The 115,298-nt window shown below is 43.0% G+C and overlaps 1 protein-coding gene across 1 annotated transcript; it reads left to right on the forward strand.

Annotated features, from left to right (window-relative positions):
• Window positions 1-7,911: 7,911 nt before the first annotated feature.
• LOC112230733 (interleukin-6 receptor subunit beta) lies at window positions 7,912-69,068 on the forward strand. Its single transcript, XM_024396984.2, has 16 exons — window positions 7,912-8,120; window positions 21,038-21,112; window positions 21,399-21,692; window positions 32,220-32,361; window positions 32,547-32,701; window positions 32,798-32,952; window positions 33,365-33,524; window positions 33,719-33,801; window positions 38,692-38,929; window positions 54,973-55,173; window positions 55,435-55,536; window positions 56,858-57,001; window positions 57,259-57,399; window positions 60,772-60,868; window positions 61,142-61,223; window positions 67,535-69,068. Exons 1-16 carry the CDS (start codon window positions 8,093-8,095, stop codon window positions 68,168-68,170), a joined length of 2,733 nt encoding a protein of 910 aa, XP_024252752.1. The 5' UTR covers window positions 7,912-8,092; the 3' UTR covers window positions 68,171-69,068.
• The last annotated feature ends 46,230 nt before the right edge of the window (window positions 69,069-115,298 follow it).

Here is a 115,298-nt window from a genome sequence, read left to right on the forward strand (position 1 = left end):
TGCCCACCCACTCAAAGGATCAGAGATTGAATCGAGTACTGAAAGCATTAAGCTACAGCTAACTAGCACTGCAGTGTATAAAATGTGGTGAGTAGCTGACTCAAAGAAAGAGAAAGACAATAGTTGTACAGTTTTGAACAAATTAATTTCTTCCAAAATAAAGGTGATTCAAGAGAGTGCCATTTTTTTCACTTTTAGTTTCACTAATTTAGCTAGCAAATGCAGCTAGCAAGTTCAGTCTACTGAAACACCCTGATCAAACAGAGGGATGCTATGTTAGCTAGCTGGCTATGACTATCCAACACAACACTGGAACTCTTCCAAGTCAAGGTAAGCTTTTGGTATTACTCATTTATTGCCACCGGGGCCCCCGGTGTAACTGCTTACTGACTGTACATTAACGTTACTGCATGAATGAAGTGGATTTACTAACGCATTAGTTCTATTAGCTATGCTATGACGGTACTTTAGCTAATATGGTGACAATGATGTAGGCTGGAATGGTATTCTTTGCCTGGTAACATACAGCTGATTTGTTGTGCATTGAAGTCCACAAGCAAAGGGAAAAGAAGGAGTACAACGTGACTGTTATGAGTTTACGCATAATCAGGGGTGTATTCATTCCACCGATTCTATTTAAATAAGTTTCTTAAATGGAAGCAAACAGAACAAAACGGGGATAAACATACCTGAATTTGTCCAATAGAAACTTATTTGCAACTGTTGGACTAATGATTACACCCTATATCAGCTAGATGCAGGCAAGAGTGTACAAGGCGGCATTGAATGTCACGGTCTGTCGCCTCAAATTTGTCTCTCAACCTGTGTGCACCTACATTGTAAACTTTAATTCATAGCCTAGGTTGTAGCAACCTCATGATGGGTATAGGGAAACATTGAGTATCATGTTAGTAGCCTAAACCTATCGCTGTTACATTGAACTGGGTGAATGGAATATGAATGAGTCATCCAATATGCTGTAATAGAAAAAATGATCCAACATCTTAAACCGGCACTGACTGCCACTGCTCCTCATTGGGCAGCAGCAGCGGGGAAGGAGGACTGTGTCCAGGCCTTAATGCAGCTATGGGTGGAGCCTTGACCTAGGGCTATCAATGAGAACACACCTCTCACATATGCAATGTACTGTGGCCACACTGCCAGCATCAATCTCAGCTGACAACAGGTTGGTTAACACTGCATTTTGTATGCATTTCTTATTTCACCTTTATTTAACCAGGTAGGCTAGTTGAGAACAAGTTCTCATTTGCAACTGCGACCTGGCCAAGATAAAGCAAACAGTGTGACAGACAACAACACAGAGTTACACATGGAGTAAACAATAAACAAGCCAATAACACAGTAGAAAAAAAGAAAGTCTATGTACAGTGTGTGCAAAAGGCATGAGGTAGGCAATGAATCAAATCAAATTTTATTTGTCACATACACACGGTTAGCAGATGTTAATGCGAGTGTAGCGAAATGCTTGTGCTTCTAGTTCCAACAATGCAGTAATAACCAACAAGTAATCTAACTAACAATTCCAAAACTACTGTCTTATACACAGTGTAAGGGGATAAAGAATATGTACATAAGGATATATGAATGAGTGATGGTACAGAGCAGCATAGGCAAGATACAGTAGCTGATATCGAGTACAGTATATACATATGAGATGAGTATGTAAACAAAGTGGCATAGTTAAAGTGGCTAGTGATACATGTATTACATAAGGATGCAGTCGATGATATAGAGTACAGTATATACGTATGCATATGAGATGAATAATGTAGGGTATGTAAACATTATATAAGGTAGCATTGTTTAAAGTGGCTAGTGATATATTTACATCATTTCCCATCAATTCCCATTATTAAAGTGGCTGGAGTTGAGTCAGTGTCAGTGTGTTGGCAGCAGCCACTCAATGTTAGTGGTGGCTGTTTAACAGTCTGATGGCCTTGAGATAGAAGCTGTTTTTCAGTCTCTCGGTCCCAGCTTTGATGCACCTGTACTGACCTCGCCTTCCGGATGATAGCGGGTGAACAGGCAGTGGCTCGGGTGGTTGATGTCCTTGATGATCTTTATGGCCTTCCTGTAACATCGGGTGGTGTAGGTGTCCTGGAGGGCAGGTAGTTTGCCCCCGGTGATGTGTTGTGCAGACCTCACTACCCTCTGGAGAGCCTTACGGTTGAGGGCGGAGCAGTTGCCGTACCAGGCGGTGATACAACCCGCCAGGATGCTCTCGATTGTGCATCTGTAGAAGTTTGTGAGTGCTTTTGGTGACAAGCCGAATTTCTTCAGCCTCCTGAGGTTGAAGAGGCGCTGCTGCGCCTTCTTCACGATGCTGTCTGTGTGAGTGGACCAATTCAGTTTGTCTGTGATGTGTATGCCGAGGAACTTAAAACTTGCTACCCTCTCCACTACTGTTCCATCGATGTGGATAGGGGGGTGTTCCCTCTGCTGTTTCCTGAAGTCCACAATCATCTCCTTAGTTTTGTTGACGTTGAGTGTGAGGTTATTTTCCTGACACCACACTCCGAGGGCCCTCACCTCCTCCCTGTAGGCCATAGTAGCAGAGTAATTACAATTTAGCAGATTAACACGAGTGATAAATGAGCAGATGATGATGTGCAAGTAGAGATGCTGGTGTGCAAATGAGCAGAAAAGTAAATGCAATTAAAACCGTATGGGGATGAGGTAGTTTGGGTGGCCTATTTACAGATGGACTGTGTACAGCTGCAGCGATTGGTTAGCTGCTCAGATAGCTGATGGTTAAAGTTAGTGAGGGAAATATAAGTCTCCAACTTCAGCGATTTTTGCAATTCGTTCCAGTCACTGGCAGCAGAGAACTGGAAGGAAAGGCAGCCACATGAGGTGTTGGCTTTGGGGATGATAAGTGAGATATACCTGCTGGAACGTGTGCTACGGGTGGGTGTTGTTATCGTGACCAGTGAACTAACCCTAACCTAGCATAGACTTATAGATGACCTGGAGCCAGTGGGTCTGACGATGAATATGTAGCGAGGGCCAGCCGACTAGAGCATACAGGTCGCAGTGGGTGGTATAAGGTGATTTGGTAACAAAACGGATGGCACTGTGATAAACTGCATCGAGTTTGCTGAGTAGAGTGTTGGAAGCTATTTTGTAGATGATGGTGCCGAAGTCGAGGATCGGTAGGATAGTCAGTTTTACGAGGGTACGTTTGGCGGCGTGAGTGAAGGAGGCTTTGTTGCGAAATAGAAAGCCGATTCTAGATTTGATTTTGGATTGGAGATGTTTAATATGAGTCTGGAAGGAGAGTTCAGTCTAGCCAGACACCTAGGTATTTATAGTTGTCCACATATTCTAGGTCGGAACCGTCCAGGTGGTGATGCTAGTCGGGCGGGCGGGTAGCGAACGGTTGAAAAGCATGCATTTGGTTTTTACTAGCGTTTAGTAAGGCGTCCACGGAAGGAGTGTTGTATGGCATTGAAGCTCGTGTGTGTGTGTAGTTACTATTAATTTAAAGTGGAAATGGCCATGCAATAATTCTGTGTGCAATCGGACATGTTGATTATTTGTTGATTATTAAAGACAAAAATAATTGTAAAAAAGAAAATGCTTGCCATCCGTCTTAAACCACAGAGTTGTGAATAAGACTACATGGTCACATTGACTGAGTCAGATCTGTGGAGAATCAATCAGACAGCTGCCTTCCCATGGGAGTGACCAGTCCCAGAAGAAGGAGGTCAAGTTCTGCATGCACAACCAGATCTTCTCTTGCAAGAGGAAGCCGGCCACAGAGAGCACCACGCCGCCGTGGCCACTCTTGCACCACGCCGCCGGCCACAGAGAGCTGGGCCGCGGCAGACATCTGAGGGAGGAGACTGCTTGGCGGACTCCTCCTCGGCCAAGGAGCCGGGAGACGAAGGACCCAAAGTCAGAAAACGGCCTTCGGTGGAAACGGGGCAGAAAATCAATCCATTCGAAATCTGCACAGCGAAGGAATGCCTCACATATGGATGCAAAGTCTTCCGCCCATCAATCTGGGCACATCTTTGTTGGTCAGCTCCCAGAGTGCCGTTCAGCAGAGTCAAGCCACAGGGCCGATGGTCAACCACTTTGTACACCGCTCTTGGAAAAGCAGGAGCGAGCATGACTTGTTTGATAGTAGGCCGAAGGGACAATCGTTGGTCAGTCAGCCATTTCTGTACAGCACTTTGTGACATCAGCTGATGTGAGAAGGGCTTTATAAATACATTTGATTGATTGATCATGCCTAGAAGATCAAGTCCAATCAATCTATTTTGGCCCACAAATCCCATTTTGGCCCACACCCCCTTTAGAAAGGCTATTATACAATGGATGTCCTCTGCCCACACCAAGCCCCATACATACAGAAGAATGAACAAGGTAGGATGAGTTGAGTCTTAAATCGTAAACATATAAACTTGTGGGGCATTCACATGATGTATCAAGTGAGTCATCTAACAGTCCTTTCACCAGAGCAAAGCACCAGGTAGCAATAAAGCCACATCCTGCTAAGATAGCTACACTTGGCTTCACAATTCACACCTCGAGTCCGCTTCAATTCAAAACCTGTAGGCCTAAAACATTATTTTGCAAGGGAGTGCTGCAAGAGAAAATGTGTGAACTTCTATGCAGTTTCGTTTAGATAACGAGGGAACATAACATTAGATTTTTTCAGTTTTAAAATGTATGCCGAACAAAAAACATTGATTTCAAAGTAAAACAAACATACAACTCTATTGACAAGGATTTCTTCAAAAAATGGCCACAGAAAATGTTACAATACTAAGGAACAGTGCAGATGGAAAGTTTCGTAAAAGAATGGCAGTAAAATCTCCCTCACTTTATGTGACCAAGTTTTTCAAAAAGTCTTAAATATCTAGTCTGAATGGAGGCCTCCTGAGTGGTGCAGCGGTCTAAGGCACTGCATCGCAGTGTTGAGGTGTCACTACAGCCTGGGGTTCGATCCCAGGCTGTTTCACAGCCGGCCATGACTGCGAGTCCCATACGGCAGTGCACAATTGGCCCAGCATCGTCTGGGTTAGAGGAGGGTTTTGCCGGGGGCTTTCCTTGGCTGATTGCGCTCTAGCGACTCCTTATGGTGGGCCGGGCGCCTGCAAGTTGACATCAGTTGAACAGTGTTTCCTCTGCCACACTGGTGAGGCTGGCTTCCGGGTTAAGCGAGCAGGTGTTAAGAAGCAGCGCGGCTTGGCTGGTCATGCTAAAGCTTAAGAGGGAACAATGCCCAATGGGTGTAGACAAAGAAGAGCTCTTCACTAGATACCAAAACATTCAAAAGGCCATTTTCTCAAAAGTGAGTTTACAAGTTTATCAACTTTCAAAGCAGAATTACTTTCCCATTGTTCCTCAAATGCAGTGTATGATATACCTTTGTAGCTCTGAGTCTCTACTTTTATCCAATGTAAAAAACACTATTTCAACTTTTGCTACAAGCCCAAATCCAGGTGGTGAGTCACATATGTGGTATAGTGGACCTGATTGGGACTTGGTTGGGTTAGCTAGCAGCAGGCTATTTTTGGTGGAATCTTGTCAGGTCTTAATGAAGTTTGGCAAATATAAGTGTAAAGCAAATATACAAATTGGCTCTGAGTGTATAAATTATTAAATCAATTATGCCTCTGCGTATTGGACACAAAATGTACACTACATGACCAAAGTATGTGGACACCTGCTTGTCGAACATCTCATTCCAAAATAATAGGCATGGAATTGGTCCCCCCTTTGCTGCTATAACAGCTTCCACTCTTCTGGGAAGTCTTTCCACTAAATGTTGGACCATTGCTGCAGGGAGTTGCTTCCAATCAGCCACAAAAGCAATGAGGTCGGGCGATTAGGCCTGGCTCGCAGTCGACATTCCAATTCATCCCAAAGGTGTTCAATGGGGTGGAGGTCAGGGATCTGTGCAGGCCAGTCAAGTTCCTCCACACCGATCTCGACAAATAATTTATGTATTGACCTCGGTTTGTGCACGGGGCATTGTCATGCTGAAACAGGAAAGGTCCTTCCCCAAAAGTTGGAAGCACAGAATTGTCTAGAATGTAATTGTATGCTGTAGCATTAAGATTTGGAAGTAAGGGGCCTAACCCAAATCATGAAAAACTGCTGTTCCTTCTCCACCAAACTGTACTGTTGGCACGATGCATTGGGGCAGGTAGCGTTCTCCTGGCATCCGCCAAACCCAGAATTGTCCGGCGGACTACCAGATGGTGAAGCATTATTCATCACTCTAGAGAACGCTTTTCCACTCCTCCAGAGTTCAATGGCGGTGAGCTTTACACCACTCCAGCTGACGCTTGGCATTGTGCATGGCGATCTTAGGCTTGTGTGCATCTGTTCGGCCATGGAAACCCATTTCATGAAGCTCCTGACAAACAGTTATTGTGCTGATGTTGCTTCCAGAGGCCGTTTGGAACTCGGTAGTGAGTGTTGCAACCGAGGACAGATTATTTTTACGCGCTTCAGCACTCAGCGGTCCCATTCAGTGAGCTTGTGTGGCCTACCACTTCACGGCTGAGCCGTTGTCGCTCCTAAATGTTTTCACTTCACAATAACAGCACTTACAGTTGACAATGGCAGCTCTAGCAGGGTAGAAATTTAACGAACTGACTTGTTGGAAAGGTGTCATCCTAATATGGTGCCACGTTGAAAGTCACGGAGTTCTCAGTAAGGCCATTCTACTGCCAATGTTTGTCTATGGAGATTGTGTGGCTGTGTGCTCAAGTTTATACACCTGTCAGTAAAGGGTGTGGCTGAAATAGCTGAATTCACTCATTTGAAGTAGTGTCCAAACTTTTGTATATATAGTATATATTAGCTGTTAGACAAAACCCAGGCTGTAGTGAAACCTCAACATGACTAAACTCAAAAAGGGACTCTGTATGCCACAGTAAATTGCTCCTGACTTTTCAAACATTTGCTAATAAACAGCATCCTATTTGTACACATTTATACTGTACTTGGTGGTGGAAACTCTACAATTCAACGCATGCACTGAGTACTGTTTGATTTTCATGCACTTTTGAAATTGAGACTGTCATGTGACTGTTTTGCAAAAATGAATAAAATATGAAATTTGTATTATTTTTGGCTGCATTCTGATATTTTTCAGTTGTCAGGGAGAGGAAACAGAAGTTGGTCTATGCTTGATCAACTTAATTATCCTGAACATCATAAACATGTAAGATTCAACATTATTACTAATTCTGACTGCACCCCTTTTCTCTTAAAGACATCCTGGCAGAGAGCATTTTTTTTTGTACAATTAAAAGCAAGCATGTTCATTGTGGTAGTGTGACATTGGTGACCGGTGTGATATACTTACTAGAATTGGGTAACTGTCCTTACCTGAGACCTGAAGACTTGTGTTAGCTCCCCCAAGCAAGCTCATACCCAAAGGCTTTAACTCAGTGAGTTGTTACAGTCTAGTGGTTGGAGGCCCGAATAGACAGTCGCAGGTCACATTTAGTCAGGTGAGTCATCACCTCAACATGCAGGGCATTTGTCACACATTAAGGAGAGACAGGGTAGCACTGTCCTGCCATTAACCCATTTCATTTATACCATTTTCCATAGCTTACTCTGTTTTTGGTTCGGATATTTATTAAACAACGCATCAAACAGTGCTTGTTGTTGAGCTTGTTGCGTCAGGTACATAATGATTCAGCAGCAGACAAAGCATTCAAACCAAGCTCCGTCATGGCCTGGCACACATTGGAACATTTCGGGCAAGTGGTTGCAGATTTACTGGAAAACAGTCATGCGAAACAATCTGGCGTCTTGATTGGTTAGTAGTTGTGTGACAGACGATTCTCCTGGCAAATCAAAAGAGCAGCAATTCTGCGCAGATCTCTAAACAAGTCGTTGACAAACTAGACAGATACTTAGATCAGTCGTTATGTTGTAGCTAATTTATATTTGTACTGCAAGGGGAAGTATTGGAACTCGTGGTTATGCAATATACTGGAATTGGGAAAGAGAAGACAGACCCAGACGTGCAATTTTATAGTTTAAGCTGAGCGATGTGAAATCTACATGTCTTTACGCAGCTAACTAGCTAGAAAACATGAACCCAACAAGTAAAGATATGAAAGGTGAGTGTTTTTGTTGTCATAACATGTCGGGCCCTGTTTAACAAGCTGTTACGGACGTGTTTTCCTGGTTTTGTTGAATATAGTCGACTAGGGGTACGGCAAATACGACATTCCCGTGTTGTTTGTGTTTCCCGGAATGAGAAATTGATCAATCATTTTCTTTCCTCCAAAAATGTCCGTGCTAGCTACAGTAGCTAGCTATTTAAAATGATAAGTAATACTTATTTTATAGCTCATCACTCTGATGGAGGTAACGTTATATAGCAAGCGTCAGACCGCGAGATAAGATTGTCTTTCTTTTGAAGTAGCTAGTCATTTTTTTGTTGGTTTTATTGGGATTCTCAATACTATATGGCATTAGCCAGCAGATAGTCTTAGGCTGGACACATGACATTTAATCTTATAAAAACTAGGTTCATCGCTTCAGCCATGGAGCCCAGCTCCCAAATAATATTACCTATTGGCCCAGCTGCTTGCCGTAGTTTTTAATAATCGCAAAATAACAGGCCTTATTTTAGGGTGGTGCCAACTCCTACTAGTTATATTGATTACGGTGGCACGAACTCACTTTCCCATAATTACATTTCCCGGTACGTTGGCAAATGAGACCAGACCTGGTTAAAATAATAGGCTTACCTCGGGTAATTTATCATTAACAAGGTTACGGCTACTTGGCGAGCTCATTGTTTGGTTGGGGTATGCCCATCAGACGTTAAACATGTTCTGGTCATGGTTAACCAGATTTCTATTCAGAAAAAGGTGTAAACCCTAAACAAAATGCATGTTCCTGTCCTCTTTTTCAAGATGTGGCAAATTTAAAAAGCCAGAATGCATTTTTAAAATCAAGAAATAACCTTTTTATAACGATTTTTTGTTTGAAATTACTGCTGGGTAATTTAATATGCGTCAATCTAAAATCGTAGGGAGTGAATACTGCACAGATTCACTGAGTTGCAAACGAAGTTAATTGATTTGTGGATCTGACGCAGTTGCTACCTCAGATTATGAGCCGAGCAAGTGTCTCGAATGAGGTATGTAGTACACACAAAGCCACAGGCAGGAGCAAGAGCGCTATAAACCATACTATTTTTTGCCTTATAAACCCTAAACCTAACAGTCAATCAAATGTATTTATAAAGCCCTTTTTACATCAGCAGATGTTACAACGTGCTATACAGAAAATTTAACCCTACATATAACCTATTGTCCTTTAAAAAAAAAATATTTCACCTTTATTTAACCAGGTAGGCTAGTTGAGAACAAGTTCTCATTTGCAACTGCGACTTGAGAACAAGTTCTCATTTGCAACTGCGACCTGGCCAAGATAAAGCATAGCAGTGTGAACAGATAGCACAGAGTTACACATGGAGTAAACTATTAACAAGTCAATAACACAGTAGAAAATAAAGGGGAGTCTATATACATTGTGTGCAAAAGGCATGAGGAGGTAGGCGAATAATTACAATTTTGCAGATTAACACTGGAGTGATTTAACAAAGCTAATCTGAAAACAAGACTCCCTCAATTTTATCAGCATATCGATTGCGCAACCAGGGGTGGAAAGACCTTGGATCATTGTTACTCTAACTTCCGCGACGCATATAAGGCCCTGCCCCGCCCCCCTTTCGGAAAAGCTGACCACGACTCCATTTTGTTGATCCCTGCCTACAGACAGAAACTAAAACAAGAGGCTCCCACGCTGAGGTCTGTTCAACGCTGGTCTGACCAAGCTGACTCCACACTCCAAGACTGCTTCCATCACGTGGACTGGGAGATTTTTCGTATTGCGTCAGATAACAACATTGACGAATACGCTGATTCGGTGTGCGAGTTCATTAGAACGTGCGTTGAAGATGTCGTTCCCATAGCAACGATTAAAACATTCCCTAACCAGAAACCGTGGATTGATGGCAGCATTCGTGTGATACTGAAAGAGCGAACCACTGCTTTTAATCAGGGCAAGGTGTCTGGTAACATGACTGAATACAAACAGTGCAGCTATTCCCTCCGCAAGGCTATTAAACAAGCTAAGCGTCAGTACAGAGACAAAGTAGAATCTCAATTCAACGGCTCAGACACAAGAGGCATGTGGCAGGGTCTACAGTCAATCACGGACTACAGGAAGAAATCCAGCCCAGTCACGGACCAGGATGTCTTGCTCCCAGGCAGACTAAATAACTTTTTTGCCCGCTTTGAGGACAATACAGTGCCACTGACACGGCCTGCAATGAAAACATGCAGTCTCTCCTTCACTGCAGCCGAGGTGAGTAAGACATTTAAACGTGTTAACCCTCGCAAGGCTGCAGGCCCAGACGGCATCCCCAGCCGCGCCCTCAGAGCATGCGCAGACCAGCTGGCCGGTGTGTTTACGGACATATTCAATCAATCCCTATACCAGTCTGCTGTTCCCACATGCTTCAAGAGGGCCACCATTGTTCCTGTTCCCAAGAAAGCTAAGGTAACTGAGCTAAACGACTACCGCCCGTAGCACTCACATCCGTCATCATGAAGTGCTTTGAGAGACTAGTTAAGGATCATATCACCTCCACCCTACCTGACACCCTAGACCCACTCCAATTTGCTTACCGCCCAAATAGGTCCACAGACGATGCAATCTCAACCACACTGCACACTGCCCTAACCCATCTGGACAAGAGGAATACCTATGTGAGAATGCTGTTCATCGACTACAGCTCGGCATTCAACACCATAGTACCCTCTAAGCTCGTCATCAAGCTCGAGACCCTGGGTCTCGACCCCGCCCTGTGCAACTGGGTACTGGACTTCCTGACGGGCCGCCCCAGGTGGTGAGTGTAGGCAACAACATCTCCTCCCCGCTGATCCTCAACACTGGGGCCCCACAAGGGTGCGTTCTGAGCCCTCTCCTGTACTCCCTGTTCACCCACGACTGCGTGGCCACGCACGCCTCCAACTCAATCATCAAGTTTGCGGACGACACAACAGTGGTAGGCTTGATTACCAACAACGACGAGACGGCCTACAGGGAGGAGGTGAGGGCCCTCGGAGTGTGGTGTCAGGAAAATAACCTCACACTCAACGTCAACAAAACTAAGGAGATGATTGTGGACTTCAGGAAACAGCAGAGGGAACACCCCCCTATCCACATCGATGGAACAGTAGTGGAGAGGGTAGCAAGTTTTAAGTTCCTCGGCATACACATCAGACAAACTGAATTGGTCCACTCACACAGACAGCATCGTGAAGAAGGCGCAGCAGCGCCTCTTCAACCTCAGGAGGCTGAAGAAATTCGGCTTCTCACCAAAAGCACTCACAAACTTCTACAGATGCACAATCGAGAGCATCCTGGCGGGCTGTATCACCGCCTGGTACGGCAACTGCTCCGCCCTCAACCGTAAGGCTCTCCAGAGGGTAGTGAGGTCTGCACAACGCATCACCGGGGGCAAACTACCTGCCCTCCAGGACACCTACACCACCCGATGTTACAGGAAGGCCATAAAGATCATCAAGGACATCAACCACCCGAGCCACTGCCTGTTCACCCCGCTATCTTCCAGAAGGCGAGGTCAGTACAGGTGCATCAAAGCTGGGACCGAGAGACTGAAAAACAGCTTCTATCTCAAGGCCATCAGACTGTTAAACAGCCACCACTAACATTGAGTGGCTGCTGCCAACACACTGACACTGACTCAACTCCAGCCACTTTAATAATGGGAATTGGTGGGAAATGATGTAAATATATCACTAGCCACTTTAAACAATGCTACCTTATATAATGTTTACATACCCTACATTATTCATCTCATATGTATACATATATACTGTACTCTATATCATCGACTGCATCCTTATGTAATACATGTATCACTAGCCACTTTAACTATGCCACTTTGTTTACATACTCATCTCATATGTATATACTGTACTCGATATCAGCTACTGTATCTTGCCTATGCTGCTCTGTACCATCACTCATTCATATATCCTTATGTACATATTCTTTATCCACTTACACTGTGTATAAGACAGTAGTTTTGGAATTGTTAGTTAGATTACTTGTTGGTTATTACTGCATTGTCGGAACTAGAAGCACAAGCATTTCGCTACACTCGCATTAACATCTGCTAACCATGTGTATGTGACAAATAAAATTTGATTTGATAAATGATCAGATGGTCATGTACAGGTAGAGATATTGGTGTGCAAAAGAGCAGAAAAGTAAATAAATAAAAACAGTATGGGGATGACGTAGGTAAAAATGGGTGGGCTATTTACCGATAGACTATGTACCGCTGCAGCGATCGGTTAGCTGCTCAGATAGCAGATGTTTGAAGTTGGTGAGGGAGATAAAAGTCTCCAACTTCAGCGATTTTTGCAATTCGTTCCAGTCACAGGCAGCAGAGAACTGGAACGAAAGGCGGCCAAATGAGGTGTTGGCTTTAGGGATGATCAGTGAGATACACCTGCTGGAGCGCGTGCTACGGATGGGTGTTGCCATCGCGACCAGTGAACTGAGATAAGGCGGAGCTTTACCTTGCATGGACTTGTAGATGACCTGGAGCCAGTGGGTCTGGCGACGAATATGTAGCGAGGGCCAGCCGACTAGAGCATACAACCCTACCCTAGAATTAACCCTAATTCTAGGGTAGGGTAGCCTATAATACCTTTTAGAAAATATTTTAGTAATAATATTATCATAATAAATACCATCTAGTACTAAATAGCATTTTGATTATTTTGTTCATCAAAACCTGTCTAAGCATTTTGCTGTTTTTTTGTTGTTAGTTTTTTAAATATTTATTATTGCAAGGCAGAAAACTTGATAAACAAACCACATTTTATGTTTTATTTTTCAAATGTAGTTTGAACTGGGTGACCTAGTAACCTCTGTGGAAGTCCAGGAATTGGTATTTGGCAGGTTTGAGACTGATCTAAGGAATTGACATCACAAATACACTATTTCTCAGTTGCCTCACCTATGTCTTTATGTGAATTAATGAATTGCTAAATATTTCCCATAGACTGCAACATAAGACCGCAAAGAATCAGTTATAGGTTACAAGCAACCCTATAATTCACATGAAATAGCATGCAACCAAAGACTATATGTCTCATATTTTTCTAAAATGGTCACTCATTACTTTATAGTTAGCTATATATTGTGTATTAGGCCTGTGTTGCTTTTGGGAGAGCAAGTAAATAGTGACCATAGCAGGTATTGAACCCCGGCCAAATATTCAGTAGCCAATGCGCTAACCTCAACCCTAGTACCCAAACATGATAAAAATCATCTTAATATCTCTTATTGAGAGTAAACAGCCTCGGAATAGAGAAGACATGTGCATCTTTAAGCCTGCCAATAAATGCATCATGCAACCCTCGCGAGAAGGCAGTGTTCCCTGACGCCACAAGCTTTTTGGCCGAGCTTGTTGAGTTGGCTACTTGTTCGAGAAGGCAGTGTTCCCTGACGCCACAAGCTTTTTGGCCGAGCTTGTTGAGTTGGCTACTTGTTCGAGAAGGCAGAGCGGGTCGACGCTGGTTGATGAATTTTAAAAGACATTTTTGTCGACCAGAGGTGACTGAATTAATGTTCAGGCTTATTGATAAGTTATAGTAATGAAGAATAATATCAAAACATGAGCATAAAAACAGTTAATAATAAACATGAATCATATTACTTCACAGTAATCTGGGACATAAAAAGCACGCAGGGGAGTGGTGAATTCAGGGAGAGAACTAATCTTCTGAAATTTAATTTGTGGTCTTATGCTGCCGTTTATTGGAATTATTTAGCAACTGCAGTAGTGCTGAATAAAGTGTATATCCTTACTAAAGTAGTAATTACTCAGAATTGCAAAATATAAAATGTTCTAGTTCATTTGATCACTTACAACCATAAAATAACAATTTATAGCATAACAAACAATTAAACTGACACAAACCAGAAACACCTACATTTAGTTAATTATACAAATATTTTTATTTATTTAGATGGCTGACATTATCTGCCAAAGTAACACCCCTTAACATATAAACACAGACACTGAAAATGAGCTTTTAATAAAAATCTGGTATCTCTCAATAGAGCCTTTGCTGAGCAGTTTGTTTTCAGGAGTGGTCTGCCTGCCTTGTCATCAGAGGAGGAGATCTGTGAATAAGGAAAAGTTAATAAGTTATTGCCACGCTTTCACATAAACTACGCCTCTATGTTTACATTTGAGTTATTTAACAGACTTTCTTAGCTAGCTACTGTTTGTTCATAACATAACTAGCAATGCATAGTTTGTGTTTTATAACTAACTTAGCTCTCTAGTTAGTAGCTTTATCATTGGTTCCATTTCCTATATTTCCTACTAGTGGGAGTAGTCAGTGAGGCCCTCATAAAACTAAACAGTTAAGTTACTACTTATTGGTAAAGTACTGAATACTAAATAAAATCTGGTGAACCCCTGTGCCAGTGATATGGGTGCATGCCTACCCAATGAATTACACAACACGAATAGGCTACACAGCTGTTGTTGTTTTACAGTAGTTAGTGATGCACCGATATTACATTTTTGGCCGATACCGATATTTTCCTTGCCAAAAGACCTGATTCTCGATTTTTATTTTATTTAAAACATGTTTAAGCATTCTAGTACAGTTAATAGTTAACACACGCACATATGTGGACACAGCAGTGTCACTACAGTTCCGGGTTCGAATCCAGGCTGTGTCACATCTGGCCGTGATTGAGAGTCCCATAGGGCGGCGCACAATTAGCCCAGCGTCGTCCGTGTTTGGCTGTAGTAGGCCGTCATTGTAAATAAGAACTTGTTCTTCACTGACTTGCCTTGTTAAAGGTTACACACATGCACACCATACTGACCAAAAAGATATTCAGTTGGCATTTACATATGTCCCCATTTCCAGCAAAACATAATCAAAACCTATTTCTTTCACTTACTTGCTGTGCTGTTTCATTTGTTCAGTTGTTTCATTCTCAACCAGGACTTCTATGGAACGCCGTTGGGTCTTTGCATGTCAAAAAGACGTGTCAAATAAGCTTGTTGACCAATCAGGACCCGAATATGACTTCACGTCACATAATAATTGAACGTGTTCATACATTTTTTACGTAGTTATTACATATTGATTACACTATCACACGTAAAAAAAAGATGGCTCATGGATGCAAGCAATGTTCTTCCCCCAAAACATAGCAAAATCAAATCAAATCAAATTTATTTATATAGCCCTTCGTACATCAGCTGATATCTCAAAGTGCTGTACAGAAACCCAGCCTAAAACCCCAAACAGCAAGCAATGCAGGTGTAGAAGCACGGTGGCTAGGAAAAACTCCCTAGAAAGGCCAAAACCTAGGAAGAAACCTAGAGAGGAACCAGGCTATGTGGGGTGGCCAGTCCTCTTCTGGCTGTGCCGGGTGGAGATTATAACAGAACATGGCCAAGATGTTCAAATGTTCATAAATGACCAGCATGGTCGAATAATAATAAGGCAGAACAGTTGAAACTGGAGCAGCAGCACAGTCAGGTGGAAGTTGAAACTGGAGCAGCAGCATGGCCAGGTGGACTGGGGACAGCAAGGAGTCATCATGTCAGGTAGTCCTGGGGCATGGTCCTAGGGCTCAGGTCAGTTGAAACTGGAACAGCAGCATGGCCAGGTGGACTGGGGACAGCAAGGAGTCATCATGTCAGGTAGTCCTGGGGCATGGTCCTAGGGCTCAGGTCAGTTGAAACTGGAACAGCAGCATGGCCAGGTGGACTGGGGACAGCAAGGAGTCATCATGTCAGGTAGTCCTGGGGCATGGTCCTAGGGCTCAGGTCCTCCGAGAGAGAGAAAGAAAGAGAGAAGGAGAGAATTAGAGAACGCACACTTAGATTCACACAGGACACCGAATAGGACAGGAGAGGTACTCCAGATATAACAAACTGACCCCAGCCCCCCGACACAAACTACTGCAGCATAAATACTGGAGGCTGAGACAGGAGGGGTCAGGAGACACTGTGGCCCCAACCGAGGTCACCCCCGGACAGGGCCAAACAGGAAGGATATAACCCCACCCACTTTGCCAAAGCACAGCCCCCACACCACTAGAGGGATATCTTCAACCACCAACTTACCATCCTGAGACAAGGCTGAGTATAGCCCACAAAGATCTCCGCCACGGCACAACCCAAGGGGGGGGCGCCAACCCAGACAGGATGACCACAACAGTGAATCAACCCACTCAGGTGACGCACCCCCTCCAGGGACGGCATGAGAGAGCCCCAGTAAGCCAGTGACTCAGCCCCTGTAATAGGGTTAGAGGCAGAGAATCCCAGTGGAAAGCGGGGAACCGGCCAGGCAGAGACAGCAAGGGCGGTTCGTTGCTCCAGAGCCTTTCCGTTCACCTTCCCACTCCTGGGCCAGACTACACTCAATCATATGACCCACCGAAGAGATGAGTCTTCAGTAAAGACTTAAAGGTTGAGACCGAGTTTGCGTCTCTGACATGGGTAGGCAGACCGTTCCATAAAAATGGAGCTCTATAGGAGAAAGCCCTGCCTCCAGCTGTTTGCTTAGAAATTCTAGGGACAATTAGGAGGCCTGCGTCTTGTGACCGTAGCGTACGTGTAGGTATGTACGGCAGGACCAAATCAGAGAGATAGGTAGGAGCAAGCCCATGTAATGCTTTGTAGGTTAGCAGTAAAACCTTGAAATCAGCCCTTGCTTTGACAGGAAGCCAGTGTAGAGAGGCTAGCACTGGAGTAATATGATCAAATTTTTGGGTTCTAGTCAGGATTCTAGCAGCCGTATTTAGCACTAACTGAAGTTTATTTAGTGCTTTATCCGGGTAGCCGGAAAATAGAGCATTGCAGTAGTCTAACCTAGAAGTGACAAAAGCATGGATTAATTTTTCTGCATCATTTTTGGACAGAAAGTTTCTGATTTTTGCAATGTTACGTAGATGGAAAAAAGATGTCCTTGAAATGGTCTTGATATGTTCTTCAAAAGAGAGATCAGGGTCCAGAGTAACGCCGAGGTCCTTCACAGTTTTATTTGAGACGACTGTACAACCATTAAGATTAATTGTCAGATTCAACAGAAGATCTCTTTGTTTCTTGGGACCTAGAACAAGCATCTCTGTTTTGTCCGAGTTTAATAGTAGAAAGTTTGCAGCCATCCACCTCCTTATGTCTGACACACATGCTTCTAGCGAGGGCAATTTTGGGGCTTCACCATGTTTCATTGAAATGTACAGCTGTGTGTCATCCGCATAGCAGTGAAAGTTTACATTATGTTTTCGAATAACATCCCCAAGAGGTAAAATATATAGTGAAAACAATAGTGGTCCTAAAACGGAACCTTGAGGAACACCGAAATTTACAGTTGATTTGTCAGAGGACAAACCATTCACAGAGACAAACTGATAACTTTCCGACAGATAAGATCTAAACCAGGCCAGAACATGTCCATGTAGACCAATTTGGGTTTCCAATCTCTCCAAAAGAATGTGGTGATCGATGGTATCAAAAGCAGCACTAAGGTCTAGGAGCACGAGGACAGATGCAGAGCCAAATGACAATCTGTTTCAGTAGATATAGTTGGCTAGCTAACTATAAGTGTCATCTAAAATGACCTTCATTTATAAGACAGTTCTTATTGATTAATGGTGGTCGGACCCATCTATGTGAAGCTAATCATGATAATAATTGGCCACAATAGTGGAATTTGCGGTTAGCCTTCAAAATAAAAGTATGTAATTGACAGTGATGCAAATTAATACAAATAGTAGACTTATGCCGTAATTGAATAGATCATGCTAAACGAGGTTGGAATATTATATAAAATCACCGTAAGACAATAAATTGTTAATTTGACAAATCTGTTGAAATCACACTGGCTGTATTATACTTTAGAATTGCATTGGGGGCATACTTATTTCACTGCACAGCCTTACCTATGGATTGTGGCTCAATAACATGGGGTATTTGTCTACTCAGTGACACCCAGAGAACATTAGCGTAGTAGCTCTTATTGCGGGACTCTGAAACATCTGAATTGAGCCACATTTATTGTCAACCTATGTGTATTGAACACTTTCCCTAGGAAAACAAAACTGTGTGGATATTTTGGAGTCTGAAAACTCTGAGGAGGATGTTGGGCAAAAAATATTTTGGGTATTGAGTAGACTGATACCCCATTTCATTGATCCCCAATCCTTAGGTAAAGTTGTACAGTGCAATATGAATGTCAGTACACACAATAGGCTGACTGGGGAGGGGATTTCACACAGTCACAGTCTCGTGATGAGAGCTTCAACGCTAATATTTGTGTAAACTCTTCACAGTTGTGTTCTGTGGGTAGACTGATACCCCATTTCGTTGCTTCACATTCCAACCTTGTTTAACATTATCTCGTCTAAATATGGCACGATTCCACTAATTGTAACCTTCTGTGTCACTTTCAAATAGGTGCTTTTTATTTTGAAGGCAAACTGCAAATTCCACTATTGTGCCTAACCCTTATTGTGGCTAGCTTCACAACAAATTACATGGTCCGGTTGAGCATCACTAGCCAGATGAAGCTAGCTGACTGCTTTATAACGTTAGTTTTGGGCAACAGCTGCCTAGCTATTTATTTTCATGAACTGAAGTTAAATTTCAATAGGCGAACAACAAGTGGCTACCTAGCTAATAGTTACTCACAAGGATTGCTAAGAATAATGAAAATGACTGCAGTTTCTACTAGTCATTGTTTTCAGGCTGGTTGTATTGGTGCTAGCTAGGTACAAAGCTAAAGCTAGCGACCCCAGAAGTTGCGGCCAAACAAATAATGCTTCATTACTAACACGGTATTTCAAACATGTCATTTGTGGCCGGTGTATGCTTCTTTGCAGACTTCTTTGTACAGCTTTGACAGTGCTACTGATAGTAGTGGTGGCGCTTGGCTTGCATGCTTAAATTCAGAACACACAACATTCTATAATAGAACTGTTATTTGACGTGTCAAATTAAAATCTTATTTAATGCGTCAAATAGTGTTATTGTCAATTAGTGTTTTTTGACGTGTATCTTTTTTGACACGCAAAGACCCAAGCGGCGTTCCATAGTATGTCGTGAAGCTAATAGCAGTGACGCTACTACTGTGTAACTCTGGTAGGGCAACATCTGAAAAATAGCGCAGTTGGTAGTGTGTACCGGTGCTCGACCAGTTGCGAAAGCCAACATCACCCACGACAGAGAATGGTTGATTGTCGAGGGCAATGAATTCCATTATCTTGGCATTAATGGGTTTCACCTTTGAGTTGTGTCGCTGAAATTGTTTTACTCTTTCAAATGACTGCTCGACTTGTTGACTGCTCGATGCAGACATTGTGGGCTAGGTTAGGAATGCTGTGTTGCACGTGTAGCGCAAACATTTTACATGGCCATGTACCTACGTTATATAGGTATGCACGTTAGCTTTGACATCGGTTTTCCACATCGGCATTAAAATAGACATCAGGCCGATAACTGATGCTGACATTTTTAGCTATTTTCGGCCGATTCCGATATATCGTGCATCCCAAACTGTAGCAGCTATGGTGTTATGACAGTGTTCCTCCAAAGCTTTATTTATTGTAGTTTGAAAATAAGCTGCATAATAATATTCTGTAGTGATATGACTAGCTTTGCTGACACATAGCTACAAAAAGTCCTACATGCAAGAGGACTGTCCTTGAGGAAATGAGATGTTCACAAAGTTTTGTAGCTACCTACCTTCAGTCAGCAATTAAGTGTTGGGGAAGCTGCTCTGAAAGCTACCAATTACTTCACACTAGAAGAAGTTAAGCGACACCTAAAGCTACTCTTAAGAAAAATATAGTTTACTTAAAGCTGCAATATGCAACTTTTTGAGCGACCTGAACAAATTCACATAGAATTGTGTGTTATAGATCTGTCATTCTCATTGAAAGCAAGCCTAAGAAGCGGTATATCTGTTCTATGTGTGCTATTTCTAAACATCCGGTTCTTAAGTTTTGTTTTTGCGTCTTTTAGTTTTGTACACTAGCTTCAAACAGCTGAAAATGCAATGTTTTGTGTTATTGAAAGTATATTTCTGTGGTTTAGATGGTAAAGTGATTCTCTACACTATACGTGCTTGTTTTGTCACATAAACTGAAATTCAGTGACCTATTTGAATTTTAACAACCAGGAAATGGTGGAGTGATTTTGGCATAGTGCATCTTTTAAAGTAGATCACTACATCCAAACTACTTTGATACATTTTGGTGTCTAAATCTGAAATGTCATCGACCACAAATTGAAAGACTGATCACTCTGGAGTCAGATGTTAACAGAATTTGTAATTTAGTCTATTAAATCCCAAAACTATGTTTCAAGTTAGAATTTGGCAGGTCTGATGCCTACTTCACCCATATTTTCTGTTGTACTTAGCTACACCATTACCTGGCAAAAAACACTGAAAACACTGCAAATGTTATTTCGTTTAAAGGGATACTGAGGGATTTTGGCAATGAGTCCCTTTACTTCCCCAGAGATGAACTCGTGGATAAAATGTTTGTCTATGCTTGCGGTTTCAAGGAAGTTGCTAATTAGCGCTGGCGCAATTGCTAACTAGCATTAACGAAATGACTGGATGTCTATGGGTATATGCTAGCAGATACAAATAGACTTCAAGTCATTATGCTAACCCTGGTTAGGGGCTCGTGAAACTGCATACTGGACAGAGAGACATAAAAATGGTATCCACATGTTAATCTGACTGGGGTAGTAGATCTCAAAGTATCTCTTTAACTACCACCACGCTACTGCAAAATGTAGCTAACTACATGTAGTTCCACTAGTAATTTAATTGCTCTCCAACACTAGCAATTAATTGGGTGGGAAATGGTTTGCGATAAAATGTAGGCTAGGCTTGGCGAGTCTGTGAATTTGTGAATCTTCCCTCAGGCATCATGGACAAGTCATCATACCGTTTGCTGCAGCTTCTGTCCTTGGCATGGCTGGCCTGTAGGCCCACCTGTAGTAAGTGTACCACTACATTTCAATAACAATTTTTGTTATTAAGTGCTGCTTAGCAGGCGCTCTTTTCCACAGTGACAGACAGTCTGATATGTTTTGATTCAACCTCTCTGCACATTAACCCTAGAATGAGCTGTCTTCTTCCTTTAAGTCGCTGTGCTTTTTGTACTGACCCTAGTGATATGTTTCCAAATAACCATGAAAACAACCACATATGGACTTTTCCCTCTGTGTAAAATTCACCATGCATTTCCTAGTAGCATTGACTTGATGCATGGGTTTTCTCTAGGTTCTATCACCACCTATGGAACAATAATCCCACAATCTCCATTGGTGGAAATTGGGAAGGAATTCACCGCCACATGTGTAGTCTACAAAGCTGCTAAAGCCACAGCGGAGGACATCTACTGGAAGTTGAAAAACGTCACAGTGCCCAAAGAGCAGTACACCAAGATAAATGACTCGGCTGTTAGCGTGACCATCACCATCACCAATGAAACGGCCAACTGGTTACTTTGTGAGAAGAAAGGGTCTCCCTTAAACCGAAATCAAGTAATCCATGGGATTCTATTGACCAAAGGGTGTAAGTATGCCTCCAATGATTTCACATCAACTTTAGGTTATTTCATATCAAAAGAAAACAAAATGTCCACGCAAGTATTTTCCTCTAATATCTCCATTTAAATTTCATTTCTGAGTAATTCATTTGGATACAAGTGTAAAAATTTCATACAGAAATACAGTGAAAATGTATCCAAAGGACATGCCTTTGTACTGATATTCACGAAAATGTAACGTACACATTCATAACTTTTATTTTTATGTGCACTAGTACAGTGAAATGTCTTGCTTGCTCTTTCCCAACAATACAGTAGTACTATTAAAAAGTAAAGTAGAACAATAGAGTAATAGAAATAAGAAGAACAATAAAGTAAGGAAGCTATATAAAGGGTCAGTGCCAATACCATTTTTACTAGGGGTGTGCCGACATGGCCATACTCATGTTCGTTATCGTATCTGTAAATTGACAGTTGACAATCGGATCACATGATACTCGTGATTGGAAAAAGAAACTGAATTGTTTTAATATTCCTAATGTATATGTTTGTAAAATACCTCCCTGGGGCCAAGCTTCCTGCTGTCCAAATCAAATGTCTTTATATAGCCCTTCTTACATAAGCTGATATCTCAAAGTGCTCTACAGAAACCCAGCCTAAAACCCCAAACAGCAAGCAATGCAGGTGTAGAAGCACGGTGGCTAGGAAAAACTCCCTAGATAGGCCAAAACCTATGAAGAAACCTAGAGAGGAACCAGGCTATGTGGGGTGGCCAGTCCTCTTCTGGCTGTGCCGGGTGGAGATTATAACAGAACATGGCCAAGATGTTCAAATGTTCATAAATGTCCAGCATGGTCAAATAATAGTAATCACAGTGAACAGGTCAGGTTTCCATGGCCACAGGCAGAACAGTTGAAACTGGAGCAGCAGCACGCCCAGGTGGACAACAAGGAGTCATCATGCCAGGTAGTCCTGAGGCATGGTCGTAGGGCTCAGGTTCTTCTTCGAGAGAATTAGAGAGAGCATACTTAAATTCACACAGGACACCGGATAAGACAGGAGAAATCCAGATATAACAGACTGACCCAGCCCCCGACACATAAAGTACTGCAGCATAAATACTGGAGGCTGAGACAGGAGGGGTCAGGAGACACTGTGGCCCCATCCAATGATACCCCCGGACAGGGCCAAACAGGCAGGATATAACCCCACCCAATTTGCCAAAGCACAGCCCCCACACAACTAGAGGGATATCTTCAACCACCAACTTACCATCCTGAGACAAGGCCGAGTATAGCCCACAAAGAACTCCGCCATGGCACAACCCAAGGGGGGGGCGCCAACCCAGACAGGAAGATCACATCAGTGACTCAACCCACTCAAGTGACACACCCCTCCTAGGGACAGCATGGAAGAGCACCAGTAAGCCAGTGACTCAGCCCCTGTAATAGGGTTAGAGGCAGAGAATCCCAGTGGAAAGAGGGGAACCGGCCAGGCAGAGACAGCAAGGGCGGTTTGTTGCTCCAGTGCCTTTCCGTTCACCTTCACACTCCTGGGCCAGACTACACTCAATTATAGGACCTACTGAAGAGATGAATCTTCAATAAAGACTTAAAGGTTGAGACTGAGTCTGCGTCTCTCACATGGGTAGGCAGACCATTCCATAAAAATGGAGCTCTATAGGAGAAAGCCCTGCCTCCAGCTGTTTGCTTAGAAATTCTAGGGACAATTAGGAGGTCTGCGTCTTGTGGCCGTAGCGTACGTGTAGGTATGTATTGCACGACCAAATCGGAAAGATAGGTAGGAGCAAGCCCATGTAATGCTGACACGTGAATTTTCTATCCCAATGATAATAACTGACAATCAATAGCTCTGACCAATCCCCGAGGTTTGTAAGACCCTGGGTATAATAATAATTAGTCAAAGATTTGGCTTATGCAAAAGGTTAGTACAGTTTATTCAGAGAACGTTCTAAAGTCAAGAATACAAAACAATTAATTTTATACCGACTTCTCACACACACACATTCACCCAACCATACGCACACACATTCACCCAAACATACGAACACAATGTCCTGCTACGCACACACTCACTACCCAGCCGACAGAGATTAGGGAGACCTTGAGCCGTACCGTTCTCTCCCAAGTCTCTAGTCAGGTCGGCGCCGACAGTCTGTCTTTAAAATTTAGTTTAACCTCTTGATGCTACCCATCCCGGATCCGGGATCGTGACTACGGCTCAAGCTCATTAGCATAACGCAAAATGAGAAAAAATATTCTTAGACATATTTAACCTCCACACCTACACAAGTCCAATAGCTCAAATGAAAGATAAACACCTTGTTCATCTACCCAGCAAGTCAGATTTCTAAAATGTTTTACGGCGAAAACATAGCACACATTTATATTAGACCACCACCGAAACAAAAGGCAAGCGGCGGCCATTTTGTCCCAGAAAATATAAAATTTAAAAGTAGGATTAAAAATAAATAATTCACTAACCTTTTGAAAATCTTCATCAGATGACAGTAATATTACATGTTACACAGTACATTTTTTTTTCTCAATAATATGCCATTAATATCCATAAATCTCTGTTTACAATGACGACATTTCAAAAATGCTACTCAAAATGTCCGGAGAAATTATGATAGCTCCGACAGATAACGTCAGATAACAAGCAATAAACATGACTAAATATACATGTTCTACATATAGTTACAAAGATACACTTCTTCTTAATACAACCGCTGTGTTACATTTATTTTTAACGTTACAGAATTCGTTCACTAGTCTATGCTATGAGTCGGCGCTCAGATATTAGCAGTGTCTCCTCTACGTTTGGAGTCCACAGAAACCCAAAATAACCACATAAATATTCCCTTACCTTTGATGTTCTTCGATCAGAAGACGTAGAAGGAGTCATACTTACCCAATACATCGTTTGGTTTCAAGTTGTGCGTCTTTGTATTAGCATATGCTAACAGCTTCAGCTGAAATGCACCCAAAATAACTTCTGCTCCTTCTGGTCCCGCACTCTTGCGCATCAAACTTCAAAATTACATATTATATGTCGACTAAACTGGTCAAACTAAGTGCAGAATCGAGCAAAATGATGTTTTTATCATGTAAAACAATGATAATCGCAAACAAACGAACCGGCTTCAACTGGTGTCTATTGGAAAAGAACGTTCTCCAAATCGGCCGCGCGCAATAGAGTGCATGTATGTGAGAGTGACCCGGGCATTTTCGCCCGCCAAAGGATGAGGGAGCGCGAAATTCAAACAATGAACGTGCCAATTGAAAGCAGACATCGCGCTGAACAAATACATACTGTTCCCAGATCGGTAGCTGCCTGGGAAGGGTGGGGGCGATGACGTCAAAGTTGACCCAACTTTTCTCTTGACAAGAGAGAGTTTGGGAGAAAGGCTGCCCTGAGAGTTCTGCTTTACATACAGACATAATTTAAACGGTTTTAGAAACTTTAGAGTGTTTTCTATTCAATAATTATTATTATATGCATATATTAGCAATTTTGGAAAAAAATATTTTCAGTTTACTATGGGCACGCACTTCCTCCAAAGGGGGCAGTATTCAGTCATAAGCTCAAGAGGTTAAAAGTAGACATTTTGCAGCCGTCCACTTCCTTATGTCTGAAACACAGGCTTCCAGCGAGGGCAATTTTGGGGCTTCACCATGTTTCATTGAAATGTACAGCTCTGTGTAATCCGCATAGCAGTGAAAGTTAACATTATGTTTTCGAATGACATCCCCAAGAAGTAAAATATATAGTGAAAACAAAAAGTGATCCTAAAACGGAACCTTGAGGACCACTGAAATTTACAGTTGATTTGTCAGAGGACAAACCATTCACAGAAACAAACTGATATCTTTCCGACAGATAAGATCTAAACCAGGCCAGAACTTGTCTGTGTAGACCAATTTGGGTTTCCAATCTCTCCAAAATAATGTAGTGATCGATGGTATCAAAAGCAGCACTAAGGTCTAGGAGCACGAGGACAGGTGCAGAGCCTCGGTCTGACGCCATTAAAAGGTAATTTACCACCTTCACAAGTGCAGTCTCAGTGCTATGATGGGGTCTAAAACCAGCCCGAAGCATTTCGTATACATTGTTTGTCTTCAGGAAGGCGGTGAGTTGCAGCGCAACAGCTTTTTCCAGGACCTGTGTCAGAGGAAGGCCCTAAAAATGGTCAAAGACTCCAGCCACCCTTGTCAGAACCTGTTCTCTCCGCTACCGCACGGCATGCGCTACCGTAGCGCCAAGTCTAGGTCCTAAAGGCTTCTCAGCAGCTTCTACCCCCAAGCCAGAAGACTCCTGAACAGCTAATCAAATGGCTACCCAGACTATTTGCATTGCTCCCTCCCCCCGTACGCTGCTGCTACTCTTTATGATCTATGCATTGTCAGTTTAACTCTACCTACATTTACATATTACCTCGACTAACCAGGTCCCCGCCCACATTGACTCTATTGACTCTATACCGGTACCCCCTGTATATAGCCTCACTGTTGTTGTTTTGCTGCTGCACTTTAATTATTTGTTACTTTACACATATTTTTCTAAAAACTGCATTGTTGGTTAAAGGCTTGTAAGTAATCATTTCACTGTAAGGTCTACACCTGTATGCATGTGACAAATAAAATTTGATTTGATTTGCATGTTCTCACTACAAAAAAAGCTGCAGGGGGAGGCCAAGTTTGCGATCACTCAGTCAGAATGCGCATTAGCATTTCAGATTTTCTCCAGACCTCACTTGTTAGATATTATGCACATTGACAGCTTGATAGCAAACGTCCTGGCCATGTGATTTATCATAGTAGCAGGCAGCAGAAATCTAAATGATCGGACTGAAAACATGCGAGGAAAATGAATCGTGAAATTATGAAGCGAGTGGATGGAGAAATAAAGTTTCAGTCTATCCAATCGGAGCAGCAGGATCAACGGACAGTTTGCCTTTCTCTTTACAGACAGGCAAGCTAGCCAGTTGAGTTATTTAGACCATGCAGCACCACCCTTGACTGACTGACATGAAAAGGATGTGAAAATAAATTGTTTTCCTGATCACAGATAATTACAAAAAATACTCTGTTCAAAATCATATCCATTAAATTGCCCGTATACTGATTTTTGGCAGACTACTTGGCACACCACTAATATTTACAATGTGCATGGATACTGGAGTGATAGGATTAGATATGTATAGGGGTAGATGTCTAGGCATCAGGACATATGATAGAGTAGCAGCAGTGTATATGATGATTGTGTGTAGAGTCTGTATGAATGTGTGTGTGTGTGTGTGTGTGTGTGCAGTAGTCTTGGGTGGTATACTGTATCCCAGGGTATTTTGAAATACCCTCAGTATGATTTTCCAATTTTTGTCTCATTTACAAAAATAAATATATTTGAATATTAGTACTTTTTAAATAAATACCTGCAGTCAACTTGTGCACTAGGTAATAGATAAAGCAGATTGCTTTTATAATTTTGCCTGTTAGATTATTTTTCATTATGAAGCTTACCAGTACTAGTTTCCCAAAACAGTTGTTTTGACCAGTCGTGTGTTTGTTTACAAAGAAGCACAACAAGCAAAATGGGAGCTTCTTGAGGTGAGTCACTCCTGCAGCGCAACTTAAGAGAGGTGATAAAGTTACACTTTTTGCCAGCTATATATCTTATAACTATTAAGTTAACTACTTTTATTTAACCAGGTAAGTTGACTGAGAACTCATTCTCATTTACAGCAACGAGCTGGGGAATAGTTACAGGAGGGGGCATGAATGAGCCAATTAGAAGCTGAGGATGATTATGTGGCCATGATGGTTTGAGGGCCAGTTTGGGAATTTAGCCAGGACACCAGGGTTAACACCCCTACTCTTACAGTAAGTGCCATGGGATCTTTAGTGACTACATGGGATCTTTAGTGACTACAGAGACACCCATTTTAACGTCCCATCCGAAAGACGGTACCCTGCCCAGGGCAATGGCCAAAATTACTGCCCTGGGATCTCTTTTTACATTTTTCCCTTCCTAACAAAGAGAGCCAACCACCAAACGGGGGATGATTTAACAAAAGCGCATTTTGCGAAAAAAGCACAATCGTTGTACGAATGTACCTAACCATGAACATCAATGCCTTTTCTTAAAATCAATACACAGAATTATATATTTTTTAAATGCTGCATATTTAGTTAAAAGAAATTCATGTCAACATGAAATATTAAACTAGGGAAATTGTCACTTCTCTTGCATTCATTGCACGCAGAGTCAGGGTATATGCAACAGTTTTATAATTAAGTCTATGATTTGATAAAGCAGTCTGACTGAGCGGTGGTAGGCAGCTGCAGGCTTGTAAGCATTCATTCAAACAGCACTTTACTGCGTTTGCCAGCAGCTCTTTGCAACGCTTCGAGGTTGTTGAAGGGCAACACCTTAAACACAAAAACAAATCTGTTTGAGCTCGTTAGCGCTTTTTGATACAGATTGCACCACACCAGTGAGAATCTGGAGAAGGCACAAATTAAAGTTTGGTTTGATTGAAAGACCCGAAACTGCATTTGAGGTGGGTGACCAAGTCCTGGTTTTGTTGCCCTTTCTGGGTTTTAACGTTTCAAGCTTCCTTTTCAAGCCTTTACCCCATTTGTAATTTTTTTTTACTATCTGGAGTACATCGCCACAGGAAAAAAATCCTGGCTGTCATGTCAACATGTTGAAACCATACTTCACCCGTTACGATCGGGCAGAGAAGTCGGTGGAAACCGGTAGTGATGTTCTTCCTATAGCCACTGCTGTCACCCTTGACTATAGTCTTCCTCAATAGCATGAGGGAAGCCCAATACACCCTGTGCCTGTTGGACGGTTAAGTAACTCAGAGATTCTAGAAGACTTGTCTCCAGAGGAAAAAGGCAACATTGTTGCAGTACTTTTAGAATATCAGGGTTTATTCTCAGATGATCCAATTCAAACAATTGTACTAGAGCATGACATTGACGTTGGGGACTCTGCCCCAATCAAAGAACATGCCTATCAAGTGAACCCTGAAAAGAGAGAAAGTCTGCAGTGAGGCAGAGTTAATGTTTGAGAACGACATTACAAAACATGGCAACAGCCCGTGGAGTTCGCCCTGTATATTAGTACCTAAGGTGGATGGGTCTCTACGGTTTTGTTCTGCTTTTCACAAATCTAATGCCATCGGACTCGTACCCTTTGGCCAGGGTCGACAATTGTATGGACCGTGTTGGCGCTGCTAAGTATGTTAGAACTTGCTATCTGCTGAAGGGAAATTGGCTGATCCCTCTAACTGAGCGCGCCAAGGAGTTGTCTGCTTTCATTACTCCTGACGGTTTGTTTTCCTACCTTTTTACGTTCCGTTTGGGTTACCCTCCTACAGAAAGACGATAACACTGTTGAGCACCCTGTGGAATGCTTTTAATAGAAATTGGACACATATCAAAGAAACAACTCGACTATCGAAGAAGAGACGCTCACTTTGGAACTGGCAATTCAGCACTTCGATCATAACCCTCTCATTTTCCTGCAAAAGACTGACTCTTTTGCTGGAGTCTCGTATTGTGGGAGTTTCTCCATGAAATCAGACATGGCCGTACTAAGGACAACTTGCTTGCTGATTTGTCTTTCAAGGGTCTAAGTTTTGTTTAGCCAGTGTGTAGCCCTGGCTCACAATTTATTTGAGTTTTGTTTTTGATCGGCTCATTCCAAGGGAATGAGAGTTATAGGAACGTATAGAAATTGTACCTATTTCTCAAAAATGTAAGCGATTTAGGCAACAAAAATAATAAAAAACATACACTACAAAAGTATGTGGACATTAAACTGAGTGGATTCAACTATTTCAGCTGAATTGATTGGCCAACTACAAGCAGGCCTAATCGCCCATCATCAGTGCACGACCTCACTAATGCTCTTGTGGCTGAATGGAAGCAAGTCCCTGCAGAAATGTTCCAACATTTAGTGAAAAGCCTTCACAGAAGAGTGGAAGCTCTTATAGCAGCAAAGGGGGGACCAACTCCATATTAATGTCCATGATTTTAGAATGAGATGTTCGACGAGCAGGTGTCCACATACTTGTGTGTGTGTGTGCACACAGTACCAGTCAAAGGTTGGGACACACCTACTCATTCAAGGGTTTTTCTTAATTTTTACTATTTTCTACATCGTTGAATAGTGAAGACTTCAAAACTATGAAATAACACACATGGAATCATGTAGTCACTAAAAAAGTGTTCAATAACAATGTTTTATATTTGAGATTCTTCAAAGTAGCCACCCTTTGCCTTGACATCTTTGCACACTCTTGTCATTCTCTCAACCAGCTTCATGAGGTAGTCACCTGGAATGCATTTCAATTAACTTGTGTGCCTTGTTAATTTCATTTGTGGACTTTCGTTCCTTCTTAATGCGTTTGAGCCTATCAGTTGTGTTGTGACAAGGTAGGGGTGGTATACAGAAGATAGCCCTATTTGGTAGAATACAATATTATGGCTAGAACAGCTCAAATATGCAAAGAGAAACAACAGTCCATTACTTTAAGACATGAAGGGAAGTCAATGTGGGAACATTTTCAAGCACTTAGAAAGTTTCTTCAAGTGCAGCTGCAAAAAACATCAATGAGGACCCAGACAGGAAAGGAAGACCCAGAGTTTTCTCTGCTGCAGAGGATAAGTTCATTAGATTTATCAGCCTCAGAAATTGCGGCCCAAATAAATGCTTCATAGAGTTCAAGTAACAGACACATCTTAACATGAACTGATCAGAGGAGAGTGTGTAAATCAGGCCTTCATGGTCGAATTGCTGCAAAGAAACTACTACTAAAGGACACCAATAATAAGAAGAGACTTGCTTGGACCAGTAAACACGAGCAATGTACATTAGATCGGTGGAAATCTGTCCTTTCTGTCTGATGAGTCCAGATTTGAGATTGTTGGTTCCAACTGACATGTCTTTGTGAGACGCAGAGTAGGTGAACGGATGCTCTCCACGTGTGTGGTTCCCACCGTGAACGTGATGTTGTGGTGACACTCTCTGTGATTTATTTAGAATTCAAGTCACACTTAACCAGCATGGCTACCACAGCATTCTGCATCTGGTTTGGGCTTAGTGAGACTATCATTTGTTTTTCAACAGGCCAATGACCCAAAAAACACCTCCAATCTATGGAAGGGCTATTTAACCAAGAAGGAGAGTGATGGTGTGCTGCATCAGATTACCTGGCCTCCACTGTCACCCAACCTCAACCCAATTTAGATGGTTTGGGATGAGTTGGACCGCAGAGTGAAGGAAAAGCAGCCAACAAGTGCTCAGCATATGTGGGAACACCTTCAAGCTGTCATCAAGGAAAAGGGTGGCTACTTTGACAAATATCAAATATATTTTTATTTAACACTTTTTTGGTTACTACATGATTCCATGTGTGTTATTTCATAGTTTTGAAGTCTTCACTATTATTCTACAATGTAAAAAATAGTCAAAATAAAGAAACCTGTGTGTTCAAACTTTTGACTGGTACTGTATATTATTTAGTGTATGTTCTGTAAATACGAGATTAAATCATTAATATTCTGATTGGTGACAAAATTAGCCTATCACTTGTGAATGATGCCCAGCATAAGGCCAGAAACAATGCATACCTTTTTTTGTAGGCTTATGTAGCCCATAGGCCTACATGTTTTGATGAGGGTTATTTAGACTAAAGTGGCCAAATAATTTTCTTAACATGAAGCACATTAATCTGCTTTCCAATGGGTGTAGAGCATAAGTGGCATTCATATGCAGCCCGTGAGTTTCAAGTTTGGGGAAGATAATTTTCACCATAAAAAACACCTTTATAATAAAAGCATTACATGCATTATTGCATTTCCGGTCACTTTTGATATTTGTATTTTCCTGCTAATGGAACATTTAAGCTGCTGATTTTATAATGTGAAGAAATAGCCTAATAGTTTATCAACATTTTAAATGTTCTGTTGCATCAGCCTCATTGCTTAAAACAGGTGTTTTGATGCCAGTGGTTGTATTAATTTGGTAATTCTATCGCTTACCACAACTGTCCCAGACAATTTTAGGCAGAAGAGTACTGGCCCGGTTTCTTCCTAGGTTCCTGCCTTTCAATGGAGTTTTTCCTAGCCACTGTGCTTCTACATCTGCATTGCTTGCTGTTTGTGGTTTTAGGCTCAGATTCTGTACAGCACTTTGACATCTGCTGATGTAAAAAAGGGCTTTAAAAATACATTTGATTTCATGTTCAGGTACAACTTGCCATGTGGAAGCAGAGAGAACAGTCTGTGGCTGGAGTCGAACAATTTTCCGGTCTTTCATGTTCACACTGAATGACCCTAAAGCTTTCTCAGTGTCAGGTTTGGGTTCAATTCAGTTTTCAATTGAGGAAGTGAATTTCAATTGACTTCCTGAATTGAAATGAGTTTTGACCCCATCCTGCTCAGTGCAGTAAGTACATAGCCGTTGGTATGTTTCTCTGACATTAAATAATGGCAGCTGTTTGGTTTATTGGTCAGATCCCCCTGAGAAGCCTGTGAACCTGTCCTGCATGGCTGTCCAGTCTGGCCGAAAGATTTCCTCCAACGTCACGTGCACATGGCAGCCTGGGACAAGAGACGAGATTCTGAAAACCACTTATACCTTGTTTGGCAGTCTAATGTGAGTGTCATACATAAGGTTAGATACATGGTGAATACCAACATTATTTTTTAAATCGGTGAATGGAAAACCTGGCTTCAGTTCTGAGAACCCCTAAATATCAAGGTTCTTAGATAGTGTATGTGATTTGTTAATTACTGATTTCTGATCGATTAACAATGTAGATCATTGTTGTGTTTATTCAGTGTCTCAAATAAGAGCGGCAAAGCTCACAGAAGCAGTGGATACATTGACTTCGGCACCTTTCCAAGCTTCATGCAACTTGCTATGTGGGTAGAAGTTGAAAACAAGTTGGGGAAGGTTCGATCTGACATTCTGGATATTTATGCTGCTGATTTGGGTAGGTGGAGTGAAATGTATTTTCTGATTGCCCTTGAGGTTTTTACAATGATTATCACCTCCCCCATATAGTTTAATGGTTTGTCCTGTTTTGCAGTGAAAACGAATCCCCCATCAGATGTCAATATTCTTTCCGAGAATAACTTTTCCAGGACACTCTTAGTGAGTTGGAAGCACCCTATCCATGTAACCTATGTAACGCTGAAATACAACATCAGGTTCTGCACTGTGGGCTCTGGAGACTGGACTGAGGTAAATAGCTCACAATACATGTTAAAATGATGTTCTTTAGACCTCAGAACTAGACTAATGTTGATATGTTCCGTGCCATTTGTTGTCACCTCAATCCCAAAATGAAAGGATAAGCATCATATCATTTCCTGGTGAAGGGATATGGTATGATCTGCACAACTAATGGCATTGGGTGTGTATGGCATGGGCTTGACGTTGGACTTGTTATAAGGTGTATAAACATCTGGCAAATGTTGTAGTGAAATCTCTCTTTAATGTTGAAAGCCATCTATCCTATCCTTATTCTGTGTTATCAACAGTGAATCAAACATTCTACTTGTATTGTTGCTGTTGCAAATTCACTGTAATCAGGCACATTGTTGCCCTCTTGACTCCATTTGTCATTATGTCCATTTAATTGACTCTCTTTTAGGTACCCCCAAATGACACTGAAAGCTACAAGGAGTCTTTCCGTCTTCAGTACCTCAAGCCGGACATGGAGTATGTAGTGCAGGTGCGATGCATTCATCATATGGGCTATGGCTATTGGAGTGACTGGAGCGCTAACTCTACCGCCAGGACCCCAGAGGACAGTGAGTAGCCATGACAACAAGCATATATCATTCGATTGTGTTTCATTTAGCATGTTAAGCTGTAGAACTCATATGTGAAGTCAGTGTATGAGTGATTGTGATAGCTAGTCTATGGTAGCTAGTCTATGGATTGCTCAGTTTGTCATATCTCAGATGGCTGAGTTATATCGATTTTGGCTCTGTTCTTTGCCCAGAGCCTACAAGTAAGCCAGACCTATGGAGAGTCATCATTCCCAGCCAAGTCAAAAGTGAGCGGAGAGTGCAAGTGATGTGTAAGGTAATGAAGGCCATACTGAAAATAGAGTGCCACAGTGATGTCTTCATAATACCCATAAAACCTAGTGGTCAAACACAGAAATGGTTGCAATAGTTTTTTTTTTTCACCATCATTTGGGTGTAGACCGCACCGTGAAATACTGACTTACAAGCTCTCACTGTGTGCGTTCCTATGAATGGAACAGTCCTCCACATGTTGGCAAGTATTCGGCCAGCAACCTTCACCTGTCAGCGGCAACCGCTTTCACGGGCTCCTCATTTGTACAAATACAGAAGGTAAACCACTCCATTATTTTGATGACCCAACTGTGAAACATAATTTATGTAAAATGACATTTGTTGCTTATTTCCTACTTTTTAGATGTGAAATAGAACTGTAAACTCAGCGTTCAGGTTGGTTCCACCAGGCTTATCATAATCGTGTGTGTGTGACCAGTATCTTTGAGGGGCCAGGCGCTGATCTACGCTGCTTTCCCCATCAATGGGGCTCTGGCAAAGACCTAATTTCTTGCCTTCTCACCAACGGTTGTCAATGGGGAGAACAGAATTTGGTATGTTTAGGCTGGCCTCGTAACTTCAACATAGTATCTGTTTATGTCAGATATCACCTATTCTAACTACCATTAGAAATAGAACAGTGACTGTATGTGTTCAAAGATACCTGTATGGAGCAAGACTTGCAAGATGATGTGATGGAATCCGGTGGGCTTGATGCTGATGTCTGAAATGGAGACAACTTGCCCTCAGCAATAAAATGTAACTTTTTTAAAATTGTCTTTTGATATTTGTTGAATCGAATGGTACTATCAATGGACCTGTGTATTCTTCAAACATATCAGGGAACTCCTTTCTTAGGCTACATGGTGTCCTGTACACCATATAGGGAAGGTTTGACGACTGACATGTTTGGCAAGGTAGCCCCTGCCCCACCAGACTAATATCTGTATTGGCGATGAATGACAATTGGATGAAAGACGAGTGTAATATTCGCACATTGTTATATTGCCAGAAAATAATTTAAACAGTTATGTGAAGGATGGTTTATTCTGTGGAACTGTTACACTTGGAAGTTATCAAAACACTGATCTCACATCTGTAGTTATTGAACTTTAGCTGGACACATGAGGCGTACTGTCATACCCAGGATGGAGTGTCATGCACTCCACATTTGCTGCCACCTGACTGCACATGTCCTTAACCTGTAATGCATTATATAGATGGAAGGGACTCCCCCACTGGAGAGTAGAAGACATAACCTCATCCAGAGAGTTAGACAGCCACATCCTTAGATTTGGGCAAGTAATACCACAGAAATGCCATTCTGGTCAGACAGCTGAAGTTGTACTCCAGATACAACTGATTTTGATTAGTTAGGTAAAGTGTAGGCTTTATAAGCACAATATATTTACAGCAGAAAATGTTTTCTATTTGTAACATGAACATGTCCAATATTTTATATTTTTTAGGTGATGTATTTACTCTCAAGGTGAGCGACGTTTGTGCAATGTCTACATGTAGCCCACGCCTGTAGGCGTATTAGTTCTGGGATTTTGTCTCCCGGGAAAGATAAACAGCGGACATAAGGACAGACGAGACAAAACTAGCCAGTTTTACAATTGTGTTGTAGGACAGCTGAGCTGATTTTAAACTAGCAGTAGTTGATATTGTTTCCACAGTAACATGTATTTATATTTTGGTATTTGGTATTTTTTTTAGGATCCCCATTAGTAGCTGCTCTTCCTGGGGTCCACATGAAACATGACATAATACAGAACATTAATAGACATACAGTTGAAGTCGGAAGTTTACATACGTTTCGGTTGGAGTCTTTTAAAACTTGTTTTTCAACCACTCCACAAATTTCTTGTTAACAAATTATAGTTTTGGCAAGTCAGTTAGGACATCTACTTTGTGCATGACACAAGTCATTTTTCCAACAATTGTTTACAGACCAATTATTTCACTTGTAATTCACTGTATCACAATTCTAGTGGGTCAGAAGTTTACATACACTAAGTTGACTGTGCCTTTAAACAGCATGGAAAATTCCAGAAAATGATGTCATGGTTTTAGAAGCTTCTGCTAATTGACATCATTTGAGTCAATTGGAGTTGTACCTGTGGATGTATTTCAAGGCCTACCTTCAAACTCAGTGCCTATTTGCTTGACATCATGAGAAAATCAAAAGAAATCAGCCAAGACCTCTGAAAAAAATTGTAGACCACATGTCTGGTTCATCCTTGAGAGCAATTTCCAAATGCCTGAAGGTACCATGTTCATCTGTACAAACAAGAGTATGCAAGTATAAACTCCATGGGACCACGCAGCCGTCATTCCGCTCAGGAAGGAGACGTGTTCTGTCTCCTAGAGGTGAACATACTTTGGTGCGAAAAGTGCAAATCAATCCCAGAACAACAGCAAAAGACCTTGTTTCTCCAGCATCTTCACAGGTACAATCTGTATTGGCCACCCATTCTATATCACAGTAAAACAAGGAATATATCGACATAACCTGAAAGGCCGCTCAGCAAAGAAGAAGCCACTGCTCCAAAACTGCCTTAGAAAAGCCAGACTATGGTTTGCAATTGCACATGGGGACAACACCATCCCAACCATGAAGAACGGGGGTGGCAGCATCATGTTGTTGGGGTGCTTTGCTGCAGGAGGGACTGGTACACTTCACAAAATAATTGGCATCATGAGGCAGGAAAATTATGTGGATATATTGAAGCAACATCTCAAGACGTCAGGAAGTTACACCTTGGACGCAGATGGGTCCAAATGGACAATGGCCCCAAGCATACTTCCAAAGTTGTGGCAAAATGGCTTAAGGACAACAAAGTCAAGGTATTGGAGTGTCCATCACAAAGCCCTGACCTCAATCCTATAGACAATTTGTGGGCAGAACTGAAAAGGCATGTGCGGGCAAGGAGGCCTACAAACCTGACTCGGTTACAGCAGCTCTGTCATATGCCTTTTATACATAACACCTGACTTGAAGTAAAGATTAAATTATGTATTAAATCAATGCCACAAAACTGGGACATTGAAAAGAAACCATAATTACATTGTGAGAGCGCACAGATGTTTCTGCTTTTCCATTATAAAAATTGGACCAGCACAAATGACACAATGTAAACAGCATATTGTGATTTTTGGTGGGGGAGTTACAAATGAGTGATTCCTCACAAAACCCAGAACTGGTTTTCACAAAATGTAATCCAAAACCCAGACATTAAAGGACTGGTTTTCACAAAATGTAATCCATTGAAGAAGTGTCCTTTTGGAGGAAGGATTGTTGACGTATACTGAACAAAAAAGCACTAATATATGGATTTCACATGACTGGAAATAAAGACATGTATCTGTTGGTCACAGATACCATTAAAAACAAAAGTAACTTTATGGATCAGAAAACCAGTCAGCATTTGGTATGACCACCATTTGCCTCATGCAGCGTGGCACTTCTCCTTCGTATAGAGTTGATCAGGCTGTTGATTGTGGAATGTTGTCCCACTCCTCTTCAAAGGCTATGCAAAGTTTCTGGAGATTGGTTGGAACTGGAACATGCTGTTGTACACGTCTGGTGAGTATGCAGGCCATGGAAGAAATGGGACATTTTCAGCTACCAGGATTCATGTACAGATCCTTGGGACATGGGGACTTGCATTATCATGCTGAAACATGAGATGATGGCGGCGGATGAATGGCATGACAATGGGCCTCAGTATCTCATCACGGTATCTCTTTGCATTCAAATTGCTATCAATTCAATGCAATTGTGTTCGTTGTCCGTAGCTTATGCCTGCCCATACCATAACCCCACCGCCACCATGGGGTGGCTCTCTGTTCACAACGTTGACATCAGCAAACCGCTTGCCCACACAGCGCCATACACGTGGTCTGCAGTTGTAAGTCTTTCTCTAAAACGACGTTGGAGGCGGCTCAATTATCTTGCAACTGCTCTTGTAGACATTCCTGCAGTCAGCATGCCAATTGCATTCTCTCTCAGCTTGAGACATCTGTGGCATTGTGTTGTGATACAATTGCACATTTTAGATTGGCCTTGTATTGTCCCCAGCACAAGGTGCACCCGTGTAATAATCATGCTGTTTAATCAGCTTATTGATATGCCACACTTGTCAGGTGGATAGATTGTCTTGATAAAGGAGATATGCTCACTTGCTTTTGTGCACAAAATTTGAGAGAAATGCACTTTTTTTTCAGCTCAATGAACATGGGACCAACACTTTACATGTTGCGTTTTATATTTTTGTATCATTTTGTATCTACAAATTGGCATAAAATATGACATTTTGGCCTTACACAGCACTCTTTTAAGACTCCATTGTGTTTCATCTGTAGGTGCTGCAAAGCAAACATTGGTGTCATATGAAGCTTTGTCGCTTGTTCTGTAATATGAGTAGTATTTTGGTTTCAACTTTTTTTTGTACATTTAATTTATGAATATAAAAAATAAACATGAATATTGAATAATATTTGTAAAACTAGCAGAGATCCCACTCTGGAACTTTGATATGCCCATTAAGTATATTATGTTCAACAATGTATTGAAAGAAATCTAATCAAAAATTGAATATATTCATTAAAGTCACCATGTCTGAGAGAGATTTACATGGTTCTCAATACGTCACGCTAGGGTAACCCTATATGAAATACCTTATTTGAAAAGGTTATAAAATCCCACATTTGAAAGTGTATGGTGAAAAAAATTATTGGAACCATTTCCGTGTGTGACCGCTAAGTTTTATGGGTATTACTGTATGACTCACACTGTGGTACTCTATACTACAGATTTATTATCAGCTCCATCTAAGGCTTGAATAATAACAGGTGATTGGTTGTTGCCTTCTTCTTTTCCCTGCTACAGGATCCAGTGGAGTCCAATGGAAGGATACAGGGCTACAGCATCAAGATCCAAGATGGAAACTGGGAGACGGTGGCGGTCAATGACTCTGACCTGGATTCTAGGTCACAAGAGAGGAAAATTATCCCCCTTTACCAGATTCCCTGGTCTGACAAGAGAAGAGGCCTCATTGAATTGAAGGCCTGGAATTCTGTTGGCGAGTCTCCCCAAGCGTCTTTGGTCATCCCAAAATTGACACAAGGTATTTTGACCTTGTCAGCTATACACTATGGTCTTACACTCATACTTCCTTCTCAATCTTACCAATGAATTAAGATATACTGAACAAAAATATAAATGCAACAATTTCAAAGATTACAGTTACAGTTCATCAGTCAATTGAAATAAATGTATTAGGCCCTAATCTATGTATTTCACATGACTGGGAATACAGATATGCATCTGTTGGTATGGGCATGGATCAAAAAACATTCAGTATCTGGTGTGACCACCATTTGCCTCATGCAGCGCAATACATTTCCTTCACACAGATTTGATCAGGCTGTTGATTGTGGACTGTGGAATGTTATCTTATTGCTGTGCGATGTTGCTGGATATTGGGGGGGAACTGGAACACGCTGTCGTACACGTCGATCCAGAGCATCCCAAACATGCTCAATGGGTGACATGTCTGTTGAGTATGCAGAAAGTGGAAGAATTGGGACATTTTTAGCTTCCAGGAATTGTGTACAGATCCTTGCGACATTCGGGCCTTGCGTTATTTATTTTTATTTCGCCTTTATTTAACCAGGTAGGCCAGTTGAGAACAAGTTCTCATTTACAACTGCGACCTGGCCAAGATAGAGCAAAGCAGTGCCACAAACACAGGGTTACACATGGGATAAACAAACATTACAGTCAATAACACAATAGAAACGTCTACATACAGTGTGTGAAAATGTAGTAAGATTCAGGAGGTAAGGCAATATATAGGCCATAGTGGCGAAATAATTACAATTTAGCAATTAAACACTGGAGTGATAGATGTACATTCATCTTCTGCACAAGTAGAGATACTGGGGTGCAAAGGAGCAAAAAAAAAAAAACAGTATGGGGATGAGGTAGTTGGGTGGGCTATTTACAAATGGGGATGAGGTAGTTGGGTGGGTTATTTACAGATGGGCTATGTACAGGTGCAATGATCGGTAAGCTGCTCTGACAGCTGATGCTTAAAGTTAGTGAGGGAGAGCTAAGTCTTCGTGTTACGAATCCCTTTTAGCCCGACAGTCTAGGGGGGATGGTAATGAGACCCGTAACATAACTCATGCAAATTATAATTGTGACAAAGTAAAATTGTGAACGAACCAGGACAACTGAAATCTACCGTCAAACTCAGGGTTTATTAATAAACACACGGTAATGGGGGGAGCAGGAAAAGGGGCTGAGCTGGACCCAAGGAAAGAAACAATAAGTATTCAAAAACACCCCTAAGCTAGACTAGCCTACTTTAACAACAGCTAACTAACTAACTAACCAAAAATACAGTGGGTGGTCCGCCCAGTTCTAACTAGTGTATTTAACAAAGTTTACCTACGGGTAGTGTATGCCCATGGGCGACTTGTCTTGGTTCCCCCTTTTCCCACCAGCAAACACCATAACCAAAAACAATAGTCACAGGTGATGACAAAGTGATATGGAGGTGCTCAAATAAAAGAGAGGTCAATACACAAAGAGAGAGTGAACCAGCGAGACCTACAGACATGGCATTTACAGAGAGATTGATTTCAACAGCAAACAACTGACAGGGTTTTTAAACAAAGGGAAAGGAACTGTGATTGGGTAGGAAACAGGAGGAGGTGTGTCTTCTGATTGATGATTAGTGGCTGATTGGGGAGTGATGATTTTCACCTGTGAGGGGAGAAAAGAAACACACACACACAGGATACACACACAGGATACTTGTATCCGTAACACTCCGGCTTCAGTGATTTTTGCAATTCGTTCCAGTCAGTGGCAGCAGAGAACTGGAAGGAAAGGCGTCCAAATGAGGAATTGTCTTTTGACCAGTGAAACATACCTGCTGGAGCGCGTGCTACGGGTGGGTGTTGCTATGGTTACCAGTGAGCTGAGATAAGGCGGGGCTTTACCTAGCAAAGACTTATAGATCACCTGGAGCCAGTTGGTTTGGAGACGAATATGAAGTGAGGGCCAGCCAACAAGAGCATACAGGTCACAGTGGTGGGTAGTATATGGGGCTTTGGTGACAAAACGGATGGCACTGTGATAGACTACATCCAATTTGCTGAGTAGAGTGTTGGAGGCTATTTTGTGAAGGACATCACCGAAGTCAAGGATCGGCAGGATAGTCCGTTTTACGAGGGTATGTTTGGCAGCATGAGTGAAGGATGCTTTGTTGCGAAATAGGAAGCCAATTCTAGATTTAATGCTGAAACATGAGGTGATGGTGGCGGATGAATGGCACGACAATGGGCCTCAGGATCTCATCACGGTATCTCTGTAAGCTTTTCTTTTATATGGAACATTTCTGGGATCTTTTATTTCAGCTCATGAAACATGGGATCAACACTTTACATTTGCGTTTATGTTTGTTCAGTGTATATCGTCGCTCTCTGATGGAAATATCTCCAAAAAGGCCATTTTTCAGGAAGAGAGAAAGTTATTTCAACATTGATGGACACAGCATCACAAAAGTTCATAACGACCGCATTCTGGGTTAGATATTCACTAAACAATTGCTGTTTTACAACAACAAAAAATTATTGGGAGTTACGAGTTTGGTGCATATTATATGTGGAGAACATGTTGCCATTTTTGCTTTACTTTTCCAAGATTGTTTTATCATGTGAATAATTTATAGACTGTTCTGATGAACTGTACTTTATAATGGTTGCAATTGCGATTTGATATGATAACTCACTTCCTACCGTCAAGGCACACACACAGGGCTGTAGCCAAAGGCAACCACCCCCAAAATTCCCAATCCAACCAACAATATTTAACTTTATACAATGCATTCGGAAAGTATTCAGACCCCTCGACTATTTACACATTTTGTTACATTACAACCTTCTAAAATTGATTATATTGTTTTTTTTCCCTCATCAAACTACACACTTCCTCATAATGACTAAGCAAATGTATAAAATAAAAAAAACTATCACATTTACATAAGTATTCAGACCCTTTACTCAGTACTTTGCTGAAGCAATTTTGGCTCCGCTCATCATTCCCTAGATCCTGACTAGTCTCCCAGTTCCTGCCGCTGAAAAACATTTTCACAGAATGATACTGCCACCACCATGCTTCACCATAGGGATGGTGCCAGGTTTCCTCCAAACATGATGCTTGGCATTCAGGCCAAAGAGTTCAATCTTGGTTTCATCAGACCAGAGAATCTGGTTTCTCATGGTCTGAGAGTCTTTAGGTGCCTTTTGGCAAACTCCATGCGGGCTGTCATGTACCTTTTACAGAGGAGTGGCTTCCGTCTGGCCACTCTACAATAACGGCCTGATTTGTGGAGTGCTCCAGTGATAGTTGTCCTTCTGGAAGGCTCTCCCATCTCCACAGAGGAACTCTCGAGCTCTGTCAGAGTGACCTTCGGGTTCTTGGTCACCTCCCTGACCAAGGCCCTTCTCCCATGATTGCTCAGTCTGGCCGGGCGGCCAGCTCTAGGAAGAGTCTTGGTGGTTCCATACTTCTTCCATTTTAAGAATGATGGAGGCCGCTGTGTTCTTGGGGACCTTCAATGCTGCAGATTTGTTTTGGTAACCTTCCCCAGATTTGTGCCTCGACACAATCCTGTCTTAGAGCTCTATGGGAATTTCCTTCAACCTCATGGCTTGGGTTTTGCTGAATTTACCACAGGTGGACTCCAATCAAGTTGTAGAAACATCAAGGATCAATGGAAACAGGATGCACCTGAACTCAATTTTGAGTCTCATAGAAAAGGGTCCGAGAACTTATGTAAATATTTATATGTAAAAATGTTTATACATTTTGTGAAAATTTCTAAAAACCTGTTCTTGCTTTGTCATTTTAGGATATTGTTTGTAGATTAGCTGAGTTTTTTTCGTATTTAATCAATTTTAGAATAAGGCTGTAACATAACAAATGTGGAAAAAGTCAAGGGGTCTGAGTACTTTTCGAAGGCACTGTAAACTTTTTATTTATTTATTTTACCTTTATTTAACCAGGTAGGCAAGTTGAGAACAAGTTCTCATTTACAATTGTGACCTGGCCAAGATAAAGCAAAGCAGAGCAGTTCGACAGATACAACGACACAGAGTTACACATGGAGTAAAACAAACATACAGTCAATAATACAGTATAAACAAGTCTATATACAATGTGAGCAAATGAGGTGAGAAGGGAGGTAAAGGCAAAAAAGGCCATGGTGGCAAAGTAAATACAATATAGCAAGTAAAACACTGGAATGGTAGTTTTGCAATGGAAGAATGTGCAAAGTAGAAATAAAAATAATGGGGTGCAAAGGAGCAAAATACAGTGCCTTGCGAAAGTATTCGGCCCCCTTGAACTTTGCGACCTTTTGCCACATTTCAGGCTTCAAACATAAAGATATAAAACTGTATTTTTTTGTGAAGAATCAACAACCAGGGGGACACAATCATGAAGTGGAACGACATTTATTGGATATTTCAAACTTTTTGAACAAATCAAAAACTGAAAAATTGGGCGTGCAAAATTATTCAGCCCCCTTAAGTTAATACTTTGTAGCGCCACCTTTTGCTGCGATTACAGCTGTAAGTCGCTTGGGGTATGTCTCTATCAGTTTTGCACATCGAGAGACTGAAATTCTTTCCCATTCCTCCTTGCAAAACAGCTCGAGCTCAGTGAGGTTAGATGGAGAGCATTTGTGAACAGCAGTTTTCAGTTCTTTCCACAGATTCTCGATTGGATTCAGTTCTGGACTTTGACTTGGCCATTCTAACACCTGGATATGTTTATTTTTTAACCATTCCATTGTAGATTTTGCTTTATGTTTTGGATCATTGTCTTGTTGGAAGACAAATCTCCGTCCCAGTCTCAGGTCTTTTGCAGACTCCATCAGGTTTTCTTCCAGAATGGTCCTGTATTTGGCTCCATCCATCTTCCCATCAATTTTAACCATCTTCCCTGTCCCTGCTGAAGAAAAGCAGGCCCAAACCATGATGCTGCCACCACCATGTTTGACAGTGGGGATGGTGTGGTCAGGGTGATGAGCTGTGTTGCTTTTACGCCAAACATAACATTTTGCATTGTTGCCAAAAAGTTCAATTTTGGTTTCATCTGACCAGAGCACCTTCTTCCACATGTTTGGTGTGTCTCCCAGGTGGCCTGTGGCAAACTTTAAACAACACTTTTTATGGATATCTTTAAGAAATGGCTTTCTTCTTGCCACTCTTCCATAAAGGCCAGATTTGTGCAATATACGACTGATTGTTGTCCTATGGACAGAGTCTCCCACCTCAGCTGTAGATCTCTGCAGTTCATCCAGAGTGATCATGGGCCTCTTGGCTGCATCTCTGATCAGTCTTCTCCTTGTATGAGCTGAAAGTTTAGAGGGACGGCCAGGTCTTGGTAGATTTGCAGTGGTCTGATACTCCTTCCATTTCAATATTATCGCTTGCACAGTGCTCCTTGGGATGTTTAAAGCTTGGGAAATATTTTTGTATCCAAATCCGGCTTTAGACTTCTTCACAACAGTATCTCGGACCTGCCTGGTGTTTTCCTTGTTCTTCATGATGCTCTCTGCGCTTTTAACGGACCTCTGAGACTATCACAGTGCAGGTGCATTTATATGGAGACTTGATTACACACAGGTGGATTGTATTTATCATCATTAGTCATTTAGGTCAACATTGGATCATTCAGAGATCCTCACTGAACTTCTGGAGAGAGTTTGCTGCACTGAAAGTAAAGGGGCTGAATAATTTTGCACGCCCAATTTTAGTTTTTGATTTGTTAAAAAAGTTTGAAATATCCAATAAATGTCGTTCCACTTCATGATTGTGTCCCACTGGTTGTTGATTCTTCACAAAAAAATACAGTTTTATATCTTTATGTTTGAAGCCTGAAATGTGGCAAAAGGTCGCAAAGTTCAAGGGGGCCGAATACTTTCGCAAGGCACTGTAGTTGTTTGGGCTAAATTATAGGTGGGCTATGTACAGGTGCAGTAATCTGTGAGCTGCTCTGACAGTTGGTGCTTAAAGCTAGTGAGGGAGATAAGTGTTTCCAGTTTCAGAGATTTTTGTAGTTCGTTCCAGTCATTGGCAGCAGAGAACTGGAAGGAGAGGCGGCCAAAGAAAGAATTGGTTTTGGGGGTGACTAGAGAGATATACCTGCTGGAACGTGTGCTACAGGTGGGAGATGCTATGGTGACCAGCGAGCTGAGATAAGGGGGGACTTTACCTAGCAGGGTCTTGTAGATGACATGGAGCCAGTGGGTTTGGCGACGAGTATGAAGCGAGGGCCAGCCAACGAGAGTGTACAGGTCGCAATGGTGGGTAGTATATGGGGCTTTGGTGACAAAACGGATTGCACTGTGATAGACTGCATCCAATTTGTTGAGTAGGGTATTGGAGGCTATTTTGTAAATGACATCGCCAAAGTCGAGGATTGGTAGGATGGTCAGTTTTACAAGGGTATGTTTGGCAGCATGAGTGAAGGATGCTTTGTTGCGAAATAGGAAGCCAATTTAACTTTGGATTGGAGATGTTTGATATGGGTCTGGAAGGAGAGTTTAGAGTCTAACCAGACACCTAAGTATTTGTTGTTGTCCACGTATTCTAAGTCAGAGCCGTCCAGAGTAGTGATGTTGGACAGGCGGGTAGGTGCAGGTAGCGATCGGTTGAAGAGCATGCATTTAGTTTTACTTGTATTTAAGAGCAATTGGAGGCCACGGAAGGAGAGTTGTATGGCATTGAAGCTTGCCTGGAGGGTTGTTAACACAGTGTCCAAAGAAGGGCCGGAAGTATACAGAATGGTGTCGTCTGCGTAGAGGTGGATCAGAGACTCACCAGCAGCAAGAGCGACCTCATTGAGGTATACAGAGAAGAGAGTCGGTCCAAGAATTGAACCCTGTGGCACCCCCATAGAGACTGCCAGAGGTCCGGACAGCAGACCCTCCGATTTGACACACTGAACTCTATCAGAGAAGTAGTTGGTGAACCAGGCGAGGCAATCATTTGAGAAACCAAGGCTGTCGAGTCTGCCGATGAGGATGTGGTGATTGACAGAGTCGAAAGCCTTGGCCAGATCAATGAATACGGCTGCACAGTAATGTTTCTTATCGATGGCGGTTAAGATATCGTTTAGGACCTTGAGCGTGGCTGAGGTGCACCCATGACCAGCTCTGAAACCAGATTGCATAGCAGAGAAGGTATGGTGAGATTCGAAATGGTCGGTAATCTGTTTGTTGACTTGGCTTTCGAAGACCTTAGAAAGGCACGGTAGGATAGATATAGGTCTGTAGCAGTTTGGGTCAAGAGTGTCCCCCTTTGAAGAGGGGGATGACCGCAGCTGCTTTCCAATCTTTGGGAATCTCAGACGACACGAAAGAGAGGTTGAACAGGCTAGTAATAGGGGTGGCAACAATTTCGGCAGATAATTTTAGAAAGAAAGGGTCCAGATTGTCTAGCCCGGCTGATTTGTAGGGGTCCAGATTTTGCAGCTCTTTCAGAACATCAGCTGAATGGATTTGGGAGAAGGAAAAATGGGGAAGGCTTGGGCGAGTTGCTGTTGGGGGTGGAGTGCTGTTGACCGGGGTAGGAGTAGCCAGGTGGAAAGCATGGCCAGCCGTAGAAAAATGCTTATTGAAATTCTCAATTATGGTGGATTTATCAGTGGTGACAGTGTTTCCTATCTTCAGTGCAGTGGGCAGCTGGGAGGAGGTGTTCTTATTCTCCATGGACTTTACAGTGTCCCAGAACTTTTTGAGTTAGTGTTGCAGGAAGCAAATTTCTGCTTGAAAAAGCTAGCCTTGGCTTTTCTAACTGCCTGTGTATAATGGTTTCTAGCTTCCCTGAACAGCTGCATATCACGGGGCTGTTCGATGCTAATGCAGAACGCCATAGGATGTTTTTGTGTTGGTTAAGGGCAGTCAGGTCTGGGGAGAACCAAGGGCTATATCTGTTCCTGGTTCTAAATTTCTTGAATGGGGCATGTTTATTTAAGATGGTTAGGAAGGCATTTAAAAAAAATATCCAGGCATCCTCTACTGACGGGATGAGATCAATATCCTTCCAGGATACCCCGGCCAGGTCGATTAGAAAGGCCTGCTCGCAGAAGTGTTTCAGTGAGTGTTTTACAGGGATGAGTGGAGGTCGTTTGACCGCTGACCCATTACAGATGCAGGCAATAAGGCAGTGATCGCTGAGATCTTGGTTGAAGACAGCAGAGGTGTATTTAGAGGGGAAGTTGGTTAGGATGATATCTATGAGGGTGCCCGTGTTTAAGGCTTTGGGAAGGTACCTGGTAGGTTCATTGATAATTTGTGTGAGATTGAGGGCATCAAGTTTAGATTGTAGGATGGCTGGGGTGTTAAGCATGTTCCAGTTTAGGTCGCCTAGCAGCACGAACTCTGAAGATAGATGGGGGGCAATCAGTTCACATATGGTGTCCAGAGCACAGCTGGGGGCAGAGGGTGGTCTGTAGCAGGCGGCAACGGTGAGAGACTTGTTTTTAGAGAGGTGGATTTTTAAAAGTAGAAGTTCAAATTGTTTGGGTACAGACCTGGATAGTAGGACAGAACTCTGCAGGCTATCTTTGCAGTAGATTGCAACACCGCCCCCTTTGGCAGTTCTATCTTGTCTGAAAATGTTGTAGTTTGGAATTAAAATTTCTGAATTTTTGGTGGTCTTCCTAAGCCAGGATTCAGACACAGCTAGAACATCCGGGTTGGCAGAGTGTGCTAAAGCAGTGAATAGAACAAACTTAGAGAGGAGGCTTCTAATGTTAACATGCATGAAACCAAGGCTATTATGGTTACAGAAGTCGTCAAAAGAGAGCGCCTGGGGAATAGGAGTGGAGCTAGGCACTGCAGGGCCTGGATTCACCTCTACATCGCCAGAGGAACATAGGAGGAGTAGAATAAGGGTACGGCTAAAAGCTATGAGAAATGGTCATCTAGAACGTCTGGAACATAGAGTAAAAGGAGGTTTCTGGGGGCGGTAAAATAGCATCAAGGTATAATGTACAGACAAAGGTATGGTAGTATGTGAATACAGTGGGGGTAAACCTAGGTATTGAGTGATGAAGAGAGAGATATTGTCTCTAGAAACATCATTGAAACCAGGAGATGTCATTGCATGTGTGGGTGGTGGAACTAATAGGTTGGATAAGGTATAGTGAGCAGGACTAGAGGCTCTACAGTGAAATAAGCCAATAAACACTAACCAGAACAGCAATGGACAAGACATATTGACATTAAGGAGAGGCATGCTTAGTCGAGTGATCAAAAGGGTCCAGTGAGTGGAGAGGTTGGTTGGGGGTCACTGCGATTTAGACAGCTAGCCAGGCCATCGGTATCAAGCTAGCATAGGATGGAGGTCTGTTGTTAGCCACCTCTTGCGTTCCGTCAGTAGATTAGTGGGGTTCCGTGTGGTAGAGGGGATTAATCCAAATCACACAACAACAACAAAAATAAAAACAATAGATATAGTTATAGAGGCCCAAGAAGAAAACATAATAATAAAAAATAAAAAAAATTGTCCGATTGTCTATTCAGATAGCAGCCGGTAAGACAGCTAACGGTTAGCAGGCCGCAGATGGGCGTTCAGGTAACGTCGCGACGGAGGAGCCAGCCGGATCTCCTTCGGGTAGATAACGGCGGCAGTCCAGTTGTGAAGGCCCGGTGGGGCTCCGCGTAGGCAGTAAAACGGGTCCGGATAGGTGACTGCAGCCCAGGAGTGATTGATGGAACTCAGGAGTGATTGATGGAGCTGGCTAGCTCCGGAATAATTGATGTTTGCTCCGGAATCGACGAAGGCCGATAGTCACACGGATAGCAGCTAGCTAGCTGTGAGATCCGGGTATGAATGTCCAGAGAGCAGTCGAAATCCAGGGACATGGAGAGAAAAATTGGTCCGGTATGTTCCGTTCCGAGCCGCGCTGCGCCGTACAGAACTGGCGATAGATTTTCGAGCTAAAGGATAGCTGATGACCACAAACCGTGGTTAGCTGAATACTAACGATTTGCCAGTAAAGAAGCGAACTAGCTTCTGATTAGCTTCTGGATTAGCTTCTGGCTAGTTTCAGGCTAGCTTCTTGGAGTTTCTGGCTAGCTTCTTGGAGGATTACAGATTTGAGGTAAATAATACTTTTTTATAAATATAAATTGGTGAGGCGGGTTGCAGGAGAGTGTTTTGAAGATGAGTTGATGGAAAATAAAAATAAAATGTATGTGAAAAAAGTTGTAAATATATATATATACAGGACACGACAAGACGAGGACAAAGACGTCTGAACTGCTATGCCACCTTGGAGAGGACAAACTCCATAAATAAAGTTGTGTAGTCATCTTTTATGAGTGTATAGAAGGTAAATGCTTGATCTGAATTAAAACCAGCCTGTCTGCTTACTTTACCCTTGCCTAACCCCACCCTGAATTTAATTTCGCTGCATACATTCAGTATGAATCTGCCATCCAGAAGTAGTTTTTTGTAACTTCAAAATGAGGGGTATTATACAAAACAAAATAATCTGCATTTGGATCGTCTTTAACCTGAGTATCACATTTATAAAGTCATATATGGGCCAGCTCTGGCACAACCCATCGGTTTCTGGGACCAATCAGTGGTCAGCTTTCTATACATTTTAGGAGAGGGAGGCAAATCCAGAGAAGAAACAAGATTAATTAAATCTCTCGACTGATCTTTGTGTGTACAAAAGCAGAATAAAACCACTTTATCTTTGAAAACTGGACCATCCATTTCTTTGTGACGTAAAAGCTAGAGGATCAATAACTGTGATCAATGGTTGAAGTGTCTCTATCAGGCTACACATTGTGATAAGCCGATAAACCCCATTATGTTATACAGCCCATTCACCTTCAGTTGACTTGCAGATGTCCTCCAGCAATGACGACTGACATCAAACGGTCCATAGGCTGTACAGTTTCAATTACGTTCTAATTCAAACTATCTATAAATGTGCTCAGTTTCATAAGCAGGTAAATGATACTCTTGGGTCATTGGAATAATTTCGCAATTTCAATAGCATTAGTAAAAAGTGTATTTCACTATCAAGTACATCAGTGGAGGCTCCGTAGAGGAGGAAGGGGAGGACCATCCTCAGTGAATTTCATGAAAAATAATGAAACATTAAAAAAGTTAACCTTTTTTGATAAAACTATACTAAATATATTCACGTCACCAAATAATTGATTAAAACGCACTGTTTTATGATGGTCTACAGTAGGCTCAAAAGCACTCTGTAAGGTAGCACCATGGTGTAGCTGGAGGACAGCTAGTTTCTCTCCTCCTCTGGGTACATTGACTTCAATACAAAACCTACGAGGCTCGTGGTTCTCACCCCCCTTCCATAGGCATACACAGTAATTATGAAAACTTCCAGATGACGTCCTCCTGGCAGCATGAATTGACATGTTGTCCACATGATCAAAGGATCAGAGAATTAATATAGTACTGAAAGCATAAGCTACGGCTAGCTAGCACTGCAGTGCATAAAATGTGGTGAGTAGTTGACTATATATAAACTCACCAAAAAAAGAAACGTCCTCTCACTGTCAACTGCGTTTATTTTCAGCAAACTTAACGTGTAAATATTTGTATGAACATAAGATTCAACAACTGAGACATAAACTGAACAAGTTCCACAGACATGTGACTAACAGAAAATTAATAATTTGTCCCTGAACAAAGGGGGGTCAAAATCGAAAGTAACAGTGAATATCTGGTGTGGCCACCAGCTGCATTAAGTACTGCAGTGCATTTCCTCATGGACTGCACCAAATTTGCCAGTTCTTGCTGTGAGGTGTTACCCCACTCTTCCACCAAGGCACCTGCAAGTTCCCTGACATTTCTGGGTGGAATGACCCTAGCCCTCACCCTCCAATCCAACAGATCCCAGATGTGCTCAATGGGATTGAGATCCGGGCTCTTCGCTGGCCTTGACAGAGCACTGACATTCCTGTCTTGCAGGAAATCACGCACAGAACGAGCAGTATGGGTGGTGACATTGTCATGCTGGAGGGTCATGTAAGGATGAACCTGCATGAAGGGTACCACATGAGGGAGCGGGATGTCTTCCCTGTAACGCACAGTGTTGAGATTGCCTGCAATGACTACAAGCTCAGTCCGATGATGCTGTGACACCCAGACCATGACGGACCCTCCACCTCTAAATCTATCCCGCTCCAGAGTACAGGCCTCGGTGTAACGCTCATTCCTTTGATGATAAACGTGAATCCAACCATCACCCCTGGTGAGACAAAACCGCAACTCGTCAGTCAAGAGCACTTTTTTCCATTCCTGTCTGGTCCAGCGACGGTGGGTTTGTGCCCTAAGGCGACGTTGTTACCGGTGATGTCTAGTGAGGACCTGCCTTACAACAGGCCTACAAGCCCTTAGTCCAGCCTCTCTCAGCCTATTGCGGACAGTTTGAGCACCGATGGAGGGATTGTGCATTTCTGGTGTAACTCGGGCAGTTGTTGTTGCCATCCTGTCCCTGTCCCACAGGTGTGATGTTTGGATGTACCGATCCTGTGCTGTGCCGATCCTGGGTGAACGGATAGTCTCTGCATGTGTATTTCCAACCCTAAAGCATGGAGGATTAGGTGTTCTGGTGTGGGGGTGCTTTGCTGGTGACACTGTCTGTGATTTATTTAGAATTCAAGGCATACTTAACCAGCATGGCTACCACAGAATTCTGCAGCGATATGCCATCCCATCTGGTTTGGGCTTAGTGGGACTATCATTTGTTTTTCAACAGGACAATGACCCAAAATACCTCCAGGCAGTGTAAGGGCTATTTGACCAAGAAGGAGAGTGATGGAGTGATGCATCAGATGACCTGGCCTCCACAATCACTTGACCTCAACCCAATTGAGATGGTTTGGGATGAGTCGGACAACAAAGTAAAGGAAAAGCAGCCAACAAGTGCTCAGAATATTTGGGAACTCCTTCAAGACTGTTGGAAAAGCATTCCAGTTGAAGCTTGTTGAGAGAATGTCAAGAGTCTGCAAATCTTTCATCAAAGCAAAGGGTGGCTATTTGAAGAATATCAAAATATAAAATATATTTGGATTTTTTTAACACTTTTTTGGTTACTGCATGTTTCCACATGTTATTTCATAGTTTTGATATTTTCAGCATTATTCTACAAATACAGAAAAACATTTTTTTAAAGAAAAACCCTTAAATGAGTAGGTGTTCTAAAACTTTTCAACTGGCAGTGTATATCTACTCAAATTTCAATCGGCTGGCCCTATGTCCTGCTCAATAAATTAATACTGACCGAGTCTACACTCTCCTTGTACGCGAGAGACAGAAATAGGGCATTGGGCTAAACGTACTATCTCTTTAATTTCGATAATTGGCTGGATTGTGTACTAGCACTCAAAATGTAATCACTAAGCCTGGAAATTGAATAACTAATCCTACACCGACTATGTCAGAATAACAACACGAATGCAACCTCCATATCTTGTTCAAAACCCTCATGGTGTATAACATAATCTGGGTGTATAATTTAATCTGCTTTTCAGTTTCATATTGGCTGAATGCAACATGAAGGCCTCGTTCTATCTTAGATTCCTCGCACGGCGCATCAATATGTTGTGACGTTGGTACCATTAAATGCGCTGAAAATTATTTTAACATATCAATTCACTATGTTTAATTATTACAATGATTAAATTGCTCATGTAACAATTACATGAGCAACAACACCATGGAAAAAATTGTTTCCCGAATCATTCTGAAGGTTGACTTTAAATCTGCACCAGCCCTAGACTCGATGATGAATCAGTGATACACAAATTGTCTTAATTATTTATTTACTAGCTTTAATAATCACACAGAATTACATAAACACACACACAGGAGAGATTATACGTTGGTTACTAACACGATGCAATGAAAGGTCCCTAGTGGACTAAACCGATATGATGGCTTATTACACAACGAAAGGGGGGGGGGAAGAAGAAGAGACAAAGGAATTCAACTATCGTACATACAGTTGAATAATACGCTCAGCGTAAATATTCCTATTCATGAAAATCACAAATGAAATATATTGAGACAGAGCTTAGCCTTTTGTTAATCACCCTGTCATCTCAGATTTTCAAAATATGCTTTACAGCCAAAGCTAAACAAGCATTTGTGTAAGTTTATCGATAGCCTAGCATAGCATTTTGTCCAGCTAGCAGCAGGTAACTTGGTCACGGAAATCAGAAAAGCAATCAAATTAAATCGTTTACCTTTGATGAGCTTCGGATGTTTTCACTCACGAGACTCCCAGTTAGATAGCCAATGTTCCTTTTTTCCAAAAATATTATTTTTGTAGGCGAAATAGCTCCGTTTGTTCTTCACGTTTGGCTGAGAAATCGTCCGGAAATTGCAGTCACGAAAACGGCGAAAAATATTCCAAATTAGCTCCATAATATCGACAGAAACATGGCAAACATTGTTTATAATCAATCCTCAAGATGTTTTTCAAATATCTATTCGATAATACATCCATCGGGACAATTAGTTTTTCAGTAGGACCGATTGGAGTAATGGCTACCTCTGTATTTTACGCGAGAATCTCTCTGGGGGCATCAGGTGACCACTTGCGCAATGTAGCCGCCTACGGCTAATCTTCAACATAAATGCGTAAAACTACGTCACAATGCTGTAGACACCTTGGGGAATACGTAGAAAGCGTAAGCTGGTTGATAGCACATTCACAGCTCAATAGGGACTCATTGGAACGCAGGCTTTCAAAATATGGGGCACTTCCGGGTTGGATTTTTCTCAGGCTTTCGCCTGCAACATCAGTTCTGTTATGCTCACAGACAATATCTTTACAGTTTTGGAAACGTTAGAGTATTTTCTATCCCAAGCATTACTCAGAAATAGCATTTTAAATATTCACCTACCTTTGATGATCTTCATCAGAATGCAATCCCAGGAATCCCAGTTCCACCTTTTTTTTTAGGGCGTTTGGTAAACAAATCCAAAAGCCCGTTCAGGTCGCGCCAAACGTCGGACGAAAAGTTCTAAAAGTTCCGTTACAGCCCGTAGAAACATGCCAACCTAAGTATGGAATCAATCTTTAGGATGTTTTTCACATAAAACTTAATTAATGTTCCAACCGGACAATTCCTTTGTCTGTATAAATGAAGTGGAACGTAGCTGCCTTTCACGTGAGCGCGCCAGACCGACGCTGTGGCACTCTGCCAGACCACTCACTCAAAGAGCCCTTATGACCCTTCCTTTAGAGTAGAATCCTCAAAACAGATTCTAAATAGTGTTGACATCTAGTGGAAGCCTTGGGAAGTCAAACATAACTAATATCACCCTGTATCTTCAATGGGGGCTGAGTTGAAAAACTACAAACCCCAGATTTCCCACTTCCTGGTTGGATTTTTCTCAGGTTTCTGCCTGCCATATGAGTCCTGTTATACTCACAGACATCATTCAAACAGTTTTAGAAACTTCAGAGTCTTTTCTATCCAATACGAATAATAATATGCATATATTAGCATCTGGGACAGAGTAGGAGGCAGTTCCCTCTGGGCACGCTATTCATCCAAAAGTGAAAATGCTGCCCCCTATCCCAAAAGAGTTAAGAAAATATTTACCAAATAATCTAAAAGTAAAAAATTATAAAAAGTAACGTAATAAAATAACAATAACGATGCTATATACAGGGGGTACTGGTACCGAGTCAATGTGCGGGATCTAGGTTTTACATTTAGATTTAAAGAAAATGTACAACTAAAAGGATGAATTTTTTACTCCTCCCATTGACTTGCCAAACCCCAAACTCTGGTCTGGTCTGCTGTGTCTGCTTCACAAGCATTCCCAGAAATCTTGCAATGTTGTGATTCTGGGTTTAGAAACGGTGATATTATATTTATCTTATCCATCTAGCTAGCTTGGTTTAGCTCTGTTCATATATTTATACGAATGTGTGTCAGGAGAGACTACAGTATATTGATGTAAACGGTTCACTGATGTCATGTGTTCTGCATATTTGTGTTCTTAAAGCGTTGTAGTTTGGCATTGAGATGCTCATATCATGGTGTCACGTTGTATTTGCGTGTGCTGTGTATTTCAGAGCCCCCTTCGGTGGAATGGCTCAGCTGGTTTACCCAGCAGGGGAGGCTGTGGGTGAAATGGCAGCCCCCCAATGTGACGGCCACAGGGGAGCCCTACAGGTCAGAGGTGACGGAGTACATACTGGAGTGGGTGTCTGTCAGTGATGGCGCTATGGACTGGCAGAGAGAACGTAGGCATACTAGGACGGCAGCCATTAAAGGTAAGAAGAAGACACACATGCTATGTATTGTCTTGTAGTTTGGCTATAAACTCTTTGGTTGTCTTTCTGCTGGTTTTGATGTCTTATGTTGACTAGAGATGAGTTCGATTAAAATACAATGTAAGTGACACCCATCAACTGATTTGATTCTGGAAAAACTTGTGTGGAACTCATCCCTAATGTTGACTATATTGGTAAACGGGTCACAGGGATCAAATAAATCCAAATGTTATTGTCTTATGTCTAATGTTCCCAATCAAGGTAACCTTCAGAAGTTCAATCGCTACAATATATCTGTGTATCCCATGTACTCTGGGTGGACTGGGAAGCCATTGACCATAGCAGCCTTTCTGGAACAAGGAGGTAAGAAATAGTACTAGCCACTGAACTACTGTAAAGTATACACAGTATTTGCTGTGTAATATACCTATAGTGGTGGTTTCCCGGACACAGCTTAAGACTATTCCTGGACCTAATTTATAAAAAATTTAAAAATTCACCTTTTTTAACTAGACAAGTCAGTTAAGAACAAATTCTTATTTTCAATGACGACCTAGGAACAGTGGGTTAACTATACCTATAGTGGCCTTGTTCAGGGGCAGAACAACAGATTTTTACCTTGTCAGCTCTGGGATTCGATCTTGCAAACTTTCGGTTACTAGTCCAACGCTTTAACCACTAGGCTGCCTAAAAGAATGCTCAATAGAGAATCTCCACTGAAATAGCTTTTTTGTACTAGGCTTAATCTGTTTCTGTGAAACCACCCAATGAAGTTCAGACATTGGTTTATTAATATCATGATATTTGCTACAGTAGCTGGTAAATAAATATATTTTTATTTATTTCACCTTTATTTAACCAGGTAGGCTAGTTGAGAACAAGTTCTCATTTACAACTGCGACCTGGCCAAGATAAAGCAAAACAGTGCGACACAAACAACCACACCGAGTTACACATGGAATAAACAAACATACAGTCAATAACACAATAGAAAAAAAGTCTATGTACAGTGTGTGCAAATGAGATAAGGTAATGGAGGTAAGGCAATAAAATAGGCCATATTGGTGAGGTAATTACGATATAGCAATTAAACACGGGTGATAGATGTTCATAAGATGAAGGTGCAAGTGGAGATACTGCGGTGCAAAGGACTAAAATAAATAAATATAGTATGGGGATGAGGAATATTGGATGGGCTACTTACAGATGGGCTATGTACAGGTGCAATGATCTGTGAGCTGCTCTGACAGCTGGTGCTTGAACTTAGTGAGGGAGATCCAAGTCTCCAGCTTCAGTGATTTTTGCAGTTCATTCCAGTCATTGGCAACAGAGAACTGGAAGGAAAGGCGGCCAAAGTAAGAATTGGCTTTGGGGATGACCATTGAAATATACCTGCTGGAGCGCTTGATGCAGGTGGGTGCTGTTATGATGACCAGTGAACTGAGATAAGGCGGGGCTTTACCTAGCAAAGACTTGTAGATGACCTGGAGCCAGTGGGTTTGGCAACGAGTATGAAGCGAGGGCCAGCCAACGAGAGTGTACAGGTTGCAGTGGTGGGTAGTATATGGGGCTTTGGTGACAGACTGCTTCCAATTTGTTGAGTAGATTGTTGGAGGCTATTTTGTAAATGACATCACCGAATAATGTTAATAACATATTTTTTCACCTGTTCTGGTTGATGCAGCTCCGCTGGAGGGCCCCTCTGTGAAAGTGAGGCGGACGGGGAAAAACGACGCTGAGCTAGAGTGGATGGAGATTCCACTGGACAAACAGCGAGGGTTCATCACCAACTACACCATCTTCTTCATCACAGGGGGCAAGGAACACTGTAAGGAACCACACCTTGTAGACATTACTGCACAATCATACCTCTTTATGAATGTGTTTCTTTGGCTATAGTTGGACCTTTACTGCTATTTGAAAATACCAGTAAGTATTTGCAAGTATTGGTATTTGTAAGTGCAGTACTTGTAGGTACTGATATTTGTAAGTACAGTATATGTTTTTTGTTGTTGTCCAAACTAAACATTTACAGCTGCAAATAAAATTTAAAAAATGGTACAAATTTATTTTGTTTTTTTTCAGCAATAGTTGTCTCTACCGACACCTACTCTTACACTGTGAAGCGCATGGCCAGCAACAGCAAGTATGTGGTGCGGGTCATGGCATCTACAGTACAAGGCTCTACAAACAGCTCGGACCTGTCATTCAATACTCTGATGTATGGTGAGTGAAGCATGGTTAACTGGACACTTCATGATATAAGGTATACAGTATGTATAGAGTGTGTATATGGTGCATTCTGAAATTATTCAGACCCCTTGACTTTTTCCACATTTTGTTACATTAGACTTATTCTAAAATGTATTACATTTGTTTTTCCCTCAACAATCTACACACAATACCCCATAATGACAAAGCAAAAACTGAAATTTGTGCAAGTTTACTACAAATAAAAACCTATTACATTTACATAAGTATTCAGACCCTTTACTCAGTACTTTATTGAAGAGGCGGCAGCCTAGTGGTTAGAGCGTTGGACTAAGTAACCAGAAGGTTGCTAGATCGAATCCCCGAGCTGACAAGGTAAAAATCTGTCGTTCTGCCCCTGAACAAGGCAGTCACTGTTCCGTCATTGTAAATAAGAATTTGTTCTTAACTGACTTTCCTAGTTAAAAAAAAAGCACCTTTGGCAGTGATTACAACCTCAAGTCTTGTCAGAGACTTGTCCCGAAGCCACTCCTGTGTTGTTTTGGCTGTGTGCTTAGGGTCGTTGTCCTGTTGGAAGGTGATCCTTCGCCCCAGTCTGAGGTCCTGAGTGCTCTGGAGCAGGTTTTCATCAAGGATCTCTCTGTACTTTGCTCCGTTCATCTTTCCCTCGATCCTGACTAGTCTCCCAGTTCCTGCTGCTGAAAAACATTACAACAGCATGATGCTGCCACCATGCTTCACCGTAGGGATGGTATTGGCCAGGTGATGAATGGTGTCTGGTTTCTTCCTGATGTGACACTTGGCATTCAATCTTGGTTTCTCATGGTCTGAGAGTCTTTAGGCGCCTGTTGTCAAACTCCAAGTATGATGCCTTTTGCTGAGGACCTGTGCCTCGACACGATCCTGTCTCGGAGCTCTATGGACAATTCCTTTGACCTCATGGCTTGGTTTTTGCTCTGACATGCACTTTCAACTGTGGGACCTTGTATAGGTGTGTGCCTTTCCAAATCATGTCCAACCAATTGAATTTACCACAGGTGGACACCAATCAAGTTGGAGAAATATCTCAAGGATGATCAATGGAAACAGGATGCAACTGAGCTCAATTTCAGTCTCATAGGAAAGGGTCTGAATACGTTTGTAAATAACATTTGTAAAAACCTGTTTTCACTTTGTCATTGTAGGGTATTGTGTGTATATTGATGAGGAAAAAATGTATGTAATTCATATTAGAAAAATGCTGTAATGTAACAAAATGTGGAAAAAGTCTAAAAGTCTAGGAGTCTGAATACTTTCCGTGTGTATACAGTACCAGTCAAAGGGTTTAACACATATGGAATAATATGGAATCATGTAGTAACCAAAAAAGTGTTAAACAAATCAAAATATGTTATTTTAGATTCTTCAAATGAGCCACTCTTTCCCTTGATGACAGCTTTGCACACTCTTGGCATTCTCTCACCCAGCTTCACCTGGAATGCTTTTCCAACAGTCTTGAAGGAGTTCCAAAATATGCTGAGCACTTGTTAGCTGCTTTTCCTTCACTCTGCAGTCCAACTCATCCCAAACCATCTAAACTGGGTTGAGGTCGGGTGATTGTGGAAGCCAGGTCATCTGAAGCAGCACTCCATCACTCTCCTTCTTGGTCAAATATCCCTTACACAGCCTGGAAGCGTGTTGGGTCATTACTGCAGAATGCTCTGGTAGCCATGCTGGTTAAGTGTGCCTTGAATTCCAAATAAATCATAGACAGTGTCACCAGCAAAACACCCCCACACCATCACACATCCTTCATGCTTCACGGTGTGAACCACATATGTGGAGATCAGCCCTTCACCTACTCTGCCTCTCACAAAGACACGACGGTAGGAATCAGAAATCTCAGATTTGGACTCATCATACCAAAGGACAGATTTCCACCGATCTAATGTTCATTGCTCCTGTTTCTTGCACCAAGCAAGTCTCTTCTTATTATTGGTGTCCTTTAGTAGAGGTTTATTTGCAGCAATTCGACCATGAAAGCTGATTCACACAGTCTCATCTGAACAGTTAATGTTGAGATTTTGAACTCTCTTGAACTTGAACTCTCTGAAGCATTTATTTGGGCTGCAATTTCTGATGCTGGTAACTCTAATGAACTTTTCCTCTGCAGCAGAGGTAACTCTGGGTCTTCCTCTCCTGTGGCAGACCTCATGAATGCCAGTTTCATCATAGCGCTTAATTGTTTTTTGTGACTGCATAGAGTTCTTGAAATGTTCCACAATGACATACCTTCACATCTTAAAGTAATGATGGACTGTAGTTTCTCTTTGGTTATTTGAGCTGTTCTTTCCATAACATGGACTTGGTCATTTACCAAAAAGGGCTATATTTTGTATACCACCTCTACCTTGTCACAACACAACTGATTGTTTCAGACGCATTAAGAAGGAAATAAATTCCACAAATGAACTTTTAACAAGTTACACAAGTTAATTGAAATACATTCCAGGTGACTACTTCATGAAGCTGGTTGAGAGAATGCCAAGAGTATGCAAAGCTGTCATCAAGGCAAAGGGTGGCTACTTTGAACAATCTCAAATATAAAATGTGTTTAACACTTTTTTGGTTACTACATGATTCCATATATGTTATTTCATAGTGTTGATGTCTTCACTATTATTCTACAATGTAGAAATGTGTAAAAATAAAGAAAAGCCTTTGAATGAGCAGGTGTGTCAACTTTTGCTACTGTATATACAGTATGTTCCATCCTAAAACTTTTCAATATATTTCCATATACAGTGGGGCAAAAAAGTATTTAGTCAGCCACCAATTGTGCAAGTTCTCCCACTTAAAAAGATGAGAGGCCTGTAATTTTCATCATAGGTACACTTCAACTATGACAGACAAAATGAGAAAAAAAAATCCAGAAAATCACATTGTAGGATTTTTTAAAATGAATTTATTTGCAAATTATGGTGGAAAATAAGTATCATAGTTGAAGTGTACCTATGATGAAAATTACAGGCCTCTCTCATCTTTTTAAGTGGGAGAACTTGCACAATTGGTGGCTGACTAAATACTTTTTTGCCCCACTGTATTATGTATTCCAGTAATACATTTTCATATTTTGTAATGTGTCCCAGTAAAGCTTTTTCAAAGTAGCAGTCCTGAACACCCAATGCTCCAAATACACTTCGTAGTCGCTACTTCAACCTATTCATTGTGCCCTTCTATCATTTATCCTTTTAGTTGTAGTCTATTTTAGTTGTACTGTTACTGTACCTCCAACCCGTGTTTGTCCACAGTTTCTAGAAGGACATTTTTTCTGACCAACATGGTCGATTTTAAGGCATGTTCCTAGCTTCCCAATGTCCATTCTAGTTCTGTGTGTCTATCCCTCAGCTCCCGGGCAGATAGAAGCCATTGTGGTGTCTGTGTCCATCAGCTTCCTGTTTTCCGTAGTGCTGACCATGCTCTGCTGCATTTACAAAATGGACTCGTAAGTCTCAACTACACTCTTGAATTGTATGAAGTAGAATGTCTCTACATTTTACATTTGGATGTTTACAATGGCTGAAGTGTGATGTTCAATTGTAAGAGCATTTACTCAGATTTGAGTAACACAATTAGTATATATTATTATAAAATACTATAATTTACCAAAATTTGACGACACAATATAGCTCAGTATTTAAATTATTTATTGTATACAGCCATTTTTGCTCATCTTTATCAAGGATGTCAATAATTTCCACTGTTGTTTTCTATGTAGGATAAAGAAGAAGATCTGGCCACCGGTACCTGACCCCTCCAACAGCACTATCGCTAAATGGTCTCCTGATTTCACATCCAAAGTAAGTTTAAGTGCCTCCTGTGCTAGTCAAAGAGGATGTTTACGTAAGATAAGATGGTACTTTATTTCTAAAACTTTATAGTACAACTCACCTGCTGAGCCACTTGTCAATTAAGTTTATCTGTGTTGCTGAACTCTCAAAACATTTATTGCGCCTATCTGCTCTCCACTGACCGTAACATCCACATGGGTCGTTCCACCACAAAAACGAGATTGACACCCACCATCTCAGATTGTTCTAAAATCGTTTCGGTTGTTAGAAACAGAAGATTATTTTGTTGAAATATAGTTTGATCTCTGAGAAATTAAGCTAATTGATTGCATCCAAATTGGCCATTTATATTAATGGAATTCATATAATATTCAATACATATAGTACCTATCATCTAATTTGGACCATGTTTTTTCCTAACTATGAGTAAGACAAGTAGTATGGAGCTGCGCCTCTGAGTATTGTTTATTCATCATATCCTTCATCCAAACTTGCAATGCCTCTCATTCATAATGCGATCTTTTATAAGTGTGTATGGCAGAGTCATCAGTTGGACTCATGGTATTTCTCCATTTGTCTACTTTGCCTTTAAAATATTCATTAAGGTAATTTGCAATGTCATGTCGTTTTGTAAAAAACATACCCTTTGATTCAAGAAAGGAGGCAAACATGTTTGAATACCTACCCATTATAACATTCAAACATTCTCCATATTTTTTTTCCGTCACCCTTGACTTCATATATTTTGTGCTGATAATATTATTTCTTTTTACCTTGGTCTCAAGATTTCTTAAATGTACAATAACTTTGCTTACCCGACAGAGTGCCAGATCTATCTGCTTCCTTTTTGGCATCATTACGTTGAAGCATTACATTTCTCAGCTCATCATCAATCCATGGGGCACTGTTTGACATCACAGTGCGTTTTCTTAATGGGGCATGCTTATCAACAATACTCATAAATAATTTCACAAACACACTCAGTGCTATTTCAGGATCATCCTCACTACACACTTCCAGCCATTTCCAGCTACAGTAGTAATTTACAACATTAACAATGTCAACACTGTATTTGTGATCAATTTGATGTTTTTTAATGGACCAATTTGTTTTGCTTTTCTTTCAAAAACAAGGACCCCAAACTTTTGAACGGTAGTGTGTATATATATTTCCTGAGCTTTCTTACATCTCCTAAATATAGGACCAATATATTCCACTTCTCAAATGCATTGTTTCAGTTTTCAAATTCAGTTCTCTAAATTCAGATTAGAAAAACCAGAGACAACGTCCTGGTACTTTGCCAGCCAGGAAAGGTAGAAGAGAACAGATAGAATCAAACTCTCACTGTGGTAAACAGAAAGGTCCACTCATGGGGTTGGCATGATAAGCTTGGATCATCTGGTCACTCAATGTAGAGGGGATGAAGACGCGGTAATGGGTGGTGTGTGTTCCATCTCCTCTTGGAGTTTTTCGATACACTTTATCCTGAATTATGATGAACTTCTCATTGAAGCGAGTCTTCAGACAGACACACCACAATTGATGATCATCACCATGATGGCGGCATCATTCTGCCGTGCTCTCCACACACTCATCATCCAGACACTTAGCGGTAGTGTAAGTGCGGCACAATGGAAGACAAACATTGACAGCCTCTGTAATCCAAGAAAAGGCATCTGGTACAACATTCAGTTTTCCTTTGCGATACTCAATGATGAAGTCAAACCTCTGAAGTCTGATAGACCAGTGAATAAGATGGCCGTTGGTCTTGCCTGATGCCAGAACCCACTGCAGAGCAGCATGCTCTGTGACAACTGTGAAGACCTTCACCTCCAAGTAGTCCATTTCTCCAAAGCCTAGACCACAGCGACGCACTCCCTTTGTCGTTGAATAATCCCTCTCGGCTGAATTAAGGGTGTGACTTGCATAGGCAAGAAATTATTCTGTTCCAGGTCCTGTTTGATGAGCCAAGACTGCTCCATGTCCTGTTTAGGTTAGGATGTCCAAGCACTGGAGGAGTGTTTGAGTGCTTTAAATGCACTTTGGCATGCAGGGGTCCATTGGAATTTCAGCCCCTTTTTACGGTGGTTGAGTGATTCAGCAACCTTTGAAAAGTCAGGCACTAACCTGTGGTACCATCCAGCCATACCCAGGAAGTGCTGAACAGCCTTGAGGGATGTGGGAATTGGGAACTCCTGCACTGCTAAAACTTTGGCTGAATCTGCATGGATATCTTCAGCATTAACCACATGACCAAGGAACTTGAGTTCTGGCTGCAGGGTCAAACCTGCAGCCTTTAGTCTGTCGAAGATGGTGTCATCCAGATAGACAAGACAATTTCTTCCCCTCAGATCTCCCAGGACAGTGTCCATCAACCTTTGGAAGGTTGCTGGAGCATTCTTCAAACCAAAAGGCATGACTGAGTACAAACCAGCAGGGGTGACAAAGGCATTCCTGTCCTGACTGGCGGGACCCATTGCCACCTGCCATATCCACTGTTCAGATCCTGCCAGAGATTCCAGTATGTCATTGATGTTCGGTAGAGGGTAGGCATTACTTTCTGTAATCTATACATAATTGATGCTCTTGAGCTGTTCATTGAGGGGGGCAGCCTGTAAGGATGCTGCTTAATGGGGACTTCATACTGGCTATAGATGTTGTGTTTGAAGACAGTTGTATGGCTGGGTGTAAGTGTACAGATTTCACCTGGGAGAGTTGCCACCTCTCGTCATCCGGGGGGGATCATCCACATTCTGTACACATTCCCGAAGTTGATTGACAAGGCGGGGTACCATGTTCTTAAGAACGAGTTTGATCATCTCCTGCTCAGTAATGTCAGCCTTCCATCTCCTACATATAACTCGGTAGGAGAAGCCAAAGTCCCGGTTTGGCTCTGCTTCACCCTGGACTCCGCCAGTTCATCCTCATAGAGAGGGTTAGAATCGTTTATGAAACTCCTCCCAGGTTGACACATGTTCACCAGCTATCTCCCACCAGTCTCTTGCTGTACCATGGAGAACAATGTGGAGGGTAGCAAGAACCTCCAAGTCAGTAAGGGGCCGGATAGAAAGGAAATCATTACACTCAGATAGGAGAAACAGTGGATCAACATCCTCTTCTGGGCTGCCAAAAGTGGGGAAAAGTAGTTTGATAGGGAGGGAGCGCACTAGAGGAGGCATGACAGTGGCAAGGGGAGTTCTGTTGTTTAACAGTATCTTCAGAGGGGTTTTTGTAGTACTACCTGTTCCTATTCCCTTAATGGCAGAGCCTGAGGCAGAGGTAAACCCTGAGGGAGGTACAGAGGATTTGTCCAGAAGGGAAAAGCACTGCATTACCTCCTGGTGCAGCTCCTCCAGTTGAAGGTCTGTGGCTTTTTCCATCTCATTACAGGTCTCCTTTTGAGTCTGTTCAATCAAAAATAATAGTTCCCCTCAGAGAGTTCTTCATAACCTCTTTCAGATAAGAACATAATCCCCTTCACAACAGAGGCTGAATCCTCTGCTCTCTGTTTTTGTTCCTCCTCAAGGTAGATTATGACTAGATTGTTAGTTTCTATGAGTGTTTTGAAACTTTGCATTTTCCAATGAACATCCTGCTTCAGAGAATCTAGCAAATATTTCTGTCTCTGAGCAGTTTGTTGTTGGTTTTCCTCCATTTGACGGGGGAGGTGAGCTAACCTCGGCAGCACATCTTTCTGATCAGCCTCCACACTTTCACTGAGTTAGCGAATGGAATTCCCCTGCATTGTCAAACTATGGTTGTTGTGTGTCCATTGTTGTTCCCTTTGTCCAGTGAGCACAGAGACACCTCTCCCAGTCTGTCTGTGCAAGGTAACAGGAAGAGGTTGAGGGGAGGGTAATGGCGGAGAAGTTATAGCTGAGCCTGAAGCCTGAGGACCAGTGCTCTCCAACTCCATTACACCATCAAGTCCTTCAAATCCCGGTCATAATTTCCATTAGGTGTGTCCAAATTGACACAGTATGGGGTTCCAACAAAAGACATGATTCAACTTTGTGTGGGTGGTGTCATGGGTGCTTTTCTTTTCAAGCCCCTGTTTGGGCTACAATTCTTTAGCGGTATTGTTAGAGGGGGGTAAAGAGAGATTTTGTTCGGGCGCCAGGCAGGTATTAACCCTGTTGAAAGGAGAAGAGTAGGCTAGATGGAGTACCACTACCAGACACGCACATCAGCAGAAGAGACTGCCTAGAGTGTAGCCTGTTAGCCAGATAGCCAGTGGAGAGAAAATATAAGACACGCCATATAAAAACACACATCACAGCACAGGGGTAACCCCACCAATAATACCTCGTACAATAATAATGGCAGAGCAATTTAACGGCAACTTCATAGAAACAATCGACAAGAAAGAACCCAGTCATCAACATTCGAGGACTTCCAGTGTAGTGTATTACCTATATAGTGAGGGGGTATGAATGGGTGTGTGGGGGTGTGAGTTCATAGACAAAATAAAGGCCTTAAAATGTCACAAAAATCTTCTCGGCCAAATGTTAATAGTCCTACACAATATCAACTCTTACGCAAACTTCCTTTAACTAAAATGTCACACCAACTACAAAAAAAAAGTCTGCTGCAGTGAAAGACACTGGAGGGATAGAGGGGAAAAGGAGAGCGAGAGAGGAGGGGGTCTTAGCTGTTGACTTCAGGCTTACAGTTGCACTGTCTGTCCATCTGATACACCTGATGGTTTGTTTTTCAAAGCTTGGCAACAATGTTGCTACTGCTAGGCCTCCTGAGTGGTGCAGAGATTAGAGATTCTGGGTTCGAGTCCAGGCTCTGTCGCAGCCGGCCGCGACCAGGAGACCCATGGGGTGGCGCACAATTGGCCCAGCATCGTCCGGGTTAAGGGAGGGTTTGGCCGGCAGGGATGTCCTTGTCCCATCGCGTACCTGCGTACACAGTGCAGTCACAGTGTTTTCTCTGACACATTGGTGCGGCTGGCTTCCGGGTTATGTGGGCATTGTGTCAAGAAGCAATGCAGCTTGGTTGGGTTGTGTTTCTGAGGACGCGCGGCTCTCGACCTGCGCCTCTCCCGAGTTGTATTGGTTCCATGATCTCTAAGTATGAGGTCAGAGGGGTGAAATGTAACCGAGATGGTTCGAGGAATCAGGCTCTTTTGACGAGTAACCTTACCGGAGACGTGAAGACTTGCGTTAGCTTCCAGAACTGATCCCTTTGGGCTTTAGCTAAGTGTGCTAACACAGTCTTGTGACATGCAGGAGACCTAGTTCGAAAGAGCAAGATTAAATCGGGAGTGGAACGTCTATCCTTATGTCTATGACAGGGCTAATCAACTGTATTCTTATGGTGGCCTATTTCTTGAATGGGTTCATAATAGTTTATAGTCGAAAGGTTCAAACACTACAGCCAAATACATAGAAAGAAAATAAATTCTACATGCCACATTTGCTTCAGAAACCGCCAGAAACTTCTGTTTACCACAGTGAGCATTTAATTGTATCCGGTTCTTCTCTACTTTTCCTAGCTGGCAAAGTCTCAGCATGTTGTCTCTGGTTTTGAATCGGAATTTGAAAACTGAATCGGAATGCATACACAGACAATGAATGTAATATCTACCATATTGAAACTGAATATATAAATATTGGATTTGAATATTCAATTACATTTAAATACATTTTAAAACTGAATGCAATATTCACTTAATTCAGTTTCAAATCATGAAATACAAGTTCAGTGTGTTAATTCAACGATTCAATTTGTGCATTACAAATTCAATATCCTAATACAAATGAAAAATAATGGAATACAAATACAATTTCTGTTGGCACTGAAATTGCTCTAAACTGTTCTATGTGCTCTATTTCTATGCTATTTCTAAGTTTTGTTTTTGTGTCTTATTTTCTGTTTTCTACACCAGTTGAAAATACAACATTTTGGAAAATATATTTCACAGTGGTTTAGATTGTTCAATGATTCTCTACACTTGACTTGCACATAAACTGAAATTAGGCGAACTATTCGAATTTTAGCAACCAGGAAATGGCGGAGCAATTTCTGCGTAGTGCATCTTTAGGAAACACTGGGCCTGTTACAATACATAAATCATGACGGATTTGACGAATATACACTTTGGTTCACCTTTAACAATTCTGATCTAACAATCTGGTCAATGGAAAGTCTGCGCTCTTTTGACTGCATCAAAAGGCACATGTTGCTAAATGCAGATGTGTCCATTTCAGTCATTTTACCATTTCAGTCTTTTTTTCAGCGTATTGTAACATAGATGTGAAATGCACTTTAAAGAGAACTTGACTTGACTTAACCCTCCCTTTTTGTTCCAGGCTGACACTCCTAACGAGAGCGCGCTGGGTGACGTGAGTATTGTAGAGGTGGACGTGTTCGACAGGAAGTCTCTGTGTGAGGAGGACAAGGCAGGCCTGCCGCTCAAAAAGGACAAATACCTGTCAGAGGAGCATAGCAGCGGCATCGGCGGCTCCTCTTGCCTGTCATCGCCTCACCAGAGCGTCTCAGACAGCGACGAGGGCGGCGACGAGGGCCAGACTACAGCCAGCACCGTCCAGTACTCGTCGGTGGTGGCATCCTGCGGCTACAAGGGCCAGACCCCCTGCCCTCTCCCCCAGTCCGGCTCGTCCCAGACGCCCAGCTTCACCCGCTCCGAGTCCACCCAACCCCTGCTGGACAGCGAGGAGCACCCGGAGGGCCCCGAGTCACAGCGCTACCTGCGGAACCCCTACTTCGGGCGCTTGCCTGGGGGGAACAATGGCGACAGCGGAGACCTGGAGGACTTGAACCAGATGGAGATGAAGAAGCAGGGGTTGGCTTTGCGCCGGTTCTGCCCCCTGGAGGAGGACTTTCAGCAGACCACACCCACAGAGGAGGGTCACTCACCTGACGGACAGCCAGGCCCTGACCCTAGCTACATGCCTCAGCTCAGCGGCTACAGGCCTCAGTGTTAGGAGGACGTATGGTGACTTAGTTCGAGGTTGTCACACTTCATGTACAGTGACTCTTCCTTGCGCCTTTGTTCATTTCACTTTTGTTCCAAACTTTATCAGCCTATTATTTTTGCACTTACCCAAATGGCAATCATGAACTTCATGTGGGCATCGTGACTTGCCTTGTTAAATCTCTTTTAAGTGGATGATATAGTTTGCCTGTATGTCGAGGTTTTATTGTTTTAAGATCCTAAAAAGGAAATAGATGCCTACGTGCAGACCCATTTATTTTCAGTTAATTACTGACCTAGGTAGTTGGCGTCACCCATTGACCTCTTAAGAAAAGTCCATAGCCTAAATGTGGACCCCTATTCTCTACAAGCCGGCCAAGTTGAACTTTGAATGGACAGTGTGATGACACATCATTCCAAGAAAGAAGACTTGAAGGAAGCGAAAAGGTGATGCTAGCCAATACAACAGGACCCTCTTGAAATGCAGTACCTTCAGAAAGTATTCATACCCCTTGACTTGTTCCCCATTTTGTGACATCCTAAATTCTAAAAGGATTCAATGTAAACATTCTCACCAATCTATACACAATACCCATAATGACAAGGTGAAAACATGTTTTTTGACATTTTAGCAAATTTATTGAAAATGAAAAAGCGATATGATTTACATAAGTATTCACACCCCTGACTCAATACACGTTAGAATCATCTTTGACAGCTGTGAGTCTTTCTGGGTAAGTCTCCAAGAGCTATGCGCAGCTGGATTGTACAAGTTAGTTGTTGTCATTGCTCAACAGCCATTTTCAAGTCTTGCCATAGATTTTCAAGCTAATTTAAGTCAAAACTGTAACTAGGCTACACAGGAACATTCAATGTAATCTTGGTAAGCAACTCCAGTGTATTTATGGACTTTTGTTTTAGGTTATTGTCCTGCTGAAAGCTGTATTTGTGTCCCAGAGTCTGTTGGAAAGCAGACGGAACCAGGTTTTCCTCTAGGATTTTGCCTGTGCTCTATTCCATTTATTTATTTATTTATTTTCCCCCAAAAAAACCTATAGTCCTTGCTGATGACAAGCATACCCATAACATGATGCAGGCACCACCATGCTTGAAAATATGAAGTGTGGTACTCCGTGATGTGTTGGATTTGCCCCAAACATAACACCTTGTATTCAGGACATAAATTACATTTCTCTGACACATATTTTGGTAGTTTTACTTTAGTGCTTTATTGCAAACAGGATACATGTTTTGAATATTTGTATCCTGTACAGGCCTAGTTCTTTTCACTCTGTCATTTAGGTTAGTATTGTGGAGTAACTACAATGTTGTTGATTCATCCTCAGTCTTCTCCTATCACAGCCATTAAACTCTGGTAGGAAGGACACCTTTAACTTTGTAGTGACTGGGTGTATAGATGCACCATCCAAAGTGTAATTAATAACTTTGCTCAAAAGGATATTCAATGTCTGCTTCTTTTTTTTACCCATCTACCAATAGGTTCCCTTCTTTGTGAGGCACTGGAAAACCTCCTTGCTCAACTGAGGGACCTTAGAAGTCATTGTATGTGTGGGGTACAGAGACAAGGTCGTCATTCAAAAATCATGTTAAATACAGTGCGTGCATGCATCTTGTGACTTGTTCAGCAAAGTTTTACTCCTGAACTTTAGGTTTGCCATAAAAGGGGTTGAATAATTGGCTCAACATTTCAGCTTTTCATTTTTTATTCATTTGTAAAAATGTCAAAAAACATAGTTCCTCTTTGAAATTATGGGCTATTGTTTGTAGGCCAGTGAAATACGATTTCAATTTAATACATTGTAAATTCAGACTGTAACACAAAACGTGGAAAAAGTCGAGGGGTGTGAATACTTTGAAGGCATTGTATGCTACACTAGTAGGTGTATGGTTAATGACATCTTTCCAGATAGAAAAACTGTTTGACAAATGTACATTTTGCCTTTTCACAATGCCTTATTGACTTTACATCATGAATGAAATTAAGAAATGCTATGCAATTTCCCTGCCCATCAAAACTTCTTGTTCAAGGTCAAATATAGAGATATTACTGTTGCATTATTATTAGATACTGAAAAGGAAGTTTGTATAATTTGTTTCTGGGAAATGTTTTTCATATACATTTTTGTGTTGTCATGAATTTTCTGAAGACTGAAAAGTGCAGTATATTTTGTTAATTTGTTTGAGATTCTTTTGTTTGGAACATACGTACAGATCTCAACAGGACAAACTTCCATATTTGTTCCTACAGAGAATAGGCTCAGAAAGGGATGTTGCATGTACAGACCGTTTAAATATTGCTACATTGGTGGAAGCATATTTTTTATAACCCTCATCACTCAGTTAACACTACTTTTCCACATATACGGAAAACAAACATAGCCTAGTACTTCAGTGCATGCCACCAGAATACATGTGCCCTTTTTGGAGCATGGTTTGTGAATGTGTGACATTATACAACATGAAATAAACCAAAAGTGATATCCATGTGAACTAATAATTCACTACGCTTCTAAGTCAGCATATATTTATAGAGCTTTATTTTCAGTGAGACTTTCAACATTAATAGAACAGAATATATTAGTCCATCGTACGGGGAGGAAGTAGTAGTTCACAATACAATATTGTTTTGGTGTGCTCGGGAAATAAAATGTCCTCTCCCCCTCTACCTTAGCAAGTCAGTCCATTATTTAGGGTCAAGTGTTGATAAAAATATATCAACTCTATGGGGTATATCAGCTTTAATATTGCAGATTGTGAATTCCATCATTTGTCTGCATCTTTTCCAAAACCCCTTTTTTTTCCCTAAATATATATTTAATACATTTTCCTTTATTTTCCCCTGATAAGATCGGTTAGTTTTACATATGTCCCATATGTAACGCTCGTCGTAGGTGGAAGAAGAGGAGGACCAATGCGCAGCATGGTAAGTATTCATATTTTTAATAACGTAATGAACACTGAACAAAATAAAACGACAAACGAACAGTCCTGTATGGTGCTGAAAAAACACTGAACAGAAAATAATCACCCAGAACTCAAAGGTGAAACCAGGCTACCTAAGTATGGTTCTCAATCAGGGACAACGATTGACAGCTGCCTCTGATTGAGAACCAGGCCAAACACCGAAATCCCAAATTATAGAAAAAAGAACATAGACTGCCCACCCAAACTCACGCCCTGACCATACTAAAACAAAGACAAAACAAAGGAACTAAGGTCAGAACGTGACAACATACTTCAACTGTGGATCCCCAGGCTTTGTTTATTACGGCCACGGAAATTCTTTTTTTTGTGCTGCTCACAGTCCCAACAGGCAGACCACAGACCTGGACTGATGAGTTTGTGTTCAATGACTCTGAATTATATTTTTCTAAAGAACAGCATAGGGTCAATACAAGGATGAGCTTCATGTTTCTCTAGTCATTGGCTACGTCCCAAAATGGCAGCCTATGCTTTATATAGTAAACTACTTCTGACCTGAGCCCTACAAAAGTAGTGCACTGTAAATGTATTAAGGTGCCATTTGGGCTGCAGCCAGTAACTCAGAGACACTATTGTGCAAGATACTGAAGTAGATCCGTTTTTCAGTCAACACACTTGCTTTCTGTTCTCCAGAAGGGGTGTTCCAATACCCCTAACAAAACTGCATACTGGAAATGGACTGAAGGGGAATCTCCTTGTTATACCAACAACTGTCATTCACATTGAGAAGAAACAAACATTTGAGGAGGCATATTCTACCACACACATACAGTATAAAGATGTATGCTTGAGTTTATATAAATAGATGCATGTGAAAAAAGTAAGTTGAAAGAATCATCTTAATGCCAAACTGATATGCATCCAGTTTTACAATGTACAAATATAAACTTTTTTCAGGACCCTGTCTTTCAAAGATAATTCTTTAAAAATCCAAATAACATTCACTGATCTTCATTGTTTCATTGTTTTTCAAGGGTTTAAACAGTTTCACATGCTTGTTCAATGAACCATTAACAATTAATGAACATGCACCTGTGGAATGGTCGTTAAGACACTAACAGCTTACAGACAGTAGGAAATTAAGGCCACAGTTATGAAAACTGTTTCGCGGTTTTGTCTCACCAGGAGTGATGGTCGGATTCGAGTTTATCGTCGACGGAATGAGCGTTACATCGAGGCCTGTACTCTGGAGCGGGATCAATTTGGAGGTGGAGGGTCCGTCATGGTCTGGGGCGGTGTGTCACAGCATCATCGGACTGAGCTTGTTGTCATTGCAGGCAATCTCAACACTGTGCGTTACAGGGAAGACATCATTCTCCTTCATGTGGTACCCTTCCTGCATGCTCATCCTGACATGACCCTCCAGCATGACAATGCCACCAGCCATACTGCTCGTTCTGTGCGTGATTTCTTGCATGACAGGAATTTCAGTGTTCTGCGATGGCCAGCGAAGAGCCCGGATCTCAATCCCATTGAGCATGTCTGAGACCTGTTGGATCGGAGGCTGAGGGCTAGGGCCATTCCCCCCAGAAGGTGACTTGGTGAAAGAGTGGGGTAACATCTCACAGCAAGAACTGGCAAATTTGGTGCAGTCCATGAGGAGGAGATTCACTGCAGTACTTAACGCAACTGGTGGCCACACCAGATACTGACTGTAACTTTTGATTTTGACCCCCCCGCTCCCCCCCCCTTTGTTCAGGGACACATTATTCCATTTCTGTTAGTCACATGTCTGTGGAACTTGTTCAGTTTATGTCTCAGTTGTTGAATCTTGTTATACTCATACAAATATTTTCACAAGTTCACAAGTTTGCTGAAAATAAACGCAGTTGGCAGTGAGAGGGCGTTTCTTTTTTTGCTGAGTTTACATACTGTACAAATTGTCATTCAAGTATAATTACAAAAGGTATATTTCAAAGTGCCCTTGAGTGAATAAAGATACAGGAAAGACACCAAGAAGTCCGAGATGGATCCAAGATGGCGTAGCAGTCAGACGTCTCTGACCGTAGTCTTCCATGTCCCATGTATATATCATTTCATATCTTTGTCTTCGCATGTCTTATAGATTTTTTTCTAAACCTCAACTTCAAAATACTCTCCTGCAACCCGCCTCACCCAATGTGTGGATCTGTTTTCTCTAAGTATTTTTATTTACCTCGGAACCGGAATCCCCCATCAGAAGCTAGCCAGCTCACTAGCTACTAGTTAGTAGTCAGCTAACCACTGCTAGAGGTCATCAGCTAACCTTTAGCTCGGAAAGCTCTTGCCAGTTTGTACAACGCGACTCAAACCAGAGCATACTGGACCTATTTTCTCTCTATATCACCAGATTCCTACCGCAAGCTCTGAACCTTTTCGCCTGGATCATCGCAGCTAGCTAGCTGCTATCCGAGTGACTACTCCTGGCTAACATCATTACAGTCCTGGTTAGTGATTTGCCTTATTTCACTGTAGAGCCTCTAGTCCTGCTCATTATGCCTTAGCCAACCATTTAGTTCCACCTCACACATATGCGATGACATCACCTGGTGTAAACATCTCTAGTGACAATATCTCTCTCATCATTACTCAATGACTAGGTTTACCTCCAATTTACTCACATCCTACCATACCTTTGTCTGTACATTACGCCTTGAATCTATTCTATCGTGCCCAGAAACCTGCTCCTTTTACTCTCTGTTCCGAATGTACTAGACGACCAATTCTGATAGCCTTTAGCCGTACCCTTATCCTACTCTGTTCCTCTGGTGATGTAGAGGTTAATCCAGGCCCTGCAGTGCCTAGCTCCACTCCTACTCCCCAGGTGCTCTCATTTATTGACTTCTGTAACCGTACAAGCCTTGGTTTCATGCATGTTAACATTAGAAGCCTCCTCCCTAAGTTTGTTTATTTCACTGCTTTAGCACACTCTGCCAACCCGGATGTCCTAGCCTTGTCTGAATCCTGGCTTATGAAGACCACCAAAAACCCTGAAATGTCCATCCCTAACTATAACATTTTCCGACAAGATAGAACTGCCAAAGGGGGACGGTTTTGCAATCTACTGCAGAGATAGCTTTCAGAGTTACAGTGCCTTGCGAAAGTATTCGGCCCCCTTGAACTTTGCGACCTTTTGCCACATTTCAGGCTTCAAACATAAAGATATAAAACTGTATTTTTTTGTGAAGAATCAACAACAAGTGGGACACAATCATGAAGTGGAATGACATTTATTGGATATTTCAAACTTTTTTAACAAATCAAAAACTGAAAAATTGGGCGTGCAAAATTATTCAGCCCCTTTACTTTCAGTGCAGCAAACTCTCTCCAGAAGTTCAGTGAGGATCTCTGAATGATCCAATGTTGACCTAAATGACTAATGATGATAAATACAATCCACCTGTGTGTAATCAAGTCAGAGGTCCGTTAAATCAGAGGTCCGTTAAACGCGCTGTTTTCAACCAAGATCTCAACGCTCACTGCCTCATTGCCTGCATCCGTAATGGGTCTGCAGTCAAACGACAACACCTCATCACTTTTAAACGCCCCCTAAAACACTTCAGCGAGCAGGGCTTTCTAATCGACCTGATCCGGGTATTCTGGAAGGATATTAACCTCATTCCGTCAGTAGAGGATGCCTGGTTATTCTTTAAAAGTGCCTTCCTCACCATCTTAAATAAGCATGCCCCATTCAAAAAATATTGAACCAGGAATAGATATAGCCCTTGGTTCTCTCCAGACCTGACTGCCATTGACCAGCACAAAAACATCCTGTGGCGTTCTGAATTAGCATCGAATAGCCCCCGTGATATGCAACCTTTCAGAGAAGTCAGGAACCAATATACACAGGCAGTGAGCAAAGCTAAGGCTAGCTCTTTCAAGCAGAAATGTGCATCCTGTAGCACAAACTAAAAAAAGTTCTGGGACACTGTATTGTCCATGGAGAATGTGAGCACCTCCTCCCAGCTGCCCACTGCACTGAGGCTAGGAAACACTGTCACCACCGATAAATCCACTATAATTGAGAATTTCAATAAGCAATTTTCTACAGCTGGCCATACTTTCCACCTGGCTACCCCTACCCCGATCAACAGCCCTCCACCCCCCACAGCAACTCGTCCAAGCCCCCCATTTCTCCTTCACCCAAATCCACCATGGCCTATTTATTGCCTTACCTCCCTTATCCTTTCTCAATTGCACATACTGTATATATACTTTTTCTACTGTATTATTGACTGTATGTTTGTTTATTCCATGTGTAACTCTGTGTTGTTTTATGTGTCGCACTGCTTTGCTTTATCTTGGCCAGGTCGCAGTTGCAAATGAGAACTTGTTCTCAACTAGCCTATCTGGTTAAATAAAGGTGAAATAAAATACATTTTAAAAAGTCCACTGGATTCAGGTGTGTGTTTATGGCCATTTACTTCTCATCACCTGCCCGCTTGTGTCCAAACGTACTATATATGTGTTAATTCTATGCTGTGATAGGGGCTGTGCTGTTAATCTGCTTTGTCTCCAACAGGCTCCTACTCTCATCTGTTGCGCCGACCATACCTCGCCCCAACTCCAATAACAAGATGGCGCCAGAGAACAAGGCTGATGTTTTACGTATTCCTAACCTTTTTTTTGTTTGTTTCTTTGCGTTGTTTGTAACTTATTTTTGATATACTGTTGCTGCTACCATTTTTATGACCGAAAATAACTTCTGGGTATCAGAACTGCGATTAGTCACCACAGACTGGCAGAATCCTTTTATTCTTTTAACGAGTTTAACGAGCCCGACGTGAACGATATACTGCTTTTGCAGAAACAGGCCCAGATCCCCATCATTTGCATGAAGAGAAGGTGGAGAAGAGAAGAGAAGTGGGCCAGAGTGCAGGCTGCCTTCTGAGAATTTGTAGGCGATCGAATAAACCCCCATTTCCTTCCATTCTGCTAGCAAACGTGCAATCTTTGGAAAATAACATCTCTGACCTACGCGGAAGATTAAAATACCAAAGGGACATTCAAAACTGTAATATCTTATCCTTCACGGAGTCCTGGCTGAACGATGACATTATCGACATACAGCTGGCTGGTTATACGCTGTATCGGCTGGACAGAACAGCAGCGTCTGGTAAGACAAGAGGCGGCGAACTATGAATTTTGTAAATAACAGCTGGTGCACGATATCTAAGGAAGTCTCAAGGTTTTGCTAGCCTGAGGTAGAGTATCTCATGATAAGCTGTAGACCACACTATTTACCTAGATAGTTTATCTGTATTTTTCGTAACTGTCTGCATACCACCACTGACTGATGCTGGCGCTAAGATCGCACTCAATGAGCTGTATTCCGCCATAAGCAAACCAGATGCTGCGCTCCTAGTGGCCGGGTTCTTTAATGCAGGGAAACTTAAATTAGTTTTATCACATTTCTATCAGCATGTTAAATGTGCAACCAGAGGGAAAAAAACTCTGGACCACCTTTACACACACAGAGAGATGCATACAAAGCTCTCCCTCACCCTCCATTTGGTAAATCTGACCATTCTTATATCCTCCTGATTCCTGCTTACAAACAAAAATAAAGCAGGGTGTACCAGTGACTCGATCAATAAAAAAGTGGTCAGATTAAGCAGATGCTAATCTAGAGGACTGTTTTGCTAACACAGACTGGAATGTGTTCCGGAATTCCTCCGATGGTATTGAGGAGAACACTACATCAGTCATTGGCTTCATCAATATGTGCATCGATGATATCGTCCCCACGGTGACCGTACGTACAAACTCCAACGACTGTACGTACAAACTCCAATGAGCAGCCATGGATTACAGGCAACATCCGCATTGAGATAAAGGCTAGAGCTGCCGCTTTCAAGGAGCGGGACTCTAACCTGAGAGCTTATTAGAAATGTCCTCTGACGAACCATCAAATAGGCAAAGAGTCAATACAGGACTAAGATCAAATCACACTACACCAGCTCTGATGCTCATTGGATGTGTCAGGGCTTGCAAACTATTACAGACTACAAAGGGACGCACAGCCGAGAGCTGCCCAGTGACACGAGCCTACCAGACAAGCTAAACTACTTCTATGCTCGCTTTGAGGCAAATAACACTGAAACATGCATGAGAGAATCAGCTGTTCTGGACGACTGTATGATCACGCTCTCCGTAGCCGATGTAAGACCTTTAAACATGTCAATTTACACAATGCTGCGGGGCCAGACGGATTACCAGGACGTGTGCTGCGAGCATGTGCTGACCAACTGGCAGGTGTCTTCACTGACATTTTCAACATGTCCCTGATTGAGTCTGTAATACAAACATGTTTCAAGCAGACCACCATAGTCCATGTGCCCAAGAACACAAAGGCAACCTGCCTAAATGACTACAGACACGTAGCACTCACGACCGAAGCCATGAAGTGCTTTGAAAGGTTGGTCATGGCTCACATCAACATCATTATCCCAGAAACCCTAGACCCACTCCAATTTGCATACCGCCCAAAGAGATCCACCGATGATGCAATCTCTATTTCACTCCACATTGCCCTTTCCCACCTGGACAATAGAAACACTTATGTGAGAATGCTATTCATTGACTACAGCTCAGCGTTCAACACCATAGTACCCTCAAAGCTCATCAATAAGCTAAGGATCCTGGGACTAAACACCTCCCACTGCAACTGGATCCTGGCTCCCCAGGGGTGCGTGCTCAGTCCCCTCCTTTACTCCCTGTTCACACACAACTGCATGGCCAGGCACGGCCCCAACAGCATCATTAAGTTTGCAGACGACACAACAGCGGTAGGCCTGATCAACGACAAGACAGCCTATAGGGAGGAGGTCTATCCCTCAATGTAACCAAGACTAAGGAGATGATTATGGACTACAGGAAAAGGAGGACCGAGCATTCTTACCGACGGGACTGTAGTAGAGCAGGTTGAGAGCTTCAAGTTCCTTGGTGTCCACATCAACAACAAACTAGAATGGTCCAAGAACACCAAGACAGTCGTGAAGAGGGCACGACAAAGCCTATTCCCCCTCAGTAAACTAAAAAGATTTGGCATAGGTCCAGAGATCCTCAAAAGGTTCTACAGCTGCAACATCGAGGGCATTCTGACTGGTTGCATCACTGCCTGGTACAGCAATTCCTCGGTCTCTGACCGCAAGGCACTACAGAGGGTAGTGCGTATGGCCCAGTACATCACTGGGGCTAAGCTGCCTGCCATCCAGGACCTCTACACCAGGCGGTGTCAGAGGAAGGCCCTAAAAATTGTCAAAGATCCCAGCCAACCCAGTCATAAACGGTTCTCTCTACTGCCGCATGGCAAGCGGTACCGGAGTGCCAAGTCTTGGACAAAAAGGCTTCTCAACAGTTTTTACCCCCAAGCCATAAGACTCCTGAACAGGTAATCAAATGGCTACCCAGACTATTTGCATTGTGAGCCCCCCACATCCCCTCTTTTACGCTGATGCTACTCTCTGTTTATCATATATGCACAGTCACTTTAACTATACATTTATGTACATACTACCTCAATTGGGCCGACCAACCAGTACTCCCGCACATTGGCTAACTAGGCTATCTGCATTGTGTCCCGCCACACACCACCCGCCAACCCCTCTTTTACCACCTCAATCAGCCTGACTAACCGGTATCTGTATGTAGCCTCGCTACTGTTATAGCCTCGCTACTGTATATAGCCTGTCTTTTTTTACTGTATATAGCCTTTATTTCTTTACTTACCTATTGTTCACCTAATACCTTTTTTGCACTATTGGTTAGACCTGTTGTATTCGGCTCACGTGACAAATCAACTTTGATTTGATTTGACTTAGAACGCTGTAACTGACAGTTAGACTTACAGGTTATGTCGTTGTCTTTTGTTTGAATTGTTTACGTGTCCGCTGTGCGGGGGAAATGATAATACAAGCGGAACTACATAGCTAATACTGTTGTAACGGGGATCCTTATTGTAGCAACACACTTTTGGAGGGAAGGCAATCCCGCGCTGCGTTAGCTAAGTTTTCATGTCATCGGGTGTAGTTCATAAAGGTTGAAGAGTGTATGTTAGGATGAAGTGTGAATTCATGCCAGGAATAATAAGTGTGAAGTTTGATTTCCTCCCTTCTGTAATAAGCAGCCAATGAGGTATTTTTTTCCTTTATTTATGTGTTTAATCTGAACCCGTTATAATGCCGGTTAAACTGTTATGTATGTAAGCACTTCAGAGTTATACCAAGCTAATAAGTCACTCGTAACATAAGGTTTGTAAGAGTGTGCTTAACTGTATTTTTCATTTACTTTATAGTTCTCCCGGAAGGTGATAATTCTGACTAAAACTACAGAATAAAGCCGCCAGTTAAAATCAAGGAACGGTTGTGCTCGTGGTTACTGAAGGGAGCTACAGTGAGAACTCAATGCTCTTCACGAGCAAGAGAGAAAGAAGAATCTCATCCAGCTGTAAAACGTCTACAAGATTCCCAAATCCTGGTAGACCCTGTCATCTGCCAGATAAGAGTTTTGCACCTACCTGCAAACTAAGAAGAAAATCTCCACATAAGGAAGCATCGTGAGGCAACATAAGGTCAAGACTAACAGGAAAGTCAGACACGCAAGTACAAGTCAAGGTGTTTGAAGGTGGTCCTAGCCTTGTGAACAGCTAATAAGAGACTTTAAGATTACAAGTCGTAAAGACTGGAGATAGTTGTGTATTTCAAGACGCTGGTATTATGCATTTGCTCTTTCTATCTTAATATATCGTTGGTATGTGTATTACTGGAAAAATGTTCTTTGATACTTACTAAAAAAAAATATATATATATATATATATATATATATATAGTTACAAAACATTAAGGGTCAGTGTACACCTATTAATTATATTCGTCCAAGATGGCGTAGCAGTAAGTCGTCCTGTCGCGTCGTGTCCCTTGTATATATCGTTTCTTTTTCGTTTTTTACATATTTTTCTTCGCATATCTCTTTAAAAACATTTTGCTAAACCTAAGCATCCAAATACTCTCCTGCAACCCGCCTCACCCAATGTAGCTATTTTTCCTAAAGTATTTATATTTACTTCGGAACCGGAACCCCTCAACTGAAGCTAGCCAGCTAACCACCAGCTATGCTAGCGGTCTTCAGCTAACCGGTCATCAGCTAGGCTAACCTTAGCTCGGAAAGCTCTCGCCAGTTCGAACAACGCGACTCTAACCAGAGCATAACGGACCTATTTATTTTTCATCCCCGGATTCATCCCCGGATTCCCACCGCAAACGGAACATTTTTCAGCTGGATCTTCACAACTAGCTATCTAGCTAAACCGCAACCCCGGATGATTACTCCTGGCTAGCGTTTCCACCCACTTAGCGTGAAGCTAGCCCGGCCAGCGCACCTGTGCTACCACTGTAGCATACTCCTGGGCTACAATACCCGGGCCCACGACCGGCCTATCGATGTCACCGCATGAAGAGGAATAAACAGACTCACTCCATCGCGACGTCCCCCAAAGGCTAACTCTCTAGCCCTCGCTATCTCCCTGCTTGCTAAATTCGGCCTGCTAACTGCTAGCTTGTCGAGCCCCGGTCCGCTAACTGCTACCTTGTTTAGCCCGGGCCTACGAACTGTTAGCTTGTTAGCACAGGCCTGCTAACCGTCTGAATCGCCGCGTCCCAAACACTCACCGGACCCATATTTACTTTCTGTCTCTTCTTGATTTTTAATCTGTTTATACCTTTCTGGAAACCTGCCTCACCCAATGTGATACGGAATCGCTATTATTTTTAATTTTTAGAACAGACTCAAGAACCTCCAGAAGCTAACCAGCTAACTAGCTACAAGCTATTTAGTCATTGTTAACTTTTTTTTCAACCTGGATAACACTCGCCAGTCCAGCTTCCCTGCCCCATCCACCGCTGCCCCCTGGACACTGATCTCTTGGCTACATAGCTGATGCACTCTGGACTGTCCATTAATCACGGTACTCCATTCTGCTTGTTTATGTTTTATCTGTCGGCCCGTTGCCTAGTCAACGCCATTTTACCTGCTGTTGTTGTGCTAGCTGATTAGCTGTTGTCTCACCTACTGTTTTAGCTAGCTTTCCCAATTCAACACCTGTGATTACTGTATGCCTCTCTCAAATGTCAATATGCCTTGTATACTGTTGCTCAGGTTAGTTATCATTGTTCTAGTTCACAATGGAGCCCCTAGTTCTACTCTTCATACCCCTGATAACTCCTTTGTCCCACCTCCCACACATGCGGTGACCTCACCCATTACAACCAGCATGTCCAGAGATACAACCTCTCTCATCAACCTCTCTCATGCCTGGGCTTACCTCCGCTGTACCCGCACCCCACCATACCCCTGTCTGCGCATTATGCCCTGAATATATTCTACCATGCCCAGAAACCTGCCCCTCTTATTCTCTGTCCCCAACGCTCTAGGCGACCAGTTTTGATAGCCTTTAGCCGCACCCTCATACTACTCCTTCTCTGTTCCGCGGGTGATGTGGAGGTAAACCCAGGCCCTGCATGTCCCCAGGCACCCTCATTTGTTGACTTCTGTGATCGAAAAAGCCTTGTTTCATGCATGTCAACATCAGAAGCCTCCTCCCTAAGTTTGTTTTACTCACTGCTCTAGCACACTCTGCTAACCCTGATGTCCTTGCTGTGTCTGAATCCTGGCTCAGGAAGGACACCAAAAATTCAGAGATTTCCATACCCAACTATAACATCTTCCATCAAGATAGAACTGCCAAAGGGGGAGGAGTTGCAGTCTACTGCAGAGATAGCCTGCAAAGTAATGTCATACTTTCCAGGTCCATACCCAAACAGTTTGAACTACTAATTTTGAAAATTACTCTCTCCAGAAATAAGTCTCTCACTGTTGCCGCCTGCTACCGACCCCCCTCAGCTCCCAGCTGTGCCCAGGACACCATTTGTGAATTGATCGCCCCCCAATCTAGCCTCAGAGTTTGTTCTGTTAGGTGACCTAAACTGGGATATGCTTAACACCCCGCCAGTCCTACAATCTAAGCTAGATGCCCTCAATCTCACACAAATCATCAAGGAACCCACCAGGTACAACCCTAACTCTGTAAACAAGGGCACCCTCATAGACGTCATCCTGACCAACTGGCCCTCCAAATACACCTCCGCTGTCTTCAACCAGGATCTCAGCGATCACTGCCTCTTTGCCTGTATCCGCTACGGAGCCGCAGTCAAACGACCACCCCTCATCACTGTCAAACGCTCCCTAAAACACTTCTGTGAGCAGGCCTTTCTAATCGACCTGGCCTGGGTATCCTGGAAGGACATTGACCTCATCCCGTCAGTTGAGGATGCCTGGTCATTCTTTAAAAGTAACTTCCTCACCATTTTAGATAAGCATGCTCCGTTCAAAAATGCAGAACTAAGAACGGATAAAGTCCTTGGTTCGCCCCAGACCTGACTGCCCTCGACCAGCACAAAAACATCCTGTGGCGGACTGCAATAGCATCGAATAGTCCCCGTGATATTCAACTGTTCAGGGAAGTCCGGAACCAATACACGCAGTCAGTCAGGAAAGCTAAGGCCAGCTTCTTTAGGCAGAAGTTTGCATCCTGTAGCTCCAACTCCAAAAAGTTCTGGGACACTGTGAAGTCCATGGAAAACAAGAGCACCTCCTCCCAGCTGCCCACTGCACTGAGGCTAGGTAACACGGTCACCACCGATAAATCCATGATTATCGAAAACTTCAATAAGCATTTCTCAACGGCTGGCCATGCCTTCCGCCTGGCTACTCCAACCTCGGCCAACAGCTCCGCCCCCGGCAGCTCCTCGCCCAAGCCTCTCCAGGTTCTCCTTTACCCAAATCCAGATAGCAGATGTTCTGAAAGAGCTGCAAAACCTGGACCCGTACAAATCAGCTGGGCTTGACAATCTGGACCCCTATTTCTGAAACTATCCGCCGCCATTGTCGCAACCCCTATTACCAGCCTGTTCAACCTCTCTTTCATATCGTCTGAGATCCCCAAGGATTGGAAAGCTGCCGCAGTCATCCCCCTCTTCAAAGGGGGAGACACCCTGGACCCAAACTGTTACAGACCTATATCCATCCTGCTGCCCTGCCTATCTAAGGTCTTCGAAAGCCAAGTCAACAAACAGGTCACTGACCATCTCGAATCCCACCGTACCTTCTCCGCTGTGCAATCTGGTTTCCGAGCCGGTCACGGGTGCACCTCAGCCACACTCAAGGTACTAAACGATATCATAACCGCCATCGATAAAAGACAGTACTGTGCAGCTGTCTTCATTGACCTTGCCAAGGCTTTCGACTCTGTCAATCACCATATTCTTATCGGCAGACTCAGTAGCCTCGGTTTTTCGGATGACTGCCTTGCCTGGTTCACCAATTACTTTGCAGACAGAGTTCAGTGTGTCAAATCGGAGGGCATGCTGTCCGGTCCTCTGGCAGTCTCTATGGGGGTGCCACAGGGTTCAATTCTCGGGCCGACTCTTTTCTCTGTATATATCAATGATGTTGCTCTTGCTGCGGGCGATTCCCTGATCCACCTCTACGCAGACGACACCATTCTATATACTTTCGGCCCGTCATTGGACACTGTGCTATCTAACCTCCAAACAAGCTTCAATGCCATACAACACTCCTTCCGTGGCCTCCAACTGCTCTTAAACGCTAGTAAAACCAAATGCATGCTTTTCAACCGATCGCTGCCTGCACCCGCATGCCCGACTAGCATCACCACCCTGGATGGTTCCGACCTTGAATATGTGGACATCTATAAGTACCTAGGTGTCTGGCTAGACTGCAAACTCTCCTTCCAGACTCATATCAAACATCTCCAATCGAAAATCAAATCAAGAGTCGGCTTTCTATTCCGCAACAAAGCCTCCTTCACTCACGCCGCCAAGCTTACCCTAGTAAAACTGACTATCCTACCGATCCTCGACTTCGGCGATGTCATCTACAAAATGGCTTCCAACACTCTACTCAGCAAACTGGATGCAGTCTATCACAGTGCCATCCGTTTTGTCACTAAAGCACCTTATACCACCCACCACTGCGACTTGTCTGCTCTAGTCGGCTGGCCCTCGTTATATATTCGTCGCCAGACCCACTGGCTCCAGGTCATCTACAAGTCCATGCTAGGTAAAGCTCCGCCTTATCTCAGTTCACTGGTCACGATGGCAACACCCATCCGTAGCACGCGCTCCAGCAGGTGTATCTCACTGATCATCCCTAAAGCCAACCTCATTTGGCCGCCTTTCATTCCAGTACTCTGCTGCCTGTGACTGGAACGAATTGCAAAAATCGCTGAAGTTGGAGACTTTTATCTCCCTCACCAACTTCAAACATCAGCTATCTGAGCAGCTAACCGATCGCTGCAGCTGTACATAGTCTATTGGTAAATAGCCCACCCATTTTCACCTACCTCATCCCCATACTGTTTTTATTTATTTACTTTTCTGCTCTTTTGCACACCAATATCTCTACCTGTACATGACCATCTGATCATTTATCCAGTGTTAATCTGCAAAATTGTAATTATTCGCCTACCTCCTCATGCCTTTTGCACACACATTGTATATAGACTCCCCCCTTTGTTTTCTACTGTGTTATTGACTTGTTAATTGTTTATTCCATGTGTAACTCTGTGTTGTCTGCTCACACTGCTATGCTTTATCTTGGCCAGGTCGCAGTTGCAAATGAGAACTTGTTCTCAACTAGCCTACCTGGTTAAATAAAGGTGAAATAAAAAAATACAAAATAAAAATATTTTCACCTGTAAGTTAATAGTGTAATTGTTTGGTAAGGTGTTTGTTCAAGCCTTTGTTACAAGCATTATACATGTTTATACCACGTACTAAGGTTTAAATTACAGTGAATTAGAGTATAAATTACCTACTCACTTATCCAAACCTTAGCTAGAATTGATTTGACTTGATTTAGAATGTCAGAAAGAGGTAGTTTCACTAAAGGTGATAGAGATGGGGTGGGTCAAGTTGAGCAGCTGCAGCAACACCTCGCAAACTTCGAGCCTTCATCAGAACAAACAGAACAGCAGGAAGAGGCCCAGACTGGTGTGGAGTCACTTCGGCCAGTGAATGATGATACAGAGGCTGCTAATGAGATAGCACAACAAGAGCCACGAAAAGGTGAGAGGGTCCGCAGGTTAACTGAAAAGGGCAGAGAACTGCGCGACGAAAGGTGGAGACAGCTCGAACATCGTTTCAGGGTCAGGCCTCCTAATTGTCCCTAGAATTTCTAAGCAAACAGCTGGAGGCAGGGCTTTCTCCTATAGAGCTCCATTTTTATGGAACGGTCTGCCTACCCATGTCAGAGACGCAAACTCGGTCTCAACCTTTAAGTCTTTACTGAAGACTCATCTCTTCAGTGGGTCATATGATTGAGTGTAGTCTGGCCCAGGAGTGGGAAGGTGAACGGAAAGGCTCTGGAGCAACGAACCGCCCTTGCTGTCTCTGCCTGGCCGGTTCCCCTCTTTCCACTGGGATTCTCTGCCTCTAACCCTATTACAGGGGCTGGGTCACTGGCTTACTGGGGCTCTCTCATGCCGTCCCTGGAGGGGGTGCGTCACCTGAGTGGGTTGATTCACTGTTGTGGTCATCCTGTCTGGGTTGGCGCCCCCCTTGGGTTGTGCCGTGGCGGAGATCTTTGTGGGCTATACTCAGCCTTGTCTCAGGATGGTAAGTTGGTGGTTGAAGATATCCCTCTAGTGGTGTGGGGGCTGTGCTTTGGCAAAGTGGGTGGGGTTATATCCTTCCTGTTTGGCCCTGTCCGGGGTGACCTCGGATGGGGCCACAGTGTCTCCTGACCCCTCCTGTCTCAGCCTCCAGTATTTATGCTGCAGTAGTTTATGTGTCGGGGGCTGGGGTCAGTTTGTTATATCTGGAGTACTTCTCCTGTCCTATTCGGTGTCCTGTGTGAATCTAAGTGTGCGTTCTCTAATTCTCTCCTTCTCTCTTTCTTTCTCTCTCTCGGAGGACCTGAGCCCTAGGACCTGAGCTCCAGGACTACCTGACATGATGACTCCTTGCTGTCCCCAGTCCACCTGGCCATGCTGCTGTTCCAGTTTCAACTGACCTGAGCCCTAGGACCATGCCCCAGGACTACCTGACATGATGACTCCTTGCTGTCCCCAGTCCACCTGGCCATGCTGCTGCTCCAGTTTCAACTTCCACCTGACTGTTCTGCCTTATTATTATTCGACCATGCTGGTCATTTATGAACATTTGAACATCTTGGCCATGTTCTGTTATAATCTCCACCCGGCACAGCCAGAAGAGGACTGGCCACCCCACATAGCCTGGTTCCTCTCTAGGTTTCTTCCTAGGTTTTGGCCTTTCTAGGGAGTTTTTCCTAGCCACCGTGCTTCTACACCTGCATTGCTTGCTGTTTGGGGTTTTAGGCTGGGTTTCTGTACAGCACTTTGAGATATCAGCTGATGCACGAAGGGCTATATAAATAAATTTGATTTGATTTGATTTGAGCTATGAGAAGTGGAAGGCTCTGGTAAAGGAAGCAAAACTGTCACTGACAGGCTGTTGCTCTGAAGACCTACCAGAAGACCTCTTAAACAAGATTAGCCATACCTCTACAGAGCTAAACCTTGTCTGTGTAAATTTGCGTCAAATCGGCATTCCCGACAACGATATACGACGCAGAGTTGATACTTGTGAAGCAGTTATAATGTCTATTATCAAGACTGTAAGGTGTCATTTAAAAGGCAGGGAAGAAGGTCAAAGTAACCAGATAGAGTTGCACTGGAAGGACAGCAATTCCTTGTGCATGTCCGAACTCTCACATAAGTCAAGTCTCAACTATCAGCCCTCAAGTGCTTCCTCCCAGTCTCAAAGCAACTCAAAGGTCAACTCCAGACGCTCAAGCGTGTCATCTGTCAAGAGACAAGAGGCTGCGGCGGAAGTTGCTGCTAACCAAGCAGCTTTAGAAGTAATGGCTAAGCAAGAACGCCAACTAAAAGGGCTTCAGAGACTCGAAGATGAAGATAAGAAGAGGACAGCGGAGCAAGAAGCTGAGGCTGTGAAACGCAGCTCAGAAGAAGCTAGGCTGCGAGTCAAGTTAGAGGTAGAAAATGCTGCCAGACGAAGGACGCTAGAAGACAAGCGTAGAGAGTTAGAGCGCATAGAAGTGCTCAAGAAACTAAATGCTGCCAAGGCGAGAATGCAAGTGTATGAGCAAGATGAAAACTCAGAGGACGAGAAGAGAGAAATACTCTCTAACTGCAAATCTGTGGAAGAAGTCATGCACAGAAGTGGCTCATTTCACAGTCTCTCACCACAACATGTTGTGACAAGCACACAGCAAGTAGATGGCACCAAGACCATGTTCAGGTTACTAGCGGAATCAATCAGTGAAAGCCGCCTCCCCATACCAGAACCAGTAACATTCAATGGAGAACCACTCTCGTTCACTGACTGGAAGGTCTCTTTTCAGACTCTGATAGACAGGAAGAACATACCAGCAACTGAGAAGATATATTACTTGAGAAAATATATTGGTGGGCCTGCCAAGAAAGCCATCGAAAGTTACTTTATGTTAGGAACAGAGTCAGCCTACTATGCTGCATGGACCATTCTTGAAGAAAGGTACGGAAACAAATTCCTCATCGCCAAGTCCTTCAGAGATAAGCTCAATGCATGGCCTAAGATAGGATCCAAGGACAGTCTTGAACTTAGAGACCTTGTAGACTTTCTTCGCAGCTGTGAAGCTGCTATGTCTCAGAATAAGGGCCTGGAGGTGCTTAATGACTGTAATGAAAACCAAAAGATCCTCGCTAAACTTCCAGATTGGCTAACTTCAAGATGGAATGGAAAGGTCATAGACATCTTAGAAGAAACTGAGATCTTTCCAAGCTTCAGTCAGTTTGTGAAGTTTCTCACGAGAGAAGCAAAGATCGCTTGCAATCCTGTGACATCCCTTCATGCTTTGAAACCAAGCGAAGATGGAAAACCTAAGACGCCAAGGATTCAAAGCCCCGGAGCAAGGGTATTAGCAACTAACTCTGATGAGAAAGATACTGTTACTAATTGTGTCTTCTGTGAGAAGTCAGGTCACAGTCTCCACAAATGCTGGAAGTTCATGGATAAGCCCACCGCAGAGCAACAGAAGTTTGTTCAAGAGAATAAATTGTGCTTTGGCTGTTTAAGGCCTGGGCATCGCTCGAAAGATTGTGATAACAGGAACACCTGCGACACGTGTCAGAGGAGGCATCCATCCTGCCTGCACGAAGATCGTACTAAAGAAAGGTTAAGGGATAGGAAGACCCCACAAGATAAGGGGACAAGAGCGTCAAGTGAGGCCATATCTAACAGAGTCGTAAGGGACATTAACAACAGTCACACCTCCACAATCATTCCAGTATGGGTGTCAACCACAAGTGAGCCAGATCGTGAAGTTCTTGTGTATGCACTTCTTGACACCCAGAGCGACACCACTTTTATCCTTGAAGAGACAACAAAGGCTCTCAATACAAGGAAGGAGCCAGTCCAACTGAAACTCTCTACAATGGCTTCAAGGAATACCATTGTGCCCTGCCAGAAGCTGTCTGGTTTGCAGGTTAGAGGGCTTTACTTGGAGAAGAAAATCCCTCTGCCAACGACCTACTCGAGAGAGTTTATTCCTGCAAACAGAGATCATATTCCTACTCCAGAGACTGCAAGAGCATGGTCTCATCTTGAACACATTGCAGAGGAGATTGCTCCTCAACAGAGCTGTGATGTCGGTCTCTTAATTGGCTACAACTGCTCCCAGGCTCTCCTTCCAAGAGAAATTGTGTCTGGTAAGGGAAATCAGCCTTTTGCTCAGAGAACAGATCTTGGCTGGAGCATAGTCGGCTATGGAAATCCATGTATCGACTATGGCGACCCTAGTGGAGTGAGTCATCGGGTTATCATTAGTCAGGTGATGCCAAGCCTTCAATCTTCTTCCAACCTCACAAATCAAGTACACTATGTTTGTAGAACACATGGAAGAGAGGTAATCACAACACTGGACATTATCAAGACGCTTGAATCTGACTTCAACGAGAGAGCTGCAGAAGAGGACCTCATATCTCAAGAGGATATCCGGTTCCTGAAGAAAATGAAAGAGGGCATCAGACGTAAGGACAATGGACATTATGAGATGCCGCTGCCGTTTAAGGAAGAAAGACCCAATCTGCCGAACAATAAAACATGTGCAGTTCACCGACTCAAGTGCCTGGAAAGGAGGCTAAGGTGAGACAAGCAGTACTACAAGGACTACACAGCATTCATGGAAGAGACCATAGCTTGTGGAGATGCTGAGAAGGTCTCTAAAGAGGAAATTAACAAGCATCCAGCATGGTACATCCTGCACCATGGGGTTTATCACCCACAAAAGCCTGGTAATATACCAGTCGTCTTTGACTGCTCAGCTAAGTTTCGAGAGACGTCCTTGAATGATCATCTCCTTTACCGGTCCAGAGTCGACAAACACATTGCTGGGCGTCCTTTGTCGTTTTCGTAAGGGTCCAGTTGCAATCATGTGTGACGTAGAGCGCATGTTCCACCAGTTTCATGTGAAAGCAGAAGACCAAGATTATCTACGGTTCCTTTGGTGGGAGAACAGAGATCTAGAGTCTCAACCCTCAGTGTATCTTATGAAGGTCCACTTGTTCGGCGCAGCTTCATCTCCTGGTTGCGCCAACTATGGTCTCAAACATCTTGCTGCCGAAGGACGAGGAAGCTTCAGCGAGAAGTCTATCCAGTTCATAGAAAGGAACTTTTATGTTGATGATGGGTTGACGAGTGTATCGTCTGAAGCTGAAGCGGCCCAGCTGGTGAAAGAAGCAAGAGAGGTTTGCAGCATCGGCAAACTTTGGTTGCACAAGGTTATCTCTAACAGCAAGGAAGTTATAGCCACAATTCCCAAGGAAGAACGTGCCGAGGGTGCCAAAGACCTGGATATGGCTCTGGGTGAACCATACATGGAGAGAGCGTTGGTGTGCTGTAGTTGTCAAGGAACGCCCACTCACAGGAAGAGGAGTGTTGTCTACAGTAGCCTCTGTATATGATCCGCTTGGGTTTGTGGCACCCTTTGTCCTGGTAGGGAAGCAGATCTTGCAGCGGATGTGTCGTGACAAAATCGACTGGGATGACCCCCTTCCAGATGACCTACGTTCCCAGTGGGAATTCTGGCTCCAAGGTCTACAAAACTTGTCTGAACTTGTCTGGTGGTAGCTGTTCGAACAAGTGACATGCTCAAAAAGGAGCTAGAGATACAAGGTCTACAGGAATACTTCTGGACAGACTCGAAGGTAGTTCTTGGCTACATCAACAATGAAGCCAGAAGATTCCACGTCTTTGTAGCTAACCGTATTCAACGCATTAAGCAAAGCACAGATCCCGAACAATGGAGATATGTGACCTCTGAAGAGAATCCTGCGGATCATGCTTCCAGAGGTCTCACATCAGAACAGCTCATGGCTTCCAACTGGTTCACAGGTCCAGACTTTCTTTGGCATGAAGAACTTCCCAAAGGACAAGTCAAGGGGGAAGAGTTCTCAGACAATGATCCAGAGCTGAAATCCCTGGTCCATGATACCCAAGCAAAGGAAGAAAGATCATTACTAGATCACCTTCATAAGTTCTCAGACTGGGCAAGAGTGGTAAAAGCTATTGCCAGGCTCAAACGACGTGTCAAGGAAGCCATGGCTTAAAATTGAGGTCCAGTGAAGCTACAAGCATAGAAGAAAGGAGAGAGGCAGAGCTCACCATTATAAAGATGGTTCAAGAAGCAGCCTACTCCCATGAGATACACAACCTTAGGCACCAGAAAGACATCAAGACCAAAGCTAAAGCAAGCAAGTTGCATAAATTGAGTCCATTTCTGGATGAGCAAGGTATCCTCAGGGTGGGAGGTCGCTTGGCTCATGCAACTCTTCATTCCCATGTGAAGCATCCTGCAATCCTGCCAAGAGATAGCCACTTGTCAGTGCTGCTTGTCCAACACTATCATGAAAGAGTACGACACCAAGGACGTGGAATGATGATCAATGAGTGGCGATCCAACGGTATATGGATCCTAGGATGCAGCAATGCAGTTTCCTCTCACATCTACAAATGTGTGAAATGCAGGAAATTCAGAAGATGTACAGAAGGGCAAAGAATGGCAGATCTTCCAAAGGAACGCTTGGAGACCGCGCCTCCCTTCACATACTGCGGGATGGACTGCTTTGGACCTTTCTATGCCAAGGACGGAAGAAGAGAGTTAAAGCGTTATGGGCTCCTACTCACTTGCATGGGCTCCCGAGCAGTTCACATTGAAATGCTTGATGACTTAACCACCGACGCTTTTATCAATTCCCTGCGTTCATTCATTGCCATATGTGGTAATGTTCGTCAAATCAACTTCATTGGCGCAAGACGCGAGTTTGTGGACGCCCTGAAAGAAATGGATCAAACACGACTGAAGGAACTTGGATGCGAGTTTATCATGAACACCCCATCTTCAAGTCACATGGGTGGTGTTTGGGAAAGGCAAATCCGTGTCTTAACATCCACTCTTGATCAGTCAGACGGAAGACTCGACACCGCTTCTCTGCGTACCTTTCTCTATGAAGTCATGGCGATTTTAAATAGTAGGCCCCTAACTACGGAATATCTGAATGATCCATTAGGTCCAGAACTTCTCACGCCAAATCACATCTTAACAATGAAGTCCACAGTTATCTTACCGCCACCTGGACAGTTCATCAAGGAAGATCTTTATCTCCGCAAGAGATGGCGCAGAGTACAATTCTTAGCCAATGAATTCTGGACAAGGTGGAAGAAAGAGTACTTCCTAAACCTCCAACACAGACAGAAATGGAGTAAAGACAGAAGAAATGCAAGGATTAATGACATTGAATGACATGAAATTGGCAAAGGTTACAGAAGTGTACCCAGGACAGGATGGCCGGGTGAGAAGATTCAAGTTACTGATCAGCGACTCAACCCTAGATGAGAGAGGTAAACGCATCACCAAACCCACCTATCTGGAGAGGCCCATCCATAAGACAGTCACCCTCCTGGAAGCCGATCAAGAAACCTGCAGGAAACCTGCAGACCCCTTTCACAGAAATCACCGGTGATTGGTGGGAGTGTAACTGACAGTTAGACTTACAGGTTATGTCGTTGTCTTTTGTTTGAATTGTTTACGTGTCCGCTGTGCGGGGGAAATGATAATACAAGCGGAACTACGTAGCTAATACTGTTGTAACGGGGATCCTTTTTGTAGCAACACACTTTTGGAGGGAAGGCAATCCCGCGCTGCGTTAGCTAAGTTTTCATGTCATCGGGTGTAGTTCATAAAGGTTGAAGAGTGTATGTTAGGATGAAGTGTGAATTCATGCCAGGAATAATAAGTGTGAAGTTTGATTTCCTCCCTTCTGTAATAAGCAGCCAATGAGGTATTTTTTCCTTTATTCATGTGTTTAATCTGAACCCGTTATAATGCCGGTTAAACTGTTATGTATGTAAGCACTTCAGAGTTATACCAAGCTAATAAGTCACTCGTAAGATAAGGTTGTAAGAGTGTGCTTAATTGTATTTTTCATTTACTTTATAGTTCTCACGGAAGGTGATAATTCTGACTAAAACTACAGAATAAAGCCGCCAGTTAAAATCAAGGAACGGTTGTGCTCGTGGTTACTGAAGGGAGCTACAAACGCCTCCTCTCAAGTTGTCGCTTACCTCTTTAGTGCTAACACTCACAAGCACTCCTGTTAATACCCCTGTAATTAATCCACTGCTTGATCAGTCTAGCTGCTCGACACTACCTTACACCTTGAGAGCTTTTTCCCTCTGCGCCATGTCCTTACAGAACACCAACAAGCTCCCATCTTAACACTTTGACAACTTCCCCAATCAACTCTTTTATCACAGCCGTCAACTTTATCGGACTCATCGCCCCCAACTCCCCATTTCTCCCTAAACTTCACAATCACTTTATGCTCCTCCTCACCTACATGCTCCCCTCACAACTTATCTTTCCATCACTATTTCCTACCATCTCTGATCCAGTCACAGCACAGCACAGCCATGCCGAAACGCTGCCACACTGAGTAAAGTTGGATTGTTTGTTTATCAACAATTGATCGCTAGCCACAGCTTTCAGCCTCTACCTCATCCCATGTACTCCTATAGTTCTCTAAGGCTGCTTTTACACAATGGAGGGGTTCCAGACCTTGGCCGAAAGCCATGACCGCGCGTTGAACACTTTGCTTGAGCAATTCCGTGGGTTGTCTTTCAGGCAGCCTACCATGACGGTAACCTCTCAGCCCCTCAGTAACTTGGCTGTTAGCAGCACGGCCAACCTGGTTTCCAGAGAACCCTGCTTACCTCCCCCAGCAAGCTTCGATGGAGAGTCGGGAACCTGTAGGGCATTTTTTGCAATGTTCTCTCATCATCAAGCTGCAGCCCTCCTCCTTCCCCTCGGACTACTCGAAGATAGCGCACCTCATCACGCTTATGTCCGGGAGGGCTCTCGCCTGGGCTATGGCCATGTGGGAACAATAGTCAGCTGTATGCTTCAGTCTGGAGGAGTTCTTAGCGGAGGTGAAGAAGGTTTTTGATTCTCCGTTGTCCGGGAGAGAGGCTGCCTGGAAGTTACTCCAGCTTTGGTAAGATTCCCACCGCGTGGCAGACTACGCAGTGGATTTCCACACGTTGGCAGCTGAGAGTGCCTGGAACCCGGAATCGCTGTTCGACACGTTCTTGCATGGATTATCGGAGGAAGTGAAGGACGAGCTAGCAGTCCGGGAACTACCGACAGATCTCAACTCGATCATTGCCTTGACCATCCGGAACGATGGGCGGCTACGGGGACATATGAAGGAGAGGAAGTCCAATTCCCCTTCGCCTCCGAGGCATCCCGGAAGTCCCTGACGCCTCCGTGGCAGAGAGGACTCAAGGTTACCCGAGTTCCCCTGAGAGTCTCCTAAGTCTACCGGTTCACCTCTTCCCGAGCCGATGCAACTAGGCAGAGCTAGGCTGTCCCCATCCGGACGTTTACACTGGCTTCACTCGAAGAGTTGCCTGTCCACTAAAAGACCAGGCTCACCAGTAGAAGTACTCTGGTGAGCCATAAGGATAACTTTTCCTTTCCCCTTACCCTTTCCATGCCATCCTGCTGTGGGGAAACCAGTGGAAATCTTTACGGGTACTCATCGACTCTGGGGCCAATGAGAATTTTATGGAAGCTACCTTGGAAAACCTGAGCTGGGCATCCCCACTCAGTCTCTCTCCATTCCCATGGACGTTAGAATGCTGGACGGGCACTCTATAGGCCCGGGTCACCCACAATACCACTCCCATCAACTTAAGAGTGTCAGGGAACCACAACGAGGAAATCCAATTCATGCTAATTAAGTCTCCTCAGGGTCCCATGGTATTGAGATTCTCTTGGCTCCAGTGACACAATCCCATCATAGACTGGACTGCTGGTGCCATCATGGCCTAGAGCTCGTTCTGCCACGGCCATTGCATGAAGTCAGCGCAGCCTTTCCCGGGACTTCTTCTTTTGGGCTCGGAAGTTGCCCCGGACCTCTCCGCCATTCCTGCTGTTCCAGGACCTCCTGGAGGTTTTCAGTAAGGCTTGGGCCACTTCACTTCCTCTGCACCAACCCTAGGACTGCGAGATCAACCTTCTCCCAGCCAGTACACCGTCCCGAGTATGACTGTACTCTCTGTCGTGTCCGGAGACCAAGGCTATGGAAACTTACATTGAGGACTCCCTAGTTGCAAGGTGTATTCGTCCTTTTGCCTCCCCCGCTGCACCAGGCTAATCGACTACCAGGGCCTCAATGACATCATTGTGAAGAACCGCTACCAGCTACCACTCATTTCCTCTGCCTTCGAGATGCTCCAGGGGGCCACCGTTTTATCCAAGTTCGACCTGCGGAATGCCTACCATCTGGTGCGAATAGCGGTCACTATGAATATCTGGTCATGCCATTTGGCCTAACCAATGCCCTGGTTAATGATTTTCTCTGCGACAAGTTGAACCAGTTTGTCTTCGCCTACATTGACGATATCTTCATTTTCTCCCACTCAGCCCAAGAACACGCATTTCATCTGACAGGTCCTCCAGTGCCTCCTGGAGAACCAGCTTTTTGTGAAAGCGGAGAAATGCGAATTCCATCGCTCCATCATCACCTTCCTTGGTTACATAATCTCTGCATGGAATGTCCAGATGGATCCCGGGAAGGTGAGAGTGGTGGTGGATTGGCCCCAGCCTATGTCCAGAGTGTAGTTTCCTGGTATTTGACAACTTTTATTGCCACTTTATCTGGGGTTACAACACCCTGGCTTCTCCCCTGTATGCACTCAACTCTCCCAAGGTTCCATTCATGTGATCCCCAGCTACTGTCCGGGCGTTCAGGCACCTCAAACACTGCTTCCCCATAACTCCCATATTGGTTCATCCTGACCCATCCCGTCAGTTCGTGGTAGAGGCCGACGCTTCGGGTATCGGAGTGGAGGCTGTGCTGTCCCAGCGTTCAGCCCTGGACCTCAAGTTACATCCATGCGCCTTCTCCCATCGCCTCAACGCCATGATGGCCTACCATGATTCTGGATGTCTCCTTGTTTGTTGCCATCCCTGGTCTCACCTATCCCTGGACTTCTTCACGGGTCTCCCCCGTCTGATGGCAACACCGCCATCCTGACAGTAGTGGACTGGTTTTCCAAAGCCGCCCATTTCATTCCTCTCCCCAAGCTACCCTCTGCCAAAGAGATGGCCCAGCTCATGGTGCAGCACGTCTTCCGGATCGTGGACTCCCAGTTGACATGGTCTCCGACCGGGGTCCTAGGTTCTCGTCCCGGTTCTGGAAGGTGTTCTGCACACTCATTGGGTCATCGGCCAGCCTGTCCTACGGGTTCCACCCTCAGTCCAACAGCCAATGAAGATCTGTAGATGACTCTTTGCTGCCTTGTCTCCGCTAACCCCACCACCTGGAGCAGGCAAATCGTGTGGGTTCAATATGCCTGCAACACCCTCCCCTGCTCTGTCACGGGTCTCTCACCCTTTGAGTGTTCCCTGGGTTATCAGCCCCCGCTCTTCCCATAGCAAGAGGAAGAGGTCGGCATACCCTCAGTCCAGATGTTTGTCCGCCGCTGTTGCCATACCTGGAAGAGAGCCCAGTTGGCTCTTCACAAGACTACATCCAGGTATCGAAAAAAGTGGACTGCCACCAGACCATGGCTCCCCGGAATCGTCTTGGGCAGAGATATCCTCTGTCCACTCAAGATCTGCCCCTCCGTGTGGAGTCCCATAAACTTTCCCACCATTTTATCGGCCCTTTCCCCGTCTCCAAGATCATTAGCCCCTCTACTGTTCGTCTTCTGTTGCCCCATACCCTCCATATACATCCTACTTTTCATGTGTCTAGGATTAAACCTATGTCTCACAGCCCTTTGTCTCCTCTTTCCAGGTCCACCCCTCTCCCCTGTCTCATTGTTGGCCAACCGGCGTACACGGTGAGGCGCCTCCTGAAGGTTATACCTTGGGGCAGGGGATTCCAGTACCTGGTTGACTGGGAGGGTTATGGCCCAGAGGAGAGGTGCTGGGTCCCTGCTAGGCACATCCTGGACCCAGACCTCATCACTGAGTTCCAACGCTGGCACCCCGATCAACCATGTATGGGCCCAAGTAGGATGCCAAGTGGCACACCTAGAGGGGGGCTACTGTCACACCCTGATCTGTTTCACCTGTTTTTGTGCTTGTCTCCAACATCCTCCAGGTGTCGTCCATCTTCCCCATTATCCCCAGTGTATTTTGTCTGTTGCGCCAGTTTGTTTTGTGTCATCAAGCCTATCAGTGTTTTTCCTGTGCTTCTGCCTTCCTCTAGTTCCTGTTTTGACCATTCTGCCTGCCCTGACCCTGAGACTGCCATTCTGTATCTTGTCACACCACCCTGGATTACTGACCTCTGCCTGCCCTGACCCTGAGCCTGCCTGCCGTTCTGTATCTTTCGGACTGCTAGAAGGCCAGCATCCCGGAGTCGCCTCTTCACTGTTCACATTGAGACAGTTTTGCAGGTACTATTTAATGAAGCTGCCAGTTGAGGACTTGTGAGACGTCTGTTTCTCAAACTAGACACTATAATGTACATGCCCTCTTGCTCAGTTGTGCACCGGGGCCTCCCACACCTCTTTCTATTCTGGTTAGGGCCAGCTTGTGCTATTCTGTGAAGGGAGTAGTACACAGCATTGTATGAGATCTTCAGTTTCTTGGCAATATCTCACATGGAATAGCCTTCATTTCTCTGAACAAGAATAGACTGACGAGTTTCAGAAATCTTTTATTTGTTTCTGGCCATTTTGAGCCTGTAATTGAACCCACAAATGCTGATGCTCCAGATAGTCAACTAATCTAAAGGTTTATTGCTTCTTTAATTAGAACAACAGTTTCCAGCTGTGCTAACATATTTGCAAAAGGTTTTCTATTTATCAATTAGCCTTTTAAAATTATAAACTTGGATTAGCTGACACAACGTGCCATTGGAACACAGGAGTGATGGTTGCTGATAATGGGCCTCTGTACGCCTATGTAGATATTCCATTACAAATCTGCCGTTTTCATCTACAATAGTCATTTACAACATTAACGATGTCTACACTGTATTTCTGATTTCAGTTTCAATTTGATGTTTTTTAATGGACCAATTTTTTTGTTGCTTTTCTTTCAAAACCAAGGACAATTCTAAGTTCTAATTCCTCTCAAAATTTTTAGAAAAGGCTGTTGCGCAGCAACTTACTGCCTTCCTGAAGACAAACAATGTATACGAAATGCTTCAGTCTGGTTTTAGACCCCATCATAGCACTGAGACGGCACTTGTGAAGGTGGTAAATTACATTTTGATGGCATCGGACCGAGGCTCTGCATCTGTCCTCGTGCTCCTAGACCATAGTGCTGCTTTTGATACCATCGATCACCACATTCTTTTGGAGAGATTGGAAACCCAAATTGGTTTACACGGACAAGTTCTGGCCTGGTTTAGATCTTATCTGTCGGAAAGATATCAGTTTGTCTCTGTGAATGGTTTGTCCTCTGACAAATCAACTGTAAATTTCGGGTGCTCAAGGTTCCGTTTTAGGACCTCTATTGTTTTCACTATATATTTTACCTCTTGGGGATGTTATTCGAAAACATAATGTTAACTTTCACTGCTATGCGGATGACACACAGCTGTACATTTCAATGAAACATGGTGAAGCCCCAAAATTGCCCTTGCTAGAAGCATGTGTTTCAGACATAAGGAAGTGGATGGCTGCAAACTTTCTACTTTTAAACTCAGACAAAACAGAGATGCTTGTTCTAGGTCCCAAGAAACAAAGAGATCTTCTGTTGAATCTGACAATTAATCTTAATGGTTGTACAGTCGTCTCAAATAAAACTGTGAAGGACCTCGGCATTACTCTGGACCCTGATCTCTGTTTTGAAGAACATATCAAGACCATTTCAAGGACAGCTTTTTTCCATCTACGTAACATTGCAAAAATCAGAAACTTTCTGTCCAAAAATGATGCAGAAAAATTAATCCATGCTTTTGTCACTTCTAGGTTAGACTACTGCAATGCTCTACTTTCCGGGTACCCGGATAAAGCACTAAATAAACTTCAGTTGGTGCTAAATACGGCTGCTAGAATCCTGACTAGAACCAAAAAATTTGATCATATTACTCCAGTGCTAGCCTCTCTACACTGGCTTCCTGTCAAAGCAAGGGCTGATTTCAAGGTTTTACTGCTAACCTTCAAAGCATTACATGGGATTGCTCCTACCTATCTCTCTGATTTGGTCCTGCCGTACATACCTACATGTACGCTACGGTCACAAGACGCAGGCCTCCTAATTGTCCCTAGAATTTCTAAGCAAACAGCTGGAGGCAGGGCTTTCTCCTATAGAGCTCCATTTTTATGGAACGGTCTGCCTACCCATGTCAGAGACGCAAACTCGGTCTCAACCTTTAAGTATTTACTGAAGACTCATCGCTTCAGTGGGTCATATGATTGAGTGTAGTCTGGCCCAGGAGTGGGAAGGTGAACGGAAAGGCTCTGGAGCAACGAACCGCCCTTGCTGTCTCTGCCTGGCCGGTTCCCCTCTTTCCACTGGGATTCTCTGCCTCTAACCCTATTACAGGGGCTGAGTCACTGGCTTACTGGGGCTGTCTCATGCCGTCCCTGGAAGGGGTGCGTCACCTGAGTGGGTTGATTCACTGATGTGGTCATCCTGTCTGGGTTGGCGCCCCCCCTTGGGTTGTGCCATGGCGGAGATCTTTGTGGGCTATACTCGGCCCTGTCTCAGGATGGTAAGTTGGTGGTTGAAGATATCCCTCTAGTGGTCTGGGGGCTGTGCTTTGGCAAAGTGGGTGGGGTTATATCCTTCCTGTTTGGCCTTGTCCGGGGGTGTCCTCGGATGGGTCCACAGTGTCTCCTGACCCCTCCTGTCTCAGCCTCCAGTATTTATGCTGCAGTAGTTTATGTGTCGGGGGGCTAGGGTCAGTTTGTTATATCTGGAGTACTTCTCCTGTCCTATTCGGTGTCCTGTGTGAATCTAAGTGTGCGTTCTCTAATTCTCTCCTTCTCTCTCTCGGAGGACCTGAGCCCTAGGACCATGCCCCAGGACTACCTGACATGATGACTCCTTGCTGTCCCCAGTCCATCTGACCGTGCTGCTGCTCCAGTTTCAACTGTTCTGCCTTATTATTATACGACCATGCTGGTCATTTATGAACATTTGAACATCTTGGCCATGTTCTGTTATAATCTCCACCCGGCACAGCCAGAAGAGGACTGGCCACCCCACATAGCCTGGTTCCTCTCTAGGTTTCTTCCTAGGTTTTGGCCTTTCTAGGAAGTTTTTCCTAGCCACCGTGCTTCTACACCTGCATTGCTTGCTGTTTGGGGTTTTAGGCTGGGTTTCTGTACAGCACTTTGAGATATCAGCTGATGTACGAAGGGCTATATAAATAAATTTGATTTGATTTGATTTAAGTGACCCCAAACTTTTGAATGGTAGTGTGTATATATATTTCCTGAGCTTTCTTATATCTCCTGAATATAGGACCAATATATTCCACTTCTCAAATGCATTGTTTCAGTTTTCGAATTCAGTTCTCTAAATTCAGATTAGAAAAACCAGAGACAACATCCTGGTACTTTGCCAGCCAGGAAAGGTAGAAGAGAATTGATAGAATCAAACCCTCACTGTGGTAAACAGAAAGGTCCACTCATGGGGTTGGCATGATAAGCTTGTAGATATTCCATTCAAAAAATCTGCCTTATCCAGCTACAATAGTCATTTACAACATTAACAATGTCAACACTGTATTTCTCTTCGATTTCATGTTATTTTAATGGACAGAAAATGTGCTTTCCTTTCAAAAACAAGAACATTTCTAAGTGACCCCAAACTTTTAAATGGTAGTGTATGCCTGCCATTTAAGCGTTTCCTGGAAACAGCAGAAGTTGGCCGTCTTGCTGTCGGTGCACATGTACCTCATCCCGACCACTCAAACGTGCTCTCTTTCCATTTCCCTTGACAACCGGAACATCCGATTGTTGGAGACTCGGGAGAGGCGACTAGCTAGCTAATATTTTTACATTCCCAGTTTGTTTGTTATCCCATATACGTGATAAACTATTATTGTCTAGCTAGCAATTGACTTAGTATGGGGTGTATGCAAAATGTATTCGCTTTTTTGATAACATATGGCTCTCATCATAAAACCTAGATAAACTCATGTAGCTACCTGTCAAGTTGTAGCTATAGCTAATGTTAGCTATATTTCAAGCCTGTGAAATATAGCCTAGCTAGTTTTCAGTAGGGTACCAACATTTTGCACAGACCCATGTTAACTAACGTTAGCTATCGTATGATAGAAACCTCAAGACAGTATTGTGTTTTAGCAGATATTTTGTTAGTTGTGTAACGTTATTTCTTATTGGGATGACTGTAACGATGATCCGCACTCATCAGTACCCAGCCTTTAAGGACTAATGTTACAGTTACGGACCATTACATTTTTTTGGGCAAGTAACTTTGACCTTAGGGCAAGTAAAACATAAACTGTACTTGCCGTATGGGCAAGTGGCTTTGAGAGCTTAAAGTCATCCCCTGCCTTGCTCGGAACATAAGCTAGGAACACAAAACAGAGCTGTGAACTCACTCTTTCTTCCTGGAAGGGAGTGGCATATGTTCTGTAACTTAGACTACAATAGTACACATAGTTGTATACATGCTCTCAAGCAGTTTCATGACAGTTATTTTCCCATTGAATTATCTTACCCTCTAAGAAATTCTTTGATCTATGACTTTCTTCCATGTAATAGTAACCTGTAACACTAAATTACAAATTAGCCTATTTGCTGAACCGTATGATCCTTCCAAACCTTTATACATTCTTTAAAAATACGTTTGGGTTAACTTCAAACATTTTAAACACTCACATGGATAGCAACAAAGCTTTTCCTTGAGAATGCGCTCTTCAGGCTACATTTGCAGTATGGCCTATTTTTCCACAGTAAACAATGTAAAGTAATCTGTGCTATTGCTGATCACACCGTAGATAAGTTAATTGATTTGGATTGTATTTTGACACACATATCATAATTTCATTAGCAGGTCAATATCATGCGGATTAGTCTATGATGGTGATACAGTGCGTTCGGAAAGGATCTAGACCCCTTGACTATTTCCACATTTTGTTACCCTTCAGCCTTATTCTAAAATGAATTAAATTGTTGTTTTCCCTATTCAAACTACACACAATACCTCATAATGACAAAGCAAAAACAGGTTTTTAGATTATTGATTAAAACTTAAATATCACATGTACATAAGTATTCAGTGTGCAGCTGAACATTGCACGCTGGAAAACACTTGGTTTGTTATTTTTGATTTAAAAAAAAACAATATTCATTAAATACGAATACAGAACTTGTTTCTGCGTGGATTCCGCAACACGGTTGTCAAGGATTCTTCCGAAGAGGAGAGGCGAAAAGGATCAGAGGACCAATATGCGGCATGGTAAGTGTCCATGGTTCTTTTAATACGTAAACGTACACATGAACAACTGATTACAAAAACAAGAAACATGTGAAAACCTAAACAGTCCTATCTGGTGCAAAACACAGAGACAGGAACAATCACCCACAAACACACAGTGAAACCCAGGCTACCTAAGTATGATTCTCAATCAGAGACAACTAATGACACCTGCCTCTGATTGAGAACCATACTAGGCCGAAACATAGAAATACCCAAATCATAGAAAAACAAACATAGACTGCCCCCCAACTCACGCCCTGACCATACTAAATAATGACAAAACAAAGGAAATAAAGGTCAGAACGTGACAGCGGTTAGCTTTTAACAGCAAGGACTGCTATTTACTGTCCTGGAATCCCGCTTAAGACAGGTATAAGCCTGCTTCACAGAGACACTAAGCTGCTAGCCAACAAGCTAACAAAGTTGGTACCAGATGAGTTTTGCAACGGAGCCCTCTTTGTCTGGAGAAATAAATGAACGGTTCCTGCGCTGTAGGAGCTGCATCTATTACGCTCTGTTTCGGGACAAACCAGACCACACGGAGTTCCAATGTAGCAATTATTTACTTGCTGGGGATTATAGGGTGGAGGTGGCTTCATTGATCACACAGGTCGCCAGCCTACATAGGAAACTTGGGAAAGCGCACAGTGGAATGTTTACATTTTCTAAGCCGGTGGCTAGACAGCATTCACGCTTGTGGGATGCATCTCCCCCTTGTTGTTTATCGTTATCCAACTGGCTGGTGTTTCCCGGAGCTCCCACATCTGTTAGCTGAGTCGAAGGAGCACAGCAAGACAATCAATGATGGTCGCATGTCACGAGCCGTGGAATTCGAAGACTGCAACTTCCAGCAAACCAGTCTACACTCCAGCACTAAGCAGGTGTGCCCTAGGAGGAAGAATACTGTGAGCAGCTCACCCTACACTAACATAAATAACATGAACACGTCTACTGCTGCTAAACTTCCCAGTAAAGTAATGAAAGCAAGTAAGCATCCCAGAAGAAAAGTGCTCAAAATAGCCCACGTTAATACATGTAGCTTAAGAGACGAAGCTCATGAAATCAATAACCTGCTAGTAACAGATTACATTCATATTCTGACTATCTCTGAAACTCACTTAGATAATACGATACAGTGGTAGCAATACAAGGTTATAACATTTATAGAAAAGATAGAAATGCCAATGGTGGAGGTTTTGCTGTTTATATTCAGAAACACATTCCTGTAAAGATTAGAGAGGATCTCATGTTAAATACGGTTGAAGTAATATAGGTTCATCTGCCCCAACTATAGCCCATTCTGGTGGGAAGCTGCTACAGACCACCAAGTGCTAACAGTCAGTATCTGGATAACATGTGTGCAATGCTTGATAATGTATATGATATCAACAGAGAGGTATATTTTCTGGGTGATTTAAATATTGACTGGCTATCATCAAGCTGCTCACTCAAGAAAAGGTTACAAACTGTAAGCAGGGCCTGCAACCTTGTTCAGGTTATCAGTCAACCGAACAGGGTAGTTACAAACAGCACAGGAATGAAATCATCAACATGTATTGACCACCTCTTTACTAATGCTGCAGAAATTTGCTTGAAAGCAGTATCCAGATCCATCGGATGTAGTGATCACAATATAGTAGCAATATCTAGGAAAACCAAAGTTACAAATGCTGGGCCTAATATAGTGTATAAGAGGTCATACAATAAGTTTTGTAGTGATTCCCATGTTGTTGATGTAAAGAATATCTGTTGGTCCTTGGTGTGTAATGAGGAGCAAAAGGACACTGCACTTGACACGTTTATGAAATTGCTTATATCAGTTGCTAATAAGCATGCACCCATTAAACAATCTACTACAAGCCCAAGGTCTCTCCCCTCCCTGGGTGGGGACAGAATGTCCTGTAAGGAACACAGTATTCCAGCCGGTCTGACGATAGCTCCATTCGTTTCTAACTAGGAACAGAAATTCCTTGTTCTAATTCAGAACTAAAACTACACACATTATATTCAGTGTTATGATTATAATACGATTCATACAGTGACAGAGTAGTATTCTGTTTAGTTATAGTTCTATGTTAAATGTATACATCATTTAGTCATTATTCATAAAAATCCCATAACATTTACTCTGATTCTTTACATAATTTATCTTTGTTTCAAAGTGTATATAATTTTCATTTAGTTTAGTCACATGATTTCTTAATTTGCAGGACTTTTTTGCCATACTTTTTGCCTTATGCCATTCAACAATAAAACTGTTCAATTCCTTATCAATTCAAGGGAATGTAACAGTTTTCTTAATGGGTGCATGCTTATTAGTAACTGGAATAAGCAATTTCATAAATGGGCCAAGTACAGCTTCTGGTTGCTCCTCATTACACACCATAGATCATCAAATATTCTTTATATCATCAACATATGAATTACTACAAAACTTCTTGTATGACCTCTTATACACTATATTAGGCCCAGACTTTGGAACTTTGATTTTCCTAGATATGGCTATTCTATTGTGATCACTACATCCGATGTATCTGGATGCTGCTTTAAAGCACATTTTTGCAGCATTAGTAAAGATGTGATCAATACATGTTGATGATTTAATTACTGTGCTGTTTTTAATTACCCTTGTAGATTGACTGACAACCTGATCCAGGTTGCAGGCACTGGTTACAGTTAGATTCTTTTCCATGAGTGGGCAGCTTGATTAAAGCCAGTCAATATTTAAGTCGCCCAGAAAATATACTTCTCTGTTGATATGTGGTTCTGAATATAGACCGCAACACCGCCTCAGTTGGCATTTCTGTCTTTTCGGTAGATGTTATAACCATGTATTGCTACCACTGTATCATTAAAAGTATTATCGAAGTGAGTTTCAGAGATTGTCAGAATATGAATGTCATCTGTTACAAGCAAGTTATTGACTTCATGGACCTTGTTTCTCAGGCTCATATGTTAATATGGGCTATTTTTTAGCACTTTTCTGGGTTGCTTGATTGTTTTTAATGCTTTCTGGGAAGCTTATCAGAAGTAGACTTGCTCATGTTATTTATATTGGAGCTGATAGTGCAGGGTGAGCTGCACAAAGTGGTCTTCCTACAAGGACACACCTCCTCAGTGCTAACAGTGTAACTCTGGTTCATAGGCTAATGATTACTGCATTCAATAGCTGTAGGATGAACCGAAATATTCGGTGCAATTAGGGGCACATCAATTAAGTTACTAACATTGTGTTTGCCAATGCCCCTAGAATCATGTACATTTGATGCAGCATTATAATGACGTCACAATGGTAGGGATTAAACGAGTTGGTCTTAGATCATTAAACAGCAATTGTTTCAACGCAGCGTTGAAATGCGTGGACGGAGTCCAGGAGCCAAGATGATTTCGATGGACTCCGTAATTCCTGTAGAGTATCTTCTGTTTCCAGAAGATGTCAAAGGTATCTATAAAAGTGACGCCAGCAGGGCTACAGTAGTATTTTAGCCACATGTGTAATGCCAGCAGTCTGCTGAATCTTTCACAACCGCGGCCCAACGATGATACTGGACCTGAAATTATTGGCCGTTTTTTGTAGTCTTTAAATGCTACAATCAGTTCTTTAAAATCCATCTAAAATTCACTTTAACAGCCACATCATATTTCGCTTACGTTGATTGAACTAAATCGTTTTTGGTATCTTTTAATTGTCACTGTATTAGACTAAGCATGGGTGATTTGATGATGTTGTTATGTTGAAGTTGAGATGGTGCTGGAATAGTGGAGGCCGCTCCTGTTTTCTTTGCATCTTGCAGTAACTGTCAGTGGTTCTAAATCAATAGTTGTTCAGTAGTCCTAAAATGTTGGAAAAATTAACTTTCTTGACCATGCTGTAGGTCATGTAACTGTTTGTTACATGCAATATGCTTTGTGGACTTCACCAGACAGAGGTTGCTCTCCGGTTTTGTGATGAAACAAAGGTGTGATTAAATGTATACTGCTGCAGAAGGTCACAGGTTCTAATCTTGCTGGTGCACTTTCTCCAAAAAAGCTATAGCCCTGATTACACCTTGAATAAATATGTGGATGTCGTGATCTGATCAATATGAGCCAATCACTATCTGTTCTAATGAAATGCATTCCTGCGTTTGGCATTTTGTTATCATGCATGTTCCATAGCAGTAGCAGTAATTTAGGGCTGGATTCAATACTTATCGCAGAAGTGTCTCAGAATATCCGTGTTACAGCTCGATTGAAATTTAAAGGCAATGTTGCCACATTCGCGGAGACTTCATTCATGGTAAGCCCTGCACACAGTATGTAGTCTCAATCAGAAATCAGAATATCAGTATTGGCCTTCATTTTAACAACTAAATTAGGTTGTGTTGTTCTAACTCAAGATATGTTATTGAGACAATCACTACAAAAAAGTTTTGCATAATATGTATGGTTTTGGACAATGGTGGAAAAAGTACGTAATTGTCATATTTGAGTAAAGGTAAAGATAGAAAATGACTCAAGTAAAAGTGAAAGTCACCCAGTAAAATACTTCTGTAGTAAAAGTCTAAAAGTATTTAGTTTTAAATATACTTAAGTATCAAAAGTAAATGTAATTGTTAAAATATACATAGATACGATAAGTATCGAAAGTAAAAGCATACATCATTTCAAATTTCTAATATTAAGCAAACAAGATGGCGACATTGTTTTATTTACAGATAGCCACGGGCACACCCCAACACTCAGACATATTTTACAAATGAATCATGTGTGCTTAGTGAGTGTTGTGCAAGTTCTAAAGAATCAGGAGAGACTTGGATAATTCTTCAAGCAATCATACTTTAACATCAATGAATTATTGCAATAATGGAGCTGGTCAACGTCCACCCGTATGAGAGCCCGACAATACAGGAAGTGCTGAGGTCTTATACAGTGGATCTAGAGATGCTTAGTCATGGCTGGTTCCACCCCTCCCCAGCAGATCAGGACATCATAAGCTACCTTGTTTCCTTCTTGTGTATCGGGTAATAGTGCACAAACAACTGATATGACGTTAGTTCCGTTACTCCTCTCTGGTCAAGCCAGCCTCTGTTCTCTTCATATCTCACACAACTGTGCCCTTGGAAGATAGTAAAAGACAGGATAGACTGAAAAACTGTGGTCACTCTCAGGGGCTCTTTTCTTGACCGTGTGACTAAGTTGAACAGAGGTAGAATGGAAAAATGCCAGCTCCTTCCTTCTTACAAGACCTTCAAACAGACAGGGGACATCTACAGGTTTACAGTGGCTTGCGAAAGTATTCAACCCCCTTGGCATTTTTCCTATTTTGTTGCCTTATAACCTGGAATTAAAATAGATTTTTTGGGGGGGGTTGTATCATTTGATTTACACAGAATCCCTACCACTTTGAAGATGCAAAATATGTTTTATAGTGAAACAAACAAGAAATAAAACAAAAAAAATGAAAACTGGAGCTTGCATAACTATTCACTCCCCCAAAGTAAATACCACGTTTTGCAGCAATTACAGCTGCAAATCTCTTGGGGTTTGTCTCTATAAGCTTTGCACATCTAGCCACTGTGATTCTTGCCCATTCTTCAAGGCAAAACTCCTCCAGCTCCTTCAAGTTGGATGGGTTCCGTTGGTGTACAGAAATCTTTAACTTCTTATGGCTGGGGGCAGTATTGAGTAGCTTGGATGAAAAAGGTGCCCAGAGGTGCCCAGAGTAAACTGCCTGCTACTCAGTCCCAGTTGCTAATGTATGCATAGTATTAGTATATTTGGATAGAAAACACTCTGAAGTTTCTAAAACTGTTTGAATGATGTCTGTGAGTATAACAGAACTCATATGGCTGTCATGCTCTGACCTTAGATATCTGTTTTCTTTATATGTTGGTTGGGTCAGGGTGTGACGAGGGTGGGTATGCTAGTTTTTGTATTGTCTAGGGTTTTTGTATGTCTAGGGGTTTTGTAGGTCTAGGTATTTGTATGTCTATGGTGGCCTGATATGGTTCCCAATCAGAGACAGCTGTTTATCGTTGTCTCTGATTGGGGATCATATTTAGGTAGCCATTTTCCCTTTTGTGTTCGTGGGTTCTTGTCTATGTGTAGTTCCCTGTCAGCACTCATTTGTATAGCTTCACGTGTCGTTTTGTTATTTTGGTTAGTTTGTTCAGTGTTTATTCTTAATATAATAAAGTATGTACGCATACCACGCTGCGCCTTGGTCCGATTCATACGACGAACGTGACAATGGCAGGCAAAAACCTGAGAAAAAATCCAACCAGGAAATCTGAGGTTGCTAGATTTTCAACTCATTCCCTATTGAAGATACAGTAGAATATTGGTCATGTTGCACTTCCTAAGGCTTCCACGAGATGTCACCCATCTTTAGAAACTTGTTTGAGGCTTCTACTGTAAAGGAGGGGCTCATAAGGGCTATTTGAGTCAGTGGTCAGGTAGCTCTCGTTCCATTGCTTTTCTACAGACAAAGGAATTCTCCAGTTGGAACATTATTGAAGATATATGTTAAACACATCCTAAAGATTGATTCTATACATCGTTTGACATGTTTCTACGGACTGTAACGGAACTTTTTTACATTTCGTCTGCAACTAGTGAACGCGCTTTGTGACTTTGGATTTGTTTACAAAACGAGCTAACAAAAGTAGCTATTTGGACATAAATGATGGTCATTATCGAACAAAATAAACATTTATTGTGGAACTGGGATTCCTGGGAGTGCATTCTGATGAAGATTATCAAAGGTAAGTCAATATTTATAATGTTATTTCTGACTTCTGTTGACTGCACAATATGGCGGATATATTTTTGGCTTGTTGGGTCTCTGAGCGCCGTACTCAAATTATTGCATGGTTTGCTTTTTCCGTAAAGCTTTTTTGAAATCTTGCAGAGCGGTTTCATTAAGGAGAAGTTTATCTAAAGTTCCATGTGCAACACTTGTATTTATAATGAGTATTTCTGTAAATTAATGTGGCTCTCTGCAAAATCACCAGATGTTTTTGGAACTACTGAACATAACGCATCAATGTATACTGAGATTTTTTTAATATAAATATGAACTTTATCGAACAAAACATACATGTGTTGTGTAACATGAAGTCCTATGAGTGTCATCTGATGAAGATCATCAAAGGTAGGTGATTAATTCAATCTCTATTTCTGATTTTTGTGACTCCACTCTTTGGCTGGAAAAATGGCTGTGTTTTTCTTTGACTTGGCTCTGACCTAACATAATAATTTATGGTGCTTTTGCTGTAAAGCCTATTTGAAATCTGACACTGTGGTGGAATTAACAACAAGATTACCTTTAAAATGGTTGAGGATTTTTTTTGTTTCTGTTGTTTGAATTTGGTGCCCTGCACTTTCCCTGGCTGTTGTCATATCGATCCCGTTAACGGGATCTCAGCCCTAAGAAGTTTTTAAGCCATACCCCAGATTCTCAATTTGATTGAGGTCTGGGCTTAGACTAGGCCATTCCAAGACATTGAAATATTTCTCCTTAATTAAACCACTGGAGTGTTGCTTTTTTTTTCAGTATGCTTAGGGTCATTGTCCTGCTGAAAGGTGAACCTCCATCCCAGTCTCAAATCTCTGGAAGACTGAAACAGGTTTCCGTCAAGAATGTACCTGTATTCAGCGCCATCCTTCAATTCTGACCAGTTTCTCAGTCCCTGCCGATGAAAAATGAGAGGTGATGAGGATGATGAGAGGTGTTGGATTTGCGCCAGACATAGTGTTTTCCTTGATGGCCAAAAAACTCAATTCTAATCTCCTTTGACCAGAGTACCTTCTTCCATATGTTTGGGGAGTCTCCCACATGCTTTTTGGCAAACACCAAATGTTTATGCAATTTTTTTTTTTTAAGCAATGGCTTTTTTCTGGCCACTCTTCCGTAAAAGCCCAGCTCTGTGGAGTGTACGGCTTAAAGTGGTCCTATGGACAGATACCCCAATCTCCACTGTGGAGCTTTGCAGCTCCTTCAGGGTTATCTTTGGTCTCTTTGTTGCCTCGCTGATTAATGCCCTCCTTGCCTGGTCCATGAGTGCTGGTGGGCAGCCCTCTCTTGGAAGGTTTGTTGTGGTTCTCCGTGGGTTGTTCAAAGTTTCTGATATCTTCTCAACAACTTTGTCCCTGACCTGTTTGGAGAGCTCCTTGGTCTTCATGGTGCCGCTTGCTTGGTGATGCCCCTTGCTTGGTGGTGTTGCAGACTCTGGGGCCCTTCAGAACAGGTGTATATACACTGAGATCAAGTGACAGATCTTGTGACACTTAGATTGCACACAGGTGAACTTTATTTAACTAATTATGCGACTTCTGAAGGTAATTGGTTACAACAGATCTTATTTAGGGGCTTCATAGCAAATGGGGTGAATACATATGCATGCAGCACTTTTCCATTTTTTACTTTTTAGAATATTTTGAAAAAATTATTATTTTTTGGACAATTTTGTGTATGTCCATTACATGAAATCCAAATAAAATTCCATTTAAATTCCAGGTTGTAATGCAACAAAATAGGAAAAACATTGGGCCAGTAACTGAAAGGTTGCTGGATCGAATCCTCGAGCTGACAAGGTAAAAATCTGTCGTTCTGCTTCTGAACAAGGCAGTTAACCCACTGTTTCCCAGTAGGCCGTCATTGTTAATAAGATTTTGTTCTTAACTGACTTGCTAATTTAAATAAAGGTTACATTTAAAATAAAAAAATAAAATGTAACGAAAGTACATTATTTTCTTTCGGAATATAGTGTATTAAAAGTAAAAAATACAAAAGTTAAAATATTTTTTAAATACTATAAAGTACTACTTAAGTACTTTAAGCCACTGGTTTTGGAAAATATTTAAGACAGAGACTGTCACGCCCTGACCTTAGAGATCGTTTTTATTCTCTATGATTGGTTAGGTCAGGGTGAGACTTGGGTGGGAAAGTCTATGTTTTCTATTTCTTTGTTTTTGGCCGTGTGTGGTTCCCAATCAGAGGCAGCTGTCTATCGTTGTCTCTGATTGGGGATCACATAAAAGTTGTCAGAAAAGTTTGGATCTTGTTTTCTGTTTAGTGAATTTTTGCCTGACAGAACTGTTCGTGTTCGTTTTCACATTTTTTAATTTTGTTTGAGTGTTTTTGAATATTAAAATCATGAACACTTTCCACGCTGTGCTTTGGTCCACTATTTTCGTTGAGAAACGTTACAGAAGATCCCACCAAAAAAGGACCAAGCCCCGTGGCCAGGAGGAGTGGACATGGGAGGAAATAATGAATGGAGAAGGAGAAGGACCCTGGACAAGGGCCGGAGAGTATCGCCGTCCAAGGGAGCAGATGGAGGCAGCGAGAGCTGAATGGCGATGATACGAGGAGTTAGAGCAACAACGGAAGCTCGAGAGGCAGCTCCAAAAATCTTTTTTTGGGGAGGCACACGGGGAGATTGGCTGAGTCAGGGTTTAGACCTGAGCCAACTCTCCTAGTGCTTACCGTGGGGAGCGTATGACAGGGCAGGCACTGTGTTATGCGGTGATGCGCACTGTGTCTCCAGTGCGCATTAACAGCCGGGGGCACTCTTTGCCAGCTCCTCGCATTTGCCGTGCTAGAGTGGACATTCAGCCAGGACGGATTGTGCCGGCTCAGCTCTCCTGATCTCCGGTGCGTCTCCTCGGTCCAGGATATCCTGTTCCAGCTCCCCGCACTTGCAGTGCTCTACGCACTATGCCTCCAGTGCGCCTTCATAGCACAGTGCGTCCTGTGCCAGCTCTTTACACTCACTGAGCTAAAGTGGGTATCCAGCCAAGGACGCGTTGTGGCAGCTCCCCGCACCAGGCTTCTAGTACGTCTCCTCAGTCCAGTGAGACCTGTTCCGGCTCCACGTACGAAGCCTCCAATGATGATCCATGGCCCGAAGCCTCCAGTGATGATCCAATGGCCGACGCCTCCAGTAATGATCCAATGGCCGACGCCTCCAGTGATAATCCATGGCACGAAGCCTCCAGTGATGATCCATGGCATGAAGCCTCCAGTGATGATCCATGGCCCGAAGACTCCAGTGATGATCCATGGCACGAAGCCTCCAGTCATGATCCATGGCCCGGAGCCTGCAGTGATGATCCAGAGAAAGGAGCCTCCAGCGACGGTCCCCAGTCCGGAGCCTCCAGCGATGGTCCCCAGTCCAGAGCCTGCAGCGACGGTCCACAGACCAGAGACTGCAGCGACGATCTACGTTCCCCGGCAATGATCCCTGCACCAGAGGCGCCACAGAAGTGGGGGGAGCCTCAAGCGGGAGGGGTCTGTGTCCCGCAGCGGAGCCCCCACCGAGAGTAGATGCCCACCCGGACCCTCCCCTATAGGTTCAAGTGTGTGTGTGTGGGGGGGGGGGGAGGTACCCCCCTCTATTTTTGGTTAGGTCAGGGTGATACTCAGATGGGAAAGTTTGTTTTGCTTTTTCTTTGTTTTTGGCCGTGTGTGGTTCCCAATCAGAGGCAGCTGTCTATCGTTGTCTCTGATTGGGGATCACATATAGGTTGTCATTTTCCTTTAGGGTTTTGTGGGATCTTGTTTTCTGTTGTGTTTTTTTTGCCTGACAGAACTGTTCGCTTTCATTTTCACGTTAGTTATTTTGTTTGAGTGTTTTTGAAAATGAAAAGTTCTTCGGGATAGGGGGCAGCAGTTTCACTTTTGGATAAATAGCGTGCCCAAATTCAACTTCCTGCTACTCATCCCCAGAATATAAGATATGCATATTATTAGTAGATTTGGATAGAAAACACTCTGAAGTTTCTAAAACTGTTTGAATCATGTCTTTGAGTATAACAGAACTAATGTAGCAGGCAAAACCCAGAGGACAAACCATTCAGATTTTTTTTTGGAGGTCACTGTCTATTTTTCATTAGGGAACCAGATTTCTAAAGGGACTTGTTTGCAGTTCCTACCACTTCCACTGGATGTCACCAGTCTTTAGAAATTGGTTGAGGTTATTCCTTTGTGTAATGAAGAAGTACGGCCATCTTGAATGAGTGTCACTTGAAGTGTACTTTCTGAGAGAGGCGTCTTCCTGTACTGAACACAGATAGTCCCATCTTCAATTTGATCAATTATTAACGTTTAAAACTACCTAAAGTAGTTTGAAATGTTTTGGCAAAGTTTACAGGTAGCTTTTGAGATATTTTGTAGTGACGTTGCGCAAATTGGAAGCTGTGTTTTTCTGGATCAAACGCGCCAAATAAATGGACATTTTGGATATATATCGACGGAATTAATCAAACAAAAGGACCATTTGTAATGTTTATGGGACATATTGGAGTGCCAACAAAAGAAGCTCGTCAAAGGTAAGGCATGATTTATATTTTATTTCTGCGTTTTGTGTCGCGCCTGCAGGGTTGAAATATGCTACTCTCTCTTTGTTTACTGTTGTGCTATCATCAGATAATAGCTTCTTATGCTTTTGCTGAAAAGCCTTTTGGAAATCTGACATGTTGGCTGGATTCACAACGAGTGTAGCTTTAATTTGGTATCTTACATGTGTGAATTAATGAAAGTTTGATTTTTATAGTATTTTATTTGAATTTGGCGCTCTGCATTTTCCCTGGCTATTGGCCAAGTGAGACGCAAGCATCCCGCCTATCCCAGAGAGGTTAAAACCATGAACACTTTTCACGCTGCACTTTGGTCCACTCCTTTCGACGAGAACCATTACAGAGACAAAGGCTTTGAGGTAGTGGTCCTCAAACACAAAACATTGGTTTAATATTTTATTTTTAAAAAGTACTTAAGATTTTCATGGTGTTTACATAAATTGAAAGCAATTCATCAAGGGATATATCAAGATGTGACGGGAAATTTTGTCCTGGTTTCTAGCCACAAAGTTAATCATCAGTGTGTATGTACACTCAAAGTACGTGTGCATTTTTTATTTGAATTCATTTATGTAAATAAAATAGCGGTATCAATGCTTAAAGGCAAACAGACGTTTGACACCATATTGAAGACAACATATATAAATGGGGACAGAGAAACACAATGGTTCCAAAATATAACATTTCCACACTTTTCAAATTTCCACACCTCCTCGGGGACGACCCGGAGGACGAGGAGGACGAGGCGCAGGGCGATCCGGATGGAGGCGGTGAAATTCCTGCAGTAATGATGGATCTAGGATGTCCTCCACCGGCACCCAGCAACTCTCCTCCGGACCATACCCCTCCCACTCCAGGAGGTGCTGAAGGCCTCTCGCCCGACGTCTTGAGTCCATGATGGCTCGCACAGTATACGCCGGGGCCCCCTCGATGTCCAGAGGGGGCGGAGGAACCTCCCGCACCTCAGACTGCTGGAGCGGACCAGCCACCACCGGCCTGAAGAGAGACACATGGAACGAGGGGTTAATACGATAATCAGGGGAAGTTGTAACCTATATCAAACCTCGTCCAATCTCCTCAGGACTTTAAATGGCCCCACAAACTGCGGACCCAGCTTCCGGCAGGGCAAGTTTCAGGTCGAGAGCCAGACCCGATCCGCCTCACTGTGGTGGAGGTCGGCACTCCGCCTTCTGTCGCCTGATGGCCCGTTGTAAACGCACATGAGCAGCGTCCCATGTCGCCTCCGAGTGTCGAAACCATTCATCCACCGCAGGAGCCTCGATCTGGCTCTGATGCCAAGGTACCAGGACCGGCTGATAACCTAGCACACACTTGAAAGGAGATAGGTTAGTGGAAGAGTAGCAAAGGGAATTTTGGGCCATCTCCGCCCAGGGGATGAAAACCGACCACTCCCCCGGCCGGTCCTGGCATTAGGACTGCAGAAACCTACCCACAACCTGGTTAATTCTCTCCACCTGCCCGTTACTCTTGGGGTGAAAACCTGAGCTGAGGCTAACCGAGACCCCCAGGCGCTCCATAAATGCCCTACTGACTTTAGATGTTAATTGAGGACCCCGATCAGAAACTATATCCTCAGGCACCCCGTAGTGCCGGAATACGTGGGTGAACAGGGCCTCCGCAGTCTGTAGAGCCATAGGGAGATCGGGCAAATGATGGAGACGGCAGGACTTAGAAAACCGATCCACAATGACTAGGGTCGTGGAATTACCCCGTGA

Source organism: Oncorhynchus tshawytscha, linkage group LG33, assembly GCF_018296145.1.
Source record: "Oncorhynchus tshawytscha isolate Ot180627B linkage group LG33, Otsh_v2.0, whole genome shotgun sequence".
NCBI lineage: Eukaryota > Metazoa > Chordata > Actinopteri > Salmoniformes > Salmonidae > Oncorhynchus > Oncorhynchus tshawytscha.

Excerpts from the sequence above, each read along its gene's own strand:
- LOC112230733 (XM_024396984.2), top strand. The coding sequence starts at position 8,093 with ATGAACCCAACAAGTAAAGATATGAAAG. Across the intron at positions 21,113-21,398 it reads GGCCTGTAGGCCCACCTGTA|GTTCTATCACCACCTATGGA; the intron begins GTAAGTGTACCA and ends GGTTTTCTCTAG. Across the intron at positions 60,869-61,141 it reads TGCATTTACAAAATGGACTC|GATAAAGAAGAAGATCTGGC; the intron begins GTAAGTCTCAAC and ends TTTTCTATGTAG.